Raw genomic sequence first — 144,179 nt, 5'->3', positions numbered from 1 at the left:
ATGCCAATACTGAGAAATCCATTAGTGCATGTATTTCACTGAACAAAAACGGAAGATTTGCGCCTTCAGTCCCGCAAAACCCTTTCAGCTCATTTAATTCCGTTCATTTCCTGCCTGATGTTGCTGCTCCGCCTCTGTCGCAGCCGTCGCAATTTTGTGTCATGCTGAATGACGGCCGCTGGCCGCGCCGCCAGCGCTCTGCGGCGCGGGGCGTTTAATCGCCTCCCATTAAGCCGCACGCGGTGAATACCTGCAGCTGCCGTTTTCATCCCAGCAGCGGCCGTCGCAGGTGCCGCCGCAGCCGCGGCCTGGCGCTAAGCCGCATTTTACTGGCACTGCAGAATAAAAAGGTTGGGCCTTCTGCTTCTTTATTATAGTGCACGGCAGCTTCAAAGTGGAAAGGCGGGGGCTGTGGGGGGTGCAAATTATCCAGCAGCACGCCATTTGCTGCAAAGCTGCAGCTGTTAGAGTGCGGCCAGCCTGTGTCACATGGCAGCCATGCGGGCGCAGGAGCCTGACTTGCCAAAGCGTACCTGTGACACGTGCCGACCCCCCTCCATTAAACAGTGGTCTTCCTGCTTATGATCCCATCTGCTCTTAATAAACTTCCAAGGCGCGCTTGATCCCTCTGATGTTTGCCACTGTGTTCAACAAGCAACAGTGTTGTGTATCTGTGTATGGGGGCAGGGGGGGGGGGGGGGCAGCTCTCTGTAGGATTTAGTGGCTGGCTTGGTTTTGGCCGCCTTTTTTCCCCGTATAATTCCTGTTACTCTGGAGAGGTGCATTCTGGGATACTGTGATGTTATGGTACACCCAGCCGTCTGTCGTCCATAACTGCTAATCTAGCATAGAGGATGGACCTGGAGCCCATCTCTGGAGCTGAGGGCAGAAGGCAGGGGACGCCCTGGATGGGATGCCAGTCCATCATGTACATTTACTTTAACAGACACTTTTGTCCATAGTGAAGGACAAGTGTAGCAAATAGCACGTGATAGATATACACTGGCAAGGAACCACCTATGCGTAAGTGCAGCTTGGCTGAGCTTCCAGTGAATGCGCAGGTACAATAGTAAGCAGTACTGGACCCAGTGCTATGCAACAACTTCTAGTAAAGCAGGAACCAATGCTATAGACAGAGGATATAAAATATTATAGACAATGTGTAAAATGTAACCTTGAGAGAAAAAGTTACAAATTAAGAGAGTGTCCTGGTCTTTATGTAAGTTTAGATGAGGCTCTTCACGACGTAGTAGATATGAGAATGGCAGCACTCTGCGATTCCTCAAAGATGCATTCTTAGACTTAATGCTCCTACATTTTTTAATGTAATGGCTCACAATTTACCAGCCGCAACCCCAAAAAAACGGTTCTGGCAGGAAGGCGGGCTGGATGGCTGGCTGGCATTTCACCGCCAATGTGCGGGCGGACCCCGGATAAGTACAGCTGCCGTTTGCGTCCGGCCCACTTTTTGGCCTCTGGAGGCGAGCCCAAGGAGCGCCGGGGAAAACGCCCGGCGCGGGAACGCTTGGACACGCTCCGGCATGGCCAAAGAGTGCCAGTCCCACCCTGCTCTGTGAGAGGACGCCACGTCTGGGCTTTGGGAGACCCGTCAGGACGCCCTTTGTCGCGCAGAAGGACAGACGGATGGTGTGGTGCGCGGCCCGCCCACCTAGGGAGGGGCTTAGCCTGCCCTGCCAGCTCTGTTTTTAAAATCCCCCAAAATAGCCCACAATGCCTTGGGTGCGTTTCAGAATACAACATTATTATTATTACTCAGTGTTGCTTAGCAGGCGGTGTTATACTAAGTAACCAGGACTTTTGGCATTTGACACTTACCGTGGCTTGATATTTCGCCGAATATGTTTATAGCATCTTTCTGAAGGCAGACTTCTTCCTAGAAAGTGAACCCGGATTGGTATGGCAGCAGAATGTTCTGGTTAACTTTAACTAGTCAAGCGATCTTGAGAAAGATACTTCAGCCTGACCGCTGCACTCTGGGCAGAAATGATATGCCATCCATCTTTTGTAGCTGCTTATCCAGTGCAGGGTCATTGTGAGCCTGCAGCCCATCGCAGACTGGGGACGCCCCCGGGAGAGCAGGCCCCCCGAGGCAGGGCACACGCTCACACACCATACCTAATTCAGAGTCAACGCTTGGTCTGCCTTCATGTTTTTTGGGCTGATGGGAAGCACATGCACACTCCAGTGGGCCCAGAAGCAAACACACACCCCTGCAGATGTGAAGTCAGAGAGTGGCCCACTGAGCCAGCATGCTGCCCTAGAATGCACACTATTCAGTACATTGTGATGAATCCTTTGCCATTTTCTTCTTACTGCAGTGAATGGGTAATTTTGGAGAAGCATCGTGTTAAGCGTGTGTACCTTTGTGTTGGACCAGGGAAATGGGGTCAGTGTAGAATAGACCGGAATGCAAACACACACACACACACAGAGCCTGTATGGGGGGGGGGCTGCTGATCCACAAGGAGCTGTGAGGTTATCTGAGGGGAGACAGTGAGTGATCGGGGGGGCGGGCTTAGTGGGACTCCTGAAATTGGCGAGTTCCGCCCCCTGCCTCCCCCTCCCAGCAGGAGGCGACAAAGGGCACATAGGCCACTGAGGCTGGCGTGTACCTGGTTACAAAAAATCGGTGTAATTAGGCGGAAGCTGTGGAAGGGACGAGAGCCGGATGTGTTTTGGCGGGGGGGGGGGGGTTGTGAGTCAGGGAGGCACACAGAGACTCTGTCACCCCCTCTCCTGTTTCATGGGCCTCCGGCACAGTCGATCACACCCCCCCTTCCCCAGATTGATCGCTGTTTCTCGATAACAGTCTGGGAGGTTTCACCTTGCAAGGGCCTCTATTCCAGCATGCGGATATGACTGGGGGTCTCATGAACCATGGAGGCTGCATGCAGCGTAGAGGGAGGCGCTGTCTAATGTCATGTAAATGTTCCTGGGAGCCTGTCTGTGTTGTACGATATTTGTCAAACTGCTTCCCTTTTTAAGTGACGCGTTTCAGCTTTTACGGCTAGACTGTCACCTGTCTTGGGCTCTCCGGGCGCCGCGTGTCCCCGTCTGTGAGCCACGTCACCAACTGCTGCGCTGCTCTTAGCAATTTCACATGGATCTTCAGCGATTATGTCATCGCAGAGAATTGGCAGCATCCAATTTTAGAGAGTTAAATAGGTTTGAGTTTTTTTTTTTTTTTTTTTGCGTCGGCATGCCAAGGATGTTACCCGGGGTGATAAGTGTGGCGTAGGGGCATGGCTGGGGGGGGCAGAGTCATGGTAGGACACGGGTTGATGGGGAGAACAAGCCTTATATGGGCATCTTTTGGATCTCAGGGCAGTGATTGGTTGTCGTGCTTACCCTTTCGGGGTGGAGGCAACAGGTGCAAGCCACCAACAGGTGGCGATGTCTCAGATGATTGGCATTCCACAGGGTCAGCAATGTGGCAGCCAGCCGGGCCAACCATCAATCACCCCCGCCCTGGGAGTGGCTTAATCCCACCTCCCCCTGGGCTGGTCGTTTCATGAGGATGGCCCATGACACGCTATGTCTTGGAATCGGGGGCCACGTCAACTCTGGGCGGCCCTTCCGAGCCATACTTAACTTTTCATTTACGGTTTGTATTTGGCCATTGAACTTCTTATATTTTGAACAGCTTCCGCTGTCTTCTGAGCGCCTTCAAATTTGTGCAGAAGTAGGTTCTTCTTCATTCCAGTTTGTCAGTGTTGATTCTCGGGTCGGGCTTGATTTGCCAAACCAGGACCCCTATACTAACTTCGGGTCCGAAGCAGTTGTCCCCAGAGTGCATTTAATTACCATCCCCTTCACACAGACTGAAACAGAGACCGCGGGGGTCCACTGAAGAAGGGGGTGCTCTAGGGAGATAATACTAATCCCCTATTTTCAAGGATTTGGAGGAGAGGCCTTTGAGAGAAACGCCGTACCTTTAAATGCCCGGAAACAATGCAATTATGAAGTCCCTCCGGCCGCTAATGCGACGCGCAGTGCACAATGCGACCGTTAGCATTCATTCCGAACAGCCTCGAATGAGCCCAGGGGTTAAAGGGGTGGCGTACCGCCTTAAAGGGGCATCCCGGCCTTATGTGGATTTTTCTACAAGACTTAAACCACGAGGTTGGAAACAGTGTTCTTGTATGCTGTCGTTATATCCAGAATTAACCTTTACAGTGCATCTCTGTTTTCCATTGCAGTGCATGCTTAGCAAATGTATGGCAGTGCTCTTATATTTCTTTTCAAAGGTATTTTGAAGTAGTTGTTATATTTCAGCTGTGTATTCATATATGTATTTATGATATCTGTGTGTGACTGACGTACACGTTACCACACAGTCGAGCCCCTACCCCGTCCTGTGGCCTTTGCTAATCCCACTGTCTCCACCCCCCAGACCCTGCGGAAGAAGGGCCTTAACGGCTGCGAGAGCCCCGACATCGACGCTGATGACTCGGTGGGACACAGTCCCGAGTCAGAGGACAAGTATCGCAAGATGAACGAGGACATCGACCTCATGATCAGCAGGCAGAGACTGTGTGTGAGTGCAGCCCCCACCCCCGCAGTTCTCATCTCGAATATTCACCCTCCCCCCAAATCTACGTAGAGGAGGTTGATATTGAGCAAGAAAAGAGAAAAAAAATAGAAGGGTTTGATCAAGGCTCAGAATGCTCCATAGTCGTTATTCTAACAGGAATTATGCGCTAAAAAAATTCCAGCTACTAATCTTTTGTGGCTCCAAATGTGATTGCCACGTGTTGTCAGTACACATCATACATTTATTTTTTAGTTTATATATGTCAAATCTGTCTGGGTTTTTTTTGTAACGTCTGTTTTGTGACTGTACACAAAGTTTCGTCCGCAAAGATAAATTGACCCGTTTTTTTTTTAGCGGTTAAACAGATTCTCCTCCATATTGCCGTGACGGCAATGCTGATTAGAATAATGACCCGGCACTAAAGGAGAATTATGAGCGAGGGGGTGTTCGCCCGTGATTGCCACTTGCTACCTGATTGACCATGTTCTGCTTTTTATTTATTTATTCTTTCTTTTTTGCCCTGTTGAGCAGGTCTGCGCGCTCATTACACTGCACTCCATCCCCCCCGACCATTTACCCATGTGACACACTTTCTAGAGAAATGAGGCCTGGCTCTTCCCCCTCGCTCGAACACGCCATGTTCACGTAGGGCCAGCGGGGGGTGTAGTGGTTAATGGAACCGGGGTCCAAACCTCTGCCAGTAAACAAGGTTTTGATCTGCCCCAGATCTACTCCGCCCCCCCCCCCGCCCCCCCCATCCCCCACTAAACGCTACTCTGAATAAATTAGCCAAAACAGGATCTAACCGCTTTCGTTAACACGCGACGCAAACGAGCTTAATGAACCCCAGCGCATGTGGAGGTGCGTAAAACAAAGTGCCACTAAAAGGCAGCGAGCATCCCGGGCGAGCTGTGGGGAGTCGGCCCCCGCGGGTCTCACCAGCCCCCCCTGGAGAGACGGGACAGGGAGTCAGATGGGAAGAGCCTCCGAGTTCCTGCCGCAGCCTGGGACTCTGGAAGCTTCCGGCCCACGCAGCCACAGAGTCGGCGGGGTGGGCGGGCAGAATGGTGGAGGTCGCTTGGGTGGGGGTGCTGATGGCAGGCAGGGGGTGGGGGTGCTGATGGCAGGCAGGGGGTGGGGGTGCTGATGGCAGGCAGGGGTGGGGTGCAACTGATGAAGCCAAGATGGGACGTGCTGCAAAAGAAGCTGGGCCTGCCAGGAAGTAATTAAAGCAGCCGAGGCCGGAGGGCGGTGCGGGCGGTGCGGGGGGGGCGGGCAGTGCGGGGGGTGCGGGGGGGCGGGCAGTGCGGGGGGGCGGGCAGTGCGGGGGGTGCGGGGGGCGGGCGGCCGGCGAAAGGGAGCCATCGTTAAGTGGCCAGACGCTGGGGCCTTCGCCACCGTTCCTTTGAATAATATTTACCCAGGCTGCCCAGGGCCTTGACAGAAAGCAGAGGTGGGATCCGGTTTCGGATGGACGCCCCTTATAGACGGCCATTTATGCGTTTGCGGGACACGTGGCAACCATTACATGCCCCCCCCCCCCCCCCCCCCCGGTGATGACATCCCTCACTCACGCTGCCGACGAATCGGCTTCCTGGGCACAGTGCCACTTAACGACGTGCTGTCATGTCCGAGAGCCAACAGATGGCACAGGGGGTGGGTGTTTACCTGAGTGGGGGGGCGTGTTCTCTTGTCATCGGGGGGGGGGGGGGGGGGGGGGGGGCGGCACGGCGATCAGGAGACATGGTTAGTGGAAAGGGGAGGGGCCTCGGATCACACTCATACCAGGCACAGACGGCGTGGTTAGTTGGAGTGAGCGGTACAAGGTCACATGATCACAAGGCCTGCCCCCCGCGTGTGGATCTGCCTCTGGTCGGGGCACGGCTGGCTGTACTCAGACAGCTAGACAACACCCCCTTCCATCCGTAAACAGCCTGTGTACATTGATAAAGATACATGATTTTTTTCAAGCTGCCGGTTTTAACACCTTTGCTTTGGTTCAAAGTAGATATGCTCTCGATAATTAAAGTCACCCAGAATTTATATTAAGCTGGGATGAGTTTCCCACATGTTGTTGTTGTTGAGCTCTCACACCAGTAAAGCTCCAGTAACTCGAGTAACGGTGTCCTCCCCCTCCCCCTCAGCAGGCCATCCCGCCCTCCAGCTACGACATGCCCGTCTCCATCCCTGGGGGGAACCCCAACAGCCTGATCTACAGCCACCCAGGTGGCTCCCTGGGAGGACATAGCCTCCTGCCACTGGCCCACTCCTCGCTGCAGAGGAACAGCATGTCACCGGGAGTCACACACCGGCCGCCCAGTGCCGGCAACACAGGTGGGCCCCCCCCCCCGTCGCCTCATTGGTCACTGTCACGGGAGGCCACGCCCCTGCTCTACGTCCATCTCCTTGGAAACCTCGTCACCCTCCATTGTTAATAATTGTGGAATTCCTGTACGATTACAATCTGCAGCATCAGTTTATGTAGTTATTTTGATCATGTTATTTCCAATATTGAATACAATGATTTCCCTTTGAGCGTCCAGGCTGCTTCTCGTTTGGGCCCCCGTCGTTTAAACCTCCCGTAGCCAATCAGAGCAGCTGAAGTCAGAATCCCAAAATCACTTCCACAGCCAGTGCCTGTCCGCCGTTACAAACCACCTCCTGTCGTTCAGCGTTTTCCTTTAAACTTCCCTTTTTGCGGCTTAATTCTCTGCTGTAAAAAAAAAATAAATCCAAATTGGACATGCTGTGTTATCCTATAGGGCTATATATAACGCAGGCATGGATATATGTGCACCTCCTGGTGAAGTATCTGTGGATGTCCAGGCCTAACCCTGCCATCTTATTATTGTCTAAAAGTTGTATTTAGTTCTCTGGTCAGCCGCCTCCTGCCCACACCATAAGCCCTGTGATTATACTTGGCTTCCTCATACAATTTGCTTCATATTACAGGAGCATAACTAAATATGATCTTTGGCAGGGCCCGTTGATGCCGAAACCACACATGCACCGACTTTAAAAATACGCCATTTTTCTTGGATGCCAGCGGGGGCCTGACGCTGCCATGTTTAAACCCTCCCCCCCCCCAGTTTGAGAAAGTGGGATGATTTTGAGAAACAATTTTTTTTTTGTGCTTCTCCCCCATTTCAGATGGGGGTGTCATTAAATGCAGCGCAACAAGTTGATAGAACCTGCTGAGATGGGGAGAGCAATTGGAAGCCCCCCCCCCCCCCCAGATCTGTCTTCTCACTCATCTTGTTTCCCTCCTTCTTTAGGTAGTCTGATGGGTGCGGATCTGTCCTCAAGCATGGGCACCAGCACTGGTAAGGAAGGCACCCGCTCCCTGCCCACCTCCTCCTCACACGAGATATCAGCTTTGACCAACCCCCCCGGACATTAATTCAAGTTGAAAAAGGGGAGATGTACCTTGTTAGCACAGAGATGGTGTGGGTGTGTAAAGAGGCGGGGTTTGTAGATTATAGAGGCGGGGTTTATAGATTACAGAGGCGGGGGTTTATAGATTACAGAGGCGGGGTTTATAGATTATAGAGGCGGGGTTTATAGATTATAGAGGCGGGGTTTATAGATTACAGAGGCGGGGTTTATAGATTACAGAGGAGGGGTTTATAGATTATAGAGGCGGGGTTTATAGATTATAGAGGCGGGGTTTATAGATTACAGAGGCGAGGTTTATAGATTACAGAGGCGGGGTTTATAGATTATAGAGGCGGGGTTTATAGATTACAGAGGCGGGGTTTATAGATTACAGAGGCAGGGTTTATAGATTACAGAGGCGGGGTTTATAGATTATAGAGGCAGGGTTTATAGATTACAGAGGCGGGGTTTATAGATTACAGAGGCAGGGTTTATAGATTACAGAGGCGGGGTTTATAGATTACAGAGGCGGGGTTTATAGATTACAGAGGTGGGGTTTATAGATTATAGAGGCAGGGTTTATAGATTACAGAGGCGGGGTTTATAGATTACAGAGGCGGGGTTTATAGATTACAGAGGCGGGGTTTATAGATTATAGAGGCGGGGTTTATAGATTCGGACGCCGTGAGGTCAGGCAAGATGGGACTTTTACCGTTTTTCTTTGCACGTTCTCATTGGTTAGAAGGCTAACGATGCGTCGTTAACTGGATGTGACATAAGTGACGTCCTCATGGGGTGGGGGGGGGGGGTATCAAATAAACCACAGGGACTGTTTTAATATTAGTACTGATTCACAAACACAAGGCCACAAATGGAAGCTGTTTGGGAAACAGTTCAGATCTGTGCAGAGAAAAAAAAACCTTCAGTGATTTTTTTTAGTAGAGTAGTGGGAGTGTAGTGGGGGCGTAGTGGTTACATTCGGTTCAGATGGCGTTTTTGCAACGCTTATGAAATATCCAGTAAAACTGTGTGAGCTGAAGCCTGCTACCATCTGTAATACCATCGCTAAACATTTTTATTTCGCAGTCTGAAGATGCATTAAACGTAATTCATTCAGTTCCGTCATATTTCCAAGGTATCTGAGACAGTGTGCGTGTGTCGTGCCGTAATGTGTGAATTTACCACCATACACCTCTCGAGAGCTGGGGGGGGGGGAGGCTGGTCCTATACGCACAGCTGGCCGCTGCCGGATGCCCCCCAGCCATCCGCAGGCCGGCCGGGGGGGTCAGGAGGGGGCACTCTGTCTGGCCCTCCGTCACTGGCCGACACAAAAGCGGCGTTTCTGGGCCGGGGGCCCGGTCATCGGCAAGCCCCCCAGCCGCCATCAAACATGTCCTTTGTGGCCGTCACTGAGAACAGAAGGCGTCCTGTGTGCAGTGCCTCACTGGAGGGGGGGCACGCGCATTCGCTGAGTGTCCAGGGCGCCCGCTACCGGGCCACCACATGCCTCTCATGAATATTCTGCTCTTTTTCGGTGCATTTTTGCCCCAGATGTGGAATCTTTCTACCACCGCGTGCGGTTCACTCGGTGTCCCCATAACAGGGTGGAGGTCGCTTTCCACACCCCCGTAAGCACTATGTGCGAAAAGCCAAAAACACAGTATGTTACCAACGATTAAAGTGAGCTTGGCTGGGTTCTCAGGTTTACCCAGCCGTTGACTTATAATTGTATGTATATATGTATGCATGTATATATGTATGTATGTATATATGTATGTATGTGTGTATGATTTAAAATAATAGTGCAGGCAGATTTGTGTCCGTAATGCCCCAGAATGCTCGGAGACAGCTCACGCGTGAACGGCTCTGTCATGCTAAAGAGTGTTTAGCCAAATGACACATGGATGGTTCTGGAAGCAGCATTAGACGAGCAGGTTTTCTGACGGACCTGCTGGGTTGGAGGACTTTGTCCCTGAATCCTGAGTACGCTTTATTTTATTATTTTTTTTACTACAATCAGTCCAGCCTCGCACAGACCTTAGGAGTAGCACATTAACTCCGTTCCTCTGTTTTCTGTCTTTTTGTCGGGAAATCCGCCCGGCTGCGCGCTGTCAGACGCACGGTGAGATCGACACAGTGTGTCGACGCGGCGGCGTACAGCGCACCCGCCCAGAGCTGGTCCTGCTGCCGGTTCCGTCAGCGTCTCACCCACGCGAGCTTCTGGTCGGAGGTTTTAATTATGTGGTAAATGCGCTGAGGGACTCGAGCTTCCTGTGTGACAGAAGGCCAAGCTTCACTCCGTCTCGGTTCCTCAGGGTGAGAGCGGTCCATCCGCTGTGGGAACGTAGCCCGCGGCTCCCATGGCGACCACAGCGGCGGCGACGGTGACAGATCGGCGACTCGCTGCGAATCTGCAGTCTCTCTCGGCTGTAAGAGGAAGCCGCCTCCTACCATTTGAGTCTAACCCAGGTTACACGCAGGTGTCGGCGTCGACCTGCAACACGTCGTCATCTCTCTCTCCGCCATGGCGCCTACTGTGAAATCTGAACAGCCTTGAGTGTCCCTTTAAGGCCGAGGCTTGTAATTACAGGCGAGGGGCAACCAAACGCAGCCAAAACCTGTGCAACCCCCCCTCCCATGTTTATGAATTCTATATATATTTTTAGCCTTTTTTTTTCTGTCAGCAATGTTCTTATTACTGTTGACAGGGCTGACAACTTCAGGGGGGAGCAGAGTGAAGTCTGAAGGACCTTTTAGTTAAAAGTCGTCCATCCCGAAGCGTGCACTTTACTCCTCGCCGGCTGAGTGACACGCATTGTGCGTCTGAATCTACACAATTAAGTAGCGACGAAAAGTAAATGATCGCAGTGGGATGGCAGCCCGGGCAAAATGGAGACGCCTGGTCAGGAACGGGTGTTTCCAAATGACACAGAGACGTCTATGTACGCCCCCTGTGTCCGTGACAGGGCGGGATGTGATGACCTTTGTGGCGACCTTTGTCACCCCGATCATGTGGGCTTTCGTTTAAAGGCTATGCCCCTGCCACAGCATGTGACTCACTGGGTCGTTTGGACCAGTGTGGCTGAGCAGGGGTCATGAAGAAGCTCCTGAGATCTGGGGGTGCCCTGACGTTTTACAACAGGCCGCAGTAATAGCTGATTAGCACCACTAGAGGGCAGCAGTAGCACCCACCCCAGATAGGCAAGCCTATGGATAACCGACTTGGAGAGGTGTGTCCACAACTCACAGTTAAATCACTGCTCTGGAAATCTTACAGTGACAGTTTGGACTTCATGTCATCACACTGTCCAATGAACCAGCATGACGTTTTACACTGATTGACTGTAGCTGGGTGTTCCTCTACCTTTCAGCCGTGTACTAGATCAATCCTATATGTAAACCATTCTGTCTATTCAGCCCTGTAATACGAAATCACATTGTCTTTATTGGTGATATTCTATCTGATTAAAGTTGACTGCTGTCCTGATGCAGCCCTATATTGCAGGTACCTTTCTTGGTACCTGGAAATGCTAAAAGTTAGCTGGGACGCGCTGGCAAGGGGCCATGCAGGCCCAGCAGCCTGTCCGGCGCAGGCAGTCGGGGTAAATCGCGCCTTTGGGGCTCGTCAGCCGCAGTGAAACAAAAGATACCCTGTGGAAAGTTCCAGGGAAAACTTGTGTGTCTCGTTTTCCCGCCAGCGTATGATTAGGAAATACGCGGACGTCCACAGTAACCCCCACCCCCCCCCTCAAGTGGGGGGTGCGTTGGAGCACTTTGCGTCCTACCGCAAGAAAACCGGTGATTTGGTGGAGGGGGGAGTTGGGGGGGGCATTGTAGGCTCGGCTTTTTTCGTTTGTCCTTTTTCTCTGGAGCTTTCTGACTTCATGGACGTACGCATGGGTGGGGTGTTTAAGTGGCATATTTGAGCCCATCTGTAACATGAGCTGCCCCCCCCCCTCCAATGCATGTATATTTACCCCCTGGCAAGGCCTCCCCTCTGTGGTCTCCCATCCCGTAATTTGGCATTTATACCTAAGAGCACATGGATGCCCGGAAAATTATTTTGGGGGGGGCTGGGGAGATTTTCCCTCGCAAAAGAGAAAGGGTTAGCGGATGGCGACTGTCCTCTGATCTCTGACCCGTCTCGAGGCCTCATGACAGCCCATGTGACTGGCTCCACACCGTTCATGCGTCACGGTGACAAGCTCCGCCAAGGACAGTCATGTAAAAAGGAAACGGATGCAGAGCCAAACGGTAAAATAATAGGCAAATCAAAATGAAAAATCCTTCGGAAGCTCTCAGTTCATGAGGTCCGTTCTCGTTAGGAAATCCACGTGCTTGTTAAATCCCCCGCCAGCCTCGATGCGGAACGAGTGAGGTTTCGCTTCGCGGCAGAGACGGTAATCTGACTTTGCAAAAGAGGACCCAAGTTTAAAACCCGGGAGGGGGGGGGAGTATGAGCTGAGGTGTGGTTTGTTTTGCTTGCAGCAGCCCCCATCTCCACGACAGTGTGGCGGCTGGCGCGCCGTCTCGCTCGGCCCAAGGACGCGACTCGATCCGTGTGCTAAAGCGTGACAACTTAACCTGATCCGTGAGGCCGCCTTCCACCCTCCTCGCTTCTGCTTTAGCAGAAGAGAAACAGATTGTCTGTAATCTTTTGCAGAAGCACATTTCCGTGGACTTTAACGTGCCCCCCCTTCCGCCACTTGACTGTTTTCCGTGCCAGTGAATCGGTGCTGAGCTAACTCCTATATGCAGCCGTTGTCTCCTTCAGCTCCGTTCCTCTCTTTTTAAGCGGGCAGAGAGACGGACAGAAGTGCCGACAAGGACCCGAGCGACCTCATCTTCTCACCGCCGCTTTGCCCTGTTTCTCCTGCAGGAAATGGGTATGGAAACCATCGCAACTCCCCCGGCCTGCTGGTCTCGCCAGGGGGCCTGGGCAAGGGCATGCAGGCCAAGTCCCCCCCGCCCATGAACCTCGGCATGAACAACCGCAAGTCGGACCTGCGTGTGCTCATCCCGCCAGGCTCCAAGAACGCCATGCCCTCCATCGTGAGTAGACGCTCCGCGACTTCCATGTGCAGCCGACCTGTCCCAGATCAGGCTCCCCCTTTTTTGTTTCCCACCACTGTATTTTGTCCTCATTTGTTCTTATAAGTTGCCCTTCCATCTGCTAAGATTGTGCATGTCATGGCAGTGTCCTGGACAGCGGGGGTTTCTGAGAAAGGCAGAGTAACCGACCGTAAGGTTCGGATCACCCTGTCCGCAACGCTAGCTCTGCCGTTACATCGGACGTCCCTTAGAGCAGCCACACACATGTTAGATCTATGCCGGGCCCCAGCCCCAGTCCCCCCACCCAAAACCACGCAGCCACCAATCACGCTAATTTCAATCTATCGCCCCTCCTTTCCATTGCCGCCAGTCTGAGGATGTTGACCTGCTATTGGTAAGTGGGACAGCAAAGATTAGAGCCCATCCTTAAATTGACATTTAAGAGGCAGGGAGCCTGGGAGAAATTAAATAATTTAGATAAATCAGTAGGGCTCCGCTTTTATAACAAAGCACAAATGTGGCCCTGTGGTCTGTCGCATGTGGATCACATTTGGCAGCCGTATGAGCTTGCGTGAGTCGAGGGCGACACCTAGTGGTACATAGCAGCAGGCACACTTGTCCCCACCTGTCTGCTGTCATCCCATCAACTTCTTACTTTCCCCACTTGTAACAGCTGTGCCATTATCTCCAAATCTGTTTATATATTGAAATAAAGGTAAAAGATCAGAAGGAGTTTGTTTAATCTCATCGACCTCACATCATTCCTGTCACCCTGCACAATAAAGGAACCCTACCAAGCCCCTGTTACCAAGGAGACAGTGATGTATGGGTTACTATAGCTACAGTGAGACCTCAGGGTTGGCAGAGATCAGCATGATTTATTCATTTCAATGCATTTGCATCCTGTTGATTTGTTTCAACTTTATAAAAGGGCACATATACTGTTTATTGTACATCCACAGTGATCGTTATTTGTTCGCTCACTTTTATTGCAGAACCAGAGAATAAATAACTCGCAGTCTGCACAGTCATTGGCTACACCAGTTGTTTCTGTAGCAACGCCAACTCTGCCGGGTCAAGGAATGGGAGGATACCCATCAGCCATCTCAACCTCCTATGGTACTGGTAAGTATAGCTGCTCTGACTATAGACATTAGCAACAGCTCTAAAGGCGATATGGAGGCTTAACTCTTTGAGCCATGCTGCCTGGCAATGTTTTGTCGGCAACAGGCAGCCAGGTGAGACATAGGAGACACAGGACAACTAATCAAGGCTACAAACAGTTGGCAACAACCAATCGGAGAAGAGCAAATCTATTGCAAGGGAGACAGACGCCACAAAGATGGCTGCTGAAGCTCTTAGCACCTGACAGCGCCGAAGAAGTTGCCCAGTGTACCGTCACTTTAAGGCTCGAGTCAATCGAAGCCACTCAGAGTGAACCTCCACTGACAAGTTGCACTTTTTGGCTCGAGCTTGGGTTCTGAACAGCTTCAGAGCTTCAGTTAAGATTCAAAACAAACATATACTTGATTAAGTTCAGAAGTACTATGTGTAGGTCAAATTTTAGATGATCTTTCTAACCTTTTCACTGAGCCAATGAGGCTACGGAAAATTCTGCCGGCTGAACCAGTGGATAAGACCCCGTCTTTCAGAGTAAATATCATGATGGTGGAATCTCGCACTTTTTAATATCTGTGACACTGAGAAGACGCAAGATCTATTCCCCGTAAATACCCAGTGCCATCTCAACAGAAACGTCTAAATGATGTCATAGGGGAATAAAAGATGCAGTTCTTTATTTAGAGTACGTTAAATGCACTTTCCTTTGGACACACAGGAAATCGTCCAAATTTTAACCAATTTCTATTAATATTGTGCAGTTTCCCTTTAACGTGTTTCAAATGTTACGAATCGTATGGTAATAATGTTTTTTTATATAGATAAAAAATGTGACACATATATTGTAAACAGTCCCTGGGGGCATTGAAAGCCGCTGAAGAGTATCAGGGATTCGTTCTTTTCTCGGCGTAACATGTCATGTCACCCCCCCCACAGAGTACTCCCTCAGCAGCGCGGACCTGTCGTCACTCTCAGGCTTCAACAGCGCCAGCGCGCTGCACCTGGGCTCAGTGACGGGCTGGCAGCATCAGCACCAACAGCAGCAGCAACACGTCCAGAACATGCAGCACTCCACCCTGGCCCATCTTGGGTAAGCGGCCCGGGAGCAGCCGGGGTGCCCTTAGCGGCTCGCTGTTAGCCACGCCCGCTTAACACCCCCTCACGCGATACGCCCCTCCAAGGCCACGCTTCTCCATCGGCTCTGACGACCGGCCATGTGCCCGACCTCCTCCGAGACGGCTCCCGCTGGCCGCTTTAACTCTCTTGGCATGCTTAGCTACTTCTCCATGAACATCTGGCAACCAGAATGAGGTTACTGTATGAGCATGAGGCAGAGCGTTTCAGATTAAAGTGGGGGCGTTTAAATTCATATTTGGGCCCCACATCTAGGCCCCCGCCTCTCCGATGGCCCCACGCTCTCAGCAGCAAACAAAAGCGAAAGGCCGACCCAAAAGAAGGGCATAATTAAACCAGTGGTTGGCGTAATTTGGGCCTCAAACACACGAAGCCATCTGGTTTGGATAAACCCCCCTGTATTAATAAAGCATCTGTCCCAAAAAATTACAGCCAGCGCCCCCGAAATCTTAGACTCTTGAAAGCCATGTCACCGTGAGTAAAAAAAATAAATAAAATGAAAATAAAACAAGTTCGCTTTGAACAAACTCATGGCACCCAGTTGGTGCGAAATTTTGGTGCATCTGTACTCAGCCGGGAAAATAAAATATATTAAATATGGTTTTTATTTTATTTTTTTGAAAGACAGAATGTACAAAATGAAAATCAAAGGATAAGTTAAAAATTCATATTCTAGGCTTGTACAAGTATTGCATTTGTAGCTAATTCAAGACGCTCCATTGTAGTTCAGGGGGATTGTAGGAGTACATCTGCTTCTATGTAAGACACTTAATATCGAGAACTAATGGCTGAAATCGATCAAGTAGAACAGCGAAAGGCTCTTCCGGATAAGTCCCTCTCGGTAGAGAGCAGAGGATTCTGAGTGTCTCGAGTGTACCGACCTACCGATGCTGCTTTCTTGTGTTTTGTAGAGCAGTATGCAGTATCATATGAACGTTTCTTAACACCCGCATGGTTTTATGAAGTCTTTGCACTGCGTGTGTGCCTGTGCGTGTGAGTGTCTCACTGTGTGGCGGACGGATGCCGTTTTCCTCACCCTGTAACCGAGTTTCCTTCTCTTCTACAGAAATTGCAATAGCACTCACTTATGTCAGAGTTCAAATCTGTCCCAGCCCTCTGCCCAAAGCCTGCACATCAAGTCCGAACCTGTTTCTCCTCCTAGAGATCGCTCCGCGGGCTACCCGCCGCCGCACCCGCCGCCGCACCCGCACGCCCCGCTGCCGCCGCGCCAGGACGCGGGTCGCTCGCCCGCTGACAGCCTGAGCAGCTGTGGCAGCTCGTACGAGGGCAGCGACCGGGATGAGCAGCGAGGCAGCGAGTTCCACTCGCCACCGGGACTGACGCGCCACTCCCCGGAGGAGCGCGGGAGCCCCACCGTCAAGCGCGTGCGCCTGTCTGAGGGCTGGGCCGCGTGAGCAGAGCGGACTCTCTTACTGGCCGGCTGACCGACACCAGGGCTCCGCCCCCTTGCTCGCCGCATGCTTCGGAAGGAGCCATGTTTTCTAAATTTAACTTTAGTATTGTAATTCTTTTTATTTTATTAATATTATTATTATTATTATTATTATTTTTCAGAGTGTGTGTGCTATACATATTACAGTGTTTTGGCGGGCGGTCAGGGGTGCAACGTGTATAGGAGGCAGGTTGGCGGACAAAAAAAATTTGTACGTGCGTACAAAGCGTATTTACGGGAACGAACAAGAAGTCAGGTACTCTGTTTTGTAAAACTACTTTTCACAGCGGCGACATGGTGTGACTCGGGCGAGTAAACGAATGGAGGCGTACGCATGCACTGGGCCAGTGGGCTGGCTGTCCTCACCACTGCTAGCGCCCCTCGCAGGCAGGAAGGCAGACCCGTGCAGGATTCGCAGCACAATAGACAATGTCATGTTGCAGGTTCAACGTATTTATGTAAATAGAGGGAGGGAGGGGGGAATCAGGGGTTTCAATGCTGCAGGACTCTGCAGAATTATTAACGAGGAAAAAAAAAAGTATTAAAGGAAAAAAAAAAATGCAGATATGCAAAATTTGAGGAATTACACAGGTATACCTGCAAGACCCACAGCTGGAGGCCACCGCGAATGTGATGTGTCTCTTGTAGTATGGAGCGTATTCATTTTTGGATTTGGATGGGATCCAGTGAATGTGGACCATACTTTCCACTTGAGAGCCATGCCGCTCACATGTTAGGAGTCTGGGTCACACGTAGACGTGTTCAGTATGAAAGGCTCTAATGAGACATTTTGCTTATATTTTCATAAAAAAGAAAATTTAAACAAAAAAGAGGAATTGAAATGCAAAGCATTTGTGGCTTTTTGTAGTTTATATAAGCCAGAATGTGTTTTTGATAGCTTTGCTAACGTTAAAAAAAGAAAACCTAGAGGTTAAAAAATGGGCTTTTTTGTATAGAAAGAACCTACCTAAGCCATGACAACAGAAAAACACAATGCTTTGCTGAACAAGTAACTGTTTTTTCTTTGTAGAGTTTTTTTGTTTGTTTGTTTGTTTTTAAAAGCGTATTTCTAATTATATATAATAATATTAAGAATCTTTAAAAATCTGTGAAATTAACATGCTTGTGTATAGCTTTCTAATATATGAGTATATATAATAATTATGGTTATAGCAAACATTGTTTTATCTAATTAATGGGGTTATATATGTGCATTTGCACATGTTGTCAGTGCTGTTTCGATAGACCTACAAACGAACCATTCAGGGGTGAAATTAGTTTAACCTTAATAAGCGGCTGCGTAAAATGATCTGAATCTTTGTTTTAAAAAGTGACTGATTCACAGAATGTCACTATTGTGGAATCTGGCTGGCTGTATTCACTGCTGGGGAGACGTACATGAGCAGATGCACAATGCTTCCATGTTTAACGTGTTTGGCCAACGATAAAACGCTTTTTTTTTTTTTGTTGTTGTTGATACCCGAAAGCCTCTCTGTCTAACAAAAGGACTGCTGGTGATGAAATGGCGAGAAACCTGACCTGTTTGTGTGGCGGGATATTGCGTTTCCATAACGGAGGTATACGTTTAGGTTACAGCGCCACCACCTGGGTGGAGGAGATACGAACAGTAATTTTTGTCAGATTACCCAAAATACATCTAATGTTATTGTTTTCCTCCTTAGCCAAAATACATTGAATTTGTTCAGCGTCATGTAACATGCATTGTAATTTTGTTTCATTTGTATCTGAGAATTTGGACGCTGTCAGCTGTTTGTGTGGAAGGTTGCTGTGTCGCTGTATGGATTGTGATGAGTGAGGCCTGGCACTTTCCATTGGACCCCAGTGTAATGTGACAGATTCGAACCACGCTGTCAGGAACTGACAAGCTGTTTCGGAGAAAAAGCACACCTTCTGATCATAACTTTAAAAAACCACCAGGCATGTCACTGTCTGCCTGCTTAATTCTGAATCCGCCGTTTCTCAGATCTTTTTCTGTTGCCTTGTGCAGTTTATACACATTGTCAGCGATCATACTCTGTACATGTGCTCAAGATCAAGGGGGCTGAGCCCTCAACATCTTAGCAATAGTATTTATAAAGGTTCACTGTTGTTATTAATTCACATACATTCAGTTGTTATGATCAATTCAGGTTATGGATGGATGCGCGCACAGCTCACGTATACAGGATAAGTTTGTTTTATATCTACAAACACCCACCAAACAGTATTTAATATTGCATACACAACTCTTCAAAAAATGCTTTCGTGTATGTTCATTCTGTGCGATTCTTAGCAGAAGAGGCTACATTTAAATAAATACATGTAGTTTTAAGTGTAAACTAAATATAACGAATATGTTTTTACTGCAAGCAACCCGACTGTCCACTGGAACAGTACAGACCAGCATAATTGACTTACAAGGCCTTGATAATTGCAAGGAGCTGTTTATAGCTAATGTATCAATCCACTTGATTATCTGTTTTAAGAGCTGATTTGCCTAAAGATCTAATTGGTTGTGCCATTTCTTCTGAAACACCGCAAGTCTAAAGCACCTGCTCCAAGACATTGGTTTCCCTTTGTAAAACAAGATAATCATTTTTTTTAAAAACCTGTAGAGTGTTATGGTTCAGAAAATTGCTTTCGTTTTTATATTTTAACCAAAGAAATGGAGCAATCCTTTTATCTCTGATCTGTCAGATAATGCTTCTCCTTGTCGTTACGCTCATGTGTTCTGTAACCCGAAATCTACTTGTACCTTGATTTGGCCCACAGAGTACCTCACATCATCATTAAAGAGTCACTTCCAACAAAGACAAACGATTTGACCCAATGGTTTTGACGAAAAAAAACTGGCTAACGTTCAATGTCAGTCTCTCAAGCGACATCGTGGCAGTGAATTCCAAGGGTTCAAACAAATTAAACGAAAATTTGTCCTTCTCAGGGACACGCCCCCAATTCATGTTAACTGCTTTAATAGAAATTCCAAGATCGCTAACTGAAAATCTATCACTAAAAACGAAACACTAAGGGTCTTCTTACCCGGCTGAGGCTTGGGTCAAATAAGTGTGGCAGTTGAGAAAACTGTTATAGTACATCACGAAAACCTGTGGTTACATTTAAGTTGTAAATGTTCTGCAACTTTTTTTTTTTTTTTGTGGTTAAAAGGTAAAATTTTACAATTTCATTACAAACATGCACTGGATGAGCAGGTATGAAAGATACATGGATGAATTTGCTATATAATGGATGGACTATATGATCAATATGTCTTGGTTAAAACAAAATGCACATTTTCCCCCTCACTAGATATAGCTACTAAACCTGTTACTCGGTTTGAAATTAACCTAAGCAAGGTGTTTATACAAGTTTGTTTGGACCCGTGAAATCTGCCGCAAATGTTGCTTGGCAACAGAAACACTTCCGCAGGTCTGTTGTTAAATGGCTGTCCTGCACTGGTTATTTGGATAAAACAGTCCATACACAATTTTTGGTTTGCCCTACTTGGTTTGCTGTTCAATTTTGTGCTATTTTTCAGATACGATTTTTGTCCATTCATATAAAAATACAAATGTAATGCATACAAAAAAACAACGTAGTAACTAATGTAGCTTGTATAAAACAAAATGGGGAACGTTTAAAATAAGTGTTTTGAAACTAAAAACCAGTGGCATAAGCTGGACTTTGTCGCCACTTGAAGGCAAGATGTTATTAATTAAAACCACATCTCTGTATCTCAAGGGACTTCATTCAGCTGTCTGTAGTGATTATGGAAATAAAGTTTCTCCTGCTGGAAAAAGGTATTTGTATTTTGCAGACAATTCAGTAAAGTTACTGGCTTTCTTAGTTACAGATGTGTATGTGTGTTTTATTTTCACTTTATGTTTTTTTATTCATTTTTATTCATTTTCCTTGGATAGCAACATCACATTTTAATCAAATTAATTGGAAACAGCAGATCTTGCACAGGTATTGTTTGTCCGTACTGTGTATTTAACAATAAATGATTCCAGTTTCACTTAATCATGAAATGTTAGGCTCTGGTTATATTCTAATCAGATGCTGCCTTTTCATAACCTGTGGCCAGATATCTACACATCAGGGGCAGATCGGACTGCAACACATTCCACTGTGCCATCTTTATGGCAGAGCCAGTCAGATCTATGCTGGAGGTTGTCAGGCTTGCAATGCTATTGTCATTGGATTTAGCAATTTAGACAAAAAGCATAATATAAGTAACATTTCAATAACAAAACAAATAAAATATTAAAGTACGTGGAACAATGAGATCCTTTTCTCACTGTTTGCATTGAAGTTAGTTTTTTGGTTTGTAATACCAAGATGTTTTTATTGGTGCCACGTGAATGAATAGAACAAATGGATCTGACTCACGCTGAGATTTTCAAGTTTGGTGTTTAACGGGAGTCCAAGTCGGATACTTTGTCAGGCTCGGCACCTGTGTGTCCCCGGCTTTCCTGTCTTCCCTCGTCCAAGTCATTAGTGTTTTCCCAGGGCTTTCCCCTGTCAGCTGTGCGGCTCAACATGCTGAGCAGGCAGCTACCTATTAACCCCTCTGTTGTGTGTTTGAACCCTGTCCCCTCTGTTTTTGTACTTTGTTCCCTAGTGTTTCATTTGTATGATTTTTCTAGTTCCTGTGTCTTATGGTTTGTATTTGGTTTTGGTTAAAATTATTTGTGCCCGTGCCTGTGTTTCTACCTGTCTGTTACTCCCCTAGTGTAGATTCTGTTTCCTTCCTTCTGTCACTCTTAGTTTTTCCCCTCCCAGTTCCCTGAGTTAATCAGTTCCACCTGTTGCCTCTTCTTCTGCCTGCGCTTGTGTGTTTCCCTGGTTGCTCGATGTCCTGCACCTTCCCCTATTGGTTAATTGTCTGTCTCACTCCTGCTGTCTCGTTACCCAGTTCAGTTTTCATATTTAAGTTCCTACATGAGTTCAGTTCCCCAGTGGTTCACTGTTTGACGCATGTTCCGCGCGACCCCCCCCCCCCCATGTTCCGCGCGACCCCCCCCCCCGCTCTGTGCGACCCCCCCCCCCCCTGCATGTGCGACCCATTTGTAATTAGTCTTTGTTTGTCCCCTTTTGCTTTTGACCCCTCGTGCTCCTTCTTGTTTGTTGTAGTGCTCCTAGTCTTTTCTGTTTTTGTTAATAAACCCCGTTTTGTCCTGTGAGTCACAAGCGGGTCGTCCACCTCCTTGCCACGCCGTCACCCCAAATCCGCCCTGATCCTTGACAGACTTTTGTTTTGTGAGTCCATCCTGTGTGTCTGTCTGTGTAATTGTTATCTATTGCTTAAAATGAGGTTAGGGGCAAGCAGTCTCATGTTATATCTGTCCAGCTGGGGACTTGATTACAACTGAAATCCATCTATCCATCCGTTACCCGTCAGGGTTGCAGGGAACCCTGCGAGAGGCTGCCTTAACGTTTATGAATCAGCCAGTGTCACCCGCCACAGTGCTGGAGTTCCGAGTGCCAATCCTCTGCTCTCTTCATTGAATTGTGTCACTCTTTGTAGTTTACTTCACCAGTCACACACAAATCTGCTTGCATTGGTATGTGTAGGGATAAATGTTAAGTTTTATGACATGATAACTATTGTTGCTTGGCAACAGAAACACTTCGGCAGGTCTGTTATATGGCTGTCCTGCACTGGTTATTTAGATAAAACAGTGTGTACACAGTTCTCGGTTAGCTTCACTTGGTTTGCTGTTCAATTTTGTGCTCTTTTTCAAATATGAGTTTTGTCTGTTCATATAAAAACACAAATGTAATGCATACAAAAAAAACAACGTAGTAACTAATGTAGCTTGTATACGTTTAAAATAAGTGTTTTGTAACTAAAAGCCAGTGGCATAAGCTGGACTTTGTCGCCACTCGAAGACGAAATGTTAATCAAAACCCAGATCTCTGTATCTCAAGGGATGTCATTCAGCTGTATGTAGTGCTTATGCAAATAAAATAAAGTTAAAAATAAAGCATAGATCTTCAACGAAAGTGAGAAGCTTCGACTAGCTTCACCAACCACGTGCGTTTGTCTCTCACACACACACACACACACACACACACACACCTCCTTTTGGACTCGCCCATCCAGCCAGTAAGCCTGGACCCCGAGTGGCTTTCAAGCCAATGGGCTGCTGCGTCGGACAGAAGACCTGACAGTATGGGCATAATGGCCCAGAACTGGAGCCGCTGTGGGGTTTCAGTTTCTGATGATAAATCTAGTTTCAGTCGCCTTTAGATTCTTAATCATGACGACGTGGCTGCGATTTGTGAACACAGAATTGCAGGTTTTCTTTGTCAGGACTTGCTGTGTGTTAATCGCGAAGCCCTAGATGTTTTCAAGCTATAACAATGAGACAAGCAAGTATCCATGTGTGATAAGAGCCATTTTAATCCCGATATTGCTGTCCAGGAGTCGGGGGCCTAAAAACACGCAGTAGGTCATATTGCAGGCACAGGTGAGGGAAGCAGATCATGATGTGTATCGGAAGTAAGAGCTGAGGCGGATGGTCGCGGAGGAATCAGCGACGGAGGAATTCGCCGAATTCAAAAAGACAGGGAGCAAGGAGAACAAAGAGGAGTGGCACACAGACACAGCCACGAAGAACTGATCTCTGTGGTGAAACACTCAAATGTTCACAAGGATGTATTTGAATTCCAGGTGCTTTAACGACCATTTAATTATACCAAGCTGAGGATCTGCGGGTGTCATCAGTGCTGCCCAGGATCCGGGACTGGCTGGCTGCTCTCTAGGTGTGATGTCAGTGTGACAGCTCCCTCTTCCCACTTCCAGGACTCTTCAGCTTCTCCCTCTATCACCTTCTGACCTTTTTCCACACTGACATTAAAACTGACATGACTACTATCATTTCGCCCTCGTTCTGTTTTCAGGTCTCTCTTTTCACATCTACGTGTCACATTGGTGCTACATCTATAACTGCTTTGGGGAAATGATCTCAGTAAGGGTCTTACGTGGCATTTAATTCAGCCGAATTTAATTCCTAGTGATTCTTAAATGAACACAGGCTACGCACTTTTTTCCGTCTATAGACAGCCTTTGCCTTCCTTTGTCTTCCTTCTATCCGTTCACTTGCTCACGTGACTAGCAGTGCTCCTGACCACCTTAGCTATGGGCCTGTCATTACAGCTTTTTGCAAGGTGTGCAGAAAACGCCTCCTACCCCCCCGGCTTCTCCACTGCTCAGCGAAAGCCTGTGCTGTGGTCCGGACCACACAGGAGGCCTTCCCAGACCACCCGCGGTGACTGGGGGTGGGCGCGGGAGTGGAGGCACTCAGGGAGCTGAAAAGGTCTCGAAGGGCATATCGATAGCACCTCATAGCACAGTGGGTGGAGAAAAAATCTTTTTATTTCATATATGGAAAGCGTGAGTTTTATTTGACTAAAGGAGGCCTCATCATTTGTGCTGGACGGGAGCCATAATAAATGCAGTCCTCTGTACCAGTTGGCCCATTGGCCACCTAATGGAGTTAAATGCTTTCTTGGTTCAGACCCCCACCTCTGTGTTTCCTCGGTGTCAGCATTTGGGACGAGGCCACGAGCCCCACTCAGTGAGAGAGATTGGCAGTCTTGCCAGTTTGCATGTCGCGCATCAAGCCAGCTGACCTGCAGGAGGCAGAGCCCGCAGTCCCACAAACCGGCTCCCCAAAGCCGCCTGGCCGTTTTCTGGCAGCCTACTTGCCACCCTTGACCAATCACCACTGTCCAGTTTAGTGTTTCTCAACCCGGTCCTTGGAGACCCCCAGATAGTCCATATTTTTGCTCCCCCCCAGCTCCGAGTAGGGAGCAAAAATGGAGACTGTCTGACAGGGAGCTGGGAGGGAGCAAAAGCCAGACATGTAGACTGGGGGTTCCCCGAAGACTAGACTAGGAAACACTGGTTTGGTTAAGCCCAGTATTTCTTGCAGGCTGGGTTCAGTCACTGAACATCTACCCTAAGCCTGATCCTAGCTTTGTTGTGTTTGTTCTGTCTGTCCAGTCAAGTCAGTCCTCTCAGCCTGGGTCTGGGTTTAGGTCCCAGAGCCAACAGGGTACTTTGGGTCCCACAGCTGAGAAGGGTCACTCTCTTCGGGTGCTTCATGTCCTTCCATACTGTCACATCTCATATATTTTCATGGGCACTATAAAGAAGTCAGTTTAATTTAAGACAATGTCAAGAATTGACATTAGGTTCCCCAGCATGACCCCCTACATCATGCAGAGGTTCCACCTAAGGGATACAGGCTGATCCACATTTTATTTCACTTTTGTAGATTCCAGTGTGTTTAGGTTAGAAATGCAACAACTAATCAACTGTTTAGGGGAAAGTTTTGTTTAAGCATAGGTTTTCAATCTCGGAACTTGCATTTATTTGAAGATTAATTTCGGTCTATTGCTGGGCATGAGTATTTAAATTCATTATTGAAGAAGCAACATTATCGTCAATTTAGGGTGCCCACCTAATCCACATCAGGGTGGATGAGTTGACCTATGACAGGCGTTTTAAAGTACAATTTCAGTCTTTTCAGTTAAAAGGACCTGGATTTCACCTACGCACTTCAGTTCTTGCTGTGTGCTGATTGGTCAGTCTCCTATAATCATGCACGTGTCACTAATGTTAATGTGAAACAGCCGGATGAGTCTTTCAATCAAGGAAACAAACCGATCAGAGCACAAGAAAAACTGAACTAACTGGCCAAGTATGGGATTCTTTCAGTTTCAAAGTAGTTTATAAAACCTAAAGTAGCGCAGTGTTCTTCCTGACATGGATTAGGTGGCAACCCCACATTAATGTCGTGACGTGATTTTTTTATTTTTATTTTTTTATCGTTCTTAGAACAAATTTCAATAAACACTGATTTTGTACATTCAGTTTAAATTTCAGTGCTAGTACTATCATATTACGTTATTTTAATTTTCTCAAATTGTTTAAGTTGTTTGAATATTATCTTTTTTCAACAAAGGCAGTTGATCCCGTTACATGTAGAGTTTGGACAAACTTCCACCAGAAGAGGGCGCTAGAATTCAATTGCTTGATATCAAGGCCTATGGATCCTGTTTATGTGAGTCGCTGAATCGCCGGGCCTTCGGTCTGTTAAAAAATAACGTCGATGAGCACGCGACAGCCATTGTGGGGGGTGGGTTCTATACGATCCCGTTTGTGAATTAGCCTACTTGAAACCCTGAGATTCTGATCGTGTCATTGCGCAACGTAATTGCCAGTATTTCACTGGCCAGATTATATCGTATACTTCTTATGCTAAGTGTTCGGGACATCCTGAGAGTGGGTTCCTGTTAGGAGGAATATATCGGAGAAAAACTCAATTTAAGAAATTATTACACTAGCGAAAGATACAATCTACAAATATTAGTATCTTCAATACGGTCGGTATCTCAACTACTTTTTTCCACGCTTCATGTTCACTAAAAGTCACTTTCATCCCGTTATAATATTTTATATAACTTATAAACGGGAACCTTTTGTATGTATTTTTAATGCGTATTTTGAAATCTCACACCACCGGCATCCCAGCCACATAAATACACAGGGAGGCATACAGTTTTCCTTAATGCCTTTCCTTACTCATGAAAGTTTGACAAACCGAAAAGGCCATGAGATTTTTATTTGCATAAATTTTATTTACTTTTTTCCATAACGCATAGGTGCGTTATATATTTGTTGCGTCACAATGAAACATTGCTTATTGTTTTATATATGAGCATTATTTTCTCAGATTAAACTAATATATAACACCACTACAAACACGGAGTTTTAAAAATGTGGAATCCATCGACATTCGGCGTTTTTTTCAATCTTGCGAGTGTAATAATTATGCACCACTAGAGGTCGTACGAGCATTTAAAACTGTTATACGCGTTTTTTAAATTGCTAAACAGCAGATACTTTCACAAATTACAGTCACATTTCGATGACATTTTATATCTTGTTTTAATTCTTCCTACCCAAATTTCTCTAAGCTGCATCGACTCCTCAGTCACACGAACAGTCCTAGAACAGTTTGAACAGTCCTAGAAATATAATGAAAAAGAAACAGATTTGTAAAATACCGGGCATAGACTTTTCCGCCCCAAAGATTCGTATATGCTCATTTATTTTACGTATTTACTCCATTATAAGTAACAATGACGTGCCTGACGATGAACATGACGATTGCTGTGAATGCAGGGAAATACAGGCTATTTGGTGACGATGACGTCTTGTACCGCATTGTTTCTCACTGAGATTTTTGCATGACTGAACTGTCGATTAAAGGAATTTGCATGTTCCATTCTTCATGAATCTGCTTGCTAAATATGATTGACCGAATGTGCATAAAAAATCCAATTCGCTGTAAATTAAATGCATCTTAAGAGGAAGTTATAATACTAGTAATTTGGATTTGGACTCTTAACCAATAAATCGTGTTCTCTCAGACTGAATGACAACCGTCAATATAGTGAGCAACCATTTAGAACATCACACTGAAAAAAATACTCGACAGCGAAAACTCGAACGAATATTTGTAGTGTCTGGAAATTCAGGACAATTCTACCTGCAGTTTGCTTGCGGTCGATGAACGTGATGCACTTTTAATGTCATAATGTGCCTTTTCGAATAGCTTAACTGAGATACTAAAAAATAATCATGACACGCTTAGAATGTGTACTTTCGATTTTGCTCTTTAACCTACTATAGAATAAAATACACCTTTTATTTTGCGGCACTTATTAACATTATCAACTGCCTCTCCTTCTATAGCATGGATTGTAAAACTAATTCTTTATGTAAAATGCATATGTGTCGCGTGATCACTAGTATCTCTAAGTCAAAGGAATGTTTTCACGCAGAACATACATGTATCATTAATTTATCTTGCATATGAAATATTCAGTAGGCCTATCTTTAATAATATTGCATTCGTTTATTTTTTCCCTATAAAGTCCCAAAATAAGATACACAATTGGGATGCAGATGCATAGTATAGTTTCTTTTTAATTTATGATGGTACACTGTAACACCTGGCGATAATATTTAACATAAATACATTTATTCGGAGTATATATAATTTTATCTATAAAATCATCTCCGGTTACTGCAGTTTCGTTGTTTGCATGTTACTTGCACAATGTCGCAAGTATAAAATGGGTTTTATTTTTCTAATTAAAAAGGGTTCATACAATTTTGATGGAGCGATGAATCCAATTCTTTTTAGCACCTGGTTTTATATATCAAATACCAAACTAACATTTTCATTCGCAATAAAAATCGAAAAGTTCGTAAAACGCACACAGGTAGTATTTCATATATATGATTTGAATGAATAAACCAACTCATCTAAATATAAGCTACCGCAAAACATTTCATTATACTAGCCGAATAAGTGTAATCGGTAATTTTGTGAAATCGAGTCGGTCTGCACAGTGACATTTTCCAGTTACACTCTACTGTTGCCTTTTCAAAGCGATTAGTGTTTAATGGATTTAGCCTTAAATAAGTGCGAAATATTTCAACCCAAAATTTATAGAGCGGAATACTAAAGCCTGCATTCCCGCATTATTCAGCTATATCTGTTAGTTACGTTTGTGAAGCAAGGTAAAAATGAAAATGTAAAAGGTGTCATTCCAGGTAAAATTTATTGGTTATAAACAAAATCAGCAGACTGATAAATTGCGAAAATGCAAACATGCGTCATTAATAAGCCGATTAAGCGAACATCATTAAAATTGATCAATAGTAACATCCGAAATAAAAATACTCTTATTTGAAATTTCACAATCTACGTATATCTGGTGTACAAAACGTGTCAATCAGTGCGCCAAACTGTTTCGGAATTTTCAGTAACAGACACGCAGACACATGTGAATCTATTTATTACTTTTTATTATTCAAACCAAGTAGGCTAGATTTTAACGAATGTGTTTTATCCTTAATATATGAGTTGTGAACAAAACCCGATGATCTTTGAGATACATTAAAGAAATTTTACTAAAAAAAAAATTCGCAAAGCACTTCCCTTGATACAATTTTTATGTTAGCGGACTCTGTCCACTGGATGTCGCAATCAAGCAGCAACCAGCTTACCATGCTTACGGATTCAAGAACTTTCTATGAAAAACTTACCAAATTTACACTATTAAAACGGTCGTTTCCAATGATACGTTACCGTCAGTGTATTTTTTTAAAATACTGAAATTATGTGAGCCTCAAACGAAAACTTAAATATAATTTAACACGAGTAAGGATAGTAGCGAGACATTTAAAACGGGTGAAAACACTAGCTGTTATTTTTGCGGTATTTTACGTTTTTATGATACGGTTCAGGTAATTAAAACGTTCGATGGTTTAATTATTACCGATGCATCGCATTCAGACCGACTGCTTTCCGATTTGCTATATAGACAAATCTTCCATACGAAAGCATTCAGCAAATGAAGAGTCACCCCGAAAATTGTGAATAAATATATTTTGAAGAAAACAGAATGTTTAACGAAAATTTAACTAGCTTATCTTTCAGAAAATTCCTGTAAGGCTAAATAATGATACTCATTTTGTTTATTTAGAAAAAAGATAAAAACACAATATTAAAAAAGTTTTCAAACGCAATAAATCAGTTTCTGAGTCTGGTACGTTTCACACACGTATTTTAAAAGTATATATTTTCCTTAACTATCTTATTACATCATTGATTTTGAATTCAGATGATTAACTGTAAAACAACTTCGTGCAACATCAAAAAAACGGTTATGAATAACAATAATTGGCTATTTATAACCCGAAATCTATGACGTATTTCAGGCAACAATGTATCACCGTGTGTAATTTTTCTGTGTATATCTTTAAATATAGTGGGAAAAGCTACTAGGATTAACATAAAGGCCTTAAAATAGAATTCATCATTTAAAAAAACAAAAACGATAGCCGATTGTATAACTTCATAAAGAATTAGAAATGAAATCGGCAAGCTATATATTTGGGTGAAACTCTTCCATCTCCTGTTCATAGGCTGTGTCTGAAGCCCTAACTTGGTCTCATTATTCGTGTGGCGGCTGTTGCTATTTTGATCCGAAGTGAATATGCATCAGTATAGTAATATATCGCCAGGTCTGTCACATTACCGCATTCACTCCACGTGCGACTGAACTCTAAGAAGCGACCACGACGATTAGCTGCAGAATGTTACAAATGGTGAGTCATTTTAAATACGGGATTTTAGTGTGTAAAGACAGGTGAGCAAAAGCTACGTATAAATTGCGAGTTCTTTTTTTCTACATCTTACTCCTTGTCAAACAAATGAGATGTCAACGACAGTTTTTTCCCCCCCTTTGCAAAAAAAAATGCCTCTGTCTATCAATCTGACCACTTCTAGCCTGCTGGTGACACATCGTATGATCATGTCTGAGCGCAGGTTTCGCAAAATACATTTGGCGGAGTAACAGGACGAAACTAGCACCATAAGTAGTGCCGTATGCAACTCTGCATCTGAACACAACTGAAAGACGTTTGAAATTAGCAAACAATAAGGTAAGTTAAAACAGTGGCACACTTCGGGGATAATTTTCGTTCAACATACTACAAATAAGCATTATAAAAATTGTTCAACTCTGTTCTTAAAAACTAAAGATAGAGAACAGAATATTGAACCTAGCCGAAACATCAAGTTACGCATACATGGTGAAGTAATTGGCGACGGACAGAGAGCGAAACACATGGATGTGTTAAAAGCGGATGGATTTCCCTTCTGCACTGAAATATTCAGATATATACAATTGGCAAACAGAATACAAGGTTTGTGAGGTCATGTCTACTTGGGATGTTTTATTTGCCTTCGCATTACAGACCTAATGCAGTAACACCGAAGCTATATACAGCTTTGCACATTACGGCTTAATTTCTTTTTTCGCAGCAGGGTAACCTGAAAATGCAGATGCCTTTGTTTATAATTTAACATTATTTACACGTAAGCAAAATGGAAAAACGAGTTTGCTTCTCTTTGTAGCTACATTTAATAGATTATTCATTATTAAACGAAGAGCATTGTGCTTTACGTACGACAAAGTATTTATTCACCGCAATTACAGAGCATTCATTTAATGCGCAGGAATATGCCCCTGCGTATGCAAATTATGCAAAATTGTCAAAAAAAATGTAACTGCCAAATTACAAGGGAAATTCTGAAGTCAGCAAATAAAGTAAATATAAATCTACCTCACGAATGCATCAAAATCAAAAATAAAACAGACGCAGGAGCCAACGGCATCAAGCTTGCGAGAATGGCGCAGCAGATGTCTCATTATGCATAGACGATTTTTCCAACGGGATTCTCCGCTTCTGCAATACGCGACATACTCCTGGATTCGCAAGGCGAGCGGTACAGTTAATCGGAGCTACGAAAGGTTACAAAAAGAAGGGAAAAATAAAAGAATTTTAGGAAGGAAAAAGCAACTGAACCACCTTTAAAGCCCTAATGAAGAAACAAGAGAATGTTCAGGAGTATTAGTCCGTCTGCTGGGAGAAAGACTATGCGAGCTGGATTTGCATATTTTGATGCACTAATTTGCTTGATGTATTTAAATATGGCTGCACGTAGCAAATATTCCGAGCTACGTCATTAGACGTGACCTCGTTGTAAAACCTTCTCGTGGATCTGATCAAATCAGACGGATTAGCCAGCGATGGCAAGTATAGGAGTATGTAAAAATCAGAACCTGAAAACAGCACTAAATCAGAATTTGTCTGGAAAGTTTGCAATTATATTGATATATTTAATCAAGAGCAATACAGACCGGAGACATTGTACAAAACTCAATATATGCAGGACATACACATATTTAATGTATTTCAAAATTTAATCATTGGCGACTGTGAAAAATATCAGTTAATTTATATTAAATGTTAATATGATTATTTATCAACATTTAGTTATAACGCAGAAGGTTAACTGTAATACCAAATGCATTGTTACACTAAACCTAAACAAAAATACGAATTACTGACGAGTTTTGACTTTATTTTAAAACGAAGATCTTGATTTTTGGTGAAGAATTAATTAGGCTAATGTTATCTTTCCTACAAAGTCATATTTAGGCGTCTCGAAATTAAGGCGTTTTAGAAAGTCATATACGACTGAAATAACGTATTATAAAATATACTATTGCGATGTTCTTACTACATGTGCTGGGAAAAATATGATGACAATAATAATAAACACTTTAAGAAGATGAAATTGTTCGCAAATTAAACGGAAAATATTTTTTAAAGTATAGTTAAAGTAAGTTGTTCCTATAATATATATATTATGTCTTACAGTAGAACACTTTAAGTCAAAATGTCAAAATTCGCTTTTTAAATGTTATGCCGGCTAAAGGAGCTCAGTGAATATTCGTTATTTTTACAGCAGTCCGTGAAAGACGAAGTAGATGCACAATGGGTGTTCAGTTTATATACAACAAAAGATTTGGAGAACTTGTTTGAATTTCTGAGCACGCCCTTCTCTATAAGGAGGGGTGGACTATTCTGCGGCCAGTCCCCCAAAACTAGCTCACTCTTAGCTCAACACTTCACTTTTCAATTTGTTGCGGAAGACAAATGAGCTGTTGGGAAGTTTTTTTTTCTTTTCTTTCCTTTTTTAAATCGCTTCTTCTTTCTCGCCATCATGTGGTTGGAATATGTTTCTGCTTAACTCGATGCAACTGAACCAAGCGAAATGAACAAAAAATTAGCGGCAATTTTAAATGAGGTCCAGACGAGGGATGGCTGGATATTCCCGAGGAGTCCAGAGAGAGCCTTACACATGTTTGAAGAACTTGATTTTTGGATGTTTTGCGACGTGGGGAGTGTTCCAGTATAATCAGCTGTTTACAGTATACTGTCACATGGCATACATTTGATTGTGTAAGTATACATTTACTTGTGTGATGCTTATGTGTCCGCGTATGTGATATTACTAATAATTCATCAATTACCTGCTATTTTACATTGACGTTCTGAAGAATCTAAGCGATATTTTAATGGGAGAAAAACATATCATATATTAACCGTGTTCTCTGAGATTGGAATGGACCATCTTTTGCCCACGGCCATCGGCACCAGCTTGGCCGCCCGTCTGGAGCTACACAGGGCTGCTCAATAGGCCACAGCTCATGATTGTATGAGGCAGAAACTGAGATTTTAATTCTATCAATCTGAAATGACAGTATTGTGTTACATTTAAAATATAATCGAATATACTGCAATATCATTGATATTTGTGTAGTAATAATAGGGGTTTTTAGCATTTTGATTAGAACATCTAGCACCAATAGTTATATTAATGATTATTAAACGTGCAAATTATAACAAGGGAATATAAATTATGAATAACGATGGTTATAACTCAATGATTAAAAAACTATAATGGCGCGTGTTCACGTTGTACGTTGGAAAAAATAACGCTGCATCTTCCATGTCGACGACAGTTTATTGAAGTCAGACATTTATAGCGTTTGCGATCTATGAAATATCCACTCCTTTTCACAATCACTGTGACGTCACACATGGCATGATTGAATAAAACACCACGTTAATTGTCGCCCGCTGTGACGTCGCCTGCAATTCCCCCCTCTTCGTCCAAAGAAAAAAAATTAACGTTACACATTTCAATTAAATTTCAGTTTTATTATAAGGCCTATATAGACACACGTGCGCGCGCGCACATACACACACACACACACATAAATATGTGTACGCGTGAAAATGGTACAGTAAGAATAAATACTACATTTTAAAACGTTTTATAGGCCTATGCATTAATATCCTGCATGTGTAAATAAAGTACAGATTGACACAGAATTGTGTTATTGATTCATGTCAGCGCCTGCGTTCACACATCAGCAGTCGAACATTTGAAGTCGCCTATCTTGAGCTCATCAAGGACTAGCAAAATAAGGGTGCGAATATATGTCGTCACGGCCTTGTTTTTCTTGGAATTGCCACTGACGGAAGAACCAATAAGGAGTACAGTAGCAACATTTAAGGCGCAAGTGCGCAACTTGCATCTGTGTTACGCCCCCTATATTAATTATCATTTGGGTCCAGAACTGAATGAACTGAAATCTCCCGGTGAATATCTGTCGGAGGCGCTAGCCATTAGTCTACTGCAACACCACATTTTCAGATGTGATGCATAACATTTTGAAGACAATGAGCGAATATATTTACTCCAAACCTGGACATATAACGGCGCAACAAAATTCCGACTAATATGGTGTTTCAAAAATGTCAAATTATTCCTTTGTTGGTATACGTCCTTTTTGGACATAAATATTACGCAGGTTTTCTCTATTAGGATATGCCTATATAATAATACGGTCATGTAAATGCGCCGTTAATCACCGAATTATTAATGTATTTAAATCCTTATGACAGTGCTCTTTACATATCGCAAACCTACACAGTGGCACTAAAACAATAATAACAACAATGAAAGGTTTTTATTCGTGTTCCACACTTTCAGATGCTCAAGTGATAACGCGCACGTCCGTGACAAGGACCGAGTTATATTAGGTTATTGTTGTTATATTTAATAGACTACAATCATCACAATGACTGGGGTGCTTCTCGCGCTCTCGCTCAGTCTCTCTCTCTCTCTCTCTCTCTCTCTCTCGCTCTCACTAGCTGTGTGTGCGCGCGTGTGTGAGCGTGTGTGTGCGTGTAAATGCGCACACGCCAAAAACGAAAATACCTCAACCTTTCCAGGACAGAAATACCTAATTGCTATTTGAAACATGCACACAAAATAATACCGTGCAATGAGACGCCTGCAAGCATGCCAGTGTATTGAGTGTGCATTAGGCAAAACCCGTATTATTATTGTGATTGTGACATCGCCATCGATACCTATATAGAGATGCAGTACATTCTTATTAATAAACGAAATAATACCCTTGCAGAAGTGGATTTTTATACACCCGTTTACGCCACTCAGCGTGGGTGTTATTAGTAAAAAACGATAAAGGAATAAAATCAACGATCAGAATATTGATGTAATAATGCGCAGACTCATAGCATCGCTTAAACGCAGTTTAATAAACGAAGCCCGCAATGCATACATCGATTCTTACCGCGCGAAGAGGCGGCTACACGCTTCATTCAGGGCGTACAGAAAATCCTCCTGCGCGGTGACTGTTTTGCGGTACCGCCGTTATCCCTCATGCTCCAAATGCTGCGGGGAAAATACTAATTTTTCCAGTGCACTTGCCAAGGCTGGAGAGCATCGCTGCGCGTTCATAAATAAGGCTAAATATAAAGACGTATTTAAGAATCCTCACGACATCATTAGCGTACACTCCCCCAGTATAAGACCTTTGACCTCGTTCATATTTTGGAACCGCAAGCCCCGTCATCCCCCCCCCCACCCCCACCCCCGCTCCTCAGTGATGGCCCTATTCTCGGTCGCGCTAAGCCCGGAAGAAGGGAGTCTTCGCACACCGCGTCCTGGCAGATGGATGCAGCGAGATCTGGCTCCCTCTCTCCCGCGAACACATGCGTGTTACTGCGGTCCAGCTGCCGTCGTTTGGGCAGAAATACATTCCCCGCATAAACAGAAACGATGCTGCTGTTTTATCATCTCAGCACTTTCCTCCGGATCGTTCTTTATTTTCGTTCTTTTTTTTCTGAACAGCATATTAACTTGACTGGCTGGCGATACGGGATATTGTTCGCACCATAACGCGTTAAAAGGAGTTAAGGAGCCACACGAGAATGAAGCTGTTTATAATGCAAATGTAGGCCTGTTCAATTGTGGATGAACCTAAATCCACAATCCCGATGCTCATTATTATAAAGCCACTTTTGTTTACTTCTTTGCAGTTTAATTACCTGGATTATGTATTTAGTTAATTATAAAACGCTTCAAAAGTTGGAGTCGCAACTTTGATGGACAGCTGTCACAGCAGAAGGTTGGTCCTCGGTGGGAATAAAAATCTTCAAAAGGGAGATGAAGACACTTTTTAAAAAGGAATTTCAAAGCAAAATTAAATGAAACATGGGATACAACTGAATGATGGGAAGTACGTTGTTATCTTTGGTTATCTAGCTGTATGAGTGTGCTCGTCGTCATAAAGCTAGATAACCGAAAGTAAAAACTGCTTCCATTTTCACCGCGGATTATGGAAATTACGGAACTATTTTCAAAGCCGGGAAAAGTTTTAAATTTTAAATGATCGGGGGCCTGGTGAACTTAACACATATAGACGGCATTGAGATGAAGAGATCTGAAGGCTAAAAAATCTGGTGTTAATTGCTGCAGATGCCGCCTCCTCCTCGTGGCTTAATTGCTAATTCTTGCGCGGCACCGGGCAGGGGCAGCACGTGCGCGCTCCCCCCATCTTTTTGGGAGCGATCAGCTCTAAGAAAAGGCGTCGGCATCCCAAAGTAATTACGGCGCAAGTGGAAAAACTGGAATGGCGCAGAGAGAGCGGTGTCGCTCTTTCTTAATTGATTCCGTTAAACGGACTTGCAGGAGATGTGAACGGCTGGAGCCTCCCATTCCCACGCTCGAGGGCAAGTGGCAATGTGGTGCTGGGGCCGAATATGACAGACAGAGATGGGGGTGGGGGCGACCTAGGTCATGGAAAAAAAAAACACCAAGTGCACCCGACTCATCTGCATCACTTTAGAAGGCGGCGCCGTTTCCCACCCAGAGCAGACGCGGGTCTCGGAGCTGTAGTGGCAACAGTTTGAATGTGCGATGGTGAAGTGCGTTTGATAGGGATGGGGGACCTCGGGGGATTATTGGGTGATAGACGTGACTGGATTACGGAGTGTGACGGGCATAATGTTACAGCTTTGGTTTTGTTTATGAAGTTAGTGCACGAATGAAACAGGGAATTATTATTGTAAAACACATTTCATGACTAAACACTCAACGAATTTTTAAGCAAAATGACGCTTTACAACAAAATATATTTTATTTAAGGCTATTAAAGAGCCCAAAGCAATCTAGTACTATTACTACTAAAATTACTAGTATTATTATGTACCAGTTATATTATTTTGGTAATGGTTGATCGAAAAATGAATACGTAATTGCATAATGTTCACAAAGTTCATGAAATAAACCTTTAAAAGATGAAATAATGTGTTGTTTGAACAACAGAACAGTATGCATATTTTGTAATATCTGGAATTGAAGCAATATTTAATTCATTTTCTGAATGGGTGTTTAAAGAAGATGCTCTTTCTCCAGGAGCAGATGGCCTGGAGTAATTTGGACTTGACCGTGAGAACACGTGTCTGACCCTTTGTGCCCGCTAGACGGGCGTCCTTAGTTTATTTCTACCATTTGAGGCATTAAAACCCGTATTTACTTTTTAGTGCAGCAGTGTTTTATTTATTGTGAATCTCAGCAGTAGCGACTGGCCGATCATATGTGTGCCCATTTTTATTATCATCTTCAAAATTGTAGGGTAAGATTTAGTTATTAAAATGCACGTTTTCTTCTGTTTTTTATTATTATTATTACTAGCTTTAGTTTACTTTTATTTTATTAATTCGTTTTGTATTTTCGTAATAATATTACCATCTTTAGTGTAATTTCACCCAAGCCATATATGATACATTCTATTACTGTTTCGTTATATAAGAAATAAAATGTATGAATTTCCGCGTGTTTGAATTGTAGGTGTTTAATTAACACGTGTCTTTTTCAGATATACTCGTTGTGATATTTTGTGTACTAAATAATTAGTCTTTAACCTGTCATTAAAAACTATATGGCGTACTGATGACTTGTCTAAAGCAGGCTTTATAGCCTATTCGAGTCAGGCGTTAAACGCATAAAAATATCGCGTTATCGGCCGTAAATTTTGAAAGTCGGCCCCGATATGAGATGTTTGCAACACTTGGATGTCTTTCTTTTTAAAAATGTCGCCATGTTACATGGGCCTATTATTGATATTGCATAGGCTGTTTTCTTGGCAGCCAATATCCAAATGTATGTAGCCTATCAACTGTAAACGAGAACGTCGCTGTGGGGGATAAGTGAATAGATGATATTAGAACTTTATTAGACTTAAAAAACGAACCCACTCTAAGACTGTAATGTAACTGGGTAACTGCTTTTGCTCATTGTGCCCAGCTTTGCTTGCCACGAGGCATAAGCTGGCTCAGCTCTTCACAACCGGCTCATCATTTCAGGTGAATACGGTGCTAAAGACTTTTATGAGGAGTTGAGCAGGTAACAGATCAATTAAGCCAAAATAAGGAAATACGTCTTTTTTATTCTTTCAAGTTTAACGGATGGCTATTTAAAAAAAAAAAAAAAAAAGAATGCTGTTTTATACGTTTATATGATAAACATTGTTCGTTTTAAAAGAACACAAATTGATATGTATAGTTTAATGCATTATTTATAATTATATGAATATAAGATTAAGATGTTTCATTGTTTATAAGTGCCTATAAGAAAGTACAGTGGAAACTCTAGACATGGATAAACTTTATAGACTCTAATTTATGAAACTATTTTTCTTATTTTCAATTAATCTGGTAACAGACAAAAACTGCTGCCAAACCCACATACTGTATAATTAATTTACACGTTTGATCTCTCGTGATTTTCTTTACTATTACCAGTCAGTTTGAGTGTATTTCCGTGATTTCTGTATTGTTCCTGCCAAACATGACCATACCTCACAGTATTCAGTTTCTTGTTGGCATTTTTGAAAAGATGTACTGTATGTTTGCTATTAAAACGGAAGTGTGTGTGCGTGTGTGTGTGTGTGTGTGTGAGAGAGAGAGAGAGAGAGAGAGAGAGATGGTGACAAAAACAGAAAAAGAAAGAGGGAATGTATACATGAGAATTCATTTTAACTACATGATATTTCAGCAGACGTAGTGAATCTCTTTTCTTGTACTATTTATGTCTGCCATCTAAAGCAGTTATATTTGGGGTTCATGTCTGTGCCTGACCCTTCTCAGCCCCAGCCAGTGTGACTGGCGTGTGCTTCCATATCAGGGCTCCCTACTTTTCCTTCTGTTGGACATTCATTTAAACCTGTTCAAGCCTTTTAGGGATATGCTGTATCTGCGGTGTGTGTGTGTGTGTGTGTGTGTGGGGGGGGGGGGGCGCTGTAGGTGTTTTTATGTAATGATCTTTGAATATGCAGACGCATTGGGGGGGTCATTCGGTCCTCTGCTGACAGCTCTGCTCTCTGTTATTTCGGTCATTCTTAGCATATTTAAAGAAAAATACTTTGGTTGTAAGTTACTTATTTGCATGTATATGCGTTTGGACTGTCTGCATTGGAACCATTTTCTTCGTAATAAGTACATGGGAGGCTTATTTAGACGGATTCTTTCAGGCTGATAAAAGCCTCGCAGTTTTTAAGCGAGCTTGAATTTATGCAGTCGCCTGCTCTAGGTGAGCCTCTGTCGTGTGCGGCGGACATTCCTGCTGATTGGTGTCGCCGTGGCAACAGTGAGGTGAGCTCACGGTGAATATGCTGGCAGCAGGATGAGGGAGGAGGCTGGCCAGCAGGCATGCGTGATGCGGGAGCAGAGAACACGAACTTAAGTCATTTCACTGTAGTTTTATATATATACTGTGTACAGTAGAGGTGAACGTATTGTGATTTCCCAAAAGGCAGACAGCAGACATCCATATGCACATATTTATGCGTATATATTGCATAACTGATACACTGGAAAACAGTGTCATCTAATCCTCATTCCTTTTCAATGCAACCTCAGAACCTCATATACATATATATGAATTTTTATAACACTATGTAGTTGCTGGAAGGACTACACCCTTTAAGGGTTGAAAAGTTGTGTTTTCAGTCTGGACGCTCACCTCAAACCTGTGTCGTTGTCAAGGTGTTTTTGACTACTGACTACTGACTGGGTGTGTTTTGTTATTTTTTGTTTTTTGTTTTTTTTTTTGTCTACCACCATTTTCTGGAAAGTTCCGGATGCCGTGTTATAGGAAATTCCCAGGAGGCTGGCTGTTTCTGAGATGCTGAAGCCATCACACCTGGCACCAGTGAACATTCCATACTTTAAAATCCCTTAATTCATGCATTGCAGCCATTGTAAAGTTCAGCCACACTGTAACTGAACCTCTTGACCCTGTCTGCCTGCTGTAAATAGACAGCTGCAACCACATGACTTGCTGTTCAGAGGAGCAGGATATATTGAATAAATTGGGCGCTTAGTGTATATATTAAATGTATGTAGGTATATTTAGTTAATGGGCTATCAGACATCGTGCATGCAGGATAACGTATGCCCAAGCTGTGCAGTGCCAGGGCGGTGTGAATGAACGCAGGTATTTCTGTATATAAGCCACATAATACTATCACGCACGGGTGTTTAGACAGGTTACAGAGGCCAGAGGGGATTACAGCAGTTTCATGCTGTGCTGTGTCACCGGTTACTTCAATTTAGCGCCTGGGTCCTGCTTTTCAGATCGTTAAGGTTGGGCCACATTCTGGAAGCGTTCATTAGTTCTGAGAGCAAAGGCACTTCAGCAGTTTGTTACGGATCTGATCACGGCGATGGACAGAAACTCATCTTTGCCAGCCATCTGGTAACTTATTTAGCGTCGTCGCTTGCTTGACGTTCGTACAGGTGCCTGCTTTCGGCCAGCAAAATTTTACGCCATTGCTATTTATAATGTACAGCTTATATACCCGGATGTCAGTTTGCATTTATATGTCGTTCGACAGCTAGTGAAAGTAACGCAAAGATCATTATGATCAGAGTAGCTTAATGACAATTTGTCGGTTAAACCAGAGGGCCTCCAGTCCAGTAAATCATGCTGGTTTGCGTTCCTCTGATTCTCCCCCGACATCTTGAGCATAGCCAATGAGAATTTTCTTTGATGCACTGTTTGCTAGTTAGAGCTAGCAGATTAAGTATTCATGAATAAGACCACAGGCACTTTTGGTGGTCTGTTTCTTAGAAAAGGTTTAGACTGCAGATAAAGCTACTTTCATGTTTTATTTTTTTTTTATATTTAATATTTGTTTCGTTGTAGCATATAAATACTCCACTGTAGTGACATTTTACTTCACACTGGATCCCCTTAGATGCAGAACCTGGCTAAAAGCAGAACCTCAGGTTTAAATCGGCGTGCTGTTTAAGGGTGTGTTTCGACAGAGGTCAGACTCCACTGGGGGGACTCTCCTGTCTGTATGACATCAATGCCACCAGAGGGGCTAATTCTCTTTTTGATTAACCAACCTCTTTTCCAGAATATGGTGCTTCTCTCAATGCAATTCTTAACTAATCTGTAGTTATCAATACCTAATCCATTCAACACAGTGCTGGCCCCATGTATAAAACGTTAATAGTTGTATTCTTCAGAAAGAGGAACTTTGGCCTACAAATGTAATAGGATCTTGGACTTAAATGGACCATAACCATGTGTAAATGTTTTCCTTCAGCAGAAACCACACTAAAGGTTCGATCAGATGAAGATAGGTAATGCATTGATGAAGCTCATGAAAAGTCATTATTATTAGGTGCCATTGTATTACTAAACTATTATTTGTTGAGAGAAATGCTTTATACATAACCATTAATGATCGTAAGTAGACTGCACTGCACTGTGAAATACACACTGTAAATATATTGTTTGTTCATGTCGAAGCTTGTGTTTGATGGATTTCTTTGCCTATTTCTCTTATTAGAAGCAGTTATCGGCAATAACACTTAGCCCGTGTCTTTCAGTCTGACTAATACGTTTCTTATTTACTCACCATGTCTTGCCTGCTGCATTTATTGGTTTGGAAACACTTATGTAACATATTTACTATTACAGAGCAGTGATCCATTCTGTATTTTGAAACCACACACCTGTGTGCCAAATAAAACTCAATGTTGTATTTTCTTTTTTTATCAGTATTACCGTGTGTATCTGTACAGTAATTTGAAATGCTGTAGTAAAAGCACCCTTATACATTGTCAAGGCATGTATTAATGATTTATCAATAAATTAATGCATGTAAATTCATTCGGCACACTGTCAGTCCTATCAGATGAAAGGCTATGAATAATAAATCAACAGCGATTAATTATTCATTCAGGCTAATTCCCAATAACTAAAAGGATGGACCTCATTTTTAAGTTAAAGACATTAGTGCTCTAAGAGTTCTGTGAAATAATATTTGGGTCTTTTAGTGTTTATATATATTTTTTAAGTTCATATTTTGAATGTATTTATGGATATTTCTGTCCAGAATTTTTCACTTGGGATCAATAAAAAATATATATAAGTATATATATTTATCTACTAGATGCTATATCTGTCTGTCTGTATATCTGTCTATCTATCTATCCACGTTCATAAGTACATACAGAGATACATATACACATATCTGTCAAAATTCGACATAATTAAACCCCCCAAGAATAATGAATTAAAAATTACAGAGGATGTACAAAATAAGGCCTTGTTCATAAAATCAGTACTATTTCGATATATATATATATATATTTGCGATTTAGCTGGAAGTAGCATGTGATACTTTATACAGTAAGCTTTAATTAAGAATCAGGCATGCTAATTTCATCTAAAAATGGCCTATACATTTATATGTATGCACTGATGCTAATGGCTTGTGTTGCCATTAACGGGAAGGATTCAGGCTCGTTAGGCTGGCCTGCCTTATGTCATCGGCATGGTGCGCGAATCACGCCACCCTGATTCGCTTCGGAGAGAGCAGCGTCATTTTCAAGGTGCCACCATCTTGCGGGTTAGGTAGTGGCGAGCAACGGGGTAGACCTAAAATGTCTGCTGGCACACCAGCTGGCTCACGCTCGCACACGCACGCGCACACGCCACCAAGCAGCAAACAAGCGGGGCTACCGACACCAATTTTTAATTAAAGTCGCGGCTGACCCCCCTCCCGCATATCTCACGGCCCCATTTGCATGCATAATTCCTTGGCGATTGGCATCGCGACACGTTTCGTCTGCAGCGGGACTAGCTGCCCTCCTGCCATGCTAAGTCCGCGGGTTTGTGTTGCTTTTTTCCTCCTGATAGTCCTGGGTACATGCAGAGTGCTGGTCCTTTCAGCCAGCAATCCAGAAACGACTAATTATACCACATAAATTGTTCCACGCACCATAGATCACGAGTATGAATAAGCACACTGCCTCAAGATCCTCGACTCACAGTGAATTTCATTCAAACGTCTAGTGTGACTGTTTAGCACCATTTTTGTTTTACTGTATTACAGACGCTCACAACACCGATCTTGGACTGCGGAACTTAATTTATAAATGATGAAAAACTTGACAGCTGACTGTATGTGACCCGGGCACATGCTAGAGCCTGTTATCTTACTGATAGGCCTCAGAGGTTTCTTATTAAGGCAGATTATTCTTTGGTCAAACGCTTGATTATTCTGTTTCTTTCCAACAGAATACAGTTACCATTGAGCAAGCAAAAAGGATGTTACATGAATACGTTACGTTATCACATTTCTAGTTGTGGTTGGTGTGTTTTTAATAATAAAAAAAAACCTGATGTTTTAGTTTTATTATTTTATTTAATAATTCATACTTGATCTCAGTTCATGGTGATTCTGTAAAAACAAACGACATTTTTATCCAACAGTGAAGGAAATTGTAAATAAAACAGTACAGAGAAAGCAAAAGGGATACTCTGATATTTAAACACTAGAGTGTCATTCAGACAGAAGACTCTCATTCAACGGTTGAATTTAACCATAAATGTGTGCAGTTTTTGTGGAAATTCATATTGAAGTTGAAATATCACAACAAGATGCTGACTGTATTGGTTGTGCTTTACCTTATTGCTTACTGTTCAAATCTGTATAGTCTACCTTCTCGTATATATATATATATATATATATACATGGTTAGTGAGTAAAGTTACGATTATCATCTGTCAGTTTTCATTTTAAAGCAAACACATCCTTGTTACTTTAGGTTTATAGATTATAGGTGATCAATTGTAGGGGAAATACTAAGCTATATTTGTGTAATTAAACTGATATTGAAGTGTTGAAGTAATTTACACTAAAGGCCAATGTTCTGAGGAAAGTTATATCACTGACGAAATATCTGTTAATGCATTATCATTGGATGTTAAAGGCAAGTGTGCAAGCAATTTACCAATATATTCAAAGACTTGTGTAACGACTATTTCTATAACCTGGAAGTAGAGTCACTCCAATAACATGCATATCAAAGAGCTTTTTAGTAAATGAGTTACGTGTAACGCTTCTGCCCACAGTAGGGCAGGGGCTGGGCACTCCCAGTGTCTATATTACATATCATTTTGGGAACCATCAATATTAATAACAAAGTGTTTATTGATTTAATGACTGTCATTTCACCCCCATGGAGTCTGATTATCTGTGAATGTGATATTAGCATATTTTGCTTTTTTCGTTTTTTTTTTCTTCTTTTTTTAACATTTGGTGAATGAAATTTTTCCACGCAGAGCACATATGCTAATATGCTGAACAAAGGGCAACCGCAGGGATCGTGCTGTTGGGCTATAGCAGCAGTTTCGACGGCGTCTGAATCGGCACAGATTTGCGATAGAATGATTCGGGCGGCATAATTAAATTTTCCCAAGTCCTCAGCACCCCCCCCCCCCCATTCCGTGACGGGGTGGGCACAGCTCCCCGGGCTATCCTTCGGGATAGGTGTGGCAGAGAGGAAGTACACGTACGTCTTTGCTGAGCGCCTCTCGAATATCCTGCACAATTCATTATAATGTCATAGTAGTCCAGCTAGTTATTTTTTTTTTCTAACATTATTGTGTCTTAAAAAGATACTTGGCAGCAAATGGTAGGTGGCTGAAAATAATTGGCTGCTATAGTGTGCTTACGCACAGTGCACTTTTGTACACTGTCCTTTTTCAAGTCAGGGCACCAGTGTAGACTCCTGGTTCACCTTGCCATTTTGGTAGCTTATACAGGAGGACACGCAAGCCACACACAACCAGACGGGACTGGGGCCCAGCCCCTCCCTGGGTAAACCGGAGGAAAGGACTTCTGTAAGCATACGGATGAATCCATATGGAACAGCTTCGGAAAACTGGGTCTCTCTATTTTTCCACCATCTATTGTGTTAAAACTAGAGATGTTAGCTGCAGCCCAGTAGGGCTATTGAGGCCTAGATTATGCATGAATATGATGGTATACAAGTACTGAATGTAGACTACCAGCTGCTGTTTTTATTGGTTGTATGAAATTGGATGGAAATGAAAATGCAAACTGCGTAAGCTTTTATGTAAAAACGCAAATAACAGCATGTATTTATATATCAATGCTTTGGTTACATTCAATGATAACATTCGATCAAACGGTCCCAGATCAAAACGAAATGTGGTATTAGAAGAACAAATAAATAAAATCAGTAACAAATCAAAATATATATTAAAAGATCATAAAGTGGACCCCCCCCCGCACCCCTGCCTCCCGCCATTTCTCTCTGCAGACCAGCAGAGGATGAATTCAATAAGTCTGAAGGTGTGTCTTTATTCGCTCTCATGCTCACCAAGCGATCCCAGTGTCGTCGTTCTCAGCCAGTGTGTGTCAGGAGGGTCCCTTTCAATTTTGGGTATTCCCATTTTCACGGAAGTGCAATGACATGTCACGAGCACGTAAATTGAAGCGGTAGTTTTTTTCTGGACTCTCCTCTGCGTGTGCGTGTATGAGTGTGCGTGTATGCGTGTGCGTGTATGTGTGTGCGTGTTCTGCAATAAGTCATTTTGTATAATGTTGCTGTACCTGCATTGGGAGCCCTGGCAATAAGTGAACATATACATACATGAATGCATACAGTACATACATACATACACACATGCATACATACATGTACATATATTCAGGGGCATCGGGGGGCCTGGATACCCTGCCAGATTCGGGAAGCCCAGAACTTGATTGGGACCCATGGATTTGTCAATTTATATGTCAAATTTAGTGGGGTGAGGGCAAGATGACGTTCTGTCGGGCGCCCAGAATTTGTAGGTAAAGCCCTGTATGTAAATACCTGCAATTATCGGCTAGCTAAGAAACCATATTCTGAAATGCTTTCAAGCAGAAAGCAAACTCCTAACAATTACACCCATGGTGCAAACAGGTAGCATACTAAAATATTTTTACTTTTCAAAATGTCTGTGCCGATTACTTTGAAACTACATAAAAAATTTTTGAAATGTCGAGCGGGATTTTTTCATGTATTTTCATATGATAGCTGTTTAATAAATACTTTCTTTTTAAGGTTTAATCTGATTTTTTTTCATCGATATCTTTCTATAGCGTTGCCCCTGTGTTTGTGACACAACAGAAACCATTGAGAATCTGTTATATGTGATGCTCAACACAAACTGTAAGCCAAGAATGTTCCCATGTGGGAAGTACACTATATGAAAAGGGGAGCTTTTGTGTGTGTGTGTGTGTATGTGTGTGTGTTTGTAATAATTATAATTATTGTAATAATTATATTTTGACATTGTAGGACCTTTGTAAGTCCATTTTCTTCAGTCCCCACAAGGGTAACCTCAATTTTATAAAAACACAGTGACTGCAGTCAAAAAAAACAACTAAAAATATAAGTTTTTAGTTTGGTTACTTACGGTAAAGGTGGGGCAGGGTAGGGTCGTCATTCTTGGGAACAGGGATATACCCATAGAAATGAAGAGATGGTCCCCACAAAGATATGAATACAAACCTGTGTGTGTGTGTTTATATGCCTCTGGCACCGGATTTCCTATTTGTGCACCACCATTACAATTAAGGGCAATTCCCCCTTTTTTACGTGTGGCGATTATAAATGAGGGCAGACCTGCCGGCGACGGCCTATCTTTGGCGTGTCCTCACAGCACAGCGAAGTCTGAAGGCCTCCTCCCCATCAGCCTGCTCATTAATCCAGACTGACTGCCCTGCTGTCTCACTGCCTCAATGTCACACGCCTAAGTCTGCTTCATTCAGCTAGTTGAAATGTAATTATTACCTGCCCCCTTGTTAGATGTAGCCATTTAACTAGTGGCCTGACTAGTGGCCCCTACACAAGCTATTCCCAGATTTTAATTTTGTTTTTCTTTACTATTTTATACCTGAGTACATCACTAGTCTGCCTCCACTGCCGCAGCCGTGGGCTCTGTGATACACGTATTTTCCATAAGGGGGTTTGTTCTGCTCATTTGCCTGTGACGGTCTGCTAATCCCTACTGAGCGACGCTGCTTCTAATGTATGGAAAGGAGGAAAAGCCCATTAGTGCTCAGGACAGAGGCCTAGTTACATACAGTCCTCCCTGCTGACCATCCATCACTTTTCCAGATGTGGGAAACACCTTATTTTGATTTTACTACATATATCTTTCAGATGTATGGGCTACATTATTTACATTTGGTGTGAGGCAGGGGTTTCACTGCCCAGAAGCAGTAGAGGCCTCACACGTAGCAGGGATTTCAGCTTTGGAATCGGAAGGCCACGGCTCATGGCCGCCTCCCACATGCCCTCCAATGCATCTCTCTTGCTGCCCTCCGTCGTTACATCATCAGCGATGGCCCGGACCTCGGAACATAATCTGGCAGGACATTATGGATTGCTGATTGCTCTTCGGGGGGGGGGGGGGTCTCTTCTGTTTTTCCAGCAACGATCACCAGGTCTGTTGTGGTGACCCTAGGGCCAGATGGGGGGGGTGGGGGGGGTGAGAGGTCAAGGATGGTCACAAGTGGACTTCACTGCTGAAGGTTTGTCAAGGGGAAGGACCCGCTCTGTAAGTGGCAGCTGCATGCTGAACCTCAGATATCAATTGGTGCACAGTTCTGGGGCAGAAAGAGCATTTCAAATACATTTATAAGCCAATATTGGTAGACATCTCACACTTCTAAGGACAGGTTGAACTGAACAGCGACAAACTGCAAGAAAATCGAGAGTGAGAGTGTCTGTCTTCCTTCATGTTAGTCACTGCCTGAGATTAAAAATCATTTTCCATACTGGGGGTTTCCAAAGAAAATGCTTTCTGACACAGATTAGCAGCTTAAATAATAACCATCCTCTCTGTAAGTGCATAAGTGCACCGAGGATCTTAGCTCATCCTGATCCCAGGTAAAATGGTGAACTGTCTATAGGAGCACTGCACTGAATGCACTGCATGTTGTTTTGCATGTCAGAGGGAAGAGGGCGCGATGACTGCAGCCTAACAACTGGAAGATGTGAAATGGAGCTGCCTGGAAAACCTCAGCGCTGCAGCAAGTGAGGTGAGTTGAGGCTCAAAGAAAATTAAGAGTGTACACTGCTTGCCAGCAGAGTCTCGGGGGTGAGCATGAATGTTGTGTGTGTGTGTGTGTGTGTGTGTGTGTGTGTATGTGGTCCAGGTACACATTACATTGTGGGAACCAAATGTCCTCACAATGTGATAAAAAGATGTTATTTTGACATTGTGAGGACCATTTTTTTCAGCCCGGATTAAATTTAGGTTAGGGCTGGGTAGGGTTTAAGGTTGTCATGTTGGGATTAGGGTTTTGAATATAGAAATGAAGGGAGAGTCCCCACAAAGATGTAATTACAAACCTGTGTGTGTGTGTGTGTGTGTGTGTCTGCTTTGTATGTGCACACACACCTGAAGCAAAACCATACGAAGAATTTGGTTAATCCAGTGAAGGGTGCAGCTCCAGGAGATGCAGTAAACTGGCAAGTAGGTTTTTTGAAGGGAATTTAGACGGCCAGACCACAGGCAACATTACAACTCATGACCTATTTTCTGTTTTTTATTCTTCTTTTCAACCCTGAGAGGAAGAAAGAATGAAGATACTGTATTTATTTTAATGATTTTAAAAAACGCCGGAAGTAGTTTAAGTAAACAGGATTCCTTCATGCAGTTTAAAACCACATTTTACACATTTTACACAGTTTTACAGTAGGAAGCATATTTCTTTAAAATAAATAATTAGATATTATATAGTATTTGCTTTTGTAAAACATATTTGAAAATACTTAAATGTTCACCTGTGTTGATAGCTATGAATTAAAGACAAGAACCACAAATAAAAACTGTCTTGACATTTTTATTTATTTATTTGTTTTCTACCAAAACATTATATGTGGGTTATATATAATTGTGGTTGGACTGTCTGAACAAATGGGACTTGGGAATTATGGCTGTAGTAGTTTGGATGGACTGTCCAATTGTGGTGAGAGGATATTTTTTTTTTTTTCCAGTGGTGGTTTGAAGTGTGAGACTTAATGATTTCACCCATCTCCCTTAGATAGTATTTGTGGAATGCATTGAAGAGCCAATTAAGTTGAAGTTACGGTATCATAAAAGCCAGTGAGACTCAGTCAAACCCACCGACCTCTGGTTTCAAAGGGACTCCCAGTGCTGTCAGTAAATCAACAGCTTGTCTTTGACACAACAAAGAAGAGTTTCTACCAAAGTTCCAATGATGCGCCCCCAGTCAATGGCGCCGATATGCTTTGTTTTGGTGCCCGGCTCTGTTCTTGTCCATTTTAGCGAGGCAAACAAACAACAACTTTTCATGAAAGTGTGAAATTGGGCTTGCTAGAGAGCCACCAAGATTGCTGGAGATGGACTTGAACTATATTTTCAGAGAGATTCACACAAACTCTAAGGATGCATGAAACTGCTGTATTGGAACCGACGTCATTCTGGAATCCCTGACGAGTTTCAGTCCGTCGTTAAACTTGACAGAATTGCGAACAAAAAGAGTAAGTTGGAGAAAAATCCGGGTCAGAGCACACTGGTCCTTCTTTACCTCCACGTTCCTTACTGTGTAGAGCAGCCCATAGACGAGGAACTTCTCGTGGTATAATCTGCTGTTGTTGCGGCTGGAAAGACTGCTGCACGTCCAAGACCTACAAATACCACGCTTGACTGTGGGGTGTCAGACATGAAGAGATTAAAAAATAAAATATCGTTTTTGTCTAATCAGGCCAGGACAATTTGAATGACCACAGTTTATTCAAGCAACTATTTTTTGAAGTCGTGGCACAGCCTATGAGTGTGACCCTTAAAATATTTGGCACACGCAGTACACAGTGTGCACTGTTATGAGTTTAAATCAATTTTCATAATGCAACAAAAGAAATGATCATGTTCCTGAATTTTTGCATGAGTATAGTAGGATGTCAAGAAGTTACAGGCAAAACAGGTTCACTTTAGTTAACTGTGTCTCTGCATCCTTCAGCTGGCATATATATGGATTGGAGATGCTGGTGCTAATTATATGATGGATGTATGCATGTGTCGGGACCCACTGATGAGTCTTTTTATAATTGTAAAGTAGCAATCAGCCTCTCTGCCAGTGGGAGCCTCTGCCTATGAAAAAACCAAACCTTAGATAGTCGTGTCCCTCTGCGCTGAAAGCATCTCCCCTCTATGCCATTAACACAGAAAGCTAACTGCCAAGTCCAGCCAGACTTCGGGGTTTTCCTTTGTGCTGCGATTTTTTCGGTGAACATGGCGACGGAATCCACTCTTCTGGATGAAACGGGACAGTGTGAAATTTTTATCTGTGCCACAATCAATCACACATTTATATACAGAATTATTCAATAAAATGTACTGCATACTTACTTATGATGACAATGCATCGCAGTGTGGTGGTGCGTCTATTTGGCAGCATTTATTAAAACATGCTGGGATTTTTTTCCCCTCAGACGTTTACATGCATTTATGTATCATCCTGGTCTTTTACGATCAGGCCACCGACGGAGTTCGCTAGCGAGAGTCACACGCTGCAGTCATCCAGCCGACACACCGGAGAATCGCACACTGATGCTCCCCTCTCAATTTTAAGGAATGCCATGGAAGACGATAAATAAATCTGTCGTTTCCCTTTTGTGTTCTGAAAGCTTCATTTTTATTGAGCAGCCAGGCCTGGACCACGAACCCCTGGCTGGCTGTACGGATGCTTGGAGCGCCGTCTACATACACTGGTCCTCATCCTGAGAACAAAGGCCGCACGCATAATAAAATCACACAAATCATGGACGCAGCCTGGTGAGGGGGCGGGGGAGTATTGAGGATTGGTACATGCCCTCATAAGGCAGCCAGCTCTCATCCATATTCATTTAAATATTTAAATCACTGGCTAAGCATTCCTGACCAAGCAGATTACGCTTAAACATACTGACTCTTTTCTCCTGGTCTTATTTACATTTTTCACTTTACTGCTACGTTTGGAAGCATATTTTAATGTTACCCGTATAAGCCGAGATTTCCCTGAAACCGTAATATAAATTGCAAATGAGCACACCAGCCTGGCTCCTCCCTCTCTCCCTCTCTCCCTCCCTTCCTTTTTGTCTTTCGTGCATGTGTGCGCACGTGTGCTAGCGCACCAGGAGGTGTACATTTTAGAGTGTGTGACTCTTAAAATGGTTCATTTGAAATTCACCTTTGTGCCAGGATGTGTAAAGAGGTGAAAATAAGCATCTGTTGTAAAGGGTGATTTGGGTTTTGTCCAATTTAAATGAAAAATACTAAGAGCACATGTGCAGCCTGGCTAATGAATATCAGCCATTCTTGTTAAAATGGTACATTTTTTATCCTTATTAAAATGCAGAATTTTATTATGTGTTATAATGGCTATGTAATGCTCTGAATGCGGTGCATTTTTATACAAGGTGACATTAAAAGTACATTATGACCTTCACATTACGTTGTCTTTTTCGTATCAATTGGATATAGAAATACAAATAAATAAAAATATTAGAAAATAATTTTCTTATTATCTCTTTCAAATTTGGCATTATGTATGTAAAAAGCTTTACTATTACTACAGTCAAAATAATGTTTAATACAATAATGTTTTGTAATAGAAAATTAATTTCTCTCTTCATATACCATTTTTGATTTTTCATTGTTACATATTGTGGTAGGAGATTTAAAATGAAGCAGATCTACAAAAATCTATAAATGTATAAAAACTGTCAAATAAAAGCCAGAGTTTCTCAGTATATAATCCCTTAGCATTTTTAAGCATTTAGGAAAGCCGTATGCATGTACGCAAAGGAGTGTGTGCGTGGAAAAAAGAAAAAGTCGGGGAAATAATCACGCTCGAGAGTCAGGTGCATTCATTTAAAGGGCAGCAATTTGTGCAAATGGCACAAGGACACCCCCGTCCCGTCCCCAGCCCCGTGCCAGGCGAGGCTCTTAGAGAGCTGCTGCTGCATCAGGCCCCCCCAGACACAATACAGAGAGCGGCGACGGGAGGGGCCGTGCAGACACTTATAATAATGCATAATAATGTTAACATTCCTGCATGTCTAATGGCGACGGTGGTAGAATGGGGGCGCTGAGACTAGCCGGGGCCTAGTGGGGTACGTGCAACGTGCTACACAACCCAAACCCCAACCCCCCCCGAACTGGCATTTCCCGCATTTACACCTACGACACTTCGGACTGATTTATGCACGCTTGACGAAAAAAAAGCGCTCGTTAATGCACGTTGCGGCATAGAAGGGATATAAATAAGCCGCACGAAACATCGCCACACGTTAACGTTCGGAAACCGCTGACAGCGAGAGCATGAACCAAGCATTAAATGAATTAACGTGGCTTTTACTTCATCTCGGATATCTCTCATGTTTCACACAATCCGTGTTTTCGGGTGGGCTTGCGGGTTATACGTTATTTTTAGTATGCGGTAAACGAACAAGCGGCGAACTTCAGGCCCTAAACAAGGACCATGCCGGCCCTCCCACAGACCGGACAGCTAGCTAATTATTTATCGGATATTCTGGCCTTAGCACCTGCTCTGCATTATCATTGAGCGTCGAGACCAGGGTGCACAGTGGGCAGGCGGGCACCATGAGCTCCACCCCCATCCACACAGTCAGAGCACACAGCTGCAGGGGCACGAGGATGAAGGCGAAGCGTCTCGTAATGGGTTCAACAGTCCGAGCTATTTAGGAGCATCTTAATGAGGACCCACAAGGGTGTGCCTCCCCGCCCGGTCTTTTGATGACGAGCATGGGCTAGACACCGAGATTTCCGAGGCGCTTTTTCCATTCCTCTGTTTTTCCGTCCGCGGTGGAAGGAAACGAGAGGCACCCGTCACTGTTGGGAAACGGAGAAGGGGAAACACATTTGTGGGAACAAATGACACAAAAATGTCTCCCGAGAATTAGGTGTGGAAAATTTGCTGCGGGCATCTGATACTCTCACTGCATCCCCCATTTCTTTAAACCCTCCCCCACGCCCCCCCCCCCCCCCCCCCCCCCCCACGTGATCCTCGGGTCACGAGCTGGTTTTTGTTATCGGCCTCTTTTACCCCACCCGTATATATATTTTTTTCTGCATCAAATGTCAAGTTAATTTTCAGAGTGCTATCTGTGATATGTGTTTTTTTCCCTTTAGGGTAGAGGGGCTTTTGTCGGCAGCTGGGGGTGACTGACGCAGGGGGTGGCGTCTGCTGAGGGGGTTGGGGTGGCATAGTGACGTTGTACTGTATGCCACTGTGCTGAAATTGGCTGCTTCAGCTCCCCCTATTGCGGAGGGGGGAGGGGCAGACAGTTAACTCCTACCCTCATTTGCATGTGCCACAAAACCTGGGATTAGATTTAAGATTTCCAGAGAGGGCTGTTTCTCAAATTGTATTGTGTGGCTCATAGACCCCCTGACCAAACCGGCTTCTCAAACTGCCTGTGTATATTTTATAGCACGTTTAATACATTAATGTGAGAATAAATATCCTGCCTGTTTATCTTAGTCACAGAGGCCATATTAATGGCAACGCGTTGCTGTCATGCCTTTATTTTTATTTAGTAGCTTAATAAAATATTTATTTTTTATTATCTGTAATGTGGATCCAATATCAGATTTTAAATTGCTTCCTTCATTGTTCTTTTTTTGGTTTTTTATTAAAACCTAAAATATGAGACAGTAGATGATGTAAATAGCTGAAAGCTCATCTAAGGAATTCAGCTCTCATTAGCTATTTTCATCATTTTGTCTGTATATTCTAGGGAGCAATTATTCTGTGCGCTTGCAATTGAACTTTAGATATACATTTTTCCCCCAACAATTCAGAACATGTGTTTGTTGTTTTTCGTTTTCCAGGCCAGCGTGTTACATAAAAACCAGAGCTTTGACAATAACAGAAATTCACCTTGTTGGATTTCACTGAGCCCACATTCATACCATCAATATGACTGTATAAAATGGTAAGTGTCCTGTTATTTCGATGTGGGAGCACCGTGGATATCCTGCTTTATCTCTGGAGTAGTGGGTTGTGTCTGGCTTTGTGTGGCACATAGCTTCTGATGAGGGGAGAAAGAAAATATTAAAAAGCGGAATTCAGGAGAGCGGAGCCGCTCCTGCGCATATACGCAGGCGCTGTGTTTGCATGCGGTGCATCTGCAGCGATGCCGTCATATTTGCTTGCGCTCTTGTGGAGGGTCGAGAGGCTGTGGTCCAGGCAGCGGTTAAATCTTCTTTCCCCATTTGTTCATATTTAAATCAATTAAACAACCGCACAGCAATTATTAACAAGACTTTTCTCTGAGCCTGTGTAGCACAGGAACGCCTGGCTGCCTAGTTTATTTACTAAAGGGAATGATTGCTTTCGCATTATCCAATGTGTTTGTATGCTGTATGATGTGCCGTAATAGCATTATCAATGGGAAATGCAGACAATAAGACCAAAGCTTTGTGATACGGAGAACTGAAGGCCCATTCTAATGTTTTCTTACAAAAATATCATTCAGGGCCTACCTGACATGTCTGTTTCAATCTGAGGTGTAGGTCATTTTATCATTTGTTTTAGGTGAATTAATTTCATTTCATGAAATTACATGAGAATAATCACTTGATCAAAGTCTTCAAAAATAACACATTTATGTGTGTGGGAAGCATATTAGCATCTCAAAACTCGACAGGATTTAGTATTTCAGACATTTTTTATTAAGACAGATTGGCATATTGCAGTTTTTGATCATAGTCGGCAAAGGACGTCCACTTCGACCAACATTTTCATGTGCTTTTACATTGTTTAGTTACATATTTGTTGTATGTAGAATGTCTAACTGGAAACCTGAATCAATTTTATATACAAAAAAATTCCATACCTTTATGAACCTGTTCATCAGTGTAGTAACAAAACTACTTTAATTTCCAGGGCCGTATTAAGCAGCTTCTGTTACATGAGATCTTGTACAAGTCCTTCAAGTTCATAGAGGATTTAAAAAGGTACCTAAACCGTCTGGAAAATTAATTGTTTTTCCCTACAGTCCGTTTCGTATGAATAGCAAAATATCCGCCTGCAATTTAGAACATGTGTTAGAATAATGGCAGGGCGACGTTATCGTTGGTGGTGTGGTGTCCACACGCAGCGTCATTCCTGAGATATACGGATAAACCTTCAGCACTGGATTTACGTCCCTCATCTTATTATGTGTTTGCATCAGTGTGGAATTTGCGCCATGCAGCAGCTCTGTTGTGTATTTTGGGAAAAAAGGCCATATTCTTTTAATTCATAGGGTCAATAACGGGTCACCTTTTTCTCACTCTGTCTGTGTGTGTGAAATACAGGCCTTGTATACAACCCAAACATATATGTGTTACATATATTCTAATTATTCTTGCTGGTGTGCGCTTTACCTGTAATATTCTATAGCATGGGATGGGGTTGGTATGTGCGTCACTTACACTTACACTGATGTATGCCAACGCCCTACAAACGTCACATCACATAACCCAGAAAAATGACCTCGGCTCCCAGGTAATTACGCATATTCGCTGGGCTGCTTTGCATATTTCACGGCCGGCATTTACCAGCGTGCAAAGCGACACGGCGTGATGAAGCGCTCGTGAATTTTCCAGTGCCGGTAATGCGTTTCGGAGGAGCTCTCCTAATTTTTCCCAAGGATTTCCTTTGTTGAGCTTGGGAAGGCTGGTCGACACCCTTTCCTCGCCGCCTGGATAGCGTATGCGAAAGTGGCGCGTCGAAAAGCTGTCATAAAGAAATTAGCTTTGTCGCAAATCATCAAGGTCATTTACAACAGAGCTTGTGAGGTGTGCAATCACCCCCGTTACATCGCTGCAATATTGTCTTACTCTCTCTCCCCCTACCCCCTACACAAGCAACTACCCACCCCCCACTACTCCCACTCTCTCCTTTATTTATTTGTTTGTTTGCCTGTTTGTCTGTTTATTTATTTATTTGTTTGGTTTTTTTTCTGTTTTTTTGTTGTGGTTTAGGGTAGCTGCTAATTCTGTAGCATGCTATGTGTGATACACAGAGGTTTTGCAGAGCCACTCAGTCAGAGCCCCGGAGCTGTATGGGAGTGAGAGTGTGGGAGATACCACAGTGCCAGGCTGTGGGGGGGGGGGGGGGGCTTGGGGCACAGGCTGGTCTCCGTGGGCCCTTTGTGCCTGAGCAAAAGGTTTGAGGTTAATCAGGAAACCCTAGGAGTAATTAACGGGCCTGTTTAGGCTGCATCGGTCAGGCTACACTCCCAGTTGTCCTTAGGACACAAATCCAAGCCCAGGCAACAATGCAACCATTGTCCCAGAGCCAGCATTAGTTTTGGGGGGGGACTGGCAGAGGGTTCGAAAGCGGGTGGGAACCAGGACGGCCCTCCTTGCCAGCCCGCGGACCACGCCGCGAGCCTGTTATGGGCAGGCGCTAGGTTTTGACATCCATCCAGCCATCTGCGGGGGTGGGGAAGGGAGGGGACCAATCCAGGCCTGTCATACCGTCTTCACATCAAAAAGCCCATGAATACAGGGAAGAGGGTGAAACGAAGGGTCCCAAGCCTGAGCTTCATTCAGACAGAAGAAACAACACAATAGAATACATTATGCCTTGTTAACAGACGAAATCAATTAGCAAGCAAGACGGCCCCACACTCCCTTCACCTAAGTGTTTCAGACCTTCATGATTCCCCTTCTCTTTCCTCATCGGGCTGCACTTTCCATCAAAGCTTCCTTAAAACTGAGCTTCTTTTGCTTGTTGGTAACAAATTTTTCGCAAACATCAATAACCTCAGTTTAGTTTCTGTCACTTCAAAGGGAATAAACCGTTTATTAAACAAACATTCGGGTAAACACTATTAGGAACATCGCACGGCATTTCCATAGCATTTAAAAGATAATTGTTCGTAGCTGCCAAACCGCTGAGCTGTTTGTGTATTATACTGTGGGTGGAATGTTTGTTTACTTGTTTATATACATATACGACATTATTTTATATTCGGAGACAAAAGCAGCAGTAAAGAGCACAGCCGAATGCAAGGAACCCCCTGAAAACACCTTCTTGTGGTGTGAATCCATTTTAACCCCTTGAGAACGGCTTCTTTGGAACAACGATAAGAGAAACCTGAATGTTCGGTGTGTGTTCCCTCACACACGTCTGCCAAACATGAGACAATTTACTGCTGCAAAATGTCAGGCATAAATGCAAGTCAAAGAGAGAGACGTTGGCAATTTCAGACCAAATTGTCACCCACTTACTATCAGCGATGCATATAAAGCATAAAATTCCACTGTCCTTCCTGTTATAGAAGACTGGGAGAAAAAGAACAATTACCACAGTAATGACAGAAAGACACACTGTAATATCGCCGTAGTGGCATTTATGCAAAAGGAACAGATGATCAGCTGCAGGAACGTGCCGAGAGACTGTGCATTGGCTCCAAGGTGCCAGTCTGGAAATGTGAGAACTAACGACAAGACGACGCCATTTCCATCTTTTTCATAGAGAGGCCTATTTGCATACATTAATTTTTAAATGCTGTTTCAGACTGTGTTGTGAAACAAATAAGCTAATCAATTCATTAAAAATCTAATCTGTTGATGTTCTGTTATTCTAGCCTTTCTCTGAAAAAAGTAAATAAAAAACTGGGATCTTTATGCAGGGAATACAAAATAATAAATGTGTTTTATTATAATTATTAAAAATGAAGTGCCTCTGTGCTCTGGGAGAGCTGAGGTTCAGGCAGTGGGCCCTTACTCTGCATGTGGGGGGGAGGGGGGGGGCGTGGTACCGTCACACATACTTTAAATTTAAAGTCTTACTACAGGCTCAGTTGTGAATTTTCTGGATAGATGATGTACACAGGGTTACCACACATAGATATTAACTGCCTAGGAGGTTTATCTGAAAGCATTCAGCCCTTTTCTTATACAGTACTGATCGCGCGTGCGTGCATGTGCATGTGTGTGTGTGTGTGTGTGTGTGTGTGCATTGCAGCCCACAAAATGAGGCATCATCAGTCTCTATTCCTTACATTCACTTACAGAGATACTCACAGAAATGATCGTACACAATACCATATAACACAAGCACTAAAAAGAATACAAATTTGCATAGCTTGATGGGCAATCTTTAAAAAGGCATGGATGAAAAGGGTTTTATTAGTTTAATCTGTAAACTGTCAGTCATGGCATTCATTTGGTTTATATATTCATTTAGTATGTAAACCTAAAATCTAGTGCTGTCATATTTTAGTGTCTCTCTGATTTTTTTTCTCCGAATTGATGCAGAGTGCATTGGGAGCACTTGTGTGATTTTGTAGTCAGGTCAGATGGTTTGGCTACAGAATTATCTGCTCATACTTTTGTTTTGGCCCTGTGAAACAAATCCCCACGACCATTTTTATGTGACAAGGGCAACACGTACCCTAACTGTTCCCAGTCAGGTGGATTTTGGCACTTTGGTCTACAGTTTGCATGGTTACCCAGGGGGATTGGGCAGTCAGAGAGTCAGTCGAGTTTTCTATTTCTACATTAGGAGCTTTTGTTTCCATTCCATTGTGGCATTCTGGTATTCTGCTCTGAATTGACTGTTATAATGAGCCTCAGTTGTGTTTTCTTATATTGTCGTTGTTTATATTAATATGTTTTTGGAATATCATAGCTGCTATACCCTTTATTAAGTGCTTTATGGTAATTATTATGGAGCTGGGCACTATGTATGAATAAACCGAACTGGATTTCTGTCATAGAGTTTTGTATGCGAGTAGTAAATGTTTGTAATTGTAATTAAAGTCTACTATCTGAACATTACACATAAGCATAATACAGTGTTCTCTGCTGGCTTTGAAATGGCACACTGGCAATACGGCAAGCAGCCAGATGATTCATAAGAATGAATGCACACTGTGCACAGAGGATGTGGCGTGGGCACGGGGGATGTGGCGTGGGCACGGGGGATGTGGCGTGGGCACGGGGGATGGGTTGTATGCAATAAAGGGACTCCTCATTTTAGCCCCAATCCCATTAGTCAACCTGACCAGCATGCTAAAGGATTCATGTTATGTTAAATCGACATTGCAAAGACAACTAAATTACATGTGGTTAAATGTGGGCGAGCAAATATTCATCTTCCAGTGTAATCTTTGCTTTGAATGTTGTCTTTTTAACATTTAATAGGTAGTAGGCTTGTGTTGTGTGGGTAGGCTTTGAGATGCATTGAACAGAAAAAAAACACTCAAGATGCAAACCTACACAGACAAGACACTTTACTTGTAGCTAAATCAACCTCTTTCAAACGCTGCTCATCCAGATAGGTTGATAGAGATTAAGAGTCGTTCCCAGGAAGCGCAGAGGGAAAGGCTGAGGACAACCTAGGTGGACTATTAGCCAGTCACAATGAATCTGCAAATACAAACATGATTACATGCATTACAGAGTAATTGATTCAACTTAATTGCATGTATTTGGATGGTGGGCAGAAATCAGAGCAACAGGAACAGCTTCACATGAACACAAAAGATCCAAGGATTATGGACCTGTAGAACAGATCATGCTAAACCCATAATGGTTCGTTTCTGTGTTATATGTTACCTAGTACAATATATTATACCTTCGTGATTATAATGTTAGACAAAGGTAATCAATCACAGAAGTGATTTTTTAAATTTTGGAATTTACATTTATATTAATGTTTTTATTTAAACTGCAGCCCAGATTTTCACATTCCTTCATTTCTGATCTTCTTTTCTTCACGTTCTCATTTAATTCCTGTCGTTCCGTTTCCTATTTCCTTTTACATCTAGATACAGTTTGGATAATTTGTGCTTCATGTTTCGTTTGTCTATATTTGTTTGTTTGTCCATATTTCACTACTGTATAGTGAAATGCTTTCCCACATTGTGCTTGAAAAGGAATATGCGGTACAAATAAAATCAAAATAGTATGTCACTATATCAATAAATAAGAATAAAATAAGAATGACATAAAATAAGAATGAAATAATACAAATAAGAAATACAAAAGGACTTCAAAATAGACTGCAAAATAAAAAGAGAATAGTATATCAATCATTCTAAAAGCTGTGAAATGACTTGCTGGGTTTATAATGGTGCATAAGGTGACATGTTGACTATTTTTACGTTGTACTTCTAAGGTATTTGCTATTTTATGCAAGTCAATCCCTTATAATTAATAGAATTATTAAGGCAACCAGATAATGGATCTAGTCTAGTCCACTTATTAAAGAATTTAGATGTAATTAGGTACATGTTGGTAACAAATCAAATAATCCACATTATATATTTTCTACTACTTATAAATGGTTTACTGGGCTTACTTGTTCAATAGTGATGCACTTTTAATTTTATTCACAGTGATATGAAGGTCTCAGCATCAAACCCTTCGCACATTTTTCTTTCTTTAAGGTGAATTATTATCTTCACCTATCAGAATGCTGGAATGCAGCAATTTTAGTGTAAAATTAGGTACGTGGTCTGATTGCATTTCCATATTTCTTTATGTATATATTCTGTATGTGAATTGCTGAAAAATATGTATATAAATATATATTTGAGATTTAACACATTGATTCATATGATTAGGAACGTATGCCTGGACATTTGCACTTTAGGTTGATGTGCTCATATGGGACGAATGGTAAATGGCATGGGCACGCTGTGATAGCTACGCAGTTATCGGAAATAAGGATAAATGACAAAAAAGTCATAAACTTCAGAATTTGTATCTTGTCTCATACATGATTTTATCCATAGTCCTTTATGGAATCTTTTAATATCTTCTATATTAATATAGAAATAGTACATCTTCAGTATGTTCCTTTAGTAGTATAATGTTATATTATACAATTGTTGTAACTGGAGGTGGAATAATTTAATTTCAGTTAAAACCAGTTCACTCCCACATTATCTTTGTTTTGGGGTAACATAGTGATTGGACTATGCAATCAAATTGAAAAACAGCAATAGATAGGCCTACCAACAGTGTAGTTGTAGATTTACTTGTTCATAGTTGAGATCACTGCATTATTTGAATGAATTAAAGACTAATTGGGATGGTTTTTAAGAAGGAGCCTCTATATTGTGCTTTGTTGTTTGATCTTAAAATTAGCAAATATTAGTTATATTTATATATCCGAAGGAAACATCTTTTCATTATTTTATTATCTGCTGGGGAGACAGACACCTTTGAAAACGATTTTGGGCAGTAGCCAGCTATCAAACGGATTTTTTTTAATTTCTAATTTTGTTCATATTCAGATTACTTTCTGAATTATTATACCATTTCCCCTGCATCACTTTCCCTGCATGACCTTAAAGCCAGTTCACGTGCGCGGCTGCTGCGCTGCTATTTTGTTGATTACGGTATTGAGCCGGAAGTAGGCGGTTCTAAATCTCGGCTCGGTTTTGTTTCCCTCCTTCCGGGTTTGCGGGCTGTTCCGGGTTCTGCCTTTTGTGTGCCGGCGTTTCACTTCCGGCTTCGCGCTTCGCTTTACCGGCGTCTTGTTTCTGGTTTCGCGGGTTTGGTTAGCCGTAGCCGTGGCTTCGGTTTTCCGAAGTCTTGTCTTTGGATTTGTAGGGCTTATTCCTTGTTTTAGGGTTTCTGTTTATATCCCGTTTCCTGGGTGCGTTTCCTCTTCTGTGTATACCCTTCCCCGTAGCAACCTCAAATTATAACCGATACCTGCGGTGCTTTTTGTGCTTTGTAATTTGTGATAGTAAGTAATTGTTACCAAGTTCACAGAGTTTGCTCTGAGATTGTTTGAAAGAACTTCTCAAAGTTCATTTTATCCTAAAATTGATGTGATTATTTAAAAACCAAAATGAATACATAAAAGAATCTCAAGCTTCAGACGCATTTCTTAACAAATGTATTCTGTAAGTTCCATTTCTATAAAACATATTTGTGTTTAGACATATTATGAATTCCCCTCTTACTCACTATTTCTTGATTAGGTTAGGCTCCAGGTGCATCTCAATCACTACAGGTTCACTGTGAACTTGGGTATTTTACTTATGTGTTAGACCAGGTTTGAGATCGCTTCAATTTGATGTTTAGTTTAAAAAATTTATCAATGTGCAGAAGTCTGAAGGCTCTGCCTTTAGTTCCACTACATGCATTCATATAGCAGTGCAGTGGCCTGAATCGCTGTAATTTAATTTCTGAAATTCATTAAACCGTTCTGGTTGCTCACTGTACGGAATTAGGGGCCACATGGCTCACGCCCGTATTTCTGTTGCTAGGGCACCAGCTTCTCAGATGACCTTCAGGAGATTTTGATGCTATGGGCAATGTTAAAACAGCTAGAAATTTATGTGTTCATTGTTTTGCATAGCAATTGGCTTAGCAGTATGAGAATGCCCTTAGTTTTAGGTGATGCTAGTTTCAGAGAGCAGAGCGGTGCACGTCAATGCAGGCATGGCAGAGTGGAGCTGCAAATGGCGTGTGTTTTTAGCCATGGTCCATGTATCAGCCTCAGTTTGTCACATACCAGATATTGGCGTGATTAGATGGCTCCAGACTTATAGACGACTTTGCTCTTGACTCCCCTTTCTCCTCTAAGAAAATTTGCATTGAAAGTTCTAGTTGGCATTGCTGGGTTTGTTTTTTGGTTTGTTTTTTTGTGCTGTTAAGTGGGAGCGGGGGGGCGGCGGGCGGGGAGGTAATTATAACGTGTAGCTCATTGTCCAAGCTGCTGCACATTCATGGCCATCCCTTACACTCAGTAAACTCGGGGCTGAGGGTGGCACAGGTGATTGGAGATTATAGGGAAGCGAGGAAGCACTAGCAGTCACTAACGCAGAGCGCACATCTAAGGCGTGAGACACAGGAACCGGGACTCGCGATTATCCAGAGGGAGGTGGGGTGTCACTGCCTTTCAAAGGGATGCTTCAGGGCGCCGCAACAAATAGTTGATAACTTTGCACCAATTCAGTGGCCTTTGAAAGCACAGTGGCACATTTGAGTTAAATGTTTCTTATTTATTTACTTCCTAGCTATCCATCCTCATATGCCTGCCTGTTACTGTACATTGTAAATTCTTGGTAAATGGAAAAAAAAATGTATCCATCCATCTTTGAACCTCTTATCCCGGTCATTGTTGTAGGTCAGGCTGGAGTCCATTCCAAGCTGGACAGGCCTGGACACAAATCTGACAGGTTAAAATTCTACGGGGAGGGAGGACTCTAGTTAAACTAAATTCTGGACAGAAATTTTAAAGGGATGAGTGTCAGGAAAGAAAAAAAACAGCTACTACCTTATTTGAGCTTGAGACAGGCTAGTTGGGCAAATTGCTATGAGATGATACCAGGCCCAGAGGTGAAAAGGGAAAATCTGACCATTGGTGAGGGGCGAAGCTGTGATTAGCTCCATTGTCGGAAGCCTCTTTAGGCATCGTCGAGCCCAAAGAATACCCTTCTAATGAATCTGTCTAAGCTTAGCCGAACTTTGTGAGGAAGACAAACTAAGTTATGGTGGTCCCCCGGAGTATCACAGTGGCATAATGATATAGGACGCTTGCACATATGCCACCACCCCCCCCCCCCCCCCGCCTTATCGGGGAAGCGGAGACAATACGTTCCCTTCCATGTGGTCCATTTTCGGTGTGCATCCAGAGCAGAGGAGAAAAGGCGCAGAGATGCGCACATACGGATGCTCCCGCACGCATCCCGAGACCACCCACCCTTTTTGCGTTTGCACTTGTCCTTGAAGCCGATCGGCTTGACTGTCCCCGTGTCACGGACAATGGCGATGTTAAAGATCGACTTTTTTAATGCCTCGTGTGTTTGGTCGCAAAACAGCAGCCTGGTATTGTTACAATTTTTCTATAGCAATTCCATCGCCGCATTGAGCGTACTTTGTACTGTTTGTGTGAGTTTCAGCGTTCATGTGCTTGGTTGTGAGGCTGTGAGCTCAGTATTTGTATTTTGGTCTGGATGATGTTCACCTAAACAGACATTTCTCTCATTCTGTGGACAAGCAGGCCCATAGCCTCTTTGAGCTCTGTGCTGCCCGGGGGAATGAATTTTGACATCTCAACTTTGTTTAACCCCAAAACGCGTAAAAAAAGAACTCGGTCCAAATTCCACCCTGACTCTTGAACAAAGAATCAGTTTGGGTTACTCAAGACTTTTAAGGCAGATCCTCATGGGGAAGGAGTGAAGGATGAATCCACCCCCAGAGTCGGTGGCCACAGCATCACAGGAAGAGCGTGTGTCCTTGTGTGTGTATGTATAGACTAGTGGTGGGATAGAGTAGGGTTGCGTGGAATCACAGTGGGCTCTTTGCGGTTTGAAGCTAATCGTAGTGCCTGAATGTCCGGCGGAGAGCTACCCATCAGCCAGGCCGCGGTGTCCGCACAGGCCTCCGGGCCGCCAGGCCTGCTCTGTTGCCTCACAGCAGGTGCCCGCACTGTCCCACATAACAACTTTATTGTGCTAAATTGAACTTGAAAGCGACCAAAGCCTGGAAGAGATGGAGTGGGTCTGAGAGGAGCGCGCTGTCAGAGCAGAAGCAAGGCCCGAGACGGCGGAATAAAGGAGCACAGCCATATTGTTTCATTTCGAGGTGAAAGGGGACAGCAAATGCAATGTAAATTTATTAAAATGGATTCCTTCCTCTCAAAAAAGTTTTTTTTTTAGGCTGTTGTTTTGCCTTTCCAAGGACTTTCCCACCCCCCCTGATTTGTTTCTCACTGTCAAACGGTAATGACACGTCAACGTCATTGTACCCCGGTCCCTTTTGCACACAGGCAGTTGGCGGTGTGGGGTGGGGGTGGCTGGGGGGGGCACAGATTAATAGCGAGCTTGAAGGGTTCTCATGGTCGCTGAAGTAAAACAGCGTTAGTCACAACAGTTCCCCCCAAATCCCCCATTCTGTCTCTCTCATTGAGCATCAGCCTTTGTGGCTAAAGCTCAAATTAATTCTAATCAGCTCTCCGTCTTGCTCTCCTGTCTTCTTTTCACGAAGCATCATGAAACCACATCCTTAAAAAAAATTAAAAAGCCATGATTGCTCGTCGCTGCCGTCTTTCCTGTCCGGGTTGACGGTTTCGTAATGCCCCCCCCCCCCCCCCCCACGGTATCACCGGCCAAGAATGCGACCTGCTTCCTTCACAGGAGGCGTCTGCAGAAAACGGTGCCCAGCTGGCCCAGGTCTACTCAAGTGCTATGGGTCCCAACAATAGGTGGGGGTTCTTTCTATTATAGATCTGTGTGTTTCTCAGGAGTGACCTGCAACTGAGAAGGTGGGGGAGGGCTGTTGAGATTCCCTATCATGGACGTTTGTTCCTGTTCTTTGGAAGCCGTGGTTCAGTTAAAAAAAAAAAAAAAAGATTCACTGTATGACTCTCACTTCTCACAAGCCCAAATATATTCCTCAGCGTGCAGAGAGCGTGTGAATCCATTCATTCATCACCTATCTCCACAGGGCTGTTATCTGCTTCTGCACTCCTGATTTAAATGCTGTAAAGCAGAGAACAAATTTCACTGTTTGTTTTTTTGTTGTGTTATTGGGTTTTTCTTTTTGTGCAGCATGCAGTATTTCTCCTGGCAGCCTTAGATGTCCGTGTCACTGTTGCATGGTTTTGAATAACTGGGACAACTAACAAACAAAGTGCATTCGCCCCAAACAGATACAGCAATCAACCAGTAGCCTCATTTGTATTGTGTTCGTATTTTATTTTGTATTTATAGTGTACAAAGAAAATTATAAATGACCTGTAAAAACATTTTGCATGGTATTTTGACTACCCAGGGGAGACAATGTGTGTCAAATTGTTTACAACGACCAAGAACAATTATTACATATTAATAGTACCTGATTTTAAAAATACCAAGTGAACGTCACATTTTGGTGCCATTCCCATTTGTAATGAGCCGCCCCTGTAAAACCAAAGACCTTTTTTTAAGATAGGAGATTTATTCTCCTTGAGACACAAGCGACTGGGAGGAGATTGAGACATTAGCTTGGAAAATAAACAGCAATAGCACTGTGAATGTAGGATTTGTCATCAATAATAGAATAGCTGTTATGATATTTAGTGAGTCATCTGTCGACTGCTTGCTTACCCAGTTAGCTCCCCAGCCTTCATGAGCCTCGCTTCCTTGTTACTCCCATATGTTGGCATATCGGTGACATGTTTGCCACATATATTCGTCAGTGTGTGAGGGTTGTTATGGTCAAGCTGCTGAGCGAAATAATGGTTCGGAGTGCCACAAATGTCGAGTGAAATCTAAGAGGAAAGTAGGGGAAAATGGGTGGGACGACAGAAAGGAGGACAGCGATATGGATGGCTGTGTTTTCTGGGGGCTACCATCCAAGCACAGTATCGCCCGCATGTGATGCACGGAATTACACAGCGAGGACAAAGACATGCTAATATTTTTGTCGCGTCGCGCAGGCTTTTTGTGTCGCTTTCACAGTTTTTTTTTTGTCCCAGATATAAAAAAGGGGACAGTATTCGACAGATTTGTGTGCAACCATCTGTGTTCCAAAACCCTTTGGAAACGTGAGAAACTGTAGCCTCATTAGCATGAGAATAATTGATACATCAAATTAGCTATACAATGTCTAAGGGCTACGGGCTTTGGATCTGCAGAAGACAATGCTGCCATCTTAGACAAAATATGTGTAATAAAAGGAAGATAAAAAAGAGAGATGCTACGGAGAAAATAGTTTAACCCTTTAGGTTATTCTCGGCACCCAGACTCCTGGTATTTAAGAATAATTAGAATCTTCGACGCGTAGTTTCACACGTCGTTCACAAGGTTTCACCAATTACAGAGACTCAGGTTTTTTTTATTTTATTTTATTCGCCAAGGCTTATTTTGTCTTAATGTGCAAATGTAGGGTGCTGCCCCCCGTACCCCCCCTCCCCCCACCCCAGAGTCTTACCAGGCAGATGGTTGAGCTGCCAGTTTCATGTAGAGACTTCACAGAGTCACTGGTAGTCCGATTTGCATGCAATCCTATTCCATTGTTGTTCGGAGGACATGGATTTTATACATTTGTACTCTCATCAGTGCTATTAATACAAAAGTAAACGATTTAGGCGAAAGCAGGTCGAGTATAATACCCCATATATACTGCAATAGGAGATTTGCCATGCGCATTCCCAGTGTTCAATGTGAACAAAGGTCAGTTCGAAATTCTCAAGGAGTTCTGGGGGGTATTCCGCAAAGCAGCATTTCCCAGTTAGCTGGATCACTTAAGCCAAATGTGGTTACTGTCCAATAGGAGTTGAGTGACATTCGTATTAGACAATCCTTACATTTGGCTTAAGTTATCTGGCTAATGAAAAAAATCCTGCTGTATGGAATCCCCCCCAGCTGGAGAGTCCGTCAGGATCCTAGAGCCTATCATAGGCAGCAAAGGGCGCAAGGCTGGGAAACACCCTGGACAGCATGCCGGCCCAGCGCTGGGCTCAGACACATTCAGGTATTATGCACTATTCAGAGACAGCAGGTACCCTAACTGCACACTACTGCTAAGGAGGAAACCAACATAACACAGGAAAAACATCCACGATGCTCACGCACAGAGCTGAAGTCAGATTCGAGCTTCCCAGTCCTGGAGGTGTGAGGACTGTTGTGAATTTTGCACAATTTTGAACAGAAAGTACTAAGCGCTCACTACCTCTGCAATTATAATGTACAGAAACTGAAGTGCACATATAATTATGAAAATGCTGCATTTTGTGTAGCCTGATGGAGCCTGCAGAAGTGCGTGCCTGTGACTCGACTGCGTCATGTCTGGGCAAAGGACAGCCACCTCTGGATCAGCCTCACTGCAATGTGCTTTATCTCACTTGTTTACCGATAGTGGAAGTGTCTCTGAGTATCCATGACAACACTCCAGTATACCAAGGACATACCAAAGCTGTTCTGCCAAGGGCAACGACACACATTTTGACAGTGAACAAACACAGTATTGAAAAGATGGTTTTAAAATTTTTATTCTTTGCATTTCATTCAGTAGAATTTACAAATTTAATAATGCAGACTCAGTTTTGTGCACCTTGAAAATGATATCGAGAAAATTCACTTACATCCTTCCCCTTATATGTACATAATGGTTTTGTCGTGCTGATATAAATTCTCCATTCACTGTGTGCAGTTTTTAACCATTTAAATGCCAGTCAAATGACATTTTTTTATTATATTATAATATTTATAAAACAAACATACTAAAAATGCAGTGAACTGTTTTTGTTTTCCATTGAAACATTCCTTTATTCTAGATGTGGGAAGTTTCTTATTTTCCCTGCATGACACACAGTATGACACACATACAGAGTTTTATACCACACAATGCATCTCAGGAGCCGGTGTAATGAAAAAAGTAGGAAAATCTCTCCCTCCCCCAGCTGCCCGCCCCCTCTGTGTGTCATATATATATTTTTTTTGCTTCTTGTCCCAGGCATGCCAGCATTGGTGGTGGTGGTGGGGGTGTTTAAAAAGGAAGTGCTTTCAGTGACAATCCCAGGATTGCTTGTTTCATGGGATTGTCACACACACAAACACACACCCACACACACCTGTGAAAGAGACTGGAGAGATATGCCGCGTGAAAGGTGTGAGGTATTTTTGATTGTAACAGGTGGAGTGTCAATACCCACGACATACACCATGCGGGGCAATGAATTCTCTTGTGCTCAAGGCAAAACATGCAGTGTTTTTTTTTACATTTCCGAACAACACATAAGCCCTTGGACCTTATTTTGTGTTGTTCTACCTGATTATTTCACTTGTAGTTTTCAGTACAGGCTTATTTGGTTTGATAGATAATCTCCAACTTTAATTTTAACATTCTGTAAATAGTGTTTTTTTTGGACGGTTCACATGCACTTCCTGGACACAAATAAGTAACTATGCGTATAACTATGCATGTCAAATTAATTTACTTAGGCACTGGAGGTGAGTCAGAGGTCAGCAGACACAATGAATTCATTCTCCAAGCTGTCCCCAAATATAGACAAGAGCAGAGGCAAATGGGCAGGACAGCATGACAGAAATATCCTCAGATAATGCTCTCGCGGATGATGTAATCCTCTCTAATTTGTACTGCTAAATAAGATGGCATTCATTTTTACCACACATGCGATCTTGCATTTATGCATGGCTTACCGCATTTTACAAACAGTAAGCATGGTAGCTGAGAGGGCACGGATAAAAATACTGTTCTTATACGCTAGAACAACATCAACGGCAATTAAGATTATTAATATTTTGAGCTCTACTAGATCAGCTGCTTGTATGCATTCTTTTTTTAAAGAGAACACATGGGTGAAAGTACTATTCTTATACGCTAGAACAGGTCAAATTAGAAGTAGGTCAATTCGTTTGCCCAAGGACAGATAGCGAGACAAACCCTGATCCAGCTTGTCACATGGAAGATCCCACACCAAACAGACTCTTTCTCATCCTAACACATTATAATTTGCATTTTTTTTTCCCCTCCAAGGAGCCAACTGCCCCCAAGTAAGAAGCAGTTGACATCGAAATTTGAAGGAAAGAATGTAGCAATACCTGGAACTAAAAGGCATTTAGGGTTAGTACAGTATTAAGGAATGTCTGATATCCCTTTGTTGTAGGTGAGCATAGCATTTGAAGTACTGAGCTCGCAAGCCGAAACCGCCTGTGCTGCATTCCGCATCAGAAATGTGCGTCTCATCTCTGCTCCAGCAGTCGTATTCAGTGTCCTCATCATCTTCATCTTCAAAAGCTACGCTCTTTCTGATGCACTACTTGCCACCAAAATAAAGCAAATATAATGAATATTGAGGGTGTGCATGTTCAAGGACAGGGAGATCCTCATCTCTATTCATCAATATTTCTGATCATCAAAGAAGATGCAAAACAGACATCACAATCTTTATGAGCATATATTGCAAACACAAGGGTAATTCTTACCAATTTTGTTAGCCAACATGGATACAGAGAGAAGGATTGCACTAACTCATGCCAACTTCAGTTTTTGAAATGCATGAACCTCTCCTGACCCCCCCCCCTCCATACTCCCACACAACCATATTTACATTTGCCAACCTCTGTCTTTAGCACATGTTTTTCCTCCATAACAACGAAAACCCATGACACTTAAACAGGCTCTTGCTTGAAGAGCTAATTTCTTGTTCTGCAGAAAAATGTATTATTTACTCAGCTCATTACATGAAGCTCTGCAGGGGATGCTGTACAGTGAGATTTTGGATAGCAATGCATGTGTCTTAGACAGACTATGATCCCGTTATTTATATGGGATAGTTATGTATATTTTTATAACCTGGTACTGGTTCAGTGGTAATTTTATGTATCTCTCTGCATATGGATGTGTGTAGCACATCATCATTATCATGTAGGCTTTAAAAAGCTGTCTACCTAAAGCATGACGGCCAAGATGAGAAGGTACCTCTTCAGGTATGCAGGGTGCATGGATGCCTCTTGTCGGCATTCATTTTTAGAGGTATTACAATCAGTCCAGTTCACAGTGGTGCCTTTCATCTGCGATACTGCATGCAGATGAGAGCCCATATTAATTTGGACCCTGTCCATCCCTCTCAAACAGAAATGGAGGAAAAAAGCAAACGTGGCCACTTAAACTCTTTAAGTGTTTTCAGCGCGTCGTGATGAATGACTGGTTAGCCAGCAGTAGTGTTGGGGAAGTTACTCACAAAATTAATCTAATAAAGACAATTAAAGACCAAGTTTTTGTTTTAACCAACCAGTTGAGTATAAAGACTCACGGTCGCAGAGGACTCAACTGGTTGGTTGAAACAAAACCTTGGTCTAGATTAGTACTTTCTGGACCTGACCTTTCCACATCTATCTAACTTTTGTGATTACCGTCCCCAGTACTGGTCAGCAGTATGGAATTTGTTACCTCAGTTGGGTGTCTCTTATTGGTCGGCGTTAGCAAGTACGTGCAGGCAGTGTCCTGCTTTGTGCCAATGCAAAGGTTGTTCTTGCTAAAGCTGTCTGAGACAACTGCTTATACTCACAGAGGTTACAGCAGATTGCTTTCATTACTTATCTGTTTATCTGGCACCTGAGAGACTCCACAATCATCTTAGTTAGCCTTAGGATAAACAAATGGTGTAATGAATCTCTGAATTGCATGATTCTTAAAATACCTGTCAAAGCATCGGGGGTTGCAAAAATAATATGATACTGAGAAACAGGGATGACTTTAATAGATTGATTGACAACACGTCCATTCTATTATCTCACCTGGCCTGTTAGTTTGGTCTGTTATTTCATAAACATTCGCAAAATGGACTGAATGGAACTCGAATACGGAGGTGGCAGGCAAACCCACCGTGCCGGTGATCAGACGGCTGCTGGTGCCCCCCCACCCACCTTGCTGTGCCCCCCAGGCTTGCTCTCATGAGTAAGGAGAGCAAGGTGGGGCAAAGAGAAATTCCCCACAGATATTAGTAAAGTTTCACTACTACTGCAGACAGCTGCCATATGAATTAGGCTTCACCCATTAAGCGTAGTGCTTGCTGGTCATTTTGACAGAAGAAGCTAGATGACAGTGACTTCTGCTACCAAGTTAGCAGTATAGATTTCTGTAGGTGCTTATCCAATTACAGGTGTAGGACGGCTCAAAAGTTGTAGACAGGCTGTGGCAGGGACTTAAAATGCCATTTTTCAAAGGTGCCATCAATTATAATCCCATTTGTGAAAAGAGAGTGACGCTTTGCTGTACTGAATTAGCCCTTAACATTCACTTTGGCCACATCACTCCCACACTATTTTCCACTGTCAGCGGGAAGCACCATTCAGCAAATGGACATCAGTGTGCTGGAGCCTCCGGGGCTGCTGCCAAAGTTGTGAATTGTTTCTTGTTTCAAGTGACAGGAAATTGATTTTAATGGACACATGGTGGACACATCGTTGTTGCCACAGCGACGCAAGACAATGGGAAAGTCCCCTAAAAGAAATGACATTTGAAAATAAAACACATGAATCATTACGCACCAAGATGAATCTCTTGCCTGAATTCTTGCACTGAATTAATAAGTTATCATGTATGCATCTTGATAGAAGTTCATTACTGTAATGCAATACATTTTTGGACACACTGGTGAATATTAAGAAACAATGGCTGCAAGTAAAGGAGTAGCTATGTCCAAAAGTAATATATTACTTGGAGCATCTGTAATTTGATAAATACATTTTTAGGCACAAACGTATCACACCATACTTAAGAAAGAGAAACGGTTTTGCTAACCTGTATAGAGCTGATTCTTTTCTTGAATAATTGGCTAATTAGTAATCATGGTTCATCGTGAATATTCAGGATTTGTAATGTTCCTCTCAGTGTCATTCCGTCTTTGAAGATGGTGCACATAGAGCTGAGCTATATCTATAGATAGGTATGACTGTGATGTGATGTATGGCCGATATAAGCGTGATTCAGGTGCGTGGATTAGAGGAGCACACAGAGACACACAGTGTTCTGGCCCCAGTGTGCTCTGTCCTCAACCATCAATTCTCTTTATTTCAGGTGGAGATCTCCTGCAGGTGACACAACGGCAGAAATGACTCCGACAGCAGCGAGTCTGATGGACACTAAGTGTGATGTTGGATTCCTGCAGAAGCCTAGACATTTACATTCTACTGGGCCTCGTGTCACTGAATGCTGTGAAATATAAAACATACTCTTGTATAGATTACATAATTATTTCAGTATGAGCTTATGTAAATAAATTCTGGATATATAGAGAATATTGATATATATATTTATATATAGTGCATATAGACTATATTTTTTGTATGTATTTGTTTATGTGTGTTTGTATATGTATAACAAGTTAACTCTAATAAACTATTTTATTGGATGAACAGTATTGGTACAAAAAACACTGACTTCATAAAAATGTAAATCTTAAATTATTATTTTTTTCAGCTTTTTGAATCTACATGGGGGGGGGCAGCTGGGTAGGCCATTCTGAGGATGACAGACTCTTCTATTTTTACTTAAGCCTCAGTTCTGAATCACACCTCCAAACGTCACATACTGCACACATGACTGCCTCATTTCACAACAGTCTGCATTTAGTCTGGTTTAGAATACTAACTATGAAACGCTACAAACACAAATATAAATTCATATACATAAAATGTGGAATAATAATTGGAGGTCAAAGATATTGATGTCATGGTTAAAACCATGTAGACGTGAGACTGTCGTGGGTGACACTGTCCAGAACAGGACGGCGCAGTTCTTGCAGTGCTCTTTGCCTTGCAGGCTCGCTCACTGCGACACTTACCTGTGGTCTGCTCGCATTCTCTGGGCCTTGCCATTTATCATGAGTTTCGGTCTTATCGGCCCACTTTCATTCATTCCTACTTCATTCCTCTGAAGGAAAGTCCAGCCCCCTCTCTTCACGCTATCTGATCATCTCAGCCCCTCCCTTCAGGTAGGGTGCTCCTCACATGTCCTATACGAGGTCCTCCCCCAAGCCAGCCCCGCCCTAAACCTCGCTCCATCTCGTAGGAGTGTCCCATTAATCGGCTCGTCCCGCATACGGTAACCGGGTCGACGGAGATGAGAGGCCCACCATCTCACACGCGCCGTTGTCGCCCACTGTCACGTCACATCGGCTCATCTGCTGCAGCTGGAATCTCCTGCAGACTGGGGGGGGGGGGGGGTGGGATCGTTTCCATGACTGCAGAGTGTGACAGGTGAGCCACTGATGTGTGTGTACCTGTCCACAGTGATTTCTCTCACCTTTTTTTTTGGCTTACATAACCGTCACCGATCCAGGTGTGCAAACCAAGGGGATGCATTTAAAAACATATATTTACTACATACTTGTATTCCACTGCTTCTTCTAATTGGTTGCAAGACTATATTAGCTGTCCTATTTTATGGAAGAAGACTCGTATTTAATATGTATTATATGCTTTTATTATGATTTGTGATAAAATTATCTTAATAATTAACAAGAATTAGCCATCATTATTGTTGATAGTATACAGACTATGTGTCCTCAGTCAGTAACAGCACACACATGCTGACACTATGGGAGCATGACAGATGCTAATTCACCTAACAGCATTTTTTTGTACGCTAGGAGGAAGTCATAGCACTCATAAAAAAATCCACATATCACAGTGTGAATAACAGTGCCACCCCCTAAGCCGGTGTTTCCCAATCCGGTCCTCGGGGACCCCCAGACAGTCCACGTCTTTGCTCCCTCCCAGCTCCCTGCCAGACAGTCCATGTTTTTGCTCCCTCCCAGCTCCCTGCCAGCCAGTCCATGTTTTTGCTCCCTCCCAGCTCCCTGCCATACAGTCCACGTTTTTGCTCCCTCCCAGCTCCCTGCCAGCCAGTCCATGTTTTTGCTCCCTCCCAGCTCCCTGCCAGACAGTCCATGTTTTTGCTCCCTCCCAGCTCCCTGCCATACAGTCCACATTTTTGCTCCCTCCCAGCTCCCTGCCAGACAGTCCACGTTTTTGCTCCCTCCCAGCTCCCTGCCAGCCAGTCCATGTTTTTGCTCCCACCCAGCTCCCTGCCAGACAGTCCACGTCTTTGCTCCCTCCCAGCTCCCTGCCAGACAGTCCACGTTTTTGCTCCCTCCTAGCTCCCTGCCGGCATTATACACATTTTTGTTGGGAGCTGGGAGAGACTGGCTTGAGAAACACTCACCGTACCACTCTACTGACCATGTATAATGAACTATATAACTATATTTTAATATTGATATTCATTTTCATGTTTAGTAGGTTGAGTTATATTTGGCTCTAGTTAAACATTTTGTATATATAATGATATTATGGATAAGAACAAGCCATTCAGAAAATTTTGAGGAATTTATTTTAGTTCATGTTCAATACAACCTGAGTCAAATTGATCGCTGTCATTAAAATTTTTACCAAACAGATATTTTTTATAATTTTTTTTGTTTTCACCCTTTCTCTGAAGGGAAACACCGGCTTAGGGGGTGGCGCTGTCATTCACACTGTGGGAGGCAGCTTGATCGGGTGGTAGGCCATCACAGGGCACAAGGTGGGAGGCAGCCTGATGGGGTAGTAGGGCATCACAGGGCACAAGGTGGGAGGCAGCCTGATGGGGTAGTAGGCCATCACAGGGCACAAGGTGGGAGGCAGCCTGATGGGGTAGTAGGCCATCACAGGGCACAAGGTGGGAGGCAGCCTGATGGGGTGGTAGGGCATCACAGGGCACAAGGTGGGAGGCAGCCTGATGGGGTAGTAGGCCATCACAGGGCACAAGGTGGGAGGCAGTCTGATGGGGTAGTAGGCCATCACAGGGCACAAGGTGGGAGGCAGTCTGATGGGGTAGTAGGCCATCACAGGGCACAAGGTGGGAGGCAACCTGATGGGGTAGTAGGCCATCACAGGGCACAAGGTGGGAGGCAGCCTGATGGGGTAGTAGGCCATCACAGGGCACAAGGTGGGAGGCAGTCTGATGGGGTAGTAGGCTATCACAGGGCACAAGGTGGGAGGCAGCCTGATGGGGTAGTAGGCCATCACAGGGCACAAGGTGGGAGGCAGTCTGATGGGGTAGTAGGCCATCACAGGGCACAAGGTGGGAGGCAGCCTGATGGGGTAGTAGGCCATCACAGGGCACAAGGTGGGAGGCAGCCTGATCGGGTGGTAGGCCATCACAGGGCACAAGGTGGGAGGCAGCCTGATCGGGTGGTAGGCCATCACAGGGCACTAGGTGGCAGGCAGTCTGATGGGATGGTAGGCCATCACAGGGCACAAGGTGGGAGGCAGCATGATGGGGTGGTAGGGCATCACAGGGCATAAGGTGGGAGGCAGCCTGATGGGGTAGTAGGCCATCACAGGGCACTAGGTGGCAGGCAGTCTGATGGGATGGTAGGGCATCACAGGGCATAAGGTGGCAGGCAGTCTGATGGGATGGTAGGCCATCACAGGGCGCAAGGTGGCAGGCAGTCTGATGGGGTAGTAGGCCATCACAGGGCACTAGGTGGCAGGCAGTCTGATGGGATGGTAGGGCATCACAGGGCATAAGGTGGGAGGCAGCCTGATCGGGTGGTAGGCCATCACAGGGCGCAAGGTGGCAGGCAGTCTGATGGGGTAGTAGGCCATCACAGGGCACTAGGTGGCAGGCAGTCTGATGGGATGGTAGGGCATCACAGGGCATAAGGTGGGAGGCAGCCTGATGGGGTAGTAGGCCATCACAGGGCACAAGGTGGGAGGCAGCATGATGGGGTGGTAGGGCATCACAGGGCATAAGGTGGGAGGCAGCCTGATGGGGTAGTAGGCCATCACAGGGCACTAGGTGGCAGGCAGTCTGATGGGATGGTAGGCCATCACAGGGCATGCAAAATATGTACACTGGGATATGGGAGAGGAAATCAGGTCTCCAACACTGGAGGCATTTTTAAAAGTCAACTTAAATGTAATCATTAATCCTTAAGGCAGTATTCAGTAATAAGTAACCGCTATGCACAGGCATCAATAAAAACTAATCACCACAGTATTGCTAGGGGTTTAAACCTAGTTTAAATGTGGTATGTGCTTGTTTGGTTATGGACCATTGTGCATTAAATACAAAATAATAAGCTTGTATTTCATTCAAAAATGTGGGGCCGTACATACTGTAGAAGCAACAAATTCTCCTCAGTTTTCTTACCAGTCAAGGTGCCTCTCGCCGTGTTGGGAAATGCTTTGCACAAGTCAGTATGAAACTGGACTTCGAGACCCTCTAATACCACACATTTCCACACTAGAAAGAAAATCAAACTGTTTTTTCGTGACAGAGAGCAGATGCACTGGATGGGGGGGGGGCTGGAGGATGGAACGGGGCCATTTTACTTGCACCCTCGGAGTAGGGTCACGAAGGTCGTCCAAACAACCTACAGAACATGTTTTTTTCTTTGCCTCTGGCTTCCCTGAGTAAATCATAAAAGCAGGAGAGTCCATTGCTTTCAGACACACTCTCTGTTTAAGACCCAGAGAACTCGCCTTCCCCTCTAAATATATTTCTTCACAGGTGAGTAGAGGGGGTGTGTCCCTGCGACCCACCCACCCCCAAAGAACATCCTGCAGACCACAAGCGACACCCTCTGATTCGTACATGCTGATCGCCAGTCCATATCCACACGTGAATCAATCCACTGACTAAGCTGTAAACAAACATCCTTTAACACGGATATATATAATTCTCACCCAGTGCAGGGCAGGGCAGAACTCCTCTTTAACGTGAACTAACATATTTCTCCCCCTCCCCTTTTATTCCCTCCAATCTCTCTAGTGGGGAAGTGAACATGGTGTGAGATTCTTTACAGCCAGCTAAGGAGAAATCACAGCATTACAAAGCGGCCTGTCTGCCAAGTCTATCAGGCCAGACACACTCCGCTCTGGTTCTGGTTCCACAGAGCGACAAACAGGGCGAATAAAGAGCGGACGTCGGGTTCTGCAGCCCAAGAAGCAGCCCCCGCACTGCAGATGCCCTCCAGACGGAGGAACATGTGCAGCATGCAACTCGGCTCTGAGCAACACTAAACTTCAGTCACTTCCCAAATAGAAATTCCTTTCGAGTCTGTTAGACTTTATCTGTCCGTAAAAACTACTTTCAACTGGAATGTGCTACTAGATCACCGGAGGGTATACTGGTACTGATAGTGGTACAGGGTCTAACCAGTATTTAAGTTCAACTGAAAATTGTATTAGAATTTGACTTGAAATTTCTCTTGGAATTCCAGCTCAGAGGTTAAATATTTAGGTCTTGATGCTTTTTTGTCGACACACATTGCTTCATTTCAGACTTTTCAGGGCTCCGCTGATTTGCTTCCATTGGTCTGCTGCTTCTCAACGTGATGGATTCAGAGATCCTCTGGGGACTTAACACAGTTAGCAAAGAGGCAGTGTGTTAAGTAGCACCAAAGGCATGAGAAGGCTTCCCCCCACGACCCTTATCGCACATTCCCTCCTGCCGGGCCTGCTGCTTCCGGTACACTTTTCTCCAAGAAACTTCGCTTGAACAGGCCTTTATAAACATCTTATCTGTATTTGGCGTGCATTCTATCTCCCAGGTTTCCTATCCATGTGCAGGGTATTTGAAGGACCTGTCCCTCTGACATGCTCATCCATACATCTGCTATTTGTTGCAGATGTATACCTTCCCCTTGGAAGTGGCCTGCTCCGGCGCATCCCAATGTGTTTAAAGTAAAGTGGATGTGGACAGGATGCCCTGCTTGAGCGTTAATGTTTAAAAAGACTGAAGACGTAATGGTCTAGGAAATATAATTTTATATTAGGGTAAGTTCCTATTAAAGAAATGCACAGACTTAGGTGACAACCAAACACAGAGCCGGAGCACAAGCAGCCACTTTCAAGTTCAATAATTTATTTGCACATACACAGTTATACATGGACAATGTGTAGTAAAATACAAAGCTAGCCAGCTGCAAAGCAACACACGATACAGTAAAATGATGTTACCAGGAAAGAAAATGTAATTAACTTAAATATGATATAAATATAATATATATAAAATGACTTAAATATAAAGTGACCATGCAGTAAGTCGGGTGTGCTTGACTTTTAGGTTTGGATGGAACCTCCTTGACTTTTAGGAAGGATGTTTGTTGGCATGTGAGAGTTCAGCATCCTGATGGTCTGAAGATAAAAGCTGCTCTTCAGCCTTTGCGTTTTCGACATCAGACTGTGCAGCTGCTTGCCTGAGTTTCTAATTTCTCCCTTTCCACCGGATCTAAGACAGGAAAAAGATGAGAGAGATTGCTGTCCTACAAAGGCGAAACACAGTAGTTATGCCGACACCGAAAATGAGAAACAGAGTGTTTTGCTTTTGTTTTTAGTGTGGATCTTGTAGTTGGTGTAATTTTCCACGCTTTTTTCTTCCAAACCGAGCAAAGTCGAATTCCAGAATTTTGTCACAAGATAAAACGTAACCTGAGAGGCCCGATTTCAGTCGTTACTCACTTTTGATAAGATAAAAAAATCATGCAGTTACTATGTTTAGCCTTTGTAGAGCAGATCAGTCAAACCTGATTGAAATCAACACGTAACAGCAACACAACGAATGGAAGCGGGTGAGATTCGTGTCGGTGGAAGGCTGAGTGCTTGGCAAACGTAGCAGTCAGCCTGCTCTCACTCCACCTCCCATCACTTCAGAGACACGTCTCCTCCATTGTTGAAGGTTATTTCTAGCCAGTGAGGAGCAAGGTTGTGGGTCACCAATGAAAAGAGAGGAAAGCCCACTACTAAGGTCTGGTGACCTTTACTGCTGCTCGGCTGCTCGAACCCTTCCGAAGTGTCCTGAGACTTAAACAGTTACCATTTTGTGAAGGAAAAAATCTTCTAACTCTCCTAGAGAAAAAGAAATCTGGTGTTTCTTAAATCATTACATGTATATTTGTAAATAATGTGTAATTTAAGCCGTGTTGGATTTATTCCATGACCCAGAAGGTCTGGTTTTCTGCTTCAAAACCTGCCCTGACATTGTAAACATCTGGAGACAAAACGTGTGTTTTCCCTGTGATGTACGATGAGGAGACGCCCTCAGATTGCCCCCCAAATCGAAAGCGCACATCACCGTTTAACCCACCTGCTTCGCTGCCTCCTTTGTTCTCCCAGAGAGCCCTGCAGCGGCACAGACATCACTTCCTGCCTTTCAATTAGCACACGCCCCGCAGCGCTGCAGTCGCACCCTATCTAGGTTATACAGGTGCCTCTGCTCGCTGCTTTCCACTAGCCGAGGTGAAAAAAACAGTTCCGGGTGGCTGCTCTGAACACAGTTGCTGTGAACACGGCCCACGCGAGCCAACAGTCTGCCAGCCTGGCACCGACGCGCCGCAGGTCAAGGGAGGTGTCGCCGTGTTCAGGTAAAACTGCAGTTTAAAACCGCTGATACCTCCACAACGTCACTCCAAATTCATCTAGGTTTATTCCAAATTCGTGTGCTTCTGACTCCACCCATAAACTGCAGACGTTAAATATCTCCACACAAACCTTTCATGCTAATGGGACCATTTACGGTTTAAATTGTGATGCTGAAGCTGATTAGACATTTTCATAATTGGAGTTCTTATTTCATTCCGCTTTTGGCCTCTTTGGGCTGGATGGACCTCCTGGATGGACTAAACTGTAGGTTATACCCTGTTCTGGAAAACGCCTCCCAGGCAGGGCTCAAATCGTACCTCTTCAAAATTCACTTTGCCCCCTGTGTTCAAAAAGCACCTTTCCTGACCCAAGTTCTTAAAAATGTGCTCTGTTCATGCTATTTCATGGTATTGTTTATTTAACGGGAGCTCCTGTAGTGCTTTGTAGTGCTACATAAGAAACAACGGGGCATTTTCTATGACCTTCCCCTTTTACTTGTAGCACCAAATACAGACGCTCCTCTACTTACGAATGAGATACGTTCCGAACGGCTGTTCGTAACTTGAAATGTTCGTAAGTCGTTATTCAACATCATTTTAAGGGTTTACGCGAGTACAAAGAACTAGTATGCTGGGAGTTCACACGCTACACTGCTGTGCAGGGGGAGTAGTGGCCAGAAGTCGTACTAGGCGGAATTTGCGCGGTGAAAAAAAACATTGATATTGTGGAGAGGAAACAGGAGCCAAAGGATCACAATTAGGATTTACAGTCCTCTTCGTTCGTATGTTTGAAAGTTCGTACTGTAAATTGAAAGTTCTGAACTATATTTTCATACATTCATATTTCATATGTCATTCTGGCGAAAAGTACTTGAATTCTTTGCATGGGAATAAATGGACAAGCGTAAATGTTTTTATCAGTACATTTCTATCAATTACACTGCACTTCATTAGCTAATTATTGTTCATTCATCTCTTTGGATAATTTAAATAGGATTGTGGTTAAGCAGAGGCTGGATTTTGCGTGATAATCTTTATGTAGAATTTTAGGTCAATCAGTTTTGCTTTTCTTCTAGTAAACAAAGCACATGTAATATTTTGTCTGGTTTTATTAGCTAAAAAAACTTTTAATCAATAATTCAGGGTGTTCAGTTTCATGACATGAAACAAATAAAAATAAAGCATGACAGGACTGATCTGCACGAGGAGGGACAATGAAGGCGAAAGAAACAGAAAAGAGCAGAGAGAACACTTGAGTTAAAGGTATTATTTCATTGCCTTGCGCTGGATCATCGCTGAGCAGAAACCTTGCGGCTCTGCCTTAATACGGGACCCGCAGCCAGGCTGCTCCCAGGCTGAACTCTCCCACCGTTCCCACGGAGAGGCGGCTGGGACAGCGCAGGTCAAGCACAGGTCAAGCTCACGCATTCAGACGGGATGGGGGGGAGGCAGAGAAAAGGTGTCTGGGCCACAAAAGAAGGATCGTCTAGACATTCGGGGCACCTCAATCTGAGCGTATTTGAATTGGGTTTTCCCCAGAGGGACTATAATGGCATTGTCCTGACGTCTGCGGCCCCACCTCCCGCCCGCACCATGTCAGACGTATTTACTCCATAATTATTAAACATCCATCAGCTCATTCTGTTGTGTCTGAACTTTAAATAAAAACAAATATACTTTGATGCGGCCATTTTTGCGCTGAACGTAGTGCTGGGAAGAAAAAAAAACACTACAGAAAAATAATTGTATAATAAAAATTGAATTAAGAGTGATGATTTTGTTATACGCAAAATTTAAAAATTCAAAGTAGACTAAGGTAGAATTTTAACATGTCACCTGCAACAGTAATTAAACGCCTATAGCCTTTGTCAAAATGAATATAACATGGACAATAATATGACCATGCGCCATAATACTTCAATTTGCCGGGACCAGTTGTTCCCCATGAAATCCATGCTATAGCACAGTGCTTGTAACTGTGCGCTAATTCAGTTATACCTAGTTGGAGGGATTGTGCTCTCATGCTCTGTGCTGATAAGTAATGGGCTAAAAACACGATAAGCAATAAAAAAAAGACTCAGACATGCCCTAGACTGTATTATTAGCTAGACATCAGTAGTCGAGACAGAGAAAAAACACCCATGTTCAATGGACTGTCCCTCCCTCCCTGGGGAACATGCACTATTCCCATTTTGCATGGTTAAGGATTACGCTGCACTCAGGCTATGCCGCACAAACGTGACACGGCTGCCGAATATGCAAATCGGACCCAAAATCCCCGTGTGTACTCGAGTTATGAGTCTTACTGCCGTCGCTGCCCACAAAGGGAACAGGCAGGCAGATATCGCACTGCTTATCAAGACGATGAGGGTGACCAGACCTTGACTGTAGATGGCAGCCATGCCGGCTCTGCATTTTCACTTAATTCTAACTTAAAGAATTCATCCTGTTCATCTACTTACAATCAATATTCATTATGCTGTTTGCTTTGTGCTAGTCTGTCTGAGGTTGAAAGCTCACCATCTAGTGCATATGCAGTATATCTTTACTTTATTAATATCATTAGTATTATTATTAATGTTGTTGTTGTTGCTGCTGCTGCTACAGCTGGTAGTGCTACAGTCGCGTCCTTGCAGAGTCGAATCATTGCCCTGTTTCGGGCATCATCATGTCTGTCTGTGTTTCTTCTTGGAATTTCTATTTTCATAAACACAGCAGTTAGGGGAACTGGCATTTCTAAATTGTCCATAGTGCAGAGCCCACTGCCAGTGGCGTACCTTGTCTCAAGCCCGCGTTTCCCCAGACTAGCTCTAGGCTCACCTTGACTCTGTACTACATAAGAAATATGGAAACGGATTAATTATTATTCGGTAATATTTCTCCTATGGACACGCCACCTTATTTCTAGCTGAAAAGCATCCTTTGGGGTCTGACGCTCAAATTAAATATCTTTTCTAACTGGTATTAGTAGACCAACTGTCAACTGTTTATTGCTAGCAAATTGATTGATTTTTCACTCTGATTAGCATTTGTTAATACTGCTGATGATTGTTAATAGGCATGACATAGGATGATAGAGAGTGAGGCAGGAATCCTTTCACTCAGGCTGCAGTAGAGTCTTGAGTCCTGGGATTCTACACTAACCATCTCTTCAAGTTCTAGTTTTTGCCACCAATGACTCCAATGACTCATGTTACATATAGTCCAAACTTTTAATAAGTAAAGAAAAACTTAAAAAATAACATACGCATAAAAACCTTTGCTTCTGACAGTTAATTCACCAGTGGATAAAAGTCTATATATTTATTACTTTTTCTATAAATATAACTCACTGGTTTGATGCGTTCTATCAATCAACTCCGTTCTTTATAATACATCTAGAGAAAAGTGTAATAGGGCCTGATATTCTGCTATATAATTTAGGTTATTTTGATTTCAAACACAATTTACTTTTGACGCTTTGTATATGGACTAAAGCAAGCTCACTCTGTAAGGCTGTTGCCTCGGACAACCAGAAATCGCTGTAAGTCATTGAGAAATAATGCTCTTCTGCTATTTTTATGAGAATCCTTGGCATTTGTCACTCATTTAGATAAGTATCAAATGCCCTAAAATCACTCTGACAATCACACTCCACGGTAACACTGACCTATTTCACCAACAGTAACAAAAGAAGAAAAAATTACATTTAAATGGTCAAGACTAGACAAAATGACCTCATTCTCTGTGAAAATTTGAAGCTCTTGTATCTGACTTTGGGTGTTCTGATTGGTCAGAAAACATATTTCATTACTCCCAAGCAAAGCCCCAAACTTAGCCAGAACTTAGCCATCATTTGTAAGCAATGGCACCTGACCTCTGCGGTAATATGACATCCATCTCCTGTGATAGACACGGCGCTGAACTCTGCAACCTGCCTGACTTACAGCAAAAGATGATTAATCCTCTGCAGGCCTACGTTTCTCTCCTCACGCACTTTTACTGTGCACCTGTTACTGCAGAAAAGTAATGTCCATAACCCTCGCCACGTCCACATCCCCTGGGGCTAGGCCGCAACGTAGCAAGACGGAGCTACAAGTCATCTCCCAACAGCGGCCCCATCTCAGTCGCTGTCACATCAAGAGAGAGATTAAATCACCCCTGTTTCACGCACTATTTATGGAAGCCGATGGCGACGCTTTCAGCATTAAGGTGACTCAAGTGACTTAGCCCATCAGGTCCAAGCGGAGTGACTCATCACTCCCGAGTCTCACCTCAGCCCTTGGTGCACCCGCCACTAGCACACAATGCTACCACATGGCACCTCTGTGACAGCCGCATCCAAGCAGACAACTGGCCGCTGATTAGGCTTGGCAGAGTATGCATCTGCTGCCGGAAAACGGAGACAGGATGGAGGGACTCTGGCCAACGTGACTTTTATATCACGATCATAGTAACCACAATTATCACGGTAATCAGTGTCATCGTGATATTGTTCAAATCAAAAATGATTAAAAAGTACTGATACAAAAACTGGAATCATTTCACCAAGTTCGACATAAAAAACCACAAATAAAACTAGTAGCATTAGTACTTTTTGCTTGCATAAACATTACAATTACATAGCCAACACTTTCTGCAAATGTATGAAAATAATATCAAATGAGTATATAAAATAGGAGGCAGTTTGTTTACCAATGTGCTTGTATACAAACATCAAGGATCTCCAGAGCACTGTCACTGCCTGTTTACACCGACACCAAACAAGCCCACATTAAATACTGTGTCTGCACACCTGGGAGACTGTTGCTAACTGTGGTTGCTGCTGGACCGGATTTAAAGTGTTTTTCCAACGTGTGGTAATAAACCACAGTTTTAATGATTAAAATTTGAAATGGCATACTAACTGTGGGGAATTTTACTGTGGTTTACCATGCAACCAGCAATCACGATGAGCAGGAGATCAAGATCACTGTAAACTATAACAATGTAAAGAAGAATGACTACAGCTTGTCTGTTTTCTGTAGTTATGCCTTTTGATGGATAAGCATCATATTCACGATGCCCCCTACCTTGCACCCTGTGCTTCCTGGCAAAGATTCCATGCTCTCTGCCCCTCTGTACTGGAGTACCAGTCTAAGATGATACATGGATGGATGGATGGATGTTTTATGTAGTCAGTTATGATATAACAGTTTCTAATATCTGCAAATGTAAGTTTATCATGCAGCATATAAACTGTTCAAACATAATTAAATTTCTTAAACAATTACATATATACTTATATTTCCTGCAGCAGTAACAGATGTAGTAATATATATAGTAATACAGTTTCAGTATACTCTACTGAAAAATCCGTAACTGTTTGGCTTGAAATAAGAATGAAATGTTTTTCATCCAGTAAAATGTTCTACTGCGTAGAAAGAGAAATCTATTTAAATTAAAATCCATATTGCTAGGACGATCCATATTCATTAAATGTATTAAATTATGGTACAATGTCTAGATAAAATAACATTTTCACTGAGATGGTCTCAGCTGTAGTCAGTTGTACCGAGATTTGAATAGAAATTCAATTTTTATAATTCTAAAATATATATCTAAATTACAACATATTGTCATTCTAGTAGAATGCTGAATTTAGCACAATTATTATGAAAAAAATGCATGCAATATAATGTGCCTGGCAGTATAATGGTACCCAGGGTGTACCTTATTTTATTGCCAATGTTTCCTGGGATAGGCTCCAAACTTACAGAGACCATTCATTGAATAACATATTCACAAGATGTGGCTGGATGGATGCATGGAGAGAAATTATAGCATGAGTGTTGCTCAGTGGGTTGAGGCACTGTGCCTTGGAAGGTCTCCAGTTCAAATCCCAGGGTCAGCAGAGTGATGTCACCATTGGGCTGCTGAGCAAGGCCCCTAACCCCAATTGCTCCAGGGGCTAGTTGACCCTGCTCTCCCAACAATGTGTGTCGCTTTACATAAAAGCATCTACCAAAAAAAATAAAATGCAACGTAATATGTAACTTGGTCCATACTGGATGGTTAAAAAGGACCACGTGAGACAGGGATGGGAGGAACAGAACACAGCGCTGAACAGGACTGGAGGTGAGGTCAACTGAAGGTGGTGGGAGTGATGGTGAGACTGTTGGGGTTTGGGGGCTGAGCATCAAGCTGTGGACACACGTTCTGGGAGAACCCAAGCTGGCACAGCTGAAGGAAGGAGTGGTCTCATCACCCCACCTCCCAACTAGCAGAGTACGGAACGGTGTAGAAGGTTTAAAAAAAACACTAACAGAAATACAATGATGAGAAGTAACAACTGAATCGTCAACACGATGAACAAACGCTTGGGAGACCTGAAGACCCAGAAGACAAAAAACATTCAAAAAATCCCAGAAATGTCGCCTCTGTGATCGCTGGGAATCAACATCAACTTGACAGCGCAGTAATAATGATGGAATTATTATAAAATAATAATAATAAAAAAAACATTCGAAGAAACAAAAATGGGTAGAACTTTCCAACTCCTTTTGGTTAAGGAGCGTGCAGAGGGGGAAAGTAGCCCAGACACGACACAAAAAGCGAATAACAAACACAACAACACACAATAAGGAGATATTTAGATTCTTAAACGTGTTTACATAAGCAGCACGTCTGTGATTTGTCAGAAAACTGTTCAAAGTGATTTTCAACCTTAACTAAAATTACTCTAAATTATGGGTCTTCATGAAATCTTTCGGAGTTAAAAACCTGGCCACACACAGAGGCCACACCTGCACTGTGATACAGACAACAGTTTCCATACGGACCGAACCAGACACTCCTCGATACACACATTATCTCCTGAGAAAAAAACAAACAAAACTGAGGCAAAGTTCTTTTGTGAATGATAAGGGCTAACTAGAAAGCGAATTGTTTACATCGCGTAAAGTACTTGGACAGCAAAGCGTATGACCGTCATGGAACAATGCATAGTGACCGGAGTGGGGGGCAAAGAATCTTCACAATGGCCGACATCTGAAAGAAGCAGTACGGCTAACGACCGAAGCTCTGAAGCTAGCTGATACATCAAGAATAGGTCGCGCGGCTCAGACTGGGTTGCCTGGCTACATTCCCCTACCCACACCCCCTCACTGCACTAACTAAACACCATTTGTGCCGGTTTGTACGCTGGAGTTGACCGAGACAGTCGCTGCCACAGAGGTGCACTCAGCCCCAAGCGGCTTTTCCCGCCAGCATATGTAAACAGGAAAAGTGCTTGTCGCACGGGGCGCCATAAACTCGCCGGTTTGTCCCCGCCAAGTTAAGTCTGGCCCATTCTTGGAGTTAGACATGGTTGAAAGGGTTTCACGTTCCATCGAGTTGGAGGGCAGCCTTGTTCCTTCATAGCTAGCACCCCACAATACCGCCCCCCACCCCACCACTTGTGTTTGCCCCCCCCCTCGGTGTTGTTGATATTGGTACATTTCAATTCAAAGGCCGGAGTCTGCAGCTGTCTGTCTCGCCGGGCTGAATGGGTGGCAGGCTTGGGGGGGGGGGGGCGGGGGGGTGAATTATTCTGTGAATGCTTTCCCAACGCTAGATGAGGCATATTGAAAACTATATTAAATTACCCTGATTAAGAATTTAGCCACGAAGAGGGGACTTGCGGAAGAGTTCTATAGACAGACTGGGGAGCCCATTCATCCTGGGAACCCCGGGGTCGTGGGGTTCCCCAAGTTCACAGGCTCCATGCCTTTGTTATGCTAACACACAATCTCAAATCAGCTGCCCACTGAAGGGTGAAATAGAAATGATTCCTTGAGAACTTTCAATAAGTTGTCATGCCCTCTTCCCCAAAAACCATCTCTGCTTGGAGTTTAACATGTTTTTTCTTCTTCTTCCCAGCAAGAAGCGGTAAAAAAAGAAACATTTTCAACAAATATGACTTCCATTGCCACTTTTCTTCTTTCCGTATTAGTTTGGGGGTACTGGTCTTATATTCAAGTCAAACTGTACTCAGGTTTGGACAATATAAAGAACAGATGTTAGAGGGAAAAAACAGAGAGACAACAAGTGCTCTTTTCAAAGGGCAAGGTTACACTTTCTGCAAGTATCTGTATATGGGGCATTGAGTGAATCAGCCACAAATAACCCATCACTACTATATTTTGGACGTTTAGTGAAAATGTATTCTCTGGGTGGATATTTGTAACAGGAGATATGTGAATGTAGAAAAATCACTGAAAAATATAACATATTTAATATGCAAATAATCAACCACATGCACCAGTAAGTTTTGACCATTTGTATACAAGCCGTCTCCTATTTTATGCAAAAACAGCACTTTGGTGAATTATCATTATCAAACACAATATGTAAAAGTTTATGCCCAGTGCCCATGTCAGACAAATGTTTGTAAAAAAAATGTAAACACTAAGGTTAAACAAAACGCATAATTATTACCATTACCATCATTGCTGGTGCCATTTCATAATAAGAGATCTTATTATCAACATCCTTATTATAATTGTTTTAAAACATTTAAAGTGTAAACAAAACTTTTCTTTACCAAAATCAGAAATTCTATTCTTTTCAAGAGTTTCAAATGAAATCTCTGTTGGAACTGGCCTACATCACCATTTTGAATCATTCTCAAGTGAATATATAAAGAACATATATGTGTGTGTGTGTGTGTAAATTTCCCAATAGAATACTTCCTGCTATCCAGTTGTCAAAATGTAAAAGTTTAGTGCTTTCAGCATTGTATAAATGTTCCGATGCGTCGAAACTGATTTGCAATAGTGAACAACATGCAATCCGACTTCATTGACATTGTCATGCACCCGTCATAATTAGTACTTATTTGAATGATACACAACCGAACTCAATGTGAACCAAGAACTTTTTTTTTAATGTTGATATATGGCTATTGTCTTACATTACATAACTATTAAGGATGAAATCGGATAGTTGCAGGCCACTGAAATTAAGCAAAGTAAATGTCCCAGTGAAATGCTTAATATTATGCTACTTCCGAGCCCCAGTTGTCCTAAAGTAGGTTACTCAGGGTTAGTAGGCTACCTGTTTGCGCTGCCGATGATCTTTTTCAGTCTTCTATTCACTATCAAAACACGATAGGTTAATGCAAAAAAAGTGTACAAATTGCTTTAACCATAGAGTAAATTATTTTATGAATTCATTAACTAAACGTAAGGCTGAAATGCCAATGCATTGTATAATTGTGTATAACTGTGAATGTACAAAATTTAAAATGAAGACTATAAATTACAGATCAGATTAAATAATCATGAGAAATATTTAACGAATTCCTCAACACGCATTTCAAAAGATGCTGCATTCAGCGGAAGTTTTGGTAACAGAAAAATATACTGTAGTCTCAATAAAAAGGGTGACGTAAAATTTATATTTTTTCTAAATACATAAAAAAGCCATTCGCTTACTACCTAAATAGCACATTAACAGTGCAATACAAAATACATTTAAAATTTTACTTTTTCGTTTTTGGAATAACTATTTTAAAGCTACACAAAATTGAAACCTTCGTTTCATTATTCCGGAACCTTATAAATCAGCTTTCAGCTTTTACGTTGCCCTGCCATATGTTTAAGTTTGTAATGATATTTTTAGTCAAAATATAAGATGTTGTAAAATGCTTTCATTTAAGCACTTATTTTTTATTTCATATTTCGTATCGTATGTACGCGTACAACTCTTGGAACCAAGTAGGCCCATAGAAACGCAAATCTACTGTACATTATTTATATGCTTAATGTCTATCTCACGAAACAAAGGAATCGCAGTTTCGAATAAGTATAGAATTTATCTGATATTTCCAAGGCGATTTTAATACATTTTATGTATAATGCACATATTAAACGCTGCAATCTGTGCACTCACCTTTATTAACTATTCCATTGTGAAGGCTCTTCTGGAAACACGTCTTATTCTTGCAGTGGATACAACGAGCGAGGCCCTCATTTAACAAAAGCACTCTGATTACTTCGTTAACTAACAAATAATTTACCAGGCCTTGCATTTGGAGTGTCATTTAATTATCCGCTATCCAATGGGAAATTTAGATTTTAATGAGTTCACAATAGCCAGGCATAGACAAACGCAGAGGGTGGGGGGGCATATTTTGCGCATATTTTTCATGTGTAAGGAAAGCAAATCATGTGTATATATATATATATATTAATCGAACCATCTAATATACACATACATAGCCTATACACACACACACACACACATATATATATATATATACACACATATGCAATAACGTGACATTAATCAAATAGTGTAGTTCATGCGATTATAAGGAAATGACCTACTTTTCTTCTTAGCAAGAAACACACGACATACGTTCCAAGGAACGTAGCCTACGTTAATGTTTTTTTTTCTAAATGGCATTACGGCTATGAAAATGTGTATATTAGGTAAAACTTAAATCGAAACCACACACAGCATTTTTGGAATCCTTATTTTGCCTTATATATGATTTGCAAGCCTGGTGCAAAATTAAAAGACGCAGTTTTGTCAGCAGGCAGATTGGCTTTTAGACTCACAGAATAGGACTGTACATGTAACATGTTTCTGAATGATGGGCCGTTTCTAACGCAGAATAATTATCTATTAATAATATAGTAGCTATCCATGAATAATATAGCGGCTATCCACTCAAAACTGGTATTCCATATTTGGGTCAGTTTGCATGGTTGATCATAGCGATGGTCCCGCTAAAAAGCAGTCATCCTGGGGCAGGAAGGACGCACCCTGTGTCACTGTCGAGTCTGCTGGGCCTCTCAGTTGCCCTTGTGTTTGCCCAAGCAGCAGGCGCGTCCCCATGAATGCAGATGAACACGGTCCGGGTGAACCGCGGCTCCATTGGGCGCAGACATCAGAGCGCAGTCTGTCCTCATCCAAATCCTGTTATCTGACCCCCGGGCAGCACAACAAGTGCTCACACATTATCCAAGAAAGGGTTATCTTTGTATCAGGATTAAAACTGACTTCTTTTTCACTGAATCAAAGCGGTGGTATTGTGAAAGGCATTCATTTTTCTTGACTTGATAAATTCGAGTGTTATATACTTATTGTGATTAAATAAACCGGAATAGCGGCTTACGACCTTTTTATGCTCTTTATCAGCGTGGCGCCGATTAAAACAGGGACTGCCGGTCCAACAACTCGCTGCACAAAAAAACACCACGTGCCTTTTGAATTTAAAAATCAATTTATTAAGATGATTTATGAAATAATAAAATAATCGTGCCCCATTTTAATTTGGGTATAAAAATCCCAGTTTATGTTAACCCTATTCCAATGACAGAGCACGCACGCACACAGACACACACACGTATATATTATCCATCCATCCATCCATCCATCCATCCATCCATCCATTTTCCAAACCGCTTATCCTACTGGGTCGCGGGGGGTCCGGAGCCTATCCCGGAAGCAATGGACACGAGGCAGGGAACAACCCAGGACGGGGGACCAGCCCATCGCAGGGTACACTTCACTCTCACACGCACACCTACGGGCAATTTAGCAACTCCAATTAGGCTCAGCATGTTTTCGGACTGTGGGGGGAAACTGGAGTACCCGGAGGAGGAGACTCGAACCCGGATCCCCCCCGCGAGGCGACAGTGCTAACCACTGCACCACCATGCCACCGCCCGTATACATTATTATTTATATATAATAATAATAATGATGATAATAATAATTATTATTATTATTATCATTATTATTATTGTTATTATTATTATTGTTTATATGAAACTCACCTTTCCTCAAATGGGTAAAGCAGTAAATGAGAGAATGAGATTTAATAATCTTAAGGACAAATATGCGTTTGTTGGAAGTTTTATTGTTTAGAAGAACAGCAGCATTTTTTTTTGCTGGAATTTTCCCAAGATGCTCTGTGTATAATGATGATGTTACCATTTTGATTTCCCTAGATGGTTATTATTTTATATTAAAATAAATAATAATAATAAGACTATTATCTTTTGTGATCACTGAATGTGAAACATAATTAGTACATGATATAATTATGATTGAACAAATATGGATGATTCACATTTGGAGAACTTAAATGTCTATTTTACATACCCTTAAGTGTTTTGTATACACATTTATACGCCACTGTATAGAACTTGTATAAATATATGTACATCTCACCAAATTAGCCTTGCAGCATTTCAAACAGAATAAAGGGCTGTCTGTCTGATTGACAGATGTGGATTACATACAAGCGATGGGGATAAAAGTCTTCAGGTCTCTGGGCACCTCCTTCTTCATTAAATCTCTACAATGAAGCAGCAGGTTGCCTTTAGATGAGGGTTAGAGGTGTACAAGTTCTCCGAAGGAGCTCAGTGTCACCTAACACACCCCCACCAAACCTGCTAGAAGAGGGTGAGGCTCTGCCCAGTCCCCTCGGGCCTTACTGACATGCGACACCCCCCTCCCCACCCTTTACATTTTTATTAAGAAAGCAGGCTGGTCAGATACTGCAGCAGCTTCCTCTTAACCTTGACTTCTTATCAGCGACTTTAAGACATACTTCTGCTGTCAAAGCATCATAGACAGGCTTGCAAGACATACATACACACACACACACAAACAAAACAAACAAACAAATATTTACATTTTGTACATTTTGTTTTAGTGCAGGTGATAGAACGAAGTATACAATTAAACATAAAATCAAGATAAAAGACTATAGAATAAAAATAAGACATGAATATTATTCATAATATTAATAATATAGAAATAATATTAATAAATAAGCATAAGGTCAGATAATCATGAGGTTGTACAGCAGAAATAGCTTTTGGGTGCAAATAAGCTTATAATATGGTGGGCAAATAAATATGAAAGGGAAGCTGAATGAATGCTGCAAACGTGTCTCTCAGTGATGAGTAACAATACTGCACTGAGTCACCAATGGCCACAAGTATACAGGCTGGGCCAAAAGTAGCTATACAGTTTTGATAGCACCTTTCCCACAGCGTTTGATCGGACAACGTTGCAGCATTGATTGGCCACCGCATTCAGCTGACCTGACACCCATGGACATCTTGGGGGGGTGGGTAGGGGGCATAGTAGAGCAGAAGGTTTTTGAGAGGAAGCCCCACACAGTGGATGAATTGCAGGTGTTCATCTGGTAAGCATTTGTGGACATAACCGGGATTTGTGTGCTGTAGTGTATCAGGGACAAGCTCGAGCATTTCAAATACCTAAGAGATTAAACCTGACAATCAGTTCTGTAAAATAAAACACCTACTTTAAAAAATAACTTTGTAAAATAAAACTTTTACTTTGTAAAACAAAAACAGTACAGCTACTTTTGACCCATCCTGTATAAACAAGCTCCCCGGCTTTGTTTCCCAACACCAATGAATATGCGATCTATTTTCTCAGGGACTAGGTGTGGTGTAACAGCGACTGCCTTTCAATAATCAGAAGTCTACGTGCCCATAACAATTAAGAAGCAACTGTGAGCATATAACTGTTTGGATTGTACAGAATGTCTACATTACTCAACAGTGTGGTAGCTTTTTACTGAAAGAAGGGGGAAGACAAGAAACAAAGTGGATTTGAACAGTGCATTTGCCAAAAACACATGGCAGGATAAGAAGTGACACTGTGTCGGATGATTTTTTTTATTTAAAATGTAATCCTCAAGATCTTGATGATGGTAATGAAAATGATGCATAACCTTTGAGATTAACGTTTTATTGATTACAAGCAAGGTTGCTGAAATCTCCGTTGCTCATTTCACCAGTTTGATAGTGAATGAGTTTACCATTATAGCATTCCAACATTTATACAACAGAATTTGTCTTTCCTTTGCCCTTATTATGTAAACACAGCTGTGTGGTCTCATAAGTAAAAACAACCCAGTATAATCAAGACCGGCAATCTACAGACATCTACTGTAACCACTAAACAAACACTAGAATAATCTCACCTTGAGGACTGACTTCCTCCAGCTAGGCAGTATTACTAATTATCATCTGTATCTTTTATTCTTAGATCTAGGTTGATATTTAGAGTAACCTTTATAATGTTAAAGTAATCTGTATATGAAAACCACATTTTGTCATACATAGTCATTTAGTTCTTGTATTCAAACGCAATTAATATATGTGGTTTCTACGAACAGAGCGCTACTTTTGTTAACGCTTCCATCGCTGTTAACCTCGGCATGATCGCGGATAGTATATTAGTCATAAATTCTACAATAAACCTTTTTATTATTAATGACAATCATACTGTAAACTAAGAATAATAACCGGTATACGCGATAGTCAGCTGAAACGCCGGCAACTTTATAATAGGATTTGAATAAACATCAATGACATCATTCATAAGGAGCGCACCAGCAAATAGCTACAGTGGCAAATATAATTTCCCTCGTTTAAATCATGACTTTTTATTTTCAAAAGATTAATATCATTGCTGTAAAAAAAAAAATACGAACAGTAACCGTCTGAATGAAATCACGTGTGTCTCGACCTCTGCCTCCTTTTGAGACAGAAGGGTCCTCTCCACCTTTTTAGTCGTCCGTTTTAAACGCCGGACTAAAAGAAAAATGAAAAGAATATCGAGATTATTATCGATCATAATGAACACAAAAAATATATATATTAATATAAAATCGATATCTGGTTAAATTAATTCATTATTTTCTTTTTTCATTATTCAGGAGCGCAATATTTACTCCTTCTTTATCAGGCGAATCTACAGTCGGCTAAGTACCAGGAGTCTGAGCGTGACCTCTACAACAGTTGAAAACACTGAATGTGGAGGTTCATAGAATGAGTTATGCATAATTCTGTATGAACGGACGTTAATGGAAGGAGCAGTCAGTTAAGGTTACTCGTCCTAGATATTAGTAATTTTTAAAAAGGGCTTATGTGCGCCGAGCCTCTGGATTTCCGGCTAGGGGTGCTTAGTGAGACAGCAGGTGTTGCTTGTGGTCCCGTACTGCTCCGACATGGTAAGTGGCTTTCGGTAGGTATGCGGGGCATTACCCACCTGTGCTGCGGGGACTGTAACACTCAGGTCCGCAAGTTAACCCCACTACAGTGAAATATGTCATGTAATGAGCTGCCATGCTAATTCATCAATTGCCAGATGTGCTTGGTATGCATGCTAGCCGGCTAGCGGCTTTGGTGTTTTTTTTTTTTTGTTCCTTGTAATTTGAGCATTGGCTTGCTAATTATTAGCAGTATTAGCAGGTCGAATTATCAATCTGTGTATGTGTCATCTGCTTGGTTTAGTGGACTACTAACATATAATGGCAAATGTAAATGTGAAATGTGTGTAGATCTTCCTTTATTTGTCTCACTCAATCAGTTCTCTCTGGAAGGGCCCCGGTATTGCTTTTAAACTTTATGCATGACCTTAAATTGTCCTCTGGTAATTGTCAGTGATTAGTGCCCTAAGTGAACCGTTTTCCACCTATGTTGCTAAGGTAATTCTTCTGTTACATTGAGTGAGTGTATAAGTTCTTAGACACTGGTGATTTGCTAGTCAGCAAAGTCAGTTTTCTGGTACTGCATTATTTGCCTCACTTGTGTATTGCTTTGGGCAAAACCGTCTGCTCAAAAAATAAATGTAAATGTATTGAAAAGCTTTCGGTTGGTTGGTTTAGCAGTTGTCATCATGGCAGGCAAAATATGGATTTGATATCGGAGCTTCAATTCATGTGTGTTGCACAAGTCACATGTAAGAGAGGATGCCTCAGATTGAATCCTACATCTGTGTCCTGTACTATGAAGCAGGGTTACTGGTTTATCGGAGTAACTCGTTGCATTTAAGGTAGTCTGGGCGAAATGTAAGTGAACGAATATGAAGTCCATTTAAACTGTGGTACCTTAAATCTGACAAGTTACCCCGATAAGCCAGTAACCCCGCTTCGTAGTTCAGGCCACAGGTGAGCTACCAGCCCCAGTGCATCCACAGCTTAAGTCGTCCAACGTAACTTAAGTCATACAGTCCTTGGACTGATGATGTCCGTTGTCTTGTTTCTGTGAATAGTGTGCTACATACTAGGTAGATTCACCGTGGATTGTCAATCTTGGTATGGTTGTTATAGTGCTGACGCACAGGAATTCTCATTCATTTCATTCATCCATCTTGAATCAAATGTGCGACCTTATAGCCTTTTATCTCACACGTTTTTGTCCTTAGATTCTTTGTATACTGTAGCTTCTCTCATTCTTATATTTAACCTTTGGTCAAATCCTATGGTTGTATCTTTTAATTAATGTGCAGCATAGCATATAAATGACTCATTGCTAATGCTACAACGGGATAAAAACAATATGCATTAGTGTTGCCTTTAAATCGTACCAAGAAGTTATGCTACAGGTTTATACTACAGACTTTTGTGAGGGGGGGGGGGGGGGATTCTCTATGAAAATGAGCAAGGGTTATAGGACTTGACACAATGTCACAAAGCTTTACTCGAGAACCTGACACTGCGTAGATCTTTCTGTCTGCAGCCTCACTATTGATGCTTGTAAAATAATACTTTCTGTTGTTCTTGCCCAGGACCTTAATTCCTCTTACATTATTTCTACAATAAGTTTTCGGATTTTCCTGGTAACTACTTTACTTTAATAGAGGACAGAGAGTGATTGATCACACAGTCATGGTGGTAATCCCAGCAAATGCCCCCCCCCCACCCCACCACCCTTATTTTGCCCTTGGATTTTTTTTTTATGTAGGGAGGTCTGTTCACTGACAGATAAGTATTTCCCGTGCTGGTTTAATTTACTCAGCCGTGGGTGCCTCTTTGGGTTCTCACTTTGACTTAAACAGGACTGGCTAAGTGACTCTCTATACTCTGATGCAGTGCCAGCCCATCAGTGCATTGCACTTTTGTGTGCCGATAGGCCCAAATAATTATTTATCCCTTTGGAAGTACTTAAAGAATAAATTGGTACTTTTCGGGCTACCCTGTCTGACTCCAGCAAAGGTCATGACTTTGGACTTCCGATCTAAATGTGGCAGTTGGCCAAATCCCTGTGTTCATACAAAGACATCCCACTCACCCACCCTTCCTGCTGCAAGCTGGTGGCCCAAAAAGCAGTGATTTTTAATTTTTTTTTTACCCTCCCCCCCTCCAAATTTGGACTTGTTAAAGAGCTTCAGCAAATTTTCTAGGAGCTTGAAATTTCAAACCACTTTGAATGAATTAGGCCTATCGATCATGGCATAACATTGTTTTGCTGTCAGAAGCAGTTTATCGAACTTTATTTCGGAGAACAAAGGACAGACTGTTTTTCTTTTTTCGTAGTTTTCGGTTTTAAGTAATGTCCCGTATCGTCTAGATATTGACATTTTTGATTAGCATTCATTCTTTTCTGAATGCAGTTCTTCTACACTAAAAGTTGAAGTCAAGTGAAAGTATGCAGAATAACTTTGAGATCATTTCTAGAATTAGCACTGCATATAATCAAGAACCAAAACACTCTTTGTTTATGCCAGGTCATCCTTCAGACTGTTAATTCCATCAGCTGGTGGAATCGCAGTGCCCTCATTGCTTATATATCTATAATGTAAATATAGCCAGGAAGCTGGTGGTGGCTGTGTGGAGGATCTGGTTCAGCAGGCAGTAATACTGAAATTGTAGAAGCAGCGAGCCTGACCGCATTCTATAAATTATGCACATCAGCAAAGTGAGACATGATGAATAACTGTTCACACGGCAGCGAAATCGTCGGGAAATTGGCTAGTGGGGGAAGGTTGGCTTGTTATGACAGTCTTGTCTTATTCAATGTATTTTAAGATGATAAATTCCTTTGTGCAATAAAGGCTTTCTTTTGTTTTGTGTTTGCACCTTGCTTTGGTATCAGGAAGATACCCCAGAGAGAAGTCATCAGTCGCTCTAAGGTCCTTATTTTGTTCTTGCTCTGCCAAACGCTACGGGCATTTGCTGAATTATGCTTATTTCAAGTAGAAACTGTAAATATCCTGTTGTCCCATACATTCTTTAATACGCAGCCCAAAAACCTAACTGACTCCCTCTGTGTGTCTGTCTGTCTGTGTACTTTGAAGTCTAGGTTTGTGATTTAAAATTGTGATTTAATTAGATTTGGTGCCCTATGACAGTGCAGTATATAATGCTTGAATGTAGTTAAACTCTGAAGTAGGGTGTGGAATAAAATAAGGTAAATGTGCATGTCACCCATGATCAGTCATGTTATAGACCCCTGTGACTAACAGGTGAATGTTCTAGGCCTGGGTGATATCACTTCGGTATTATATTGTGCATGCGCAGTAATTTCCAGGGTTCTGATGATGGGCAAAACATTTGGCCGGACGCCAGCTTTTCGGTACTTTTTGGACGTTTTATTATGTCCTCAATCTCTTAAGCCAGTTCGTAGCACAACTAAAATATTAATGAGATGTATTTTAGTAATCTTTTAGCTAATAATCTGTATAAATTTGACATATCTTTATTTTCATTAAGTTCATTTAGAAGAGCACACCGCATAATACCGTTGTTGTATACTATGGTTTGGTATACTTCAGTGCGATGTGCACTGTAGCGGAGCACACCGCATAACACCGTTGTGGTATACTGTGGTTTGGTGTACTTCAGTGCGATGTGCACTGTAGCGGAGCACACCGCATAACACCGTTGTGGTATACTGTGGTTTGGTGTACTTCAGTGCGATGTGCACTGTAGCGGAGCACACCACATAACACCGTTGTGGTATACTGTGGTTTGGTGTACTTCAGTGCGATGTGCACTGTAGCGGAGCACACCGCATAACACCGTTGTGGTATACTATGGTTTGGTATACTTCAGTGCGATGTGCACTGTAGCGGAGCACACCGCATAACACCGTTGTGGTATACTATGGTTTGGTATACTTCAGTGCGATGTGCACTGAAGTGGCGGTGAAGAAAGTAACAGCTCAGCAGCCATGTCGTTTTTTAAAAGAGGAGATCTTGTGGGTGAACAAGGTAAAACGACATCGGTGGTGTGGTGGTACTTTTTGCAGCTTAAGTCTGACACATTTATTAAACTTAAGGATATGCTGAATTTATACTGATTACTATCTTTGAGGCGTCTTAAAATTAATCATTAATATTTTAGCTGTACTACTAATCTATTTACCAAATTGTAGGCGTAAATAAACGTCTGTATAGTATCAAAAACCTGACGTCCGGCCAAATGTTTCACCTGTCATCTGAAGCCCTGGTTGCACATGTGCGATATATCATCAATGTGGTATCACTCAGTCCTAGAACGTTCCACAAAGTTGGTAGGAAATGTTTGGTGGCGTTCCATTGGATTGAAACCTTTACTCTCAGACTGGATATCGAGATGGCCTGTTGCATGTTTCTCGTTCTTTTCTTGTGTGTTTTTATCTCGCATCAAATGTTAGTATATCTACTTTGCCTTTAACATTTTTTTATTATAACTGTGACATTTTTTGCCCCGGTTGCATGTGTGTGCAGTTTGCTTATTCTTCTTGCGTTTGGTGTTTACTCTGGGTACTTTAATTTCCTCCGGCAGTCAAGATGGCTAATTAGGTGAATAGTTGTCTTTGAATTTGTGGTGCGGTTTCAGTGTGTGCCCCGAGATGGATTGGTGTCCCATCTAGGGTGATCCTTGCCTCTAGCCAGTGAGACTCGTGGGAAGAACCACATGCTCACTGTGACATTATAATGGATAAATGATTATGAAGTATCAATGGCTGTCATCAGTTGACAAGCTGGGCTGCTCCACCTGTTTGACATGCTGTTACTTTCAATTAGTTGGGTTTTAGGCATGGGGATGTTACACATGTATTTAAACAGAATTATAATAACAATGAATGTTGTCACATAATTTTATATGCACATTTTCCCATCATTGCATGTGCTGGAATTACTTGGCTATTAATGTATCACACATTAATAATGTTTGCTTTTTTGTGAAATGGGATTTAATTATAGACCAGTTCAGGGTCTTTAACTTGTACCATTGATTTTTTTTTTTGGGCTCCATGTGTTGGCACTCTGAACTACATCTTGGAGACTGACACTGCTTCCTGTCTTCGTTCCTTCATCATATCACGGCCTACGTGTTCTGACTGGACAGCTCCCAGCTGGCTTTGGTTGGACTCTGGGCAAAGGGGTTGATGGAATGATTTGCACTGCTGTTGTGGACTTTCGACTTGTACCTGATTTGTTTTCCTGAACAGCTTACCGCTGCTGTAAGTCGGCACGATAAATCAGACGGGTTTGTCCTACTGGTTCCGTGTCTGAGAACAGTCAGTCGTCCTCAGATGTTCCCTGGGGGCCAGTCTTCTGTGGCTAATTGTATCTCTGGGTCGTCTTTGTGAGTCTGGAGCCGCACGGCTCTTTAAAACCGGCACGGTTAGATTTGCTGAGGTGTTGGAAGACTGAGCATTTATTTTATTTCATATGCCACCTTTCATTATTAAGCTGTGCTGCGTTAAGCCTTTCTCCCCTCTTTAGTTTCCTGGAAGTTTTGCCGGACGGTCTGCAATAAATCCATTGAATTTCTTAGGCAGGGAGGGGGGCTGTGTTTTTCAGCTCAGTACCAACAACTACAGTTTGGCATTCATGTACCTATTAAATTTTATACATACATTTTAAATCGTATCCTTCCCTTCTGGCCTACAGATTAATGTCTCTGATGTAGCCATTCAGCTCTTGCTTGTCTACTGTAGAGTTTCCCCTAATGGTTGAATGGCCGTCTCTCTGTCTTTGTTTGGTATTCTCCAGCCACCCCCCCTCCCCCAGGTCTAAAAAACATGTCAAGGTGAATTGGAGTCACCATATTGTTTGTGTGACTGGTGTGTGTGTGTGTGTGTGCCCTTAGATGGGTTAGCTCCCCATCCTCGGTTGTTCCTTGCTTTGCGCCTGTCGCTTCCTGGGATAGGCTCTGGAGCCACGTTAACCTGCACAGATCAAGTGGATATAGGAAGAGGATAGATGCAGTGGACGCAGTGATTACTATAAGCATCTGGCACATTGATGGGTTATTTATTAGTTTCTGAAACAGCGTCTCATCCATAAAGAAATAAGTTGGTTAACGGTGCCAACCATCAGTGATTAAGAACTTATGAAAAGAGAACTAGTGGTCTGAGGGTTATGGGAGTGTCATCCATCCTTCCATCCATCCATCCATCTATCTTCTGTAACCGCTTGTCTTATTCAGGGTTGCGGGGGGTCTGGAGCCTATCCTGGAGCCTCAGGGTGCCAGGCGGTGAACAACCTAGGAGGAGGTGCCAGACTATCGCAGGGCACAGTCACACGCCATCCACACACACATGCAAGCCTATGAGAAATATGGTAGCTCCAGTTAACCTCAGCGTGCTTTTGGACAGTGGGGGGAAAACCGGAGAACCTGGAGGAAACCCCACACATGCAACATGCAAACTCCACCCACATGTAACATAGACGAACCAGCACTAACCACTGCACAACGCATATCTAAGTATTTTATAGTTAAAAATATATTTACTGGACTGTCCTATTGTCGTTTTTTTTTTTTTTTGTAAATTTCTTGAAATATTAAAGTATATAAAGTATAGTGATCCAGTTGTACTTGGCATCCCCTCTTTGAAATTTCTCCCCCAACACTCACTTGTCTGTAACTGGGCAGACGTTACAAGCCATTGACAATCTGTCAGAAATCCGATCAAGCCTTCCTGAATTTCCCGTGTGTGTGTGTGTTTGTGTGTGTGTTTGTGTGTGTGTCTGTGTGTGTGTCTGTGTGTGTGTGTGAGTGAGATGAGGGGGCAAATGTCCCCCACAATGTGATAAAAAAAAACTAAATCTATTTTTGACCTTATTTTGACCGTGTGGGGTTTGTTCTGCCTTGGTTGTCATAGTTGGGATTAGGGCTGTATATACTGCTGCTATTCCTGTACAAATGAATGGAAAATCTCCACAAAAATATAGATTTAGATCTAAATATAGATGCAGACCTAATCTGTGTGTGTATGTGTCTGTGTGTATTAGGGATGCAAATCGTTGGTCGCGAACCGACTTGATTATGATTATTGAAGGAACAATTCCATGCATCGGAAAATCTGTAATTTCTGTCACAGTTCTGTTATTTGATTATTTTGTTAACCTAAATTCAAACCTTTTTAATGTCACCTACAAAAATCCTCAAATTACATTGGGAACATGATTACACACTATTAGTGGAATGAAAAGAAAGTAAAACCTTTGGAACATCAATTTGTATTGTTCTTTTTCAACAGGCAGAATAAGAAAAAAAAAATAATGAAACGCATTAACGGACCTTAACGGGGTTGGGGGTTTTATGGCGCAGATTTGCAGAATGATGTTACGTTTCTTTATTTTATTTTTTCCTCCTGTGGAAAAGGAACGATTGATCTGCGAGCCAGATTTCATAATGCATTATATACATTTTGAGGGTCAGTACTTGCTTACCTCTTCTCCGTGGTGAATGAGCCAACATAATCCCTTGTCTTCCACTACAGAAAACGGCTGACTGTCCAACGCAGTCATTGCCATTATTTTAGCACATGTGTAACTCTGTCACTGCTAACTTTTGAATATCGATTTAAATATTTGCTGGCAGTATCAGTCAAGATTCACACATTGGAAAGATGCTGATATCTGTATTTTTACCGAGCATCGGCTGATGCCGATATTTTAACTTATCTCTAAGACTAACGTTACTTTTTACTTGGCTAGCGCGAAGATCATCTTAACGATTTAAAGGAAGCATTCTGTGCTGCAAAACAGGGTTTCCCAATAGTGCCGTAGTACAAGGATCGTCACCGTAGCGCAGAGATCACCCTTTATGAATGTTAATGAGCCCTGCCCTGCCATGCGATGTTTTGCAAATTTGCGGCTACCCTTGCTGAGTTTTAATGGCCTGAAATGCGGTACCATTGTTGGATCAGGTTGGCCGAGGAAGTTATTTCAAATTGACTGAGCTGGATTGCTTTCGTGTTTTAACAGTGCCTTGAAAATGTATTTAACATTCTTCCCTCCCAGGGTGTGATTGGTGTTCAGCTGGTGGTTACCATGGTAATGGCCAGTGTCATTCAGAAGATTATACCTCACTACTCCTTCGCAAGGTGGCTGCTCTGCAGTGGTCGGTAAGACATGCATGGTTTCCGTTGCCTCTGTCATAATGCTTCTTAGTGACCTGTTTCATGATCAGTGTCTTAAAAAGGTAAAGCTGCATTTATTGTTGTTTATTGTAATTTCTGAAATTGCTATCCTCATCCGTCCTATGTTGATGTACTCAGCTCTGCTCTGTGTGTATCGTATGGGTGTAACAAATTCATTTTTGCCCTTAGGACATTAAATCAGAATGTCAACCAGCATTAGGGCACTCCTGGGAGGATGGGGGCAGCTCAGTTATAGGGGGTTGGGGGATGCACTGGCTTAATTTTCTCTAATTAGCACTTTGTGTTCTAGAGTCAACAGCGTTTGGGAGCACACTGAATAATTAATATGTGGTTTTCTGAAGTTTGGCGTGAAGACCGGCCCGATCGCAGCTCCAGAGAGTTTTTTCGTTAATAAAAGCTTAATTAAGGAACAGACGTGGAAAAAAATATTACAGCTGTTTGAACCTCAGCCAGCTTCAGATGCATTTCAGTTTGACATGAAACCCCCGTGAAAATGAAGGGCCCTGTGTAGGTTTTTGGCCCTCAAAGTGAGTTTTGAGAGTTTTAAGTTCATCCCATAAGGAGGATAACTATAGGCCATTGAAATGTCCTCCTCTTGCTGGCTTTGAAATGGGCTGAATTCGGGATCCTCGCCGCTTCCCCGCGGAAGAGCACCGTTCTGAAGTGAGGTCTCTTTCTCAGAGGCCTTAATTTCTCTATTGATGCTGAAAATCGGACCTTTGCACTAAATGAACATTCATAAGCATTTATAGGTGAATGTCATGGGTCTTCCATTCAAAAACAGCCTCACACTATGAACATGCATACAACACATCCGTTAATCCTGCTGCTTTAGATCAGATTCTTTGCGTGATGAATCAGCCGCGAGCTTTAAATAAAATTCTCTTGCACTTGCTGTTTGAGCTGCACAGTGTATCCAGCCGCGGTCCTCTCGTGAAATGCTCTGTGAAATGCTGGACCAGATTGTTCCTTCCTGTCTGCAAAGCTCCGAAAGAGAGTGAGCGATGCAGCTGGACAGGTCCACTGTCCAAACTGGGATTCACACGCCGGATGGCCACTGCGTCCGTTGCCTCTCTGCACGCTGTGTATTCCCTCGAGTATCCAGGATAAGCTCCGAGAGAGTGTCCTGTCTGGCACTGCAAACGTTTTTCATTTGTAAAATTATTTTTTGGATTTTGATGATGGGGGCAGAGCAGCTGAATTCTACCTGCTTGCAGGGTGAAGATCTGGGTATCGTTTACTTTCGTTTTGCTCTTGCTGGCACATTAAGGGGGCGTACCCCCCCTTATGGCTGGGGGTGTCCTGTTAATAGTGCTCTGGTCTGAAGGATTGGCTACATTTTCCTAGACCCTTCGGTGAGTCCTCTCTCTCTCTCTCTCTCTCTTGCTCTCTCTCTCTCTCGCTCTCTCTCTCGCTCTCTCTTGCTCTCTCTCGCTCTCTCTTGCTCTCTCTCACTCGCTCTCTCAGCCTAAAGTGGTACCAGCATCCCACAGAAGATGAGCTGAGGAACCTTGCTGGGAAGCAACAGAAAGGAAAGAACAAGAAGGACAGGTGAAGATCCAACTGGGTGGGGGTGGAGGGGAGTGGAGGCGCGGGTTGGTTGGGGGAGGGAAAAAAATATGTAAGGTAATCATGTCAGGCCCATGAGGTGGTTCACTATATTTTATTTTTTCTCCCTTATAAAAAGAGGAAGTACCTGTGTGTGTGTGTGTGTGTGTGTGTGTGTGTGTGTGTGTGTGTGTGTGTGTGTGTGTGTGTGTGTGTGTGTGTGTGTGTGTGTGTGTGTGTGTGTGTGTGTGTGTGTGTGTGTGTGTGTGTGTGTGTGTGTGTGTGTGTGTGTGTGTGTGTGTGTGTGTGTGTGTGTGTGTGTGTGTGTGTGTGGGGGGGGGGGGGGGGTGCATGTGTGCACGCGCTGTTTATACCCCGTTCAGACCTTTAGGACACTTGTCTTATTTACTCAAGCTGACACACGGCACGGCTCTCCCCCTGACATGATGAAAGACTGTCTCTTTATCAGAGCCGCCCTCGGTGGCCGGTGTCACATCATATGCTGGAGATGAATTACGGTATAAGCGGCTACAGTCTCACGAAAGCAGAGCCACTCCACTGATTTAAATTGAAGTTAGTGTCAGATGTGCATGTCTGCCTCTATTCTTCTCGGGTGCGTGGCTCCTTTCTGGAAGGGGTAAATCCGGTGACATTTGCTTGTGTGCATTTACAGTGTCCCCCACCCCCCCCACTTGACCTTAAGAGCCCCCCCTCTCCTAGGGTCTGCACAGGGGCCTTAGTGTTCTTTCCCCCCTGCTGGTGACCCCCCAACGTTAGGCCCAGCACCTGTGCATGGCTGGGGTACCGGTGAGCTGTGCCTTTCTCTGGTTAAATGTTGCCTTTTTTTTTTTTTTTTTTTTTTTTACAGCCTGTCCTCTTAATCCTGTGAAAAGCAGAGGGAGGGGAGTCGGGGGGGGGGGGGGGGGGGTGCAGAGATTAAAAACGGCTGGTTATTTCCCGGTTTCCCTTGGAAACAGCCGAGCCAGTCGCTCGTGAGACCCGTTCCGCGCTGTCATCGCAGGACTCGTCAGCTGGCTGTACATGGGGGGGGGGGGGCGTGACAGTGGGGCACGCACAGGACGGACCGCTGCCTGGCGACCGGCCTGTCATGCGCCCGTAGCTCTCTGATGCTTTACTTTAGTTTCCATTAGCCATGCCTGAGAGGTGCTCTAAGCTACTTATGAAGTAAAACCAAATTCATTACAGTCGTACTGCATTTTAAGAGTGACCCCCTTCCCATCGCCAAATGCAGTAGTAAGGGCTTCCACGATGCTGTGTCTGTTGGCTGCCCATTCTCCAGACTTGTCTCTCCTTTCAGGCGTCACGAGTGGGGGGTGCCCCCCCCCCCCACGGTCGGGGTCGTTGATTTCACCACGCCGCCCACCGCGCTGCCCATCAAATATTTATGTCTGATCGCATGTACCAAACATTTGCATTTCATCCTAGTGATGAACTCACCTTCTGTCACTGGGGGTGGCCCTTTGCATTATGGGAGACGGTTATACATTATGTATTCTTTTGGTTAGTCTCTAGAATGTTAATACATGTTACATCTCTCCATATAGCACATTTTTTTTTACCTTTTTTTTTGTTTCGTTTTGCTTTTTTTTGGCATTTGTGATGGACCTTAATTGACTTTGAGGTGTGCAAAATATTATACATTTTTTTCCCAATCAGACAGCTGTTTTTGCACGTTATCTTCTCAGGAAGTACAACGGGCACATAGATAACAAACCGTTGACCATTCCCAAGGACATCGATCTGCAGCTGGAGACCAAGTCCATTACAGAAGTAGACACACTGGGTGAATGATCATTCATTCTTATATGTATGTTTTACTTGGTGTGCAGTTTACGAAATGCTCTACAGTGGTACTCATGGCTGTTCCATTGAACGCGTGTGTAACAGTCTTCATCTACATGCTGCCAGATTTAGGAATGGCCATGTGACTTTTCGGCATGCCGACGTAAACGTACTTCCTTCCTGTTGTCCCTCTCTAGCCTTGCATTACTTCCCCGAGTACCAGTGGCTGGTGGACTTCACAGTGGCGGCCACTGTGGTGTACTTCATCACCGAGCTCTACTACAGCCTGGCCGAGCCCACTGGCGAGATGAACATCAGCGTGGTCTGGTGTCTTCTAGTGCTGGCCTTTGTCATGTATCCTTTTCGAGCTTCTGCAACACAGCTGTTTACATATATTCCTGCCTGAAGGCTACCACCCCCAGCCACAACCTTCTCCATTCATCTACCCTATATGATACCTACAGCAGGCTCATTTTTTATATACATATATAAGATATGACTATATTACAGCACAGTTCTAAAAAAGGCAGGACAGCTGACATCGAGTACAAACAAGTACAGTAAACCCAGTACTGATAAAGGGTAGTTCAGTTGTGCCAATGAGGCAATGAAGATGTGTAAGTCGTGAGATTCATAGGGTTAAGTACAGTGGGTTCTGTGGAATCACGTTCACTTGCTGGTTGAGAGCAAGATAGGGTGGATTGCTATAATATAACCTCGTCTGGATGATGACGAACTTTGGACTGGATCAGATTTCTCAGTGGGAGAATGCAAGAGTCATTGTTAGGCGGGAGAGTTGGGGAGAGTTTCTATAAGAGCGCTGCTTCTCCTAAGTAAAGCAAGCTAAGAAACTCTGTGTCCATGTTAACTACAGTAAACAAAGTGCTTAGAGCCGCTGATGTATTACTTTAGTGTCTATCCTCCGGAAGTTGTCTTCAGCGGACATCTGCATTAAATGCACTTCGTCTGTACTCTATATCCGATGCCTTTTTCTGAAACCTGTAATCATACGCAAGAGGAAATGTTCTAGTTTTATTCAGTGGCTTTGAATTGCTACGCTAGAAAGCTTTTCGGTCAACAATACAGACCAAAGTCAAGTGATGCTGAACTCATCAGTTGCATTTTGACATGTTATGGATTCCAATCCAAAGTCTCTATTGGTCAATGATATTTAGTTATTTTTTTTTGTTTGTTTTTCTTGTGCAACTTCAAAGAATGCTTGTTCTCAAAGTTAAGCAAATCAAATGTGGATCTTCTAGGTGTGATCACCAATCCCTCTATGCTGAAAAGCCTCTCATGAACAGCTGAGGCACACTGGATGTCAAGCTCAGCCATGCAAATTTGAGTTGAGGGTGTCTCTCAATAATGAGACTTATGTTCGTCGTGCGTTTTTCAATGACATACATGTTTCAGGTGATGTGTCTTTTTTTTATGGTGACAATTGGAATTACAGATAATATTGCGTAAATTGAAGTAATTTTTCAGTGGAAGTTAATAGGTCGCTCCAGAAAAGAAAATCCTAAAGTACATATAATGTGTGACTCACCACTGCTGAACACTGTTGGCCCTTGTAGCTCTAGGCACCCGGTGTTGTCGTGGGAGTTTAATCACTGGTGGGCAAAGGGCTGGGGGGATCATTTGGGACTGAGGCAGAGGGTGAGGGGTGAACCCAGCTGGATGGAACTCCTCAGGTGGCCTGTGTGAAAGAGTGTGGCACCTTCAGAGGGAGTTAGAATAGGACCGGGAGGCCAAGATGAAGGGCAAAACGGAGTCTCCAGGGTGTGTTTTGGCACAGAAAGGAATTTGGATTTGATTGCCTGTGATCATCTAAAGCGTAGTACTGCATGCCAGGCCTTGGGCAATAAGGTATGTGCTAAAATATATTATTCACAGGATCTTTTTCATCAGGGTCCCATTATGACTCGGTATTTCCTGAAGGAAGTATTTTGTACATAGATTGTACCTGCGTAGGTACCCATGCTATAGTGAGGTTTCACCCAAGAAACCATTTTACATGAAGGGCCCAGATAAATGGTATAACAGTTGGCCGTCATCCAAGAACTCGAACCCTGGACCTTTGGTCACTGCTGTAATTTGGCTTTTTTTTTTTTTTTTTTAACCAGTCACTGGGTTCCCAGCCTTGTATTCATGATTGTGTTTTTTTTTTTTTTTTCATTTTGTAAAATTTGTTTAATGGAACCCTCATATATTATTGTCTATACCTTGCGATCAGGGTAGCCATATTTTGTACTACTTAAGAAAAATACATACGCACACTTTGGAACCATGGAATACAGGCTGTGTATAAGACGTCCCCCATTCTGAATTAAATAGGAGAAGAGAATTGTGAAGTTCCATAACTACAGAGGTAACTGTGCTGTCTTGCACCTACTACTTTTTTCCACTAATATGTCACCAAATCATAAGAATTATCCCAGTCACAGCCCAAGGGTTCAATCTGGCTTGATGGGAGTCCTCTGTGAGCAAGTATACATTTGGCAAAAGCCCACTATTTCCTGCCGTGGAGAATTGAAGATGCCGTATAGCCAGCAAGCCCTAACTGATTTGCTCTGCTGGGTCGGCGGCTAGGGGAGGCCAAGCTCAAAGATAATGATACTGCTGCATGTATGAATGGACCTACTCGGTTCCGGATTTATTTACGCTTGTCAGCCAGGATCCGGTAACGTGATGTCGAAATGCTGCCTGGTGTCTCGACGGGACAGATGACTCCCGTGGTGGCTTGGGGGGGCACTACCTTGTGAGGTGACGGTGCGTGACGCGATGACGCGAGTGTGCTCGAGTTTCGGAAATGAGCACCCCAAGCCGTGGTCGCTTGAACGCGTGCAGTAAACCGATATGGTCATAATGAATTCAGTCAAGTGTTAGAATGATGTAGAAGGCTGAAGCTTTTGGGTGGCATCTCATTACCGTAATAAAAATGACTAGATGTCTTTATTTTGTTTGGTCACAAGTTTTCCCAGTCGAAGTCGAATGCTTGCTTTGACTAGCAACAGCAGGGCTGGTTAATGCTATACTCCAGATCTCTGCTTTTGGAAATCTCTACTATTCTGCCTCATGGACTGGCAGCAGGTCTGTGGTGGTACCCAGTCCACCTTTGCCATGATTGCAAGTATACTTGGACTCTTTGCACCTCCCCTTCTTGTTTGATCCCTCCCAGCTGTTGACCCAGTGAGGCCTTTTGAGGATTGGCTCTCCCCTCATTCCATGATAGCTATAACAGGCCTTGCTTTTCTGCACCCATAAAGATGTTCTGGGGCAGCCTTCCCCTACTGCTTTGTAGATTGCTGGCTCACGGGATTGGCATCTTTATTAACGAATACAAAGTCAAGATTTGTGAATGCAATTACCAGATAATGTTCCAGTGTCCACTAAGATGTTAAAAATACAGAAATAACTTATATAAATATACGGGCTGGAAAATTTATCCCATTGAGCTAATTGTAAATTCATGACATGTTTTCTTTCACCGCATTATGGCATGTGAAATTTTGATAAAGATTTTTAATGGAGACCTATTATATTCTTTCTTGGGTGTAAATAGTGTAAAAGTTTAGGTTGTGCTGATTCACAGCATCCCAGAATTCAGAGCTAAAGTCGGAGTACTCGGTAAGCAAAGGTGATAGTACCTGGTTGATTTCGTTTTTAGAAATTGCCAGACGGAGGCATGCGTAGGATAAACATTGTAATGTGCAGTATTTGTTTTATTTTACTGAACGCTTGTACCTTAAAAATGCTTATACCTTAAAATAACGTTAAAGGTCTTTAATGTTAAGTGCACTTTCAGTGGTTGTCCGGCATCTGTTTTTAGAGCCATCTGCCAAGTAGGTTATAGGTTTTTTTTTGATCATTAGAATCCACCTGTTGTACCTTCGAGTATTTATATATGTGGCGTGTGCTTTTTCAATATCTGTTTGCCAACAAAAATTCTACCTGGAAGCCTTTCAGTGAACAACTCATACAAGTCAAAATTAAACCATTAAATATTTGGTGTATTTAAAATAAATAAAAAAATGTTACTATGAAATACTGATTTTTTTTTTTTTTTTTTTTTTGTGTAGAGCAATTGATATTTTATAAAATAAAAAATTAGTGGTTAAACTCAGGCCAAGACCACAGTTCAAACATTTATGATCTCTTGTCATGGTTCTGGAAAACGGAGCCACCCGCAAGGTGCAGCCTGTTGAGCTTGTAATGTTACATTTTTCACTTCACAAGTAACACTATAACACACGTAAATCAGGAAATTATCCTGTTTAAGGCTAGAGCAGGCTGTATATTTTGTAAATTTTGCACATTTTCAAAACACCCGTCTTGACTTCCAGCTGCATATATCACGTGACTGGTTTGGTCCAATCATGATCGAGTGACTGTAGGTCAGGATGGATAATAACCTGGTTTGCAAACTCTCATGCTTTTGCCATGACACTCAAGCTTCCGGGCTATAATGCAAGAAATCTTGCGGCAAATATTATAATTCCACGATAAACCTAAAATTAGCTACATCAAAAGCATTGGTGCAGTTCGCAAACCCTACAAACTATTTACAAGGTAATGAATCTGTTGCATGCGTCTAAATATGGGTGCAGACTTGTCTCGAATTGACAGTCTCACTCCAGCCAGCTGACCAAAGTTGGCAGCTTTGATAATAACCCTGAGACTGCAGAGTAAACACACATTCAAGTCAGCAGAGTGGGAATATTTTGGTTATATTTTGGTTTCCAGTATAACATAGAATTGTATGTATTCATTTATTTATTTTCCCCATTTTTTCCCCCTATTCTTGTTCACCCCCCCCCCCCCCCCCCCCCCCCCATAACACTTTCATGAGGTGGCCTCCTGGGAGGCTTTGCCAGCTGTCCTGAAGGACGTCCCACATAAATACTGAGCACTCATTGGCCACTTCTCCTTCACTCTCTGGTCATGATGCACCTAAACCATTTCTGCTGTGTTTAGGTCAGTTGGCCAGGTCATGTGACGCATCACTATCATTCTGTGATGGTGGCTGTGTGTTTCCAAACTTCTAGTGCTGTGTTTGCATATATATGTGTGTGTGTGTATATATGTAAATAGTGTATAGTCTATTAAGTGGGCTAATTGTTCAGTTGTAGGTTAAAGCCACACGTCAGCTGATACAAAGACCTTTAGGAAAACAGTGTCATCAAAATGAAATGCAAACACAGGTTTTCCTTCCCTTTTTTGCAAATATGTCTGTTCTGACTTTTTTCTTGATGCCAAACGAATATCAGTGTTGCAGCCACGACAAAAGCGTTTCATTCCGCTATCCACCAATATTTTTTTTTCTCCGTTTATGACATTGCTCTCAAAGCAGGAAGTGAATAATTTTGAACAAAGACTACCTAAATCTGAAATCTATTTGACAAATAGTTCTACAAACAGAACCTGACAATCATTGAAAGTACACTTAACTGGTAATCTTAATTTGAAGGTATTGGTCTTATAAAATAAAGCAAATATTGCAAACTGTTTTTTTTAAACTATAAGCTATTTGGCAATATTTTAAAACAAAATGTACCAGCAGCAATGATTAAATGTCTTTCATAAAGCTCTAGTTTTAATGCACAATAGAAGTAGACCGATATAAATATTTTGTCATCCTATGTTTTGTTTTGAAAATGTATTGATATACTATAAAAATTGTATATACCGCATAGCCACAAGGTGAAGAGTATATCTGCAGATTGATGTCCGTTCACAAAAGAACAGAAAATGATTAAAGTATTCAAAATATCAAACAGTCAAAAATCAGGTTTGTGTGACCCTAAACTGTACTGTATACATATTGCTGTTTCGTGATAAAATGTGAGTAGGGGGGCCCTCGCCTTTTGTCCTGTGTGAATTTGGCCAGTGTAATATCCCACGTTAAACGATCAGCCTGCATAGCTACACACAACTACAGACTAAACCACGATTTTCCTTTGTCTCTTCATGTGCCTTGAATTGTTCGGTCTCACAAGATCGACGCGGTTCTTTGCCGTTTGATGCTTTCAGTTAAAGCAGCTCATCGTTTATCTGGAGGAACCAGGTTAGATGTTAAATGTGCATCCTTTCATGGACATGAACCAACAGCCATCGGATTTTTGGTTGATGTGCTTAACCGCTACATTCCTTGCTGCTACAGTATATGTACTTTTATAAATCACAGATTTCTGTCGTACAGATTTTCTGCAAGATTTTTGAGAAATTCAGTTTATTAATACACTAAACGGGGGGATTTCTAAACTTCTAAACTGTGTATATATTGTTGAATTGACCTGAATTTGACGTCTGTTCTGTTGTCGGGACTTTCCCTTAACGTTACCATCTTCAGAAAGAATCTCTTCTCCCTGACAATGCACTACTTCAGGGTGGAGGAGGGTGGCGAAAGATCACTCTGCATCACCTTTGCTTTCTTCTTCTTCGTCAAAGCCATGGCCATTCTGATTGTGACTGAGAATTACCTGGAGTTCGGCCTTGAAACGGGTAAATGCTGCAGGGCATGATTAGCGTTTGCCGTAAGGTGTGTGTGTGTGTGTGTCTGTGTGTGTGTCTGTGTGTGTGTGTGTGTGTGTGTGTGGGGTCCAGGTCCCCCATCCCCACAATGTGATGAATACCCAATTTAAATCCTTTTTTTTTTTTTTTTTAACTCTATGGGGACCTGGAAACTGGTCCCCATATGGGAAAAATCTATTTTATAAAAAAAATAAAAAAATAAAAATGCAAAAACTCCTGTCTTTTGCTTGGTTACTTATGGTTATAGTTAGGTTTGGGTGGGGGTTAAGGTTGTCATAGTTAGCGTTAGTATTTTTCCCATAGAAGTGAATGAGCGGGGCCCCATAAGGATAGGTATACCTGATTTTGTGTGTGTGTGTGTGTGTGTGTGTGTGTGTGTGTGTGTGTTTTTCCTTTTTTTCCAGCTTTGTCCTAAAAACAGTTTCTGATTGGTTACCTTCTGCTTTTCAGGTGTTTTAAGAAATACCCAATCTTTGCCAATTTGAGCGGATTGATTAGCATGTTTAGTACAACTTTGAATTAACAAGGAAACATGAATTTACCTTCTGCTGGCTGCTTCCTGTAATTCACATGCATTTTTTTTTATTCATTTTTTGTTTCTTTTAAATCTGAGTTTTTATTTTTCCTACATAACGGGAAGGACACTGTACAGACCTAAAAACGCAGGCTTCGGAGTGGCCTGCTCAGCACCTGTGTTGTGGTGGCCACACTCATTGTTTTCCCCAGTGTATTTTATCTAAAGAACTTTAACCGGCCACTCTTACCAAAATGGCTGACCGTTACTTTGGCTTTCATTACTTGATTCTTTTAACATGTTGCTGATACCGTGTCTTCTTTCGCTTTTGAACGATTTGCTTATTGCTTTGTTCCTGAAAATTCCTGGCTGTTGTGCTTATGGTAATTCTGCCACTCCGTAGGTTTCACAAACTTCTCGGAAAGTGCCGTGCAGTTTCTGGAAAACCAGGGCTTGGAGTCACAGTAAGTTTTCGAATCGCCGACATAACCGGGTCCGTGCCATGCAGTCTGTGGGCGTCACACTTGTCCACGTGCTCGCTCTCACCAGGGGGCCCATATCCAGGCTGACGTTCAAACTGATCCTGGCCCTGCTGTGCTCTTTGATCGGGGCCTTCCTGACCTTTCCGGGGCTGCGACTGGCTCAGATGCACCTGGATGCCCTGAACCTCACCACAGCCAAAGTTACGCAGTAAGCAGCTCGGATGCGTTTGCTGTTACCGCCGTCGGCAAAGTGCCTGCAGCAAGGCAACCAAAGCTGTGCGCTTCATCGCTAAGCTGCTCTCAAAGGCAGGGCATTTGATTGCCCCTCCCACAAAAACACTTCCTTCATCTGGCTATTTTTCTCCTGTGTCTGATTGAAAGAATCTTCACTTAGCCGTGATTGTACATGATCGCATGGGCTTAGCTCGCCAGTGAGTATCCTTGCGTTGCACGCTTTTGTTCAGTGACACGATTCGTGCGAGAACAATGGGATTCTTTTTTTTTTAATTTTATTTAAAGGCACTCTTCCTTTTCTGATCTTGCTAAAACCCCATTATAGCATTGCTACTATTTCTACAAGACCCCGTAGGCTGTAAAAAGTTGGGCCCTCTGTGATGCTTGCAAAAAAAAAAAAAAAAGTTGATCTACTCCACAGATGTGAGAGGAGAGAATTTTATTTGTAAAATTATGATTTTCAGAGGTGATGACGCCATTGCTTAGAAGAGCACTGTAAGCCAAGTGTTTGGGATCCGCTGAGGGAAACCCTGGAATGAAGCGTTTTCCTTCCTGTTTTGTGAAAAATACTATATTTGTTTCTGCCCTGATTTTCATGGCTTCTTGCAGGACGTTGCTTCACATCAACTTTTTGGCTCCCCTCATAATGGTCCTCTTATGGGTGAAACCCATCACTAAGGACTACATCATGAACCCCAGTCTGGGGAAGGAGAATCTGCCTTTGTGAGTCTCCTGTTCCTTTTAATCTTTCTGTGTTTTCTCACCACTGTCTATGTGTTTTTGTGTACTGATGTAGTTTCCCCGCGTTTTCATTTACCGTCTTAGTTCTGGTTTGAACCTTTTCATTAAATCTGCAAAACATTTTGTCTTCATATCGAATGGCTTTAGGCCAATCTGAATGTAGTCTGGCAGTTTACAGATCCAGCTGAAAGTGTAAGCGGTCGAACTGGGGGCTGTTCAGTGGAGCCTCATACAGCTGTGTGCCGCAGTACAGATTTGTTACTGGCAATAATGCATTAATAATTGTCTCGTTTTCATGTTTAAATTAATTAACACATGCAGCAGATAGCATAGTGTAGTGTTTCCCAATCTGGTCCTTGGGGACCCACAGCCAGTCCACAATTTTGCTCCCTCCCAGTTTCTGGAACTGGGAGGGACCAAAAGCAAGGGCAGTCCATGGGTCTCCAGTGACCTGACTGGGAAACACTTGCTTAGCAGTTGATGTGAAGGGAAGCTGACCCTGACCGTGAGGTTTGTCGTTTCTGAGGACCGACTTCCACCCCAGATGTTTTAAAAAAAAAAAAAAAAAAACAATAATATATCTAGGAGTCAGATGATCGTCACTAGATTGCTGGTTAGCAGGAAATGCTGCTTCAGTTTTTCCTAAATGAGGAACATGCTCATTTAATATTAAAGTGTGGTCCCCAAACCTCAGAGGCCACATGCCAATGTCTGGTTTGATTGCCGAACATCTGCAGCTCCACAGCAGGGCCTCGATGAATGTCTAGTACCCCCCCCCCCCCCCAGGATGACGGAGAGCACATACGACACCCTGCGTCTGTGGACCATCCTGCTGCTGTGTGCTCTGAGACTGGCCGTCATGCGCTGCCACCTGCAGGCCTACCTCAACTTGGCCAAGAAGGGGGTGGAGCAGATGAAGAAGGAGGCGGGGCGCATCAGCACCGTCGACTTGCAGAAGATGGTAACCCAATTTGGGGGCTGGGCATGAAATGTTCTTCAGATACAGCATCAGACGTGAGGCTTGGGGTCCGTCAGTGAGCAATGGACCGTCCTACTAACTGCCGTAATCTCAGTATTGGCCAACATTCCCATATTACAGTTAGGGATGATCTCAAGCTGTAATTTTGCCGATCTCCTAACTTTCATTTCATCTTGATTACACTCGTTGCAAGTTTTTAGATGTTTTCTTTACATGTAAAACTTTAATCAGCTGCTTATTGTTTATCTGTCGTATAAGATATCTGACCTGCTCCTTAATCCAGATGGCCACAGTAACTAGTAAAATTATTTGCAAACCCAGTTGCCTCCAGGGACCCATAGCCCCATGCACACAGTAGCTCAAACGTGCTACTGTTCTTGGTTACGTTTTATGCATATCACCTCTGCTTAGCTCAGGAATGCCTCACAGACGCTGGCATAATTCCCACACTTCAGTGTTCAGTGCTCTGACACGTCACCAATAAGATCCGCACCCGTTTTGGCTCTAGCTTAATGACTGTGAGCTAAGAGGTGTTTTCTTCCTGTCCTAGGTGGCACGTGTTTTTTATTACCTTTGTGTGATCGCCCTTCAGTATGTCGCACCCCTAGTGATGTTGCTGCACACAACCTTGCTCCTCAAAACTTTAGGTAAGAGTGTAGTGCTGATCTGCACCATGGTCTTTCACATCCAAGGTTTGATTCCCGTGTGTGTGAGCATGTGTGTGCAAATATGTGGAATGTGCATGCTATCATCATATTTGCCGAGATTTCTTACAGTGCCCTGCTTTCCTCCAGCAGTCCAGAATTCATCTGTGTTTTGTTTGTCTTATATCTTTTTTTTTTGTTTGTTTTTGTAATTGTTTTTACTGGATGAGGAAATGCATATGGAACCCGTCTGCTTCTGTGGCAGATGCTTTCTCGTCAGATGGATAACTCAAAAAGTATTCAATGGATCTTTTTCAAACTTTGCAGACATACTATGTGGACATAGTTGCGGAACTGCTTAAATTTTGAGAAAAATCACGTCAACAATGAAACGGTGTCGCATAGTGATGATAAAGGAAAGGGCAGCCTCAGACGCTTATCCTGTTAACACAATAACTCAAAGTATTTCAGATTTTTTTGAGACATATCACCCCAAACCGAAAACAATACCAGTTTATGGCAGTTGCATTTTACTAATTCATTATTCTTATTACTACTTCTCAAAAAAATATTTGAATGAAGATCTATGTGGCTTCAGAAGACCTTTAGTCAAGTGAACACAGTAACTTTGAAAGTATTTAATGGATCTTTTTCAAACTTCCTATGAACTTTGTATGGGTCACTGGTTCCGAAACTTTGGTATGCGAGATTATTTTCTGAATCTTATAAATAAGGTTTATAAACACCAACCCCCCAGCAAATTTTATTGGTAGTAGTGCGGTAGCTCCTCAGCAAAAATATATCAGCGAATTTTATTGTAGGGAATAATAAGTTTGCGCACCATTCGTATAGGTGATGATTCATTTTGAGACAAATTGCACCAAATTCGAATGAGTGTCACTTAGTGGGGGCACTTGAAAGGACAGCCACAGACGCAGATTTGGTGAGCCTGATTACATCAAGACAAGTCATACAAATTTGTTAATAATTTTTGGAATGATGGGGAGAATGTGTAGGAGGGCTAGATATTGTAGATGGTGAGGGGTCTGATAGAAGTGCGGATTAGATTGGGCAGGGTGATGAGGCTGTCCGGTTAATACATTGTTGTGGTTCCAGCACCATCTTATGTTTTTTTTTCTTTCTAAATATTTAGCATTTCCATTATTGTGTCGTGGCATTCAGCCCTGAGTGTCCCCTTCCTCATGCCCTGTGCTTCCTGGGATCGGCTCCAGACTCGCTTCGAATTTGTACAGACAGACGCGGTCTCATGGATGGGTCCTGATGTCATTTTGTTGTGGGTTTTTGACATGCGGCTGCTCTCCTTCCCACTTTTTTACTATGTGTACTTTTATCTTCAGGTGGTCACTCCTGGGCCCTGTCCATGGAGCCTGGAGAGCCTGGCACCTTGGCCGTGAGCTCTGACCCCATGACTGCAGCCTCTCCGGAGCCCCCCTCCATCCCGGGGCTGGCTAAGGCATCGGTGGCTCAGCTCTCAATGGCGCTGGGGGGTCTGCAGACTGTGTTCAGCCCCCTGCTCTTCCGCGGCTTGCTATCCTTCCTCACCTGGTGGATCGCTGCCTGCCTCTTCTCCACCTCCCTCTTCGGTTTGTTCTACCACCAGTATCTCATGGCGGCATAGGGGCTGTGTCCTGTCCCTTCCCAGCGCCTGGGGGCCAAGGTGGCCAGAAAGGAGGGTGCTGTTGTTCATCCTGCCCACAAGTGCTTCCTCCTGGGTTCCTCTACGGTCTCGCTTCAAAAACCTGGAGACGTGAGTCTTGACATGATGAACCTTGTGTACGTGTGCGATTCTCTGTCCATGCGTGCCTCTCCTCGCACAAGTGCACAGTCTAAAAGAGGTCTTACCTCTGTCCGCCTGGAGAGATGGCTTATTTCAGAATGGAGGCTCTGAGATTTCACCATGTGGACAAAAAGCTCACATTTCAACTGTCATGGTCTCCATTGCCTGAGCCAAGCTGAGAGAACAAGTGGATACTATAGTCATGCCGAGATCACGTGACAAAGACCTTTAGGATACATTAATATTGTTTTAATGAACATACATACATGGAATGCATACAGAAATTTAATATAATATGTTTTACAGAGATTTTTTTTTCTTCTAAAGTAGAAGCTGAGCCATATTTAACAGAAGTACAATTGTTTGTTTCCTATTGGATGACGACGCTGTCAATCAACGCAGCTTTGCAGGTGGAAACATTTCCAACTGGACTGGAGATGGATGCTGCTGTATATTACAGTGAAGACGATGCTGCGCCAGTGTGGGAGTGGACAAAATCCAGGGCCGGAGGGTGGGCTTTGCGTGCATCAGTGTGTAACCCCTGAGATGTGGCATTGAGGCATTCTGGTTTGTTTGTCTCCTGTGGTGAAATGAAGTAGAGCAGGGGAGTAACAAACCAAAATCAGAGTATGGATCAGAGCCCATTGTATCAGCATAATCAGAAATTCTCCCCCAAGAATTTTTTTAGTTTGAATTCAGCGATTTTAGGAAAACGAAAAGCAGAAAAGGTGCCAAGCTTTAGCTTTTAAAAATAAATAACTGTAACAATTAGACTGAACCAATACTTGTCTCTGTGTTTTCTAATGAATCATTTAATTATTGTTGTTTTATTAGTAGTATTATAATTATCATTTTAAAATTGCCTGATGCTTTTGAGTGCTGGGTTAATAAACATTTTTAATAACGTCAGAGCAGAATTGCACAACAAAACAGGGTATTTATTTATTGCATGTCTGGTTCATAATAAAGCGGTTTTAGGTTTTGTTCGACAGCTGGCCTAGTTCTGTGAAGACACATTGTTTTCATGAGGAAAAGTGAAATGAAAGGGAAAATGCTTACAAATGACTATCGCCAGTCTAGGTTTGCCTCTTCGGTCGTATGATTGTAACTGTTAATTGCCAATGTTGGATGGCATCTCTGGGTCAGAGACAGCATGAGATACAATTGTGTTTGTTCCCATACATATAACTGCTGTATGTATCTCTCTATGTCGGTCATCAGGAGAAGTTTCCATCCCTTAATTCACCAGACAAGAAATGAACAGTTTTTGCAAAGACCCTTCAAAAATTGTATTTATTTGTGATGTAGATGGTATGCTTTGACAAAAATTAATGGTAGTCGTCTCGCTTTCATACATCGATACATCGTTTATCCTTTTCCTTAGTTTTTGTCCTCTATCGTGGTTTTCTCTGGGGGGGGGGATTAATATTCACTTTTGGACATCTGCCCTTTCGTTATTAAATCGTACTGGCCACTAACATCCAAGTTAAATTTACAAAGTATTCTTGCGTACCTCAGGTACAAAACCCCTGTTCTGTGTGATCTGTTGGATTTTATTTGTTGTGTACATTGCATGCAGACCATTCAGCAGGCTGCTCTGTGCCTGCGCTGGTATGCGTCACGTCGATGTAGCCAAGGCTCCAACCCGTCAGCCATTCACACGCCTTTATTCTGAGGTTTTTAACGGTTTCAAATCCAGCCAGAGAAGCGAGATGCTGACTGCATACCACAGGCCCTGAGGACATTTTTAATCCTTTTTTTTTATTAAGTAGAGCACTGTTGATCTGTCTTAATCTAGTCGGACCACGCCAGGCATGTGTGATGTGTAACTGAATAATGTTCCCATAGGAAAACCAGACCTGAAAAACGACAGTTCTGAAGAGGACTTTCACCAAAACCATGCGGGAAACCGTTTAAAATAGAACCTCCCACCTGTGTTTGTTGTTCCTCCACTTGAATTAGTTAAGCACAGTTCATACAAGCCCCAAAATATAATGTTTGGTTTTCTTGAAATTATGTACCCCCATGTGTTCGTTAACAAATATTAATGTCATGCAGTTAGGGGCCTTTTAATCACATCTGACTCAGCAAGGTGGTCCAGGTAGCCGCCTGTGTTTAATGTAACAGATTGAGCTTCAAATGTAGTCACTTCTGGAATTGTGTTCATTGGTTTGCACATCAGTCTGTAGTCAAGCGCATACCTAATCACGTACTTAATAATTAAAAAAATATATACCAAAGACATTATGTCATTAAATTGTTTAGATTTACTTAATGGGGAAAAAGCAGCCTTTTACCTTGTTTTTTTATCATGATTTTTATTGCCTGTTGAATGGATGTTTTGTAGTTTTTGGAATGTCTTACGTTAATTAGGTGTTCTGAATTTAAATCTGTTACAAAATCTAACTGTTAAGACACTGAATGATTTTTTTAAGGCATTGTCTGAACACTCATTTTTTTTTTGACATGATTAAGACTAAATTTTTTTAAAAGTGTATCAATGTAGTAGTAGTATCAATTATTAGAATTAGAGAATTTTATTTGTATAAAAACACTGCGTTTAACTGCTTAATAAAACATGCCATTAAATTTTGCTATTTATAGTCTAGTTTTTTCATTGTATTAAGTTGTGTTGATCTCAGATGTGATGCTTTGGTTAAAGAAATGACCCCTTACACAGATATTTGCAGAATAAGGTACAAGTATATTGTAACAGGTGGTCTCAAAATACATAAAGTGTTTGTTACTTTCATGGAGATCTAAGGAAATGTGTCATCTAAGACCACAGCAGTCAGGACAGTGTCCATAATGACAATGATGGTCAGTATAGCAAGCAATAACAATTACATTTGTTCTGAATATTATATTATAAGCTACATAATGTATTGTGTACCAGCGCCCATCCATTTGTTTATTTGTCCAAAGTTTTAATATCATGACCATTTTGTCTGAAAGTCTGGTGTTTAGTTGGTCCATCTTCCTCTTCTCTCTCGAGTTAAAAGAAAAAGGCTGCAATATGTATTTATAAAAAAGAAACAATTTATCTCACATGCTAATCTCGCCCCCCCGCCCCAGTTGTTTTCTGCAGAGAATAAAATGAAACACAGCTTTTTAAAAACTAGCAAGTGCAATTGTAATGCAAAAAATTTCAAAGCTAACAAAAGATTAGATTTGCCACCTGGACGAGAGCGTTCCTTTTTATTCGTTAATTTAGTATGGGTGACTTAAATGGCTCCATTTTCTTGTAAACCAAAACAATAAAGTTACTGTTGTCGAAGAATTTCGGGTTTACTTGTGTTCTCTTTTTGTTTGTAGATTTTTTTTTTTTTTTTAAAAAAAAGGTAAATGTTGTGAGAATGTCATTGTAGGGTGAATGATACTCAAAATAAACACTCCATTCTGCCGACCAGGTCAGATAGATAAACAGCAGGCCCTTCACATTTCAAAAGCCTTTGAGTTGTTCCTCCTTAGAAATTGTACTTCCCATTTGACAGGTGCCTTTTTTTTTTTTTTTTTTTTTTTTAAAAAAAAGGTGGGGGGAGCGGGGAGGTGGAGAAGAATCCAGCCGTGAGAACGTAGCAATTAGTAACTGTGTTTGCCTTATTAACCTGCTCCAGCCTATTTTCCTACAAGTTTCTTGCAGCCTTAAATGAGGTTATTGGCATTGGGAATTGAAGGCGAAGTGAGGGTCAACACAGTATTAGTTGCTCTCAGAAGTCTTTTTTTTCATTGTTTGTCTCCATTGTCCAAGCCGTTCCATTGAAAGACTTAATGTATTAACCCCCGAGTGCAGTTTGCTAATGTTGTGATCAGACACTTGGAGAATTCACATCTTTCAGAAGCCCATTTTTTAATTTATTTTTTATTTGTATCACATAAACAACAGTTCTATAAAAATGTATGATTTTTTTTTTTTTATGTTTAAATTAGTACTTTTCCTGCCTGGAACAAGTTCATTTTGAATATCGATGTGAATATGCTCGTGACCCAGTAGGATAAGCGGTTTGGAAAATTGATGGATGGATGGATGTGAATATGTGTAAATTGTTGTTACTGGACATATTCCATAAATCCGCAGGCAAATACGAGGCGTTAGTGAGAGGGTTCTTGAGGCTAGGGCCGCTCCACTTGTAACAGCCTAGTTTCCTAACTGCTGCTTCATTACATCATAAGCGTGAGTCCTGATAGCTTCCCTCGTGGCGCAGGATCTGTGAAGCACAGAAGTCCTCTCAGATCCGATTCTCGGGGAGGAAAAGTTTTAGCGCTGTAGAATACCAGCACATCGTTTCCCCTCATACACAAACTGTATATAGTATTACGAAAAACCAAACGGAATTTGAAATGTAGCATGACTTGTAGTTCTAATTAGGAAACGCAGGGACCTTTCCCTGTGGTTTAAGGTGTTTTTCATTTCATTCCTTAAGAAGAAGACAAATCCAGACACGTAAATTGGCTGCAACATTTGTGATTTGTAAATGTCACTGGATTTAGTTATTCTTTAATTTAAACACCAATCTGCCAAAGATGTCACTTAATGCAAGACGTTTATGAGCACCATTACGAAGAACATCGACCGAATGAAAAGTCGACAGCAAACGGTTATAAGGTCATTAAACTGCCAAAAATTACAAATGAAGGACTTTATAATCATAGCTGCATGCTGTATTTAAAAGCATGCAGTTTATACACATTTTAAAAAAATTATCCAAGCATGATGGTTACTTTTTGCATTGCGAAAGAACTTTTATTCAGTCTTTTGGAAATCGAAGATTTAAATAGAAGATCAAAATAATATAGGAGTGAAAATACAAATCATTTAGTGTGACATGAATTTTATTAAACATTTACAAGTATCTGCATCATGATGGCTTAGCTGGGTGGCGTTGCTGCCTCATAGCGGGCTTGAGGTGTGAATCTTACCCCTGCATGTGTGAAGTCAGACCAATATAACTGTTTTGTTGGTGGGGGCTCATCTTTCCTCCCCCTGTTGAAAAAGGTGTAAACTGAGGTGTCTAAAATCACCTGTCATGGGCGCGTGCACTCTGCAGTGAGCGAGCCCCGTGTGCAGTGAGCGAGCCCCCTGTGCAGTGAGCGAGCCCCCTGTGCAGTGCGACTCCTCCAGCAGCATTTTTTCGTTCTAGGAATGTTTCCTGAATTTTAAAATTAAGATATGGAGACATTCAAAGTGTCTAATATTCCTGATGCTCCCAGAACATTATCCCACTAATACAATTACTACTACAACTAAGGCTAATACTATAAAAGCTAACGAAGGGGATGGTAGCGCAGAGGGTAACACTGTCGATTTACACCTCAAAGGTCGTGGGTTAATACTCCAATAACACTTTTATAAAATAATGTTTTATTAATATTTTTCAACATTAATTGCATTAAAAGGATGTTGAGGCAATTTTATTATCATGCTGACACTGACATAACCTTTGTTAAAGTGTAAAAGGTGGAAATAGCGTTCCGTTAACTGTTCCGTTACAGTAAGAACATTCTATGCCAACTTTGAGAAGACTTAACGTTGGCTGAAGTTCTGGGAATGTTCCTTGTTAGCTGAGAGCTTGTGCCCAGTGCATTCTGGGATATGCTTCAGACTCCCAGTGCTGGATAAGCGGCTGGAATGTGGGTGGATCTGACTATCTATATGCTTCAGCGTTCTCTCATACCTTCTTACTAAGGGATTGCTTCAATGTTTACAGAGCAAAACAATGCTATTGCTGTTATATACAAATGCTTGATTTGAAACAGGAGTCGTACCATAGGTTTTAACTCACATTGAACCAGTGCAAAGCCAATAAATGTCTGAAGACCCACGATACTCTAAATTTACTTTCACTTAAAGTGTGGAGCAGCTGCAGCAGGACGCAGTCCTCTGAGATGCACACATCTACAAGGTCTGGTAGCAGTCAGACAGGAAAGTAAATTGGGGAAATTCTACCATCATAATTTTTTGCATCTTCATTAGTACCAGTTCAATTTCTCCTTTTGCGCTTCTGATCTCAGGCCTGTAATACTTCAGAAGAAAAATTTACTTTACAAAATAGTAATCTTTCTTGTTTGATGAATCCTCTAAAATCTATGCACAAAAAAAAAAAACAAATACATGGAGATTGAAGCATAGCTTATGTTTGTACCCAGGAGAGCAAAATTCGCAGCATTGACTTTGGTGAACTATGCTCTGCTGAGTTTACCTACAGTTTTCAGCCATTTTCCTGTTTTCCCATCAAGAATTCTATTTAGCGTCCATCGACTTCACAGTATCTAAGTTTTGTGGTCTCAAAAGTAATCTGTTCCACAGAGTAGCTGCTGTCTATCAGGTTAATGGTTCAGTATAAGTAGCTTGAGACTTTGCAGAGTTTCTTGGAGAAGACAATCTAAGAAAGCCTTTAATAACTGACTTTAGAGGAAATTATAAAATAACAAATTATTTTTTAAAAAATGGGCAATTCAGTCTCACTGTTGGAATTGTGCTCCATTGGTTCTTTGCATTTGCATTCCCATGATTTAGTTAATTGATTCCATTATTTCCCGTTGAGGTCCATGAGGATTTGAGGCCTGATTTAATAGCTACAAGGACCAACACTGTAAACAATTCCCTTTAATTCACTGATTTGTAAGCATTGAAAGACCTTCAGATATGCTCCTTATCGTCTGCAATGTAATTTTACTTCCATCAGAAATTCAGTCCAATGCAGCGTCAGTCTGTGTGGCGTCGATGCCATATCGACAAGCGGCAGATACTACTTTGATATCTCAGAAACAGCATTTTGACAAATGCTGTCCCTGTAAGAGGGACAGGACGAGCTTATCTTGCCTAGCTTTGGCTGAACCTTCACATAGACAGATTGCCTTTCAGATAGATCAAAGATGCATCGTACTTTCGGGTAGCGGAGAGGGAGATTTTGCCGCCTGCCGTACGTACTTTTCAATTGCCCTGCTCTTGAATGGCGGCCACCGGCACACCGCCGATGAATAAACAGCCGGCTGTGAATTGCGTCTCATCGAACATCAAACCAATATACGAACAAAGTTGTAGGAAGAAAAAGAAAGAGAGGCGGATGCATTCTAATTCCTGCATGCAACGAAGATCAAACGTCTTGGTTGACACCAAAACAGCAGGAACCACTCCAGCTGTCAATCTTTTGGAAATCGTTCGAAATGAGAAACGTTCATCCTAGTATCCACTGCAGGAGAAATGAAGGAAGCTTTCAGGAAGATCTCCTCGATGCGCCCTAGTAACTGAAGTCAAATCATAAGGTAACTATATTAGATTTTTACCAAAGCTTGTGAGTCCAAGGTTCCATGAAAGTGCACTATCCAGTTTATGCATCTCACTGCTTAAAATAAACCAATCATTAACATTCACATGCATGCATCAGTCGACCAAAGCATCTCACTCATGTCTTTTTACAGTTTACTGGTAATTCAGTTTTCTGGGGTAAATATTTTTTTTATTGGATCTTTTTAGGATAAGGCCACACACACATATACACTATATGAATGCACACGCACGCACACACACACACACACACACACACACACGCACACACACACACACACCATTGTTCATGTAGGGTAGGGGCTGACTGTGCATCTCTTTGTATGTTTGATAACCATACAAATCCCTGGAAATTAACAAAACCTTGCTTCTTGTTGCATGCATTCACAGTTAAGCTTGTCCCAGTCCCTGTAGGGCCCTGCGATGCCATCTTTCCAGCTCGTTAATGAGCACGTAGCCATCGGGCCCCTCCTGGAGTCTGAACGTAACGTGCATAAATATGGTGTTCATGAGCACATCAGCACAATTAGATTACAAGAGCAGAGAAATGTCTTTTCATTTGCAGTAGCTACATTAAAGCCGGCGCTATGGTTTCCATATGATGTCCTTGCATACAAACAAATATAAATGAATCATATTTCGGCAAAAAGCCATTTCATGCAATGAAAGAACATTGCAAGCTTACTGAGATTCTATACCTTTTTAATTAAAAAATGAAAGTCACACTTTTAAGCAGATTTAACATACCTTTACTGATTTCAGCATGAGAGTTTGATAGTCTGCACACAGAGATCTGTATGCACTTAGCTACTCTGGAAACAGAAATTTTGTAAAATATTAATTTATTTGTTTTGTACCTGCAGAGATATAAATTAATATCATTACTGTCTTTATTGTAATTAAAGAAAAACAATTATTCAAAATGAAGTGCATAAAAGACTGAAAATCTTTAGTATTTCCCCAAGTTCAAAATTACTCCCACCATGCTATTCAGAAGAAATCTTCATTTTACTCACCATGAATAAAAGCAAACATACAAAGCGATCCATCTTCTTCCTTCCTTGAGATGAAGAAACATTATCTACTGCCCCCTGCTGGTTCAGTAGTGTGTCTCAGGAGAAACCCTTCGAATCGGGCCTCTCTCTGTCCCCTGACTTCCCCTGACAAGCGCATCCCCCCCCAAGCCACATATATTATCAAGCTTCATTCTCACTTTATTCTTCATCAAATATTTTGTGGTTATTAACTTCTTACATAATGGATCATCCCACACAAGGCAATTCAGGAGAACCTTGCGATTCTCAGTCTTAAGGTCATACTGTATTTATTTTTGAGCAGTTCTGTCTTGGAGGAGAAAAATAACTGTTATGTCTGGAGAATTTGCCAAGCAAGAAAAGTCCCACAGTAAACAACATAAATGTGCATCTTAATTTGCTGGGCCAGTGCTATAGAGGAAATGTACATTTTAAGAATCACTCTGCGTGTAACACATTCAGCCCACACACATCACAACAGATTTTCATCACTTACCTTGCATAAGTTTCGGTTTTACCCCTTTATGCAGACGTGAGGATTTAATGAGGGTTTTCAGATGATCAAGGGTACAAGAGCCGAACCCATTGTAAGGAATATACCTTTAGTCAAATTCATGATTCTGTTCCATTAACCTCAAAGCTCCACCCTCAGTGCCCTCTGTGCCCAAATACCTGGATCCTGACTGGCCTGTGGTACCTTCCCTTTCCCCACCCACCTTTACACGCACACGGGATTGCATTGCCGCATTTCATTAAAATACGGGAAGAATCCCAGATGTGACGAAAGATTTTGCATTACACTGAGCTTCCTAAAGCAAGTTTGTCTGAGGTGTCAAAATACCGGCTTATTCTTAACTGCAATTCACAGATGGATATTCTGTTAAATTGAACAATATTGCTAAAATAATGTTTCAGTGAAAGTTATGAACTGAACCATGCATTTCAGACATAATGCATGCAGCACCTGAAGCAGAATTCTGAGGTTTGACAGGTTTGTTTTTTTTTTTCAAAGAAATGAAAAGCGAAAATCTAAATTAAAAATGTTATATCTATCCTGCTTTCCTTTGTAAGTCATGAAAAAAATCTGGCTTTTCAGTTTTAACACAGCAGACAAAAATCATAAATTTAGATAAATATTAAAATGCCTGCATATGCAGTCTTATTTTGAAAAAGTACATAAAATATAAAGAGTAGATTATAAATGTATTACAGAAATCTATCAGATTTTAACAATTCACAAACACTATTGTCAATCATGTGTACACTCCACATAATGTCATCCACCATTAATAAAACAGAACTGTTGATAATAGAGAACGATGTATTCCTGTGATTTTTGAACCAACACCCGCAATTGGAATTTATGTTTTATAGGATAAAGATGCAATAATTAAATGGATTTGGGAATATCGTCTTTGCTTGACCCGAGCAGCCTTCTAAATGGAGCCGTAACGTGTGGCAGGGCTGATGCTGAGGTCGCGGCCCTTGGCCCCTCGCGTCCTATAATGCGGAACGTGCTCAAGACACCTGTTTAACACGAGGCCACCGGGCAGAACTCTGGGGGGCAAACCCATCACTGGCCACTCATTAGGAAGTCAATTGGCCGTCCCCGAGGGGGTGTTCAGCGTTTGTGAGAGGGGTAAAAGGCCAACCCTCAGCCCCCACCTCCTCCTCTTGGCAAACTCCGTCTAGGATGTGAATGCTTAGGTCGCCCTGGGTCGGTCGTGGCCTTTGGGTGGCATAGAGCTGATCGCGTCCCCCGCATCTTAGTGTGCCGGTGGGGCACGGACAGGAGGGGGGGGAGGGGGGGGGGGAGCGTGCCTTCCAATCTGCTGAAGCTGCAGCTGGGGAGAGCTGGCAGAATGCACCGGTAACTGCGAGACAGCAGAATAACATGCGCAAAGGGCACACGTGTGCAAATATAAAGGAGGCGTGGAATTTTCCACATGAGACAGTGGACTGCATCTGCAAGGCATCTCTTTACAGTTTTTCCCGGGCATTTAAGACAAAAACGGTCTCGGTGGGAGGGGCGGGAAGCGCAAAGCGTAATATTCAGAACAAAGGGTGGCTCTTTGATCACTATCAATCTGCTGGATCATAAAGGAAAATAATTACATTTCAGCATCTCCCCATTAGTCAGAAAATACAAAGTAAAAAGGAAAATTCCTTTTGAAGGTGTTTTCTTTCTCTATACTCTGACTGCGTGTTACCCAAAGACTATTATCTGTTAAAGGGTAATGCTTATTAAGTCTAAAAAGCAGTCATCATTCATCTTGCACAATGCTTGTCTGTAAATTATGACATTATCTTTGAGACCGTGGAAAAGGGGGGAGGGGAGGGGTATTCTAGGGGAGAGGAGAGAGAGATAGAGAGAGAGAAACAGAAAAAAGAGAAGAGATTGAAAGAGCTGGGAATGAGAAGAGCGAGACCTTTCCAGTGGGGCCTGTCAGATTTATTTCTCGACATCAAGGGTCCAGCTACACCGGCTTGTTGAAGCCCATCGCGCTGCTGCCTGCGATCCACACGGCTGGGCTGGAGGGGTGAGGGCCAGGGTTTGTAGGGGACAGTTGCCAGGGTACGGGGGCCCCAAAGCATCTGCCCTCGTCCAGCGTGCCGGGCCAGTGCCAGCTGAGATCCCGCCTGGTCACCACTGGAAACGAAAAGCTGTCAATGAGATGAAAGGCTTATCACTTCAGATCTCCATGTCAATACAACAGAGGGAAAAGCGAATGAAAAGAAAACATAACTGTCACAAAGATACATTTTATATTTTACAACACTTTTTCTTTATGCACTCTGTGCTCTGGTATTCATAGACTCGCATCTGTCCACCTGCTTTCCCTCTTTGGTGACTTGTGCTGAACTGGGGACGTCGATCCTCAGTAACCAGCCACCGCTGTTCGCACACCCTGAAGTTCAGCAGTATACGTACTGTGATATCTTCCCCCTATTTTGTTGGGGTTCGTAATAAGCACATCTTTATTTTGCCTGCGAATGAATCACATAATCCGCTTTTCGAATAACTCGGAAAATGGACTCTTGTGAGGAAGCAGCTTGAAAAATGTTTATGATTCGTGCCATTTGTCATGTAATCGTAAACGTGGCTTTCTGGAGATAAAATTGCATGCCTCCATTTACAGTGCCCTCATTGGAATGATCAGACCAAGATTCATCTTTGTGTAACAACCCCTCCCCCCATAGATGTTGGAAAAAACACAGAAATGAATGCTACAAAAGCACAGAGATGTTATATAGATATATAGAGGCAGGTACATATGTGTTTGGACCTGGATCTGCATTTGCACAGGGGATGTGCATTTGCACAGGGGATGTGCATTTCCACAAAATGTACACATGCTTCTTCGCATAGCAAAGTGTAACCTAGCAACTATTAAATGAAAATTGCATTCAGCTACTTAGATGGATGGTGTTTGTCTGCTACTGGATTTCTCTTCAGTTTCACTAAGCACTACTTTAAATTTTTCACCCCCCCCACACCACATTTTCCTGGTTCTCCTTTTAGTCTCTTAGGTATTTGTCAAATAAGTGGCTTTTTGGTCAGTGTGGATGAATATGCAAAACCCAAATACATTGATAAACTGATAAAAGACAAATGACATGTGATGCCAGACTAGCTAAATATTTCAAATATAGCAAGCTATATTTTCTTCTCTCGCACACACAACACACAAACACACACACGCACGCACACACCATTGACAGCATTTTCACCTTAAGAGCAGCTAGCAACATGAAGAAATAATCAATCATATTTCATACTCCTGGTCAGGCCTGCCACACGTTCAAAGATCCTTCTAGAAGAATCGTCATGGGTCCAGCTCTCAGGTGTGAACACCTTCAGCTACTCATCTCTGGACTGTTTTATATCAATAGGAACATCACCAGCACCAGTCTGCCCTCACATCCTCCTTGGTCATGTGATCACCCTGAGGTTCATATCATTATGCTATCTGTATCTAGCAATTATTATCGAAAATGACCTTAAATTTTTCCACGTTCTACTTGTTTATATAAGTTATAGCTATGTTAATTTAACAATCTTCATATAATTTCTCAGAATTCAGAGGCCTGTTTTTCACATATCATGATGTAGATGACAGGGCAGCCATTGTAATGTTTTTAGCTCTTTCTCTATATGATTCCATGAGTTTTTTTTCCCATGACTGGTTTCTGGAATCGCCAAGCGCTCAGCAGATTCATTCAGTGACTTACTGGCCACTGCGAAAACCAACAAACCTGTAGGAGAGACAAGGCGATCAAATGCAGATCCACGACCAGCATAAGCCATGTACCCTGAGCAGAAGGACACCGGGAAAAATCCCCTTATGAGTTCCTAGCCTGGCACATGCCACGTTTGCCAGATGAGGCACCAAGAGGACTGCTAATTACCAGCTTCATCCTCGGTGTCGCTTCTTGCATTTAACCAGGTCTATAAGCTATAAGCTTCCCCCTCCACTGACAGAGTTTAACCACTGTCCTCTTCACATGGTCTCAACTGGGCTCCACACATAAACACGGCCCTTTAACTGAAAATAGGCCACATGACACATTTTGCACTAATATGAAGAAGACTGAGGCAAAGCAATTAGAATAGAGAAGCATCTATGGAAGCCAGCCTTCATTCTACGAGCTGTCAGTCAAGAGATATCTGCAGCTCCTCTGTTTTAGCGAGAGAAAAAAAAATCGCTGTGGAGACCTAATTTAAAGTTCCCAAATTTGCAGTTCAGTTCTTCACCCAGGATTGACCCAATCACATTATAACTGCAAAACAAGAAAGGAAGTCTCCGTAGAAAAACTTCAGCAACTGTTCATCCCCAGCTTTGATGTGCGAGTCATTTTTAATCACATCACTTCTTCATTGAGGACCACCTTGTAATTTCTATGTATTTTTATAAGTAGAAAGTGTCATTAGTTAACAGAGTTAAAAATGCCTGAGCTCAGAGTCGTCTGTCTAGAAACCCAGAATAATCAAATTCATTCTTTTTTTTTTGTTTTATTTTACTTATGAAGTGCACTCAATGATTGGAATACAGAGGCCAAAATAGTGTGAAATAAATCACAGTTACTTGACTTAAGTGTGAAATTGGTAATACTATTAATTTACAGCTCCATGAATAACACAGCGGCATGTAAGATGTATACATATAATTACACAATTACACACGACTGACGTCAAAACCAAAATGGAGGACATCACGAATGCATATACTGACGCCACAGTGACCCCATGAAATCACTTTTTGGCTCCTCTGAAATTGTATGTTTCGTGTGAGTTTCTGTACTTAAAAAAGACAGCATCACTGTTATACTTAAGCCAAACCAGAGTACATAAAACTGTGGGGTCCCTATGGTTTACTATATTGCAAAAAATATTGTGTGTTATATTTGTGTGCAAGTAATACATTTGTTCTAAAATTAAAGCAAAATGAATTAAATTTAATGCTTTCACACTGCAAATTACAAAATAAAATTGCAGCTTTCTGGGTGAGAAATTATGAATTACAAATTTGTTAACTACCTTAAAATTTCTTCTGCTTCCCTTAGTTTCCCAACTAAGTTACTATTTTATGTTTTTGTTTTGTGACAATAGCATTGATCATTATCCTTAACAACTTTCAAAATAAAATTAATCAAAGATTAGAAAAGAGAATATCCATAAAATATTTTATTTCCAAAAATGCTGGGTTGCCAAGGTCATCTTCACCGGAACTGCACAAGATATCTTGCTTTTATTCTTGTTCATGTGATCTCAGCCTGTATAAAATCACAGGTGTCACTTACGAGTCCCATATGGACCTCTATGTGTGGGAAAGCTGCAGTCAGACAGCTGATTGCAGCCGAACTCACGGCAGCGACACACGGCCCGCGTCTGCAGCCTGACGCGGACGCTCAGACAATGGGCCGGCATTGTGCCGTGCGGCTGACCCCCGGCGATTCAATTGTCCATGCTTCTGGGGGAATTGTGTCACAGTGAAGGAAGCCAGACGGGGCAATCCATCAAAGGGCCAGTGCTGTGGCGTCAGTGTTACGCCGCAGGGCAAAAAGCCTCCGGTCAAATGGAGCCCAAAAGGATACATACGTGATGGTATCTTTGTTAGCGTGTGTGTATATGCTATACTATCCTGTTTGATGAGTATTCGGCGTGAAATCCTGTTAAAACACCCTGGACTGTGTTGAATAATGAGTCAACGGCCTTGAAAACACTGGATCGAGCATAAGAAACAGAGGGGCTTTTTACTACAAAAATCGTCATTAGCTAACCTAAGTGTGGCTCATACAGTGGGAATGTTTGCCCCTAGAAACCCACCGTCCGCTAATCCCTCGGGAGCATTTATTCGCTGACGATATTGGACAATACGAAGCCCGACGCAGGCTTTGCACCAATCGAGTCGCACGCTTGTTTCAGCTTCATTAGCATGCAGATAACCCTGCAGCTCCTGCTTCCCACTCGGCGGCTAAGTTAATTAGCAGTCCGCTAACTAGCTGGGCCCCTTCACTCACACCCTCCCAGCACTCTATTCCTGTCTGCCTCTCTCGCACCCCAACCCCCCAACTTCTGCCGCGTCCATTAGCATAACAGCCGTGCCGGACCCGCTGGCTTCTCTATGCTCTCGCCAGGCTCCTGATTAAAGAAAGAATCCCCCCTCTCTAACTGAATATTCAGCTCCTTTCATCATCAGCCACACGGCACCCCGAGAAGATCTACCACAAAGACCCCAAACTGTCAAGTGTACCTGTTCCTTCTGTTTGTCTGCCCCAGAGTATCCAGCTGAGGCTAACTGTCACCTGTTTTGAACAGACCCTTCAGCTTGTGATGGTTCCTTTAATCCCATCTATATATGTATGAAACCAAAAGTCAAAGCTGCCCAGCTTTTGTATACAAGGCATAGTGACTTATTTTATGAAATAAGCTCTTGGTGCTACAAAGGCAACCCACAGTGATCAGCTCAATGAATATTCTTTTTTTTTTTTTTTTCCTTTTTGCCGCCATTGAATTTTTCTTTCGTTGTAGACGAGCCATCATTGTACCTGATTGTGATGTTCACTCTCAAGTTCTGCCCTGACGGGGCCTCCTTGCCCGGCCCCCGATTTCAAGGCAAAACGCCTCATTAGTTCCGCCGCTTGAAGGGTTCCCGCTCAGGCTCGTTTTTTGGTTACGCATTCCGTTTGAATGGGGTTCTGGGGAGACCCCGTCCTGAGCTGCTCGCTGCTGCTGCCGGAGAAGGGCTGGGGCTTGGGGGTAGCGGCCGCGACTCGTTGAGCTTCGCGGTAATTTCACGCGATTGTTACGGCTCGGGCTGCAGACCTCTTTTAATCTCAACAAAAGCTATTTTATGAAAAATGTGATTTGGTGCATTCAGGTACCTGTGTAAAACATATCTTATTGAAAGGCCCAGCTTAAGACTCTGTAGGACAGGCTGAGGCTGCATCGCCGAGCAAAGCCCAGAAGAGCATTTATTTACTGTACATACCGCCAAGCGATAGCTATTATGTTACGTTAATTACATTACATCGTAAATGCAGTGTGAATAAACAAATTAAAACACCTCTGCTTTTCTTTGCAAGTAGATGTTTGGAAATGTTTATTAAAACTACCTGATTATGAAAATAGTTGCTTTTATGTAACATGATGATGCAACGTCAATGGTTACATATTATTGGCTGCGTCAATTGTCGAGAGAAAACATGAAAGACACGCAGTGCACAAATATTTTCGGAGCAATGAAAAAAATTTTAAAACAAAAATTGGTAACACCCTGACGCAGTGATACAAAGCTTCATTTCAGGCTATGCCACTAAACGTTAATTTAATTGCGCTGTTTTGCCAGGGAAATAAAGGATTTTGGAGGGTCAGGTTAATATTTGTCTCTTCCTTCTAAGGTAAACTTGTCTAGCGTCAGTGATGTGTAATTTCATATTTAATTTTCTGCGTCTCCCCCAAGAAGAGAGGAATCTTTAAAAGTGTAAGACAGACTGTTTCCAAAACGGAGAGTATAATTGATCATGTGACGGAGAACATGAAGAGGCTGTGCTGCACATCTGTCCAGCTGGAAGCATAGAAGAGTATTACTATCCAGTAAAATACCAAAATGTAATAAAAGATCTAGATTTGGTCATTTTCATTAGGGCTGCACTTTAGTCTTACAGATTTTTGTGCTTCACGTGTGATTCAAGTGATTTAGATATAAAGTGTTTGTTTTACTAGGAGAATGTAGATGGAAAAATAAGTATTCTTTTGTCAAGTGTTCAGTTCATATTCAGGCAGCATGCTGTCCTCAGCTCTCTGCCGGATTATACTCAGTTTGTTTGTTTGTTTGTTTCTTCTGTGTCCAGCTAAGCTTTTTGTTCAAATGCCGAAATGTACTGATATATGGCAACGTTGTGGAGAGAGTCTGCTAAGTTTTAAATAAATCGCTCTGGACAATATTGGACATTCAGAGTCCATCCCAGACCGTCCCACTGTCCTCATTCTGACCTACAAGACCCCTCATGCTGCTGGACACTGAGAACTCTGCATGAGCATTTTCTCCCCACTGCCACTTCCGCATCATCTTTGGCTTTCCATGACACCATCAGCTAAGGGTCAAAGGGTGGGTGGGGGTGACGGGTGGAGGGACCGAGTTTGGCAAAAGTTTAGTTAAAGTTCACAAGTGGGTCAGCCAGAATGGACACATCAATCTAGAGCACCCCCTGGTGACCCCAGCTCCTCTGAAGATGCTATCAGTGCTCCTCAGTAAAAGCCAGCAGCCATTAATTTGTATTTGGGAGTTGGGGGAGGGGGGGTTACTATGTGTGGTAATAAAATGACTTTGGGACAATCTGTGCAGTCTTTGTCTGAGCCTGTGTACTTAGACCAGACTGAAACTACTGCTCAGTGAGTAACATTGACATTGAGGAGAAGTAAACAGGCAAATCTGCATGGCATCAATTGCAGGCCGATACTCAGACAAAGGTAATGAAGGAGACCCTTCAACACTGACCATGTGGAGTCCCAGAATGTACACGCAGAGCGGTGATTAGCTTTACTCTTCTTCATCCATGCAAAACGTTAAGATTTAAATAAATAGGAGGGGCAGTAATCTGTCTCAAGAGAACATGCAAGATATGAAGTACCCAAAAATATCTGGGACTATAAAAGCTGGTAAAAACCTGTAACACACAAAAGGACTAAATATATATATATATATGTGTGTGTGTGTGTGTTTGTGTGTGCGTGTGTGTCTGTGTCTGTGTAACTTGCTGAATGATTTCTCACAACTGACGGTGAAATTTGAAAACTATATTTCCCAGTATAAAAATAAAAACAATGAAAAAATGGGTTTGTCGAATATTCTGCTATAATTTAAAATTTACACATCAACACACAAAAAGATAAGATATCAAAGGCATTGGATGTGGCTTTCAGGGGATATAATCAGCGATGTGTCAGCCGTTCTCCTGTCACGCCCAGATCTGAGCAACATTTGTCCTTATCGTTGTTCTTGTGAATATCAAGCTCCATCTGAAATCTTTGTCATACTGGAAAAAAATGTTATAGCAATAATCGTGATACATATAACATTAACAGAGTGCTTATACCGGCTACAGTAGCAATCCTCCAGAACAGGGAGAGCTATCCAAAGCCGGTGTCACCCCTGAGATTTGTATTTTTATAGTTCATGGTGCAAGACCTAAAATCCAAACTGTAAAGTGAGGAAATCAAAGGATGACCATCTTTTATTATTTAGAAAACTATATGTGCACCAAAACATCGATAGTATGCTTTAAAAACCCTCTTTTCAGCTTTAGTAGTCCTGAGGAAATTTCCTTCAGAGTTTTAAGATATTTTATATGATGCAATACTCTGAAGTGACTCTGCAACTATCCGCATACAGCGAGAGACCCCGAGAGACTTTGAAAATATACATACACATCATAGACCACAGGGTGACTCTGCAAATATCTACATGCATACAAAGACCTTCGAGTGACTGCTATGGATACCTGGGTACCGTGCAAAGACAGCAGACAGAAAGCTACACCACAGGCAGACAGTCATACTTGGCTGAAGGTGACACACGGCTGCTGAATGATTCTGCTTAGGACTCCCCACGGTGGAGCCGAATTAAAATAGCATTGAACCTTAATGCCGTAACCTCCATGACCCAATATTAAAATTTAATGATCTGTAATATTAGTTGGGAGACAGAAGTAAGCACACTGTCACGAGGACTGTCATATGGGAATGCATCATCGCACTAACGGCATTACCCCATGTGCTCATCCTTTTTCACAGGTCTCGTCAATTTCCTCACAAATTTCTTCAGAAAATGGCAGCCTGTGAATTAAAAATTTATTGTTTTCAACAAACTGACATCCCATCCAGGGTGTACTGCAGCCTCACCCCCTGTGATACTAGAGACATGCTCCAGGGTCCCCATGCCCCTGACCAGCAAGTGGATGGAAGATGGATGGATGAATGGATAGATGAATGGATGGATGGATAGAAGGAACAATTTCCCTGATATTCAGTAAACACCTATGTGTACATTTAACTGAAAAAATAATCCAAGTAATATATTTACAGGTTTAATAAGGTATATGAAGTCTTGCTGGTTATTTATATATATATATATATATATATATATATATATATATATATATATATATATATATATATATATATATATATATAAAAAATTATTATATAATTAATATAAATTAACACAGGTACAAAACCTTGCAGGTGATGGTATGTAAATTTAAAGAAAAAAACTTGCTGTTATTACAGTACTATTGTTAGTACAATGCTAGCATGGATTGTTCAGTTAAATTACAACTGTATATAAGTGCATGGCATGTTAATAGTTAATCTTTTATTCGGAAAAGTACCAAATAATAGATCCCATGTAAATACAGTACAATAACACACAGCTCAAACTTGCTGCATATTAAAATAATTTTAAAAAATTTTAAAAGTTTTCGAGTTATTATGCATGTCACATATTTAATTTAGTTTTCTTCTAGAATCTTTGACATTTCAGTATTTATGGTGCTGCATGTCCCAAGTTTAGTTTATAAAGGCAAACAATCTCCATTTAAGCTAGTTTCTATATATTTATTTCTTGTCAGATCAACTTATTCAGAATATTAGGCCAGTTTGAAAGGACCTCTGACGTCATTCTATAGTAGAGAAAAATAGTTTTTGTGTCTGTGTGCTCTCCGAGATGGGATGTGGCTATGAAAATATTAAATATTAAATGTCAAAGCAAAACAACAAAAATTATCCTAATTTGATTTTTTATTACCAGACAATAGCTTTCTTTTCTAAAGGAAATTCTACTGTATTGTACCTTTTACTTTGTACAAAAATAATCTCCTTATGACATCACAAAGGAGCCATTTATGTTTATTTCTATTCCATTTCTACTACTTTCCTGCTTCTAATATATGAATGACTATTAGAATGCTGCCAATTACCAACCAAGTTCCACATACAAGGAAACTTATCCATCCATCCATCTCATTACTGAATTTACTGGTCAGGGTCGTCGGGGGCAAAGTATAACCACTTTATTAATATGTAATGTCAAAAGTTGCAAAATGCATTGGAAAGCAGAAAATACACAAAACATGAAAAGCTTTTTGAAACAGTAAGGGAATGATTGGGACGTCACTCTTCTTTAACCTCTGATACATATTTTGAAGCTTAGCATATGGTTTTAAATCCTAGATTCCACACATGGGAATATAGTTTGATTGGTTAAAAAAAAATCATAAACAGCATGAAAAATCACCTGAAATTCTGGTCACCATGAATCTTCAAATGCAGGCAGAACCAGACTAACCATGACAACCTTAACCCTACCCAGCCTTAACCATAACCATAACCATAACCATAACCATAACCATAAATAGCTAAACAACTTCAATTTAGTTTTATACACTGGGGACCTAAAAACTTCCCCACAAGCTGAAAAGTAACAGGTTTTACCACATTGAGGGGACATTTCATCCCCACAATGTGATATATACAAAACCCCATGCACACACCATCCCTTACAAAAGCTCCAAGCTGGAGAATGACCCCACAGTGCCCCTGTCACCACAGTCACGCCTTGTGCCTGGCGTTTCCTAGGGCTAAGCATGCACAGAGTTATTTTATATACCGTGCAGACACAGCCTCTACAGCTCTGACCACAGAAGCCCAAAGAGCCAAAAGTGTGTGTGTATGTGTGTGTGGGGGGGGGGGGGGGGGCTCCCTGTGAGGGACATGAGGGAGGGGGTACGTGGGAAAAAATAGTCAGACGACTCCCTAACACCAGCAGAGCAGCTCCTGACCCCGAAGCTTGGCCTACGAGGGTTCCTTATTAAAAGCGGAGCGAGCCAAACAAAGCCGGCCCTTTGTAACTATATTCATAACCCCTGCAAGGGGCCGGCGGGCCCCTGTCTGGCAGAATCGGCCCTGTGTGGCAGCAGCTACAATGGGCCGAGCATCTCATCTTCCCACAAGGTGGCCGTACAATATGGAGGCTGCTGGGGTCCCCATAGGAATCCCTGACACAGGAATCAATCACAGTGACGTTCCGTCGGAGTTAATCATTTCAAATACAATGGGAAAAAATGGCGGACACTTACCAAAAAGTCATCAGAAACTCTTAAACTTTGTCATGTGATTTGTTCCTCCTATAAATTCAAACCATATTTCAATATTAAAAAAGGGTTATGGAAGAAACCGTATTTTAATAAATACGTTTCAAAGAGTCATGTTCTTTGTAGTTTGGCTCTGGTTCCTGCTATCTAGGTAAGAAGGATGTGCAGTGTGAATAACAATTCAGTAACGAGCTGAACCCTGTTCGTTTACTTTACATGGCGAGGCGATGAAGGGAGTGTCGGTCTGTGTGTACAAAGTCTATGTCGCACTCTGGGTAATGCAGGGACAACCGTCCCAAGCGCCTCCTTCACATAAGGCGATTCTTTCACAGTGCATATTTCCCCAAGCTCATATTTTAAAAATACAGGTCAAGAGACTTGTGGCCAATTATTTCAGTTTGCAGAGAAAGGGCAAGCGATACTGAAAGAGGTCAAAGTGGCGGAGTCAGGGGAAATCCGGCTGCTCTAAACCATGTGAATGGTCACCTCTACAATGACCTCTGACCTCTGTCTTGTGAACCCTTCTGCCCTTTCCTAGTCTGACATGGAACTCTTTTTGTGTTGTTTAAGATGGAACCTCAAGCCACTTAATCCTGTTGTTTACAAGGTTGCATGCCCCACTTGTCCATTGTCAGTGTTTGGTGGCCTACAGATTAAGAGTCTGCTAATAGACTGAACAGAGGAGGTCTTTTGCTTGAATGTACCTAAGACCTTGTACTTGTCGTTATAACTCAAGAAATGATCTATACTATTAAAATAAATCGTTTACATTGTTCTATTGATATGGAATCAGTAAATGGGGGTAAAATGTGAGAAAGACCTTTGACATTGTTGTTTAGTAAGACTGAATGACGGAGACATTTAGCCAAACCATGGAACGACGCAATGGTAGATCGTCTAGCAAGCATTGATTTTACAAACTGAGGACAGTGTGTTGTGGTGCTCAGCGATGCATTATCTAAAGGACACACAGACTATTTCACAGCATCGCTTTTCAATGAGCTGGGAATCTCCCTGAATGAATCAAGCTATAATGCAAGAATGATCCACTGTCAGTGATGACCAACTTCCGCAAAACACTGAAATAATGGACAACTTATGGCCGTTGCATAGAGACAAAATTACATAGTTGCACATATAAATACACAAGAAAACCAATAATAAACTATAATAACAGCAGTCATTTTCTCCCTAAAAACTAATTAAAATTGAGCAAAAATATTCTCAGTAGTGCGTGAATCCCAATCTGTAAAATAGAGCTAAGAAAAAAAGTCGAAAAGCATTTCTGAAAATTTTGTGCAATTTTTTTTTATTTAAGGAAAACGAGACACACCTAGTGATTAAATGTATTCGTATTTTCATTGTGTTCATACATACATTTTCAAGGTCAGTCTGTTTTTTTTTTTGAGCCCGTGTGTTTAAAATTTTTCAAAACACCCAAATAAATTCAAGCATTAGAATGAAAACATAATTGATGATATACGCAATTATTCAGTTAATAACAGGGAGAAGCAGAAAAACTTTATCACACAGCACTTGAACTTGTCCCAAGGTTATTGCCTAGGCACCAAAATAAAAGATATTTTGAACAGCCCACTTTCATTTCTATATTTCTGTTTATTCATTTTGTGAACCTTGAACTAAATTTGCTTCATGGCTACCTGTATTTTTATATATATACTCTTCCCTTTCATTCTGATTTCCCTCTTATTTGTTCCTAGTTCCTATTCTTTTTCCTATAACCCTGAATCCCCTACAGTCCCACTTTGCTTGGATGAGGGCTAACAAAGGCTACTAGTGAAGTTTGAGGAAACAGGTAGGGCAGCAGTTAAAGACTTGGACTTTGGACGTGAAGATTACGCTTCTACGAACAGCTCTGTTGTCACACACCTGTGCCAGGCACTCAATGTGAGTAGCTTCACTATAAGGTTATTATAATAATATAAAGTTTTAAGGACAAAAACTATAAGTGCCATCTGAGAAAGTTAATGTAGGGTAGTTATGGCCGGCATACTCTGCTGGTATGGAATCACTCAAGGAATTATTTACATCATCAGTTAGCAACTGGCATGCTAAGGGACTCCAGCAGACCACAATAAAAGCATTCAGAGAGGGTGTGGAAAAACGCAGCATTGAAACATGCACCTGTTAGCTATGAAGTTAGCTGAGTGAACATACTGGTTAGATCAAATACGAGACTGTCTGCAGAGCAGAGGCGGCTGGATTGGAAGGTGTCCAGGACATTCATGCAGGCAGTCAGCCGTCCAGGCTGCCTCAGAGGGGTCAGGGGTTAAATGGCTGATGACTGCAGGGTCGTGGCCTTTGATTGAGAATGAGCCCTCGTGTGCGGCTTGTTCAAATAGGCGGCCATGTTTAAACACTCCCCTGGGTGATGCTGAAAATGAGGAATTCATTGACAATCCAGCAAATGTGGGGTTAAGTAATCAGTGGCAACCACTATAATGCTATGAAATATTATGGCAAAACTAAGGAACAGCTTAGCAAACAGACTAGACATACGTACACACACACACACACACACACACACACACACACAGGTCTGTAATTAAATATTTGTGGGGACTCTCCATTCATTTCTATGGGGAAATCTCTAATCCCAAAATGATAACCTTAACCTTAAGTAACCAAACAAAATACTTTTGTGATTGCAGTCACAGATCTTTGTGGCGACCTGAAAAATGGCCCCCACAATCTAATATAAACATAAGCCCCACACGCGTGTGTGTGTGTATATATATATATATAATGTTTGTGCCGCTATGACATTCAGAGGAAAAAACTGAGAATAAAGGAAAGTTGTTTCTGAAAATACTACAAGAGTTACATAGGTGGTCATTCTAACAAAAGCATATTACATTTCTATATAACTATGAAAATATCAATTACAAAATTATATATGTATTTATCCATCATACTTCTATATTTGTTATCATTTTTGATAATTCATTATGAAAATAATAATATCAAATATACTATAACAGATCATAAAAAATAACTGAACAGTCACATTTCTTAAAATTAAATATATCAATTAATTAGTACAAGATAAACAACGCATGTCTAATTTCTAAAAAGCTCTAGTATAAACCATTTCTTTGAATATAATTAAAGTGTTTTTAAAAAAGCTTTGCATTTTTTTTTATCAATGTCAGAAATGGGTGTAACGCCGTTAGTCATATGATTTGGACAAAAATGATAAATTTGATAAACATCTAACCGTCATCATCGTCGTTGTCGTGATCACTGTCATTGTTGTTTGTTGTTCCTTACCTCCTTACCATTGCCTTTCGTATTATTACAGATTTTGGAGTATAAACATGCAATTACTGATGAAGCAAAACATTGAGCCACTTTAGATGTTCGAGGTTCCACAGTGAGGTCCAGGCCCATGGTTCTCTGGTGCCCCAACCTGCTCAGCCTGTCAGCAATGGCGCCCAAAGCCCAGCCCCCCCCCCCCCAATGGCTCTCCGGCTTGACCCCAATGGCATGCGGGGCCGAGCGGGCACTCGGGGGGCAGCCGCGCCAAAAGGCCCCCGGGACCCGGGCTTGGGGGCCCTGCTTACCTGTGGTGACTTTCATCTGCGTCCAGCAAGCCAGCATGACATTACCGCTGAGGGATTATCAGCTTTTTTTTATCCCCCTGCAATAGAGAGCTGGAGAGTTGGGCGGGGGTGGGGGGGAGGGAGGGGGGGAGGAATGTAACACAGAAGCACGAGGGGAGGGTGGGAAAATAATAAAAAAAAAAAAAACACACACATTGTGCTTTTCAAATGGATGGGAAATGATTCCATGGGATTTGCTGACAATTATGTTCCCCTGCCAATCAATTTCATTGCACGCAAATTGCCGCATAAGCCAACACCTCGAGAACAAAGGCACTGTCGGTGGGCTGTACCTGAGAACGCAGCAGGCCACTGTAAATAACCTGGGGCTGCACGCTCTCCACGGAACGGGACGGAGGCGCCCGCCAACGCCGTCAACTCACAGGCTGGCAGACGAGCAGGAATCGCGAGTAGGTCCTGATCCGTTACTCGAGCTGGAGGCTGCGTCCGGGATCCCTGTGCTCACCTGGGCTCTTCTGCTGTCTCTCTCGCTAATTTCTCCGAAATTGATTAGCTAACACCACTCTGTGCCGAGAAACTACAGCTAACGCAGGACAACGCTTGCTAAAATGCATTACCTGCAGTCCTTTTCGGGTCCCTCTAAGGTTATATTTACAATCATAGCAACAGTTCTTTCTATTCCCTTCGCTTTCCATCCATATTCCGAAAAAGAGAGCGCTGTCATTGTGGTTAACTGCAGCCGTGAGCGGCAGCGGCGACGACAGCGGCCATGATGACGGAGTCGACAACAACAACGGCGGTTTTAATGTGTGGCGGCTCTTTTTGTTTGATAAGCGCATGCCTGGATTACAGCATTACAATAATGACATTTAGAAGAAGAAAAGGCAGAAAGCCCCCCGCCGGTGCCGGGGAGAGAGATTTAGGAGGTGTGTTCTGTGTTCATGGGGAGTTCTGTCTCTTCAGGATTTCATTTGATCTGAGGAGTGACAGGTGGTCCTCTCTGCGGTACCGGGGGCTCAGAGGCTCCGCCTCCCTGACCGGGGTCAACCGGCCATGTTTAATTGGGTGATCGGGGCCCTGAAAGTGCCGTATAGTATTTGTGGGGTGAGGATAAGCTGCACCTGAACTGGACGGCTGCCAGTGTGCCAGGTCACCTTTCATGCTGTGTCGGGGGCCTTCTCGCCTTAACCCTCCCCCAAACTAACAGAGGCCGGAGCCAAGACTGAGACTCACCCCTTCAGTCCCCCAAACCAGATTAAGAACCCAGTGGGAAAGGGGAGGTCTGGCCTTGCAGGAGCGGAGTGGGTGGGGCCTCGCTGCCAGCAGAAACCCATAATAACCATTAGATCTCTCGTGAAATAGCCAGTGCAATGAGTCACTTGTAACTTCTGCTCAGGAAGTCAGAGGGGTCAAGATATCAGTATAAAAATAACTACATTTA

At 42.5% G+C, this 144,179-nt stretch overlaps 3 protein-coding genes and 3 long non-coding RNA genes across 15 annotated transcripts in view; 3 read left to right on the top strand and 3 right to left on the bottom strand.

Moving 5' to 3' along the window:
* LOC125746120 (myocyte-specific enhancer factor 2C-like) overlaps window positions 1–20,535 on the top strand; it is a 78,289-nt gene extending 57,754 nt beyond the window's left edge. For 6 of the 9 annotated variants that reach the window (XM_049019773.1, XM_049019769.1, XM_049019770.1 and 3 more), the window contains 7 exons: window positions 4,415–4,558; window positions 6,700–6,889; window positions 7,831–7,878; window positions 12,810–12,982; window positions 13,978–14,107; window positions 15,038–15,191; window positions 16,302–20,535. In XM_049019773.1, coding sequence (XP_048875730.1) covers window positions 4,415–4,558; window positions 6,700–6,889; window positions 7,831–7,878; window positions 12,810–12,982; window positions 13,978–14,107; window positions 15,038–15,191; window positions 16,302–16,650 — 1,188 coding nt within the window. In that variant the 3' untranslated portion in view covers window positions 16,651–20,535. The remainder of the gene's footprint in view (window positions 1–4,414; window positions 4,559–6,699; window positions 6,890–7,830; window positions 7,879–12,809; window positions 12,983–13,977; window positions 14,108–15,037; window positions 15,192–16,301) is intronic. The other 3 variants (XM_049019776.1, XM_049019777.1, XM_049019778.1) reach the window with 3 other exon arrangements.
* An 11,362-nt stretch (window positions 20,536–31,897) lies between these two features.
* LOC125746724 (uncharacterized) lies at window positions 31,898–72,616 on the top strand. Its single transcript, XR_007399038.1, has 3 exons — window positions 31,898–32,592; window positions 47,844–47,930; window positions 72,413–72,616. It is a non-coding gene; the product is annotated as an uncharacterized LOC125746724 (long non-coding RNA).
* Window positions 72,617–74,868: 2,252 nt separating this feature from the next.
* On the bottom strand, window positions 74,869–75,537 carry LOC125746420 (uncharacterized). The gene has a single exon (XM_049020361.1). It carries the CDS (start codon window positions 75,535–75,537, stop codon window positions 74,869–74,871), a length of 669 nt encoding a protein of 222 aa, XP_048876318.1.
* Window positions 75,538–78,230: 2,693 nt separating this feature from the next.
* LOC125746261 (uncharacterized) lies at window positions 78,231–81,366 on the bottom strand. The gene is made up of 2 exons (XR_007398899.1): window positions 79,472–81,366; window positions 78,231–78,616 (listed from the first exon to the last, which is right to left on the bottom strand). It is a non-coding gene; the product is annotated as an uncharacterized LOC125746261 (long non-coding RNA).
* A 13,137-nt stretch (window positions 81,367–94,503) lies between these two features.
* On the top strand, window positions 94,504–120,772 carry tmem161b (transmembrane protein 161B). Of its 2 annotated transcripts, XM_049020082.1 has the most exons (12): window positions 94,504–94,752; window positions 102,765–102,868; window positions 104,372–104,455; window positions 106,159–106,256; window positions 106,453–106,609; window positions 112,605–112,756; window positions 113,704–113,764; window positions 113,850–113,990; window positions 114,626–114,739; window positions 115,544–115,718; window positions 116,287–116,383; window positions 117,739–120,772. In XM_049020082.1, the coding sequence occupies exons 1-12, from the start codon at window positions 94,750–94,752 to the stop codon at window positions 118,017–118,019; spliced, it is 1,467 nt and encodes a 488-aa protein (XP_048876039.1). In that variant the 5' UTR covers window positions 94,504–94,749; the 3' UTR covers window positions 118,020–120,772. The 2 variants fall into 2 exon arrangements, with proteins under 2 accessions (XP_048876039.1, XP_048876040.1); XM_049020083.1 differs by lacking the exon at window positions 104,372–104,455.
* Window positions 120,773–140,463: 19,691 nt separating this feature from the next.
* Window positions 140,464–144,179, bottom strand: part of LOC125746861 (uncharacterized) — a 4,850-nt gene continuing 1,134 nt past the window's right edge. The window contains exons 1-3 of the long non-coding RNA XR_007399080.1: window positions 143,071–144,179; window positions 142,739–142,828; window positions 140,464–141,549 (exon numbers count right to left, since the gene is read on the bottom strand). The exon at window positions 143,071–144,179 is cut by the window's right edge and continues 1,134 nt beyond it. This is a non-coding gene — a long non-coding RNA (uncharacterized LOC125746861). The remainder of the gene's footprint in view (window positions 141,550–142,738; window positions 142,829–143,070) is intronic.

This window comes from Brienomyrus brachyistius, chromosome 7 (genome assembly GCF_023856365.1).
Source record: "Brienomyrus brachyistius isolate T26 chromosome 7, BBRACH_0.4, whole genome shotgun sequence".
In the NCBI taxonomy this organism is placed as follows: Eukaryota; Metazoa; Chordata; class Actinopteri; order Osteoglossiformes; family Mormyridae; genus Brienomyrus; species Brienomyrus brachyistius.
This window is presented reverse-complemented; position numbering and strand designations above follow the sequence as displayed.

Excerpts from the sequence above, each read along its gene's own strand:
- LOC125746420 (XM_049020361.1), bottom strand. The coding sequence starts at position 75,537 with ATGGCCTACCACCCGATCAGGCTGCCTCCCACCTTGTGCCCTGTGATG.
- tmem161b (XM_049020082.1), top strand. Across the intron at positions 102,869-104,371 it reads TGGCTGCTCTGCAGTGGTCG|CCTAAAGTGGTACCAGCATC; the intron begins GTAAGACATGCA and ends TCGCTCTCTCAG. Across the intron at positions 106,257-106,452 it reads TACAGAAGTAGACACACTGG|CCTTGCATTACTTCCCCGAG; the intron begins GTGAATGATCAT and ends GTCCCTCTCTAG.